This window comes from Bidens hawaiensis, unplaced genomic scaffold (assembly GCF_021521415.1).
Source record: "Bidens hawaiensis isolate Kalapana, Puna unplaced genomic scaffold, B.hawaiensis_p1.1 tig00002839_1, whole genome shotgun sequence".
NCBI lineage: Eukaryota > Viridiplantae > Streptophyta > Magnoliopsida > Asterales > Asteraceae > Bidens > Bidens hawaiensis.
In genome coordinates, this window is record NW_027491153.1 from 905,832 (window position 1) to 1,050,010 (window position 144,179).

The window sequence follows — 144,179 nt, forward strand, 5'->3', positions numbered from 1 at the left end:
TCATTTACTTTGTGTTCTTGACTAGTTTGTGATTAAAATCATAGAAACAATAAAATCAACTAAACAGATAAAAGTGAGCTGCTAGTCTAAAAAGCTGTAAGGTGATAGGCTATTGATAGATCTTTTCTTGTCGGGATTGCTAGATTTAGTTCTTCGTAAGGAGTCCGTCTACGTTTGATTGTCAGCTTAGTCTATTAAATTAATTGAGTCTGCTTTGCTATCTTTGAATTATGCGTAGATACTTGAACATAAATTATTAAATAACCGTAAGGAAGTTTAATTCATAAAACTGGTGAGTCTTAAAACTTGTTAGAAATCCATAGGCGTCTTCTTGAAGTTCAAGGGTCATGTTCGGGTTTTCTGTCAAGGGTCTATTTTATGATCCCGGTTCCATAACTTGAGTTTTCCATTTAATTAATAACCGTAACTTTGGGGATTTTGGCATGGGTAATTATCTTTATCATCTGAATTAATCTAAGTTTTATTAATTGTTTATTAGTTTAAAGTAATTGAGTTTAAGTTTAATTAATTAATTAATTAGTTTAAAGTAATGATTATGTTTTATTATTATTTTATTAATTAGGGTTTGTTTTAATTAGTTTAGTAATTAGTTAATTAAAGTAATCGTTAGTTAATTATTATTGAGTTTTAATAATTAGTTTAAATTCCCCCTCAAATATTATTAATAAATAGTCGTGTCTTGTAGTTGAGTCTTGTTTGCTAATTTCGTAATTTAATATCCGGACTTAGCTGTACTAGAGTCAATCGGTTCACTTGTCGGTTAGTAGTTTAAGGGTCTAGAGTATTACTTCGTGTCTAGATTAGTATAATTTTAGTTAATAATTATTCGACTACTTTTAACATATCAGTTTCCAACAAAATCCACATATCCACTTATAGCCCATAAATTTTAGCCCATAAATTCTCATCTTGTAAAATTTTAGCCCATAAATTCTTTTTCACACTTTTGAAGTTTGTCATAAGCTTCCTTAACACCTTTAAAATCATCAAACATTGAATCAAATTCGTTTTAAGAGTTTTATATTCAAAATCTTTTAATTCACATTCTTCATAAGGTAATTCACACTTTTCACACATAAATACAATAGTTTGTGAATTTACTTGATTTGCCATAAAAGCTTGTTAAACAGGTAAATTCATTTTTTCAACCTCTTCAGGTTTCTCATTTCTCACACTTATACCAACTTCAACTTGAGAATCCTTAGCCTCCTTGATCTCACTGTCCTCTCCAAAGTCTATCTTTCCATGAGGCATCTCCTCACCATTGAATCAACCTGCAAAATTTTCGAGTATACCAGGTGGAAAAATAGTTTGAAAGAAATTAGGAGGAATCGGATGAATTTTTAGTATGTGCATGGCACAAATTCCTCTTCTGAATCCTTAGAATCTTCATCTATGATATCTTCAATAGATCCAAAAGCTATATTGAAGTTGGGATTCTCATAAACTTCAATTTCCACAACATTCTCAGCTACCTCAGCAGCTTTGTCAAAAACCTCAAATTCCATATTCACAAACTTAGCAACACTATCTCTAGATTTCTCAATAACCTCATCATTCCCAGAGACAAAAATTCCAGCTACAGTTTCTTGCTCCACAGATACTATAGCTTCCTCAGCAACCAAAGTACCGGCATCAGCTTCCTTAGCATCACTCTTGTCAATCTCAAAAATCACCAACTCAGCAACATTTGCTTGATATAGATGATCATTCCAATTGAATCCTTCATCAGCTAATATAGCATGGCAAGCTTTAGTTTGAGATGTAGAAGCTTCACTTGGTTTCTTGCTACTGGAATCGAACAGGTCAGCTTGATTTGATGAGTTTCGATGGTAGATAACTTGTTTGTTGTAATCTTTTCCAAACGGATTGGACCAATTGTCAGCAACTTCTTTATTGGTGTATTCCCTCTTGAATGCCCATTTTCTTTGAACTTGAAGCATATAACCTTCGATTTATCAAATCCAAGATTTGATGGAGTTCCATCAAGATAGTTTCTCCAAGTTATTTCTTTAAACCGTTGTGCACTTCTTACTAAACTTGCCATACGACATCTAATATTAGGCATCTCCATCTCCTCAGGATCGATTTGATCATAATCTTTTTTGGTCATGTTGAAATTGCCCATTCTCCCAGCTATGATACATTCATATGATTCCAAAACAAGCCCAAGGAATGCCATGTGTTCTTTCACATTATCAGAAATAAGCCCATTCACATTTTTTATATTGACAACAATATTGCATTGAAGAAATTTAGGGTTTTGATTCTGGGGTTGGATTATTGAGATTGTTGATAAGATGGGATGGTGCTTAAATAACTACTTCCAAATTGAGGAGTTAGTGAAAAACTTTGTTGACTTCCCATAAAAGCAACTCCCACGTTATCAGCACATAAAGCGTTTTGTATTTTTGGATTTGAGGAACTAATAGATGTTGAATTCTTGTAGTAAAGCCCAATGTCTTGTGATACAAATGAATTCTTAATTTTGTGCTTCTTTCTTAAATCCTGTTCTTATGCTTCCAGCTTCTCAATAAATCTGGCCAAATTTAGCCGTGAATAAGCAATAGAGTTAGATTGTTGTATCATTATAAAAGTACCCCATAATTCAGGTAACACATCAGCTAACTTGTCTATGTACTCATATTCAGGCTTCTCAATTCCCAGCCTTTTCATCTCATTCACCAAATTGCAATATGTTTCAATTAGCTGAGCAAATGATTCCCCCTTAACCATTGTAAAAATATCAAACTCTTTCTTTAATAGAGCCATATTGCTCTTCCTCATGTCAGGATTACCACAATCTTTTTTCAAAAGAGCTTGCCAAATAGAGTAGCAAGAGCTGTTATGCTATAACAGTTGGAAGATTTAAGTTTTGATAGCTTGTTGGAACATGTTCAACATCTTTCTTTCTCTTAGGAATGTTGCTTTATCTCCATATTCAATTTGAGATAACCGATAATTGCTTACATTCTAGTTTTTAGGAAAGATGTATTCCTATTCGACAACAATCCATATCTCGTAATTCACAGCTTGCACATATATAAGTCTCGAATTTGTCTGCCCGAGAAGGATAATCTTCCATTCGTAGAAGCTTTCGGGGTTTATTCAAAGTGCCCATTTCATTATCAAAGTTTAGGTTTTGAAGCAAGCTTGACGATTGAGAACCGAATGCATTCATGTTGTCCATTTTTGAAGATTTCAAAAAGGAAAGTCCAACTGAAATGAAAAAATCATCAGTAATCGCAAGACAATGGGTTTTTTTGGCTGATTGTCAAAAGATGAATAGGACCAAACAAACACATATGCAACAGCTGAAGAATGGAATCTATGGTATTGACAGTCTTAGGTCTGTGAGAGAGCTGGTGTTGCTTGCATTCGAGCAAGAAAGACATTTTTCAATGCATGCAATAAAAACTTTTGACAGACAGTCCCCTCACATGCTCACCTTTGACCAGCTTGTGCATATTCTTAAAATTTACATGGCTAAGATGTCTATGCCATAGAGATGAGTCTATTTCCGAGGCCTTAGATATTAAACATGAAGCGGTCTTACGTGAGTAAGAAATATTTATGTCTAATATATAAGCATCATTATGCCTTGGAGTACGCATCAAGATCCATTCCTCAGGGACTTTGAAACATGGTTTTAAGATCAAACAATCATTTTTCGTTAATAGAGTGGACAACTGTCGATCACAAATTCGTGAGACAGTGGGCAGATTGTGGTTAAGTTGTTCCACAAGATTGACATAGTCAAACGTCAGGATTCCTTTTGATACTCTTCCTCTCTTCGTGATATTTCCTCACATATCACCGGCAAAGGAACGTGGCCACTATCGAACGGTTGAACGTCAAGTAGTAAGGACTTGTCTCCCGTCATGTGTCGGGTGCAGCCACTGTCTAGGTACCAAATACTGTTGGCATGCCTTCTTGACTGACCTTACACAAATTAGCAACTAATTAGGCACGGGTTCCCGAGACTTAGTTGACTCGGGAAAGTCAACCACGAAGTTTCAAATTTTATTTTATTTTCTAAAATTTTGAAGTTTTGAGGCGTATCAGAATTAGAAGAACAGTCTTTAGGAATCCATGCAGAAGCATGCTTCCTGTTTGTAGAAGACCTTTTGGACTGTCTTCTTCTGGGTTTCAAAACAAATTCCTCCGATCTCTCGATCTTTGGACTTCTTTTCACAATTTGTTTTGGTGGGTTCTTCGAATTTTTCGTCCTGGAACCCTTTTTAGATCTTTCCTTCTTGGTTATCCAAAATGGTTTTCTAGTTTTCACATTATTTTTGGGTCTCAGGTCCATTTCACTGGTAGAACTGTCAGATTTATTAATCCTTGTTCTTGAACTTCGTGTAGCCTTCAATGAAACTTATTAAACCGACTGTTCATCTCCTTTTGTTGTTTATGCCAGTTCTTGCAATGTCTTGCAAGGTGAGATGGTTACCACAAACATAACAACATTATCTTCTAGAGTCCTTATAGAACTCATCAGAACTATAATATGCACGATGTGGTGAAAAAGGTTATGCTTGGAAAGGAACATGGAAGTTATTTGATCTGTAACCTCTATCATAAAAAACATTTGAATAAAATGAATTATGATAATCTTGTTGATGAAGAACATAGTAGTTGTTATCAAAATTATTGTATAATTGAGGATGTTCAAAGTAATTAGTAGATTGAAAGAAAGAGTTTTTGTGAGGTGGAACAAAATTATCATTTTCATTCAAAGCATTTTGAGAAGTGCCAACATTAACACTCTCACACATTACTTGATCATTCAAAATGTTTTTCAAGGTACTATTGTTACATACATAGTTATCAAATGATTCTTTTAGATTCATGATGGAATCAAAAAGTGAATTTAAAACTCTTTTCTCTCCATAACCCATGTCCTTTTCCACACATTTAGTTTCTTCTACACAACCTACTGAAGAAGATAAAATACCATTAGATCTAACTGATGAAGGAATGGGATCAACAATTTTGGATGAGGAATAAATGTCTTGGGTTTCAGAACATGACCAATACCATAGACCATTTCATCCTCGGGTGGGGTATTGAAACCAAAATGAGGTAGGCTAGTATAATTCTCATTAAATGGAGGTGGAACTGATGTGTGATCGTAGCCTATACCTGTCTTTTGTTTCACCCCAATCTGTGCCCCAATAATCCCATTCAGTTTATCATAAGCCAACTCAAATCTTTCCACGGCTATCTTTCTTTGAGCTAAGTCTAATTCTAGCTTCTCAATTTTTTGCATTTAACCCTACAACACGTCTTTCATGAAACTCAGCTAGTTTGTTAGACTGAAACAATATCTCATTTAATCTAGCCATATTTTTATTATGAGCTTTAATCATAATGGCAAAAATCTTTTCAGCCATTTTGTAATCATCATTCTGACGTCTAATGCTTAGATTTCAACTATCAGTGCAACATTATGATTTCTATAGTTCTTAATTTTATCAATACAAGCTTGAGAGCATAGTTTGTGTACCTCGGGAATGTTTGAGACGGTTTGGTATGCCTCAGCAGCAGAGCTTGATGAGATTTAGTCTTCATCCACAAATGTCATCCCAACAAAGGTCAGAGGGTTGATCAACTCAATGAATTGGTCATCTTCTCAATCTGGTTTGGTTCCTTCAACTTCAACTGATAGAGCGATCATAGCCTCTGAGCTAGACCCAAAATTTCCCTTTGATGAGTTGCCTTGACCAAATTTAGGGAACTCTTGGTTTAGAGGAGGAACTCAGATAGGCATTTTATCACTTCTTCTCCCACCTTCATTGTCGGACACCTCAGTAAGATGTCGTTGGCTGATTTGGATGGATTTGTGTCACACCCTGACCAAAGGCGGCGGAACATGTCGGGGTGCAACTGATTGCCCAAGACACTATTAAAGTGACAATAATCAATCAACTCCTTTATTTCATAAATCAATAAACAATCACATAACTTGTTCAAACAAAACAAATTGAATACAAGTAAACAAATATATATATTGTTCGTTTTGCTTGTATTCTAATAGTCTTGATAACGTTTTTCGTCAAGTCCTCGATTCAACCTAAATTCAAACCTGTAACATTACATAAAATAGAATTTGTAAACACAAAGGTTGGTGAGCAATTTCATAGTTTGAACCAGTGTTGTAAAAGTCGGATTCCAAGGTCCTTAGACATCAACCTTGCCGCCTTTTCCCAACTCGGCCACTATTACTCGTCAAGGTCCAACTCGGTCAAAAGTCGGAGGACTCGGGATTACTCGGCCTCCAAGGTCAACTCGGCCACAATTTTCTAATTTTTTTTATTTTTTTTAATTTTTTTGTTATTTTTTTTAGTAAAAAATTAAATATAACAACAAAACATGAATTTTTTGAATTATGTTTTTTGTCATATGAATTATGCTTATTTTGACGTGAATTATGCTTATCTTAACATATATATATAATATCCAATAATTAATTTATGTTACATTTATCATATCCGAGTATAAGCCGAGTACTCCCCGAGTACTCCCTACAAGGGGGTCGGCCGCCTAGGGACCGTCTAGCGAGTTTTACAACATTGGTTTGAACAATAAGTATATAATAGAAAAATGCCAGAACTTGTACACAAAACAATAAATAATAGCAACAATTTAGATAATGAGATCGTTAATAAGAATACATTAATGACACCGTCTATAAGAGAATACCAAATAGATTCGGATTTCGTATGAGATCGTTAATAAGAATACATTAACGACACCGTCTATAAGAGAATACCAAATAGATTCGGATTTCGTATGAGATCGTTAATAAGAATACATTAACGACACCGTCTATAAGAGAATACCAAATAGATTCGGATTTCGTATGAGATCGTTAATAAGAATACATTAACGACACCGTCTATAATATAGAGAATACCAAATAAATTCGGATTTTGTAAATCAACTAACCAAAAGCGATAAACATATTAGCATTTAAGCATGTAAGCATAGAACACCAAATCGAGCATTTATTTAAGTAAATTATACAATAAAGTTTGTGGTTTAAGGCTCAAGTATAAATCATTTAGTTTGAATAAGTATGCAATATCACCCTTAAAACGAAAGATGGAAAACGGGGTATGAAAAATACTCGCATTCAAGTATAAAACTTGATCGGTAAAATGATGAGTAATCGGAAGGATGAAGTTTAACGAGCAAAGTCTAGATGAAAGGGAGTCTTGTATTAGAAAGGTTGTTTTAGGAAAACTTTAAAAGTAAAAGATAAGAAATGCAAACAATTTAAGTTTAAGGTTTAAAATGTAACTGTATACGAAACTATAATACTAGCCCTTTAAAAATGTAAGTTTGCTCGAAACCGGGTTAAAGTATATAACCTTAATATTTACTCAACCTATGTTAAGTAATAAGGTGGGTAAAAATGCAGGAATGCAAGTCTCTTTATATTATAGATATTAAAACGGGTTTTAACGAGTGTTTTGGGTTGTTGGTCCGGGCTTTGATAATTGGTCAAACCCAAAGTCAACTTTCCAAAATAATGAATGTTATGAGATAACTCAATAAAATTTAATAAGACTTAACCAAGTATGTAGTTCTATTGTTTTAGAACTAACAACGTCCGTTAAGCGAGTGTTCGGATTTGTCGGTCCAAACTTTGTTATGAGATCAAGTTGGATCCAACATTTCCAAGTACTTAAGAAAATAATTAAAATCAGTTTATAAAGTATTTTTTAAGATATATACAAGTATTGATAGCTAAAGACACACTTGTGTGTCTTAAGCGAGTTAAAATCGGTTTAGTTCGGTTTGGTTCGGTTTCCATCTCATAATAAGTTCATGGATGGTTGCCACATGCCCAAATATCAAAGAACTTGTATAATATTTATAAATGAAGATACTTAAGTTTTACAACAAAAAAGTTAACAATAAAGTCTTTAAACGAAAGTTCGGCTTTCGGTTCGGATCTTGTTTCGGGTTAAGACCGAGGTAAGATTCTACAAACCCATAACCATAGAACTTATAAAAGTGATTTTAGAAAATTAAATCTAACAATAAGCATGTTTAAACAGTTATTTAACAAAACTAGTAAACAAAGTTCGGTTTACGGTTTAGAGCAATTTACGGTTAAACCGAGACTAGTCTCTACAAACCCATAACCATGGAACTTCATAAATATGATATACAAACTAAAATGAGCAGATTTTAAGCATGTTTAATATGTATAAACAAGTTATATAATTATATATATATCAAGGACTACGAAAGTCATCCATGTAGCCTTACCTTACGAGGCCCGGCACTCCACTGACCGAGACCGGAAAAGTGACCACCGAAGGTAACAAGGGGTGTATATATATATATATATATATATATATATATATATATATATTGTATAACAAGCTTCAAGTATTAATAAGAGCTAACAAGCTGATTAAAATGGAAGACTATGGTTAGTTTGACTTTGGAAAGTCAAACTGCCAAGAATTCATGAAGAACAACCTTAAGATCTTTCAATTTGAGAGATAATTTGGAGTATGAGCAGGTGTAAAATGAAGGAGATGGTCATGTATATATAGGGTAAGTTGAAATGGCCAAGTATAAAGAGTCTTGCATGAAAATGGGTTGGTTATGAGCACAAGAAAGCATAAAAAGCCAAAAAATAACAAGCTGGTGCAGACCTCCATTCGCGCGGCGCTAACATCTCAGGGTATGGATGTTAGCGCGGCGCTAAGGTTCCTGGTGGAAAATCCTAAACTTTCAAGATTGGCAGTTTTGGCCACTGGAGTTGTTTTAAAGCGTTTTAAGGCGTTTTAAGGACCGAAAAGGATGTTTTTGAGACCCAACAAGTGTAAAACAATATTATAACATAAAATCCATCATTTTGATTATATCATAAGTTTCGGTTTACAAAACAAGTCGGTTTACATGATAAACGAATACAAAAACGAATACAATTAAGACCCGTAATTGACGAATGTCACAATTTGTGCATTCCCTCACAAAGTGTCCAGTCTCATTGAAGTTGTAGCACCGAAGTTTATCCTTGTCAAACCCAATTCCATTACCATATGAATCTCTGAAGCTATTCTTTCCATACTTCTTCATGAAGTTAGAAGCTCGTAAACAGCCATGGCCATCTGATACTTGATGTCCATCTTTTTGAGATCCTTCTTGTTGATCTTGGGAATGTCTCCTTGTTGAAACGTAGGAGGTAGAAGCTTTCTTTTAAATAACTCCTCGTGGCTTGCCATAAAGGCATGAAACAATGCCACATTTGATTCATCAATATGAGAGGTTGAGTGGGATGGACTGCTTGTAGGTTTCTTGATTCCATGAGCCTTCAATACTTGTTCAACAGCTTTATCAACCACTTCTTGAAAGGAGTTTGAGCTGGACGGTGCTTGAATGCTTGCAGCAGTCTTGAATATAGAGTTTTGTGTCGGTTGAGTGGAAAACATCTTAACTCCATCAACTTGATGAATGGTGGGATGTGCTTAGCTAAGAAAAGTTGTGCTGACTCTAGACCCAGTTGAAATGCCAGGATGATTCAGAGAACTTATGTGTTTGCCCAATCTGAGTTTGTCATCCATTTCAAATGACTTGATGGTGGATGTCAAATCAGAAAGAGAAGTGGTTTGAAGGTTGGTTGTTTTCTTGATTGTGATTGCACTACTATTCCAGGTGTATGGCAAGGAGTTCAACAACTTGTCATTTATTTCAATTTGATCATAATCAATGCCCGTACTCTTCAACTTGATGATCAATGTTTCAAACATATGAATAAAATTTCCAATAGTTTCTCCTTGCACATGGTTGAACATATTGAATTCACCCTTCAACATGGCTTTCTTGTTGTTTCTCAATTCTACATTTCCTTCAAACTTGTTGACTAAGGCATCCCATAAGCCTTTAGCAGTGGTGTGTTCCCTCAAAGTTTGAGCAATTTCTAGTGAAAGGCACACACTTAGAACACCGTGGGCCTTTTGATCATCACTCAACATTTTTCTATCATCATCTTTATAGGCTAACACAGGCTTGGGAACTGGATCATTAGCTGTGTCAGTTGTAGGAACATGAGGACCAGTCTCAATAGCACTAAGAAGAGTGTAATAAGTTATTCTTATATAGTTCTTGAAACGCCATTTGAATTCGTCAAAGTTAGTATCCCATTTAAGCAGTTTGGGAGGTTTATTCGTTGTCCCGGCCTCATTCTCAAAGATTATAAAGCTTTTTATTTCTTCAGTTTCAGAAGCATCATGCAAAACAAGTCTATAGTCCAAATAGTTCACAAAATTGTTCTGTTAAAAGGTTTAAGTACTAACCAATCAAATCTGAAAGAATTCAAATCGAACCTTTATAAACAAATTGAATTGGATTGCAATCGGATCGAATTGGAGGTTTGAATCGAACCGAGTTTTGATAGCAATCGAATCGAATAGAAATTTGGTTCGATTGGTTTAAAAATTTCGATTCAAATGGTTTAGCAATTCGATTCAAATGGTTTGAATTCAATTCGAATGGTTGTTGATTCGATAAGATCTGGTTTTAAGGAAAGTACGGCTTGTACTTTAGCACGTCTTTTCACACTTTTCTACTTTTGGTAAGTCGATTGAAACCCCTTTAACACCTGTAGATCAAAGAATCACCCATTTTAAGGCTTTAACAGACCAAATTCTTGAACTTTAACAACTTTATCAACACAAGAACCCACAAACAACCGTTTCACAAACGGGAAGCTAAGAACACACTATTTTTAAGCTTGCAAACACACTTTTTATCAACAAGTGAACCCATAGACCCACTTAAACACTTGAAAACAAGTCTTCAACACACAAACAAGACAAAAATCCAAGGTTGTGACCCAAGATCCACAACTAGTAGAGCCAAAAGCTCGGATACCAATTGAAGGTCCCGTGGACATATCAAACAACAAACAACTAGTGTTCTTTGATTAATCTCACAACTAGCTAGCGGAAATCACTAGTTGAGAACCGAGATCTCGAATCTTTGTTTGGTTTGGTTATTTCCCGAAAAGGAAAGTTGAGAGGGAGAGAAAGGAGTAGGTGAGATGATAAGATTTGCAAAATGTTACGTTATGCATGAAGGCTTGGACCATTTATAGTGCAAGCTCCATGCACCATTCTAACATTATTCACAGCCCAATGGGCTTTTGTTTACATGGCCTCGGCCCAAAAATACAAGAAACAAACTGACAAGCTAACTAGTGTACAACGTTAATAGAACGAGTAAATACAAAAGACTAATATACAAAACATGGCCATACACATTCTAGGCCCCATAGCCGTAAACAACAACTATTTGATCGTTATAAACTTTTATTTCATACAACATGGTGATTCAACAACTTCTCAGAGGTGGTCTTGAATAAGGAATTAATTTGCCATGTTTAACTAATCGATCATCCATTAAGTTAATATTCTTCGTATGCATGCTAATCTTTCCTAAAAAGTGCTAATACAATTCATTATTCACGATTTATTAATTCTTGTTATATTCCGAGAAAAATAGTGCATATTTTGGTACTTACTCCTTTACAATATACACTCCTCTAATCTTCCCATTCACGTCTCATACGTTGATGATTCAGCTCCCCACAAACCTTGAAAAAGTGTAAAAGTCATTGCCAATGCTGGTCCCTCATAGCCACCCTCTAATAATCTAGCTTCACAGCTCACACGCCGATAATCCGACTCCTTCATAACCTACTTAAAAGTTAAAAGCATATTTATTATGTCCTTGTTTATTTGTATTTCTTTAAATTTTTGCACTGCATTTTTATTTTCTCCATGATCTCATCACAAATTTAGTGTGACAAGTTAACCCCGCATTTGGAATCTATAAATTATGAGTTTCATTTGGGGTCGATTATGCTGTTATCATAGATGCCGTTGCCGTAGATTTTTCCTTAAATATGATTACGTGTTATATTTATATCTTTATACATCCATATTTATATTTAAACATACCCAGTTTATACTAGATTTTCTATAACTTGTCTAGGTTTCTAATTTTTTTGGGAAAAAGAAATAAATTATCTCTAATTGCAAGATTGATAGGGTTTAATTTTTTTCTTTTTCAAAAACTGACTAGTAGTATTATTCATTTTATTTAGCCCTGTTCAATCGATAAAGCCCAAATAAAAGAGGTCCATCTTATTTTTCGTACCGTCAAAACTTTCTACGAATTAGGGTTTACCCTGCTTGTGTGTGTATATATATATATACATAGCTAGGGTTGTTTGTTTTCAGTTCATTTGACGGCCGCTTAGCCATGATCGGTGCTCCAATCCTAGTTCATGTTCTGCCGAGTCAGTGTGTGTACGTTTTTTTCGCCTCTTTTTATTAATTATCGATCTGATCTTCATTCTTATGCGTATATCCTGATTTATATTCTGACGATTGTTTTAATATGTGTGCTGAAGGGTGCTCACAGCATACGTTAATCATAACATGTTGATCGTTCATAGCAGGCACGCATCATATTTTTCAGGTAATTTTGTTAAAACATTCTTTCATTTTCATCATATATATTTTGTTCTTCATTTACTAACAGATCGAATGTAGATCTTAGGGTTTTAAAATGACAAATGTTAACCGCTGCAAATTAGAAAGCGAAGCAACGGAAGATGATGACGTTGAAGTTGTTGCAAGTTCTAGTAACGTGAGTGAGTTACACAAGACAGAACAAAGGGTAATGTTTTTGCATTTGTGAAGTAGTTTCATTTCAATAGTTTCTTATTGTTTTATTAAATTATTTATTGAATATGGTTATGCTTTTTAATTTGTGTTAGGGTTATGGATGGATGAAGGACGGGATGATATACCCGTTTCTAGACAACTTCGAAAGGTCTGCATGTAAATAATATTTAAGCTTATACCGTTAAAAGACTCTTTATAATTAACTAATTACTACACTACACTTGCAAGCCAGTTGATTTCCCTAAGGAAAAACATGTTTCTGGTCAGATTCCAGAATCTAGTCACCGTGGTCAGGCAATTAGTTACAGAAGCAGCAAACATGGAGGCAAATCGTGAACAAACTGCAGTGAAAACATAACAAGTTCACAAAGATCTAAGCAGGCGTGGTTAACCTAAAAGCCGTTGACAGATACTTTTTGGTCGGCAGGTGTGTCTTTTGCGGAGCTCTAGTGGTGCTGGTAGCAGTGCACACAAAGTTCACTCAGGGAGATCGGATGTTGGCTTTTGCATTGTGGTGCGCATTGAGGAAGAACACGAGGCAAGTGTTCAACAGTTCTGTGCAAAGATTGCATCAACCAAAAATCAATCTGTCAAGGTATGGATGCAGAACAAGAAGCGTTTTGTGGGTTGGGGTTTATTTGATTGGTGTATACTTCTTCGGTAATTGTAATCATTCAGTTTTTAATGTAAACATTCGTTTGGTTGTACATCTTTAATCTGTTATGTTTTTATTGATTTCACTTGCACATCTATTGATTTCACTTGCACATCTGTCTCGGTTTACATTTCAAGAGTAACTAGCACGAGAGTCCGTGCGTTGCAACAGGGAGGCAATGAGAATTCGGTTGTTAGGGTTGCAGTTCGTTATGTTCGTAACGTTACTTGTGTGTTGTGGCAGGACTTTTATCAGCATACATTAAATGTTTAAAATGTCGTTAGTCATGTTTGTCGTTTAAAGCCCCAATACACAACCCATCCAACAAATCATTTTATAAATAATGCAATCATGTAATAATTACAAGATATAACATAATGTAGTAACCAACCTAGTTTTTGTTGCTACAAATAATGTAATCTTTTTCCTTTTCTTGAAAAATCTAGTGAGCCAAATCGTTAGTGGCAGTTTTTGATTGTACCACCATTGAAATTTGACCTCCAAAGAAATGCGTGACGAAATTATCATAGTTTGCTTTTATATTGGTTAAACAACATTGGAGTCTGTCTAAAAAGCAATGCATGAATTCATGACATCTTCTATTTGATATCTCATAAATGATATGAGGAAAAATATGATAATCACATTAAGGATTATATACTGAAAATAGGTTGCAGATAACAGACGTTAACCAGGTAATATGGTTCAAGAAAGTTAAAATAAAAATAAAATAAAAAGCGGCACAAGTCAGATTGTCGACAAATTTCTAAAGAGAAACCCTTTTTGTATTTGGTGATAATGTGCAATGTGTTCGGCTAAAGCACAGATCAAAAAGAACTGTTTATGGCTATCTGCAAAGCCAAAATATAACATTCATAAGCAGTCAGTCATATGTTAGGAAATCCCAAAATAGACATAATTGTACCATAAAAAAAGGAAAACTGAAATAAATAGTAATGAAGGTGTAAAACACAAAATCACAAAGCGTTGGATGAATGCATTAATATAGACCCTGAACAAGTAGCACATAGTGAGTGAAGCACTGCATATCTGCATTGGAAAAACAAGTATTGCCCAAGTTTTCAAGCCCTGCAACCTGTAATTTTGTAACTTATACTGGCCAATTTTAAAGACTGCAAGACAAATTGTATATCACAAAACTTATTGTGACATCATACTGTTCTTTCCACGCCTTCCTGTCTTATCATAAGCGTACAATAAAATCATTACAAAAAAGTATATAAAAAAGACAATAATTTATAACTATTGTTTCTTCTTAAAAATATATATAAAAAGACTATAATCTATATTTACTCTTGCCTCAAACCAACGTTGTTATAGAACTAATTTAATTCTATAGATAAGTAATGCACATTAGAAGGCTTCCTTCAGATAGATGATTTTAAGCCGGTTTGACCAGTTCTGTGCGTTTGATCCGTAAAAGGCTTTTTACATAACCCAAATCAGTATGCATTGGATCAACGCGTATATGGATTTCATCAGAAATGGTAACTGATCTGGTGGTATGTCCTTTGCTAAGAAATAAAGGAAAAGAAAAGGATTTAAATATATGAAATAAAATTAGAGAATTTCAAGAAACTTTTACCTTTCTATTAACTTTGTAGGTCCTGTGACCGAATCTAACAACACTATTACTAGTTATCTTCGATCAATCTCTTCACTAGCTAGCGGAAATGATCACTAGTTAGGAGCGAGATCTCGGATCGTGTTTGAAGTTTGTTATTGCCGAAAGTAAGAAGAGAGAAGAGAGAGTTTGTGAGTTAGTAAGATAAGGTTTTGCAAAAGGTTAGTTTGTGTATGAGTTACACACTCTATATATAGTGTGTAACCTCATACACTTGCATTTCATTATTAACGGCCCATTGGGCTCAAATTCAAATGGTCTTGGGCCCAAACATACAAAAGAACAAGTCTAATAAGCTAACACGTACACAAGCGTAATACAAAATACAAATATGAAAGACTAATCATTTATGGGTCCTAGAATCTCCCTCTAGTCTTTTGGTATTTGTCTTGTTAGCTTATGTCTTCATTCGTATTCGGACTCATACTAAAACACCTCATGTTCATCAAATGGTTGTTTTTCAACAACTAGAAACGACAAACTTGTTGAACTTTCCCACGATGTTGTCGGTATTGTCCTTACGCACGTCCTCAACTATGCACAAAGGAGATCCATGTAGCTTAAGCAAATTTTCCTTTCCAAATCCTGATATCTCGTGTTCATCGAAGAATCTGAGGTGGTGCATGCTTTTGCAATGAATTATCACCTCACCCGTGTCGTTATCAAACTCCCAATAGATGAAGTCATATAGCGTAACACCCCGGCTAAAGCGGATTACGCCCGGGTGTGACGTACATATTGCTCAAAACACATGTGACAATATTAAGTGAAAATATTATCATTAATTGATTCAAACAACAAGTACACAAGTTTAGAAGTAAAACAAATACAAAGAAATACACATTTAGACAATTTATCCATTTATGTTGAATATCCTAAGTACTAATGTCCACGTCATGGCAGCATCCTCTAAATAAGGTACCTGTAGCACACACACACATATATACACACACACACACACACACAATAATGTCAACTAAATGAATAGTTGGTGAGTTCACACAAGTTTTGATGTAAGTACATAAAAATCATACAATTCCATGAACAAGTGTAAATGAGCAAGTAAGATCCTTTCCAACTGGGATTGTGCACCAGCGTACTCAGATAAGCGCAAGTAAGGTCCTTTCCAGTTGGAATTGTGCACCAACGTACTCCTATAATGAGGCATTTTTCACTCATAACAACAAATGTCTTGAGCACAGGGGGGGCGTATAATCATACTATATTGAAGTAATCCACGTGCAATTAATTTTGAGCAAATAACAAGTAAACACACAAGTTCATGTAGCTAATTATAGTTAGTAAATAATGAATAAACGAAATTGTAATTTGGATAGAATATATATGCTACCCCCAAAAGTAGTAAAAGAGTAAAAAGGGGTGTGAAAAACTCACCTTGAATTTGAAGACAGACTTGAAATAAAACCAATAGCGCATAAATGAAACAAAAAAAACTGAACTTCACGAACTAGAATTAAAAGTACAAAATAAAATATTAACTAACAACTTTCAAAAGTACATAAATCAAATTATCGAAAATTAGAAGTGTTGAATGTATATTTTATTATGAAGTTGGATATTATAATATTATTTTATACATTAACGAATTTTAACAAATTTATTAATTTAATATTAGTTTACATTGCAAGATTAATATCAATTTTGAATATTATAATGTTACGGAATTTTTATTGTTGTTGGTAAATCATATTTTGACCAAACGAATAAGTTAACGGATTTTAAAGTCTAACGAACGATAAATATATAAATGCTTTACGAGCCTTGATGAGTTTGAAAGTTTGTTTTAAAAACTAAGGTTATTTAACTTAACATAATTTATAATTTTTATAGATTTTAGTTTGGTTATTAAATAAAGGAAAATGATTTAAAAAATAAAAACAAGGAAAAACAGGCTGACCCGGGTTCAAACCCGGGTCCATGGGGCCAAACAAAGATAACTCAACCACTAGACCAACTTTTCTTTTGATAAAACAACCAAAAAAATAATTAAAATATAATAGTTCATGTTCATCATCATCCTTAGGAACCCTCAGTTTCAGTTATGTTAAACGGCCCCATGATTGATCAAAATAAGTTAGGGGTTTTGTTATAAGGCTAAAACCCATCAGTTTGCATATAAATATTACCTGTAACAACGTCGGATTGATGGTGAACGGCGAGGTGACTGGAATCGGATTTTAATGAAGAATTATGAGATTTAGAGTGTATATTAGATTAAAATGTTGTTGTGGACGATTGTAGATAAGGGATTAGAGATTATTTATAGTGTCAATTGATGCGTATAAAGTTAAATGCGAGTTATTACGACTTTTGTTAAAATCCGATGAGTCGGGATTAATTACGGGTTAATTAGGTTATTAAATGATGAAATTAATCACGCATTAATGTTTAGAATTAGTGGAGATGACGTTTGGATATATTAACGGATCGAAACGGAGCGTTTTTATGTGTTTTGAAGGTCGCTGGAGTTCCACCGCCGTCGCCGGAAAAACGTGAGGGAAATGGGGGGAGGCGCTGGTCTTTTATTAATACTATATATTTTGAATTATTTACACTTTAACCCCTGGACTTTCACATTTCTTTTAAATCAACATAAACTAGAGTTACCATTTGAACCTTGAACTTTAGAATGTTATAACAATGACATAGAAGTCTATAAGCTTCAACATTTTTCGTATTATGCTCGAATAGTTCAGAACTCGTTTAAGTAAAAATTTAAATGTCAGAGTCTTGTAAATTAAACGAAATGAATAGAAAACGATTGAATTATACTTGAATTATTGAGAATATTGTAGAGATAATAAACAAAAGATACGAATACATCGAGACACCAAAACTTGTCGGTTAACGAACATAATAGAAATGCATATGATGAAACTTGAAATATATATTTATATTTATACATACGTTTATAAATAAAAACCGAAAATTTAAAATGGTTCGGATTTTTGGTTTGAAAAGTAACGAAAGTTACAGTGTCACACCCCAACCTACAGCAGAAATGACGGGGCGTGAACTGATTGCTCACAGCTTTCAAAGGTTACTATCATGCAAGTTGATAAATGACAATATCTATTTAATTTATTTAAATGAAACAATTACATTTAAGTACATCAAGTATCAAGAAATTATAACAATGATTAATTAAGTTTGTATCCTAAAATGCATCTCTACGTGATCTTCATCTTGCTAAACAACCAAGCTGATAACCTGCAAATGCGTATAAAATATATTTTTTGTCAACAACACATGTTGAGTGAGTAAAACATCAGTTTAAGACACAACAGTAATCATATATAATTAATAAAGAAAGACGCAAACTGTTCCTGTTAGATAAACAGTTAAATCATAGCACATACACAAACAAACAACCATAAAGAAATGGCTAAACCGTTGCCTTGCCAATGGGCATTGGTTACCAAAATGAGATGTCAGTGAAACCATTGTCAATGATTCGGACTTTGGCCACTACGACGGTCGTTTGATCATACTAGACTGAGAATATGTTGGACCTCTCCGATTGCGGCTCAAATAAAGCAAGTAAGCAAATAGCAAGTTATGCATAAACTGATATACACACAAGGATTAAACAACTGCGGTTTTGAAAAGTAGATAATAGATAAATACATAAGATACGTATATGTCCCCAAAACGGTAAAAACACTACGTGAATATTGGCTTTTAGACACACACATGCTCTGGGCGGTTTGCCACACCTCGGTCTAAATGTATGGCTAAAAATCGCTTTCGCCACACATTTGTTATTCGTGTGACTAAAAACACACCTGTTAGAACCTTTAGCCACACAAATTAGATTTTTGTGGCAAAAAATCACACCTGCTGGAACATTTAGCCACACTTTTTCAATTCGTGTGACAAAAAACACACATGTTAGAACCTTTAGCCACATAAATTAGATTTTGTGGCAAAAAATCACACCTGCTGGAACATTTAGCCACACTTTTTCAATTCGTGTGACAAAAAACACACGATTTAGAACCTTTAGCCACATAAATTAGATTTTTGTGGCAAAAAATCACACCTGCTGGAACATTTAGCCACACTTTTTCAATTAGTGTGACAAAAAACACAGTTGTTCGAAACCGTTAGCCACACATTCATAAAAAATTGTGACTTTTACTTGCCACACTTAGTAAACTATGGCCAAATATGATCTACGCTCACAGTAGTTTGATAACAATGTGGTTAAAAACTAATACATATGGCCACACTTACGGGTATATGTGACCATAGAGTATTGTTTGTTAGCCACTTATAAGTTTTATATGTGGCTAAAAGTTAACGGTGACAGCAAACAAAATGTGTGACCGTTAGTAGTTAATGGCCACACTTTAATTGTTTCATATGTGGCTAAAAGCTTATACATGTGGTCACACTTAAGGGGTTTATGTGACCATAAAGCATTATTTTATAGCCAGATATAAATTTTTATGTATGGCTAAAAGCTAACAGTTACATTAAAACAAAAGTGTGACTATTGATAATTAATAGCCACATTCTAATTCTTTTGTGTGACCAACCAGACATCCACCCTTCAGTAACCAATCTGAACCCTAATCCATCACCTGCCGCTAATACTTTCATCACTCATTAACATCGATTGAAGCTCATCTTGGTTAGGTAGGTGAGTTATACTTTAATTTTGAGAAATTTGGGTGTTCAAGGGTTTGAATGTAAGTAATTAGGTCTTGGATTTAATCGATTAGTATTCGTTCTAATTTAAACAATCTTGATACAAGTTGCAAGTGACATTTTTGAATCTTTACTTTTTATCATTGTTGGATTTATATTTTCTAACGCGGGTTTTTAACATGATTAATTAGAACCCTAGTGATGTCATAAACATGTTAGGGTTTGAGTTTTGTTGAGAACAGTTGGCTGACAGATTCGTTCTCATTTATTGATTGGTCTGTAACTCGCTGTTAAATGATGATTATTGATCTATTTTTGATTTTAGGATATAGTATTCTGAGTCTAGTTTCCAGAAAGGTAAATTTTGTAATTTTTGGATGAGTATTGAATACCTTTTATGATTTTACAAAAACATATGTCAAAGCTGATTCGGGGAGTTATATTCTGGTCCATTTTTCGGACACCATAACTCCCTAATGACAAACCCAAACGGGTTGGTTCCACTTCTGGAACTTAGTATTATAAGTTTAAAAGATAACCCAATTGGTCTTACACAATTTGGTTTAATGAGTTGATAGAACCATTAAACTAGTTTTTGTTGCGCAATCTGCTGAACTCTTAGTACCTATCTGTAATGGTTGAATTATTGTGAGTTTTCTATGCTTGAGAAAAATATAATAAAAATTGTTTGAGAAACCTAATTCATATATCATACTGTGGTAAATTTTGTAGAATTTATCCTTAATCTTTTCTTTGTGAATAAAATCAGTTTGTACATGCTAGAATCTGTCTCGTGAACTGAATGATCATAAGTTAAGTTGTATGATGAATATTTGGTTGCTTTACCATGATATGATGTGTGGATACATGTTAGGACTTTCGGTACTGTTGACATTACTTATTATCACCAACGATTCGTCGGGTCAAGTTTGTGTTTGTGTGTGAGTTCATATGTGGGTCTTAGAGTCATGTGTTGTTGAACATACTCTCATAACTTAAAACACTTGTACCAGGTAATAGTTAACGAGTCAAATACATTCATTTAGTTTTGAGAAAACTCTGTTACACGTGACACCAGGTTTTGGATTGAAAACACGGACATACTTGCATACTAGTTTTGAAAACACTAAACGTTTGCCTATACTTGTTTTCTGGATTAAAAACACAAAACGTTTTGAAGTATTGGTTATGTAACCTGCTTAAATGGGCAAAAACGAGCTGAATTGTTGACTTTTTATTGCTGAATTGCTGCAAAATTGGTCAAAACGTGCTGAAACGAGCTGTTAAGTGCTGAAACGGACTGGAAAATCGATGAAATGAGCTGTTTAACATGATGTTTGCTGTAAAAACGAACTGTTACGTGCTGAAACAAACTGAAAACTTGCTGAAACGAGCTGTTTAACATGCTGTTTGCTGTTAAAACGAGCTGTTAAGTGCTGAAACGGACTGAAAAATTGCTAAAACGAGCTGTTTAGCATGTTGTTTGCTGTAAAAACGAGCTGTTAAGTGCTGAAATGGACTGAAAAATCGATAAAACGAGCTTTTTAACATGATGTTTGCTGTAAAAACGAGCTGTTACGTGCTGAAACAAACTGAAAACTTGCTGAAACGAGTTGTTTAACATGTTGTTTGCTGTTAAAACAAGTTGTTTAGTGCTGAAACAGAATGAAAAGTCGCTGAAACGAGCCGTTTAGCATGTTGTTTGCTGTAAAAACGAGCTGTTAAGTGCTGAAATGAGCTGTTAAGTGCTGAAACGGACTGAAAAATCGCTGAAACGAGCTGTTTAACATGATGTTTGATGTAAAAACAAGCTGTTACGTGCTGAAACGAACTGAAAACTTGCTGAAACGAGCTATTTAACATGCCGTTTGCTGTTAAAACGAGCTGTTAAGTGCTGAAACGGAATGAAAAATCGCTGAAACGAGTTGTTTAGCATGTTTTTTGCTGTAAAATGAGTTGTTAAGTGCTGAAACGAACTGGACTGGAACATGAATTTTAATGATAAAATTAAAACATTTCCTCCGTTGTCCTTGTTCAAAAAAAAAGACTCGAGACCCGTTTTGACCCGTTCCGACCTTGACCCATTTTGACCCGGACCCATTATGACCCGAACCTTTTGACCCTGACCCGTTCCGACCCAACCATAACAACCTTTTTTTTAGTTGACCCGTTCCAACCCTGACACATTTCGACCCTAGCCCGTTCCGACCCATAACCGATTTTGACCCAACCCAACCCATTTGCCACCCCTATGTTTAATGTATATCGACGGGTTAGGCGAGTTGTACCTCTTAAGACACAATTTAAAATTATATGCATAATGGGCCATTAGAGATTTCAAGGCCCAATATGGCCCATTAGGACATGTATGACTTGTATTTGTCTATTATGGTCTAACATGACTCCCTATAACACGATATAACCCTTAAATATCTAATGTTACATATCACATGTCATAATAGGCCACTAAGAGATTACAAGCACTAATATGGCCATTAGAGCGACTATGACATGAAAAAGGCTATAATGGGCCACTAACACCAACAAGGCCCAATAAGACCTATTGATGAAAGTATCACATGTTGTCGGCCATTAACATCTAACTATGACTAATGACATTCCTATACAACCTTCTTAGAGCCACTATGATGTGATAAAGGCTATAATGGGCCACAAACACTAGTTAAGGTCCAATAAGGCCCATTGATGAAAGCATGACATATTATTGGGCTTTAACTAAACTATGACTCACTAAACTCATATTCAACCCTTTTAGAGCAACTATGATATGATAGAGACTACAATGGGTCACTAACAACAATCAAGGCCCAAGACGGCCCATTAATGCAAAGTGTGACATGCTACTGGGCGTTAACACCAACTATCAGTCACTACACTCTTATACAACCTGTTAAATTAACTATGACATGATATAGATATATTGGGCCATTAACAACAATCAAGGCCCAATATGTTCCATTAATAAAAGTATAATTTGTTATTGGGCGTTGACACATGACTATGGCTCACTACACTCATATACAACCTCCTTGTAGCGACTATGACATGATAGGTGATATAACGGGCCACTAATACCAATCAACTCCATTTGATGAGACCAACTATGACTCACTACACTCCTATACAACCTGTTAACGTAACTATGACATGATAGACCCATACTGGCCATTAACAACAATCAAGGTCCAATAAGGCCCACTGATGAAAGTATGACATATTATTAGGCGTAACCAAACCATGACTCACTAAACTCATATTCAACCCTTTTAAAGCAACTATGATATGATAGAGACTAAAATAGGTCACTAACAACAATCAAGGCCCAAGACGGCCCATTAATGCAAAGTATGACGACCAACTATGACTCACTACACTCCTATACAACCTGTTAACGTAACTATGACATGATAGAGACGATATTGGTCATTAACAACAATCAAGGCCCAATATGGCCCATTAATAAAAGTATGACATGTTATCGGGCGTTGACACATGCCTATGTCTCACTACAATCATATACAACCCTCTTGTAGCAACGGGGACATGATAGATGCTATAATGACCACTAATACCAATCAAGGCCCATTGATGAATGTATAACATGTTGGGCCATTGACACAAATCAAGGCCAAATAAGGTCTATTGACGAAAGTATGGTGTGTTTCAGGCGTTAACACCTAACCATGACTAATGACAGTCCTATACAACTCTTTTAGAGCAATTGTGACATGATAGATGTTATAACGGGACACTAACACCGATCAAGAACTAGTATGACCCACTAATAAAAGTATGGTTTATTGGGGGTTAACACTGATTACTACACTCTTATACAACTCTTTTAGAACAACTATAAATTTCACTTGTATTTATTTTATATGTTTTTATATTTAAAATGCAATTTTTTTATATTATATAAGTTTTAATTAGTTGTTATATATATATATATATATATATATATACACTAACAACTCTTTATTTTAATTATTAAAAATAAATTAAATTCATATTTAGTTCATATTAATTTCACTTCTCTCAAAATTTCTAATTAAATTCAACCCCCTCTTTTCTTCAAAAAATTTTGAATTACCCTCCTATTCTTAAATTTAATTTGACCACATATTTAACCTACCTTTTTTTTCTTTCTCTTCATTCCTTCTTATTATTATTCTTCTTCATCTCTTTACACCCACCATAATCCTCAATCATTAATTCTCTAACTCACTCAATTTTTAACCAAATCCTTTTATTCCGGGCTCTAATCTAATTATTTTTGCGAGAGGAATTCACGTGTGGTGTCGGTTTTCATCAATTCTATCTCGTTTTTTGCCGGATTCGTGTTGAGTGTGAAGAACCCTAAGAACCAAGTTTGGGTATTTTCAATTTTAAGTGTTATTTCTTGTAATTGAAGCTTAGTACATCTTCTTTCATCGCTAAAAAGGTATATATTTCACTTGTTTGATGACAACAGTTTGCTGACAGATTGGTTTTCGTTTATTTATTGGTATGTAACTTGATGTTAAACGATGATTACTGAATGATTTTTGATTCTAGGATATAGCACTATGAGTCTAGTTTCCAGAAAGGTAAAGTTTGTAATTTTTGGACACATTTTGAATAGTTTTTATGATTTTACAAAAACACTGGTCAAAGCTGATTCGGGGAGTTATATTTTGGTCTGTCTTTCCGGCACCATAACTCCCTAATGACAAAACCAAACGGGTTGTTTCCAGTTCTAAAATTTAGTATTATGATTTTTGAAGACAACCCAATTGGTCTTTCACAATTTAGATTAATGAGTCGATAGAACCATTAAACAAGTGTTTGTTGTGCAATCTGCTGAACTGTTGGTACATATCTTTAATGGTTGAATTATTGTGAGTTTTGTATGTATGAGAAAAATATTATAAATTTTTTTTGAGAAACCTAATTCATATATTCTACTGTGGTAAATTTTGTAGAATTTATACTTAATCTTTTCTTAGTGAATAAAATCAATTTGTACATGCTATAATCTGTCATGTGAACTAAGTGATCATAAGTTAAGTTGTATGATGAATGTTTGGTTGATTTGCCATGATACGATGTGTGAATACATGTTAGGACTTTTTAGTACAGTTGACATTGATTATTATCACCAACAAGTCGTCGATTCAAGTTTTTTTTTGTGTATACATTATGTCTAATGTGATTGTGCGTGATAGTCGTCGTGCTTTGAGGTTTCGCCTCACATTAACCCTTTACTAGTTATGATGCTAATATTTTAACAATTTTAGGTTCAAAAAGTTAGAGCCGAAATGGAAAAGGATGAAAAGAAGTCAAGAAACGAGTTGGAAGAACGAGCGCAACGAATGAAATAAATGGAGAAAGAACTTAAGGAAGACGAAGAAAGGAGGCAAAAACAATTTTATTAGTTTATGAGAAAGTTTGAGGTCGGTAGTAATTAGTAGTAGTTTCAAATATTTTGAATTCATAACTTATTAGTGAAGGTTTGTTAATGTAAACTTGTTTTGAATTTATGTTATTGTGTTTGTTAAACTTATGAAATAGCCACATTTATCTATGTGTGATCAAAAGTATGATAATAGCCACACTTTATATTACAAAAGCATTATGTATGACAAACGGTAAAACAATGGCCACACCACAAACTACAAAAGAGTGTTTGACTGACAAGTTCACATTTTTAGCCACATTGACAATAACCTCCAGTGTCTATATGATATGATTAGCCACAAAATACCTCACTATGTGTGACGATAATTTTGACAATAGCCACACTTTAAATTACAAAAAGCATTATGTGTGACAAACGGTAAGACAATAGCCACACTATAATCTACAAAGGAGTGTTTGGGTGGCAAGCAAATTTTTTAGCCACTTTTAATGTAATTTCTAGTGTCTGTATGATATAATTAGCCACTCTATTTTTAATTTAAGTGGCCATTTCTTTGCTATATCCACACGGTATAGGTCACAATGCAAACTTAACACAACCCTATTGGCCACATTATTATAAAATTCATGTGGCTGAAACATGAATTCATGTGGCTGTATATGTGCAATGGTCACTCATAGTAATAGTCATGTGGCCATTTTCTACCGTTTAGCCACACTTATTGGAGAGGATTCTTGATGGCCAGCAACTAATGCTTGTAACCTTTAGCCACACTTATCACTACATAAGGCCACTAAAAACTGTGTGTGGCCATATCATACCCACGGTGTCGCGACCTTTGGACACATATGACTTGAACCAAATGTGTGTGGCTAAAGGCCTATGGCCACACTTTTTTCATGTGGCCGAAGGTCAATTTTCACGTAGTGAAATAAGTAAAAGGGGAGTGATTACTCACCTGCTCGGATGAACGAAATATAAGTGATGATGTGAGAGAGAGATGAACCCTTCGGGATATACCGTCAAGAATTCCTAGTTAAATAAAATAATATTAAATTAATTATAAGAGATATAACATGATTTGATGAATTAAGATTTCGATGCGAATTGAATTATGTTTTGTGATTAAAATGATTATTGATTGAATAGTTTATTTTCTATATGGATTATTATTGTGAGGATTAATATTATCGATTATCATTTTAGAAACATCACTCTTTATTATTTACAAAATCACCAAAAACTAAAAGTAATATGTGTAAAATACTTAAACAAATTTAAAGAATTAATATTTAAGATATGCTTAAAATAATAATATCTAAATAGAAAAAATTTGATTGGTTTAATAAAAAATTTAAGAACATTTAGGAACTCTTAACAACCAAACATTTTTAAAAAAAAATTTATATTAATACTATTTAAGAGTATTATTACATATTTTCTATATAAATTTTTGATTACATGTATTAATCACAAGTTTGCATATGTGCAAAATTTATGTACTTATAAATTTAAATATGTATTAAAAAACATAGATATGTATAAAAACTAATTTTCAAATTTGTAATCATAAATATAGATATGTATAAAAATAATTCCTTATTAGTTCTCTAGTTCTCTCTTTAAGAGGAGTTCTCTCTAGATCCCACTCCTATATGTATATTTATAGATATATATATACACACACATATATAATAATAATAATAATTTTGGATTTTTTTTAAATTTTAAACGGTCATGTGACCGTTGAAAATGAGGAGGTCCCACCAAAATTATCCAAGTGCACCGGTCGTCTGTCACACCCTAACCTAAGGCAGAAACGCCGCGACACGAGCTGATTGTTCACAGCTCTCAAGGTATACTATCACGCACAAATTTAAAAGTGGTAATATCTATTAATTTAAATTAAATATTCAAATAAATCCAAACAATGTCAAATAATAAATTACAATCATTAGAGGTGTACACGGACCGGACGGACACGGACAAGCTTGTCCGTGTCGTCTGTTAAGTATTTGACGGACAAACGAACGGTTCACGAACACTCAACCAATCGAAAATTCATGTTCTTGTCCGTCCATTAAGAAATTGAGTTTGTTCGTGTCCGTCCATCAATATTGTAAACGGACGTTAACGGACACTAATGGACAAACAGACGCTACTAGACTCTGATGGACAAATAAACACATGAAAATTAATGGACAAACGAACATATGAACATTAAAGGACACTAATGAACAACATACACTAATATGTCATTAACAACGAACGGACATACACAAACCTAACCGGGCGTACGTAATCAAACGGACGTTCACGGACACTATTAAACGGACCTGGCCTTTGTCCGTTTTCATCCATTAAGATTATCGAACGAAATTTTTTTCCATGTCCAGTTCGTTTATTAAAAGACAAACCTAAACGAACATCTTGCCGAACAGACGACCTCGCTGGACGTCCGGTTTGCTTACATTCCTAACAATCATTAAATCAAAAACAATTAATTAGACAAATTTAAGTGTAGAAAAATTGGTGTCTTGATAACGTTCTTCTAACTTAAAGCAACATTTAAATCTCCACCAACCTTGCAATCAATTCAATCTAAAACCTACATATGCGTATAAAATAGATATATTTGGTCAACAATAGGTTGAGTGAGTGAAACACCAGTTAATTCAATTTAATATAATATGAGAAAAATGAGAAAATTGTCCTTTTAAGATATACAATCAAGCCATAGCATGTAAATATTTCAAACAGATAATAATGTGTGGGCTAAACCGTAGCCATGCGAACCAGGCATTGGTTACCATGGGTGAGCAATTGAGTTGTCGATGAAACCATTGTCATGTGATTGGACGCCGACCACTACGACATGATGTGATTATAATGATGGACCGCTCCGAATGCGTTCAAATAAACAAGTAATAAATAGCAATTTAGACAATTAATTGATAACACACAAGGTTAACAGTTGCTAATGTAAATACTAATAATATGTAAATAATATAAATACGTATGTGTCCCCAAAAGTTTGAAAAACAAGTAAAAGAAGGTGATTAATTACTCACCTTAGCATATAAGCAAAAGTATGCGAATAATAAATATTATATGTTATGCTCGCCGAGAATTAGCCCAGACAAATTCTAAGCAAGAGTAAATATCGTAGAACAATACGATTTAATAAATGGACTAAAGAAATCTTGAGATATGAACGAGTATTGTGTGTTTAAAATAATTTAATTAAATTTTATTTTATAAATGTTAGTAAAACATATATAACTAAAACAAACATAATCATTTTCAATTATAAGTATTATAGTTGCAATAAATAATATAAATATATGTTTATATCAATATTTGACCAACAATTATTTAAAATAATAAGATATATTTTTATATTTTAATCATGTATTTTAAACCAAGTCCTTATTAAATCTTTATTAATTAAACCTTTTTAATGCATATTATATACACACACATATACGCATAGGTTTTAATAAGGGTTCGGAAAAACGACTAGTTAATATGTCGTTTTTATTAAATATTAGTTAGATAGTATATCTATAATATTTATAAAGTAATTTAATTGTCTAAAGTTATTGTTATGATAACCAAATAATTTTCCAAAAATTAAAAGGTGCAAAACGGGTCTGAGGGGCTCGAGCCCCTGCCCTTTAGCCTCTCCAGCCCCTCAAGACTTAAACGCCCACACCCCAAGCCAGTTGAGCAGGGTGTCAGTTAGTTTACATTGCAGAAATAATAACATTAAACACACAGACATAAACCCAAATAATATTATGAACCCTATAATCGTCAATCAGCCAAAAACACTTAATGTTTGGCCGATTGTTTATAGGGTTATTGATCCAGACATCAAAATGCACAGACTAATGTAATCAATTACCTTTATTGATGTTTAATTGCAGGTTAATTAGAACGCTGAACGGCCGGCCAAGACGTGACTTAGAACAGGTACAAGCAAGCTGTATTAATCTAATTAATATTGGGGTTTAATTGGCAATGTGAAAAGGATGATGCAGACCAAAATAATTGATTTATGGTTTACTTGATAGGTATAATCCTGATTTAGGTTAAGAAGATTAGGTTATAATGTTAATACGTATCAATACGATATAGATTTCGTAATTAACAATGTCGGTGAAGCCGAATATGGCATGAGGAGTAATAAGCACAAATCAATTCCAAGATTACGACAAGAATTATGGTTCAAGGCATGATCCGGATACGGCTTGATTAAGGGTATGGGTTAGGTTATCAGGTAAACGGGTTGAATAAGTATTAATATTACAGATGTTGCAATTTAGTCCTTCAACTATAGAGATGGAGACAAAGTGGGGTTAAAGTATGGTTAAGGCTTAAAAATGTATATATTTGATCTTTGTTTTGTTTAATTACATAAATATAATAACCAAATAATAATAGCTCGATAGACGCGATATTTTATTGATAAAACTCCCCGAACATAGAAATGGGTCGGGTAACAAATACCAAATAAGAAATGGAAATCCGAATTGTTACATCGTTCCCCCTGGCGGTGTTACGCCGTCTGCGCCCCTTCGCCACCCATTTAGGCGCCCATAGCGCTGAGCCTAACAATGGAAAAGGTAGACTTTAAAGTTTAAAAGTGGGACAATGAGAGTAAGCATACTTCATTAAGTAAATGTCAAAATCATAACAATGTTGGTCAACTTGAAAAATCATTGTCGGTTTTGTGATTCATATGTTATTTTTTATTACCATGCAACCTTAATTGAATAGTATGACTGTTTGTAATGATTAAATGCTTATGGCTCATTATGTAATTGGTTTGTGTGATCAAAAGAAAAACATTTAATAAATTAACAAATACGATGTAATGGCTTGATTTTATGCTTTCAAAGGCCTTAGAGGATAATCTAGTAGGTACATGTTTAATGGTAAAAAGAGTTGTGCTAGCCCTATATTATGTCCTAAATTCGCCACTGATGTTAATTATTAGCCATAACCCTATGCTATTGACGACTGTCGTTCGAGTCGTGCAAAAACCTAAATAACCTAAGTAGATAGGGTAAATAAGGTATCGTATCTACCAGGAGTATGTGGTCAATGTAATTGTGTAATAGAATTCTAATATTATGAAGTAACAGAATTTAGTGCTGATCACACAAGCAAATAAGTTGGTTTAAATATTGATTAAGCAAATTTACGAATTCAAGCAATTAACAAAGAAGACTTATCCCCGGGGTTCAAGAATGCAGTAAATAGTTTCTCATGCAACCTAACAGATTTATTATCACAGACTGACTAAAGACTGATTAACGAGTTAAATCTTAGGCACCAACAATTGCTAACACACGGCACTGGTTATCAAACGGTCTCTGCCAGTGTGACTCAACTAAGAGCAATTGTGTGCTTCGTTGTATTCAAACTAGTTAAACAACCTTATGAGCAATTACTATAGCAACCGATAAACTAATCATTCTGATCAACGTAAACCTAAACTGATTGAATGCACAACAATGCTAAATGTCAATACTCATAGATCAATCAAAGACAATTACAAATAGTATGTTCTTGGTTACAATCAAAACTGAAATAAATACAAACTTTACATCCCTGGAATGAATTGGAGAGATTAGTAGAGCCTCGACATCATGGAATCGTCAATAATGATGAAATGGAACATGTATATGGTCTCGACACGGTCTAGAATGATGGAATCTCCTTCTCCAATCTCTGGAAATCGCCTTCGTTGATAAAAACGGAGTTAAGGTCGAGAATGGTGAAAATAACAATAAAGCCCTAACTTTCCCATCCGCACCCCCATCGCGATACGCGATGGGTCTCTAAGCATGCCCATCGCGTATCGTGATGGGATATGTCACCGGCAACAATCTTTAATCTTTCTCGTAATGCATGCTGGATGTCCCGGGTCTTCATCCCGTGCCTCAACAGGTCCAAACTGAGTACTTTAACGCTCATGAATTGAAATACAATAAACGCGTATGAAGTATTAAAATTCCTACAATAAACGATTAAAACTAAGAAATAAACAAACTAAACTATATACAAGTTAACCAACCATCAGCTATAGCATCTTAAAACTTCACTTTTTATTAAGCATTCTAGGTCTCATAACCGTAAATAACAACTATTTGATCGTTATAAACTTGTATTCCGTACATGGTATTGGATAAGAATTAATATGTCATGTTGAACTAATCGATCATCAACTAAGTCAATATTCTTCGTACGCGCATGCTACTCTTTCCTAAAAAGTGTACACCTTAATTTCATTATTTATGATTTACTAACTCTTTGTTATATTCTAGAAAAATAGTGTATATTGTGGTACCGACTCCTTCACAATATACACTCCCGTAATTTAGCCCTTCGCACCTCACACGTTGATAATTCAGCTCCCCACAACCTTAAAAAAGTGTAAAAGTCATTGTCAATCATGGTTCCTAGCTTGTAGCCACCCTCTCATAATCTAGCTTCACAGCTCACAAACCCATAATTCGGCTTCTTCACAACTCACACGCAAATAATACAACTATGGTAACAACTCCCACACCCATAATCCGGATCCTTCACAGCTCACAAGCCGATAATCCGGCTCCCCCATAACCCACTTTAAAGTTAAAGCATATTTATTATGTCCTTGTTTATTTGTATTTCTTTGAATTTTTGCACCAGATTCTAAATTTCTCCATGATCTCATCACAAATTTAGTGTGATAAGTTAACCCAACATTTTCTCCATGATTTTCGATCTTTGACAAGGTAGAAGGAAACAATTTATGAGGCTCTTTCAGTAGTATTTGAAGATATCAGGTAAAGAAGATAGCTTTCATCATGTCAGAAATATATTTTTTTATTTTGTTTTTGCTTCAATTATCTTAAGCATGGATTAAAGAAATTTAGGATTTCACATTGATTCTATTGGCGTTTATATATGTTGTAGTGAATTTATGAAAAACTGAAGAATGTCACAGGATTGATTTTTTCCCAAACTATATTGGAAATCATATATTTTCAATATTTATATTCTCATATCTTGTTCCCTACATTTCCTTGATTTAAGGAAATGACTTAGTTTCCTATTCTTTTCTTTGGCTGTATATGTATTTAATCAAACAATTAATAATTTAATAAAATATTAACCTTTTGGTGTATGGTATCATAGCTATATCGATCCCAAACCTAAACAAAATCCTAACGGGTTGTTTCAATGGTCGGAGACAAACCTCCATAAACCAAAAATGATGGAGAGGCCATCGATCATACCTCTCCCCTTAACTTACACTCTTCCGACTACCCTAGATAACTTCACGTAAAACGAGTTAATTACCGACACAAACTATAGTGATTGGGCTGCTGAGATGATGAATTTCTTGTTCGCGAAAAACATGATTGGATTCATCAATGGCTCATTAAAGAAACTAAAAACAAATTCTGCTCAATATATGCCCTACATGCGTTGTGACGCAATGATTAAGGATTGGCTACAATGGAGAAGGAGATCCGTGGCAGTGTGAAATATGCCAAAACGGCAACCGAAATCCGGAGCGATTTGCAAGAGAGTTTTGGAAAGGAGAGTGCACCCAAGGCGTATGAGTTAAAACGATCCTTAGCCACCACTCAACAATAAGGGTTAATTGTTTCCGCCTATTTCACAAAGCTGCTAAGTTTGTGGGATGATGGAATAGGTTTTGGCGACCCCGTATTGCTCATGCAATGTGTGGGCTTGAAAAGATAATTGAATAACTAAAAGACAAAGAGAGGGCCTATGAGTTTATGTTGGGACAAATGATCATTTATTAAAACACAAATGTTATCCATATCAACGTTGGTCAACTTCGAAAAAGCATTGTCGGTTTTGGCTCATTATGTAATTGGTTTGTGTGGTCAAAAGAAAAACATTTGATAAATTAACAAAGACGATGTAATAGCTCGATTTCATCCTTTCAAATATGGAGACGATAAATCAATTAGGTACATGTCTAACGGTAAAAAGAGTTGTGCTAGCCCTAAATTATATCCTAAATCCGCCACTTATGTTAATTACTAGCCGTAAACCTATGCTATATCAATCGTACAACTTCACTTTTTATTAATCATTCTAGGTCTCATAGCCGTGAATAACAATTATTTGATCATTATAAACTTTTATTTCGTACAACATGTTGATTCAACAACTTCTCTGTGAGGTGGTTTTGAATAATGAATTAATGTGTCATGTTTAACTAATCGATCATCAATTAAGTAAATATTCTCCGTGTGTGTATGCTAATCTTTCCTAAAATGTGCACAACATAATTTCATTATTCATGATTTACTAAATCTTTGTTATATTCTAGGGAAAATTGTGTATGTTGTGGTACTGACTCCTTCACAATGTACACTCTCGTAATCTTGCCCTTCACACCTCACACGTTGATAATTCAGCTCCCCACAGTCATTGCCAATCCCGATCCCTCATAGCCACCCTCTAATAATATAGCTTCACAACTCACACACCGATAATTCAGCTCCTTCACAGCTCACACGTAGCTCCGTTAACAACGCCCACACCCATAATCCGACTCCTCCATAACCCACTTAAAAGTTAAAACATATTTATTACATCCTTGTTTATTTGTTTTTCTTTGAACTTTTGCACTACATTTTAATTTTCTCCATGATCTCATCATAAATTTAGTGTGACAAGTTAAGCCCTTGTATTTGGAATCTATAAAATATGAGTTTTATTTGGGTTGATTTTGTCGTTATCATAGATGCCGTTATCATAGATTTTACCTTAAATACGGGTACGTGTTATATTAATATCATAATATATCCATATTTATATTTAACATATCCCGTTTATACTAGATTTTCTATAAGTTGGACTAGGTTTCTAATTGTTTTGGAAAAAATAATAAATTATCTACAATTGCAAGATTACTAGTGTTTTATTTTTGGTTAAAACTGACTAGTAGTATTATTCATTCTATTTAGCCCTGCTGAATCGATAAAGCCCAAATAAAAAAGTCCATTATATTTTTCGTACAGTTTAAACTTCCTAAGAATTAGGGTTTACCCTGGTGTGCGTGTATATATATACACACACATAGCTAGGGTTGTTCATATTCAATTTCAATTCATTTGACGGCCGCTTAGCCATGATCGGTGCTCCAATCCTAATTCATATTCTGACTATTCTGTGTGTGTACGTTTGTTTCGTCTCTGTTCTATAATTATCGATATGATCTGATCTTTTGTATGCGTATATCCTAATTCATGTTCTGACGATTGCTTTAATTTGTGTGTTGAAGGGTTCTCGCACTATACGTTAATAATCATTTTCATAACATGTTGATTGTTCATAGCAGGCACGCATCACATCTTTCAGGTAATTTTGTTAAAACATTCTTTAATTTTCATCATATTTTGTTCTTCATTTACTAACAGATCGAATGTCTTAGGGTTGCAAGACGAAGTTGACAGCGAAGCGACGGTAGATGATGTTCTTTCCGATGTTGAAGCTGTTGCAAGCCCTGGAACGTGGGTGAGTTGAGTGGTTTAGTTACACAAGAGAGAACAAAGGGTAATGTTTTTGCGCATCTGTGATACATTTCAATAGTTTCCTATTGTTTTATTAACATATTTATTGAATATGGTTATGTTGTTTAATTTGTGTTAGCTAGGAATTTGGATGGGATGATGTTTTTAGACCACTTGGAAAGGTGTGTATCTATATGCTTATACTGCTACACACTTGGCTTATATAAGTGTTGTGTTATAAATGATAAATGATATGTTAATAGTCTGTTTAATTTACTAATTTTATTTGTTCAGTTTTCTCGGACAAACTCAGTTACACGGCAGCAGCAAACCAGATGATTTTCGTAAGGCAATGCGTGAGGCGTGAGGCAAACATGTTTCTGGCCAGATTCCAGAATCTAGTCACCGTGGTCAGGCAAATAGTTCATGTAAAACATTCCTTTTCTTGATATGGGTTCATACTTTTATTTAGAAACTTGCTGATATGGATTTTGTTATTTTAGTTACAGAAGCAGCAAACATGGTGGCAAATCATGTACAAGCTGCGGTGGGAATACGAGGCAAGTGTTCAACAGTTCTGTGCGGAGATTTGCATCAACCGGAAATCAAGTTGTCAAGGTATGGATGCGCAGCAACAAGTCTTTTAGGGGATGGGGCTTTATTGATAGGTGTATACTTCTTCGGTGTAATTGTAATCATTTGGTTCTTGATGTAAACATTCGTGTAATTGTAAAAGAATGTCAAAACTGCCCAAAATGCAAAAGTCTTGATTTCCCATGGTGAAACGCGCACTTCACGGCGAGCGTGTGAAGTATGCCCACGTTATAGAGTTATTTTAATTCTGTAGATAAGTAATGCAGATTAGTAGATAAGTAATGCAGATTAGAAGGCTTCCTTAAGATAGATAACTTTAAGCCGATTTGACCAGTTCGGTGCAATTGATTCATAAAAGGCAAAAAACATAACCCAAATTAGTATGCATTGGATCAATGCGTAGACGGATTTCATTAGAATTGATAACTGATCTGGTGGTATGTCCTCTCTGCTAAGAAATAAAGAAAAGGATATGAAATAAAATTAGAGAATTTCAAGAAAGTTTTACTTTTCAATTAACGTACTCATAAGTAAAGTTGAGAAAATTACAATTTTTAAATACCTTGATCTAAATGAAGCTTCACCATAATAACCGCCACTTTGTATCAAATTATCAATAAAGATTTGCATGTTGAACAAGAAACATGTAGACCCATGTATAAGGTACGAATAATATTCACTTACAACATTTATAACAAAGATAATCAAGGGTAAAACGGAAAATTAGTAAATGATGTTGTAACCATTACCTTGAAAACCCAGGTTCCAATCAGTGATGGCAATCTCCTTATTCCTCAAAAAATTAGACTAAATAACAGGAAATCTGGCAGCAACTTATGGGAATAAATATTTCACCAACCCCATTGAAGATAACATATGAACACTAGTACAAACATAGCCCAATAGAAGCGTTTTTTCGTTTAAGTTTGAAGCGGTTTCCAACCGCTTTTAAGTGCATCGCTTCAAAGCAATTATTTGAACCTTCCATATATTCAACATGAAAAAATTTAATTCAATATTAGATTATGGACCGGAATAGAATGTGACCTAGGGAAATGTGTTGCAGAAATCACTAATCCCCGTGTACACCGTGTACCAAAATGGGTGATGTAGAAAAAATATTTACTAAAATAGGTGATTTGAAAAATATTTATCAAAATAGGTTTTTTATATTTTTTTATTCTATTTTAACTTTACAAAACATAAAGAACTCTCTCTCCACCTTCAGCTTTTCCAAACCATCGTTCCAAAAACAGAAGCACGTTTGATTGATTCAATCACATATTTATGTATGATTTGATAGCAGGTTTGATTGACATTCGATCGAAGCTTTCAAAATTAATCAATAACTGGTACATATTTATGTTAATGGCACGCATTTGTATCAATTCTTCAAGGTCACCAGAAGGTTTCTATTCTTTAAATTCAATCACAGGTCGAATTCTTGTTGCAGGTTGGATTTAAACATAAATTCGTTTATGTCAAAAAGAGAGAGAGAGAGAGAGAGAGAGAGAATCATAAGCTTAATTGTTTCAATTTTTGCTTCCCATAATTGACTAAAATTTTTAGTTGACTTTAAGGCCATCAGGTATACTCTAACTCATCTTAATTCCACATAAGCTCCACATCACTCATTTTTTCTCTTTCACTCCATGGCATCCAAAGGAAATGGTTTAACTCATTTAACTTCATCTCTCTTTTATTAATATTTAATATAAAATCAAACATTTAGTTTAATTACCAACATAAATAATAACAAATCAATTAGTAATTAATACATATTAATGCATATTGTTCCTTTTAACCCGTTAGAAGTATAATTCATGGGCCATTTTAACACACTTAACACAAGTAGGGAGTGGTTTAATCCATCTTTAAAGTGACATGTCCTGTTAACTCATGTATGGGTTAGAGTATACCCATGACCTAATGCTTTTGCAGCACAGTAAGTTAACAAGTTTTTACTTTTAATTATTGAGTTTAAGTTATTTATATCATGTGAACTTCATGAATTATTTACAGTTAATGAGCAATAAACAATTATTTTGATGCTAACCACTTTGTTCTTTATAAAAATTGATTAAACAAGTCATGTTCGGGTTAACTCGTATTATTTGTATCCTGGTTAGGGTTGATCTTTGACCCGAATAAAAATATGGGTCGTGTTTGTGTTCCACAATTAAACCCATCAACCCAACACGTATTACATCCCTGTTCCATAAGGTTTTAATATTTACTTATAATAATTTAAATATGTGAGTTCATTACTAACATCGTTTTCTCTCAGATGTTATAAACTACCAAATTATTTTTTGCTTTTCTATATTTTGTTTTAAAGTATAGTTGAATGTTTTTTTAGTTGTCACTAATATGGTTTGTTTAAAAAATAAATAACTAAAGATTATATAAAAGGTTAGCTAAAAAATAAAAAAAAGCAGATTGAAAACATATAAAAGAAAATAGTTATAACAAGCTGCTTGAATAAAATTTAAAGAGAAATTAATTATAAAAGATAATTCAAAATAAAGTATTAAATAAAAACATTCATTTTAGTAAATATTTTGAAAATCACCTATTTTGGTAAATATTTTTTCCCCACCACCCATTTTGATAAAAAAACTCGTCATTCTTGTCAGACCACATTTAGTGGGGGGTCATCCCCAACCAAGGCGTTCCATAGCGCCGGGAACACCGCCCACGGGGCGCCATGGAGGGGGTGGGCGCTTCCCACACAGCATCGGGTGGGGGAGGGGGGGTGGGTGGAATGTGATTGTTGAGTTTGTTTTTTGTTATTTTTTAATAAAATAATAATAACAAGGTAATGATTTGAAGGGGCTTCATCCGCTACACCTATTTTAGCCATAAAACTCATATGATGACGTAGCGCCACATAGCGCATAACGCCCCCATACGGGCTCCATCCACTACACATGGTCTTAAGGGAATTCTATCTAACAAATCCTCCAAGTAAAGCGTGTCACCTTTATGAACCATTTGAGATTTTAGCCAGGTCAAGTAAGGCAGATGCACCGTGCGTTACTTTCTTTAGAGACTCTACTGAGAAGGTTCCCAAAGTACGACCACCCACAACCAATTGTCGCCTACGTGGTTAAACCCAAAGAAATATGTACGTAAAGTTTTCATATTACGAGTCCAACAAGTACCAAAGCTTCGTTAAATCTGTTACGACCTCCTATTGAAAAAAATGTACACTTCAACTTTTCTAATCATGATATTTCAAGGGGTCAAAACTCTTTAATTATAATCCTTCACATCCTTAATATATATGAAAAACATTAAAAAAACAACTCACTGTATCTCATTCTTTTCACTTATCCTTATTCGTATATATGGTTTAACTAGGTTAGGTACCCGTGTACTACACGGGTTGAACAATTTAAAATATATAAATCAGAACTTTATACATAAAAACTCGATAAATAAAGTTGTATATTACATTATACAATAACATAGTTAAATTACCGTTATAATTAAAGATCTAAATGTTTTATTTTATTTTTGCATACAGATATAAATATTTAGTTTTGCAACACAAAAGGAAGGAAATGGTTAATGAATAAATATTGATACAAAAATTACTAAAGCACTTCCAAAAAACCATAGCTAATAGCTTGACCTAATGGGTATGTGGATTTACCTGTTAAAAAGAAACATAGACACATTAATAAATAATCTTTATTCATGAAGTTGAAGTTGAAGTCGAACACATGATTATAAGAAATCAAATCAAAACAACATTCCATTGTTTTGTTAAAGCATTACAAGAGGGAGTAAATTTCATCCCTATCTAATTTTTTAAACTCTACTCTATCCAAAACATGAGCAATAAAATATAACTCAAAATAATTTAATTTCACATAAATGATTGAAATTTCCACTGATAATGAAGGGACACTAATATATTTACATATATTTGTGCTATTGATAATTAGTATCCCCTTTGGTTAACATGGTCAAATCCAAAATTAGTATAATGTGAGCCAAGACTTTTTTACCTTTCTGAAGGTGGTGGGTAGTGGGTACCGGTATACACCATTGTAAGGTCGATTAGAGTCCACAATGACATATTTTTCAATCTTGTGGTTCCATCTATCCCGTCCCTTACAATCCCCAATTAGTTGTGTTTTCCTGCTCATTTATAAAGCAAACCAATAATTTAGAATCTTGAACAGATAATTTGTAGCTACAAAGTTGTAGGTGAACATTTAACTTTCTCGTGATAAATGAGAATTAAATAACTATATACATATATACAAGTTAAAGAAAGAATATGCAAAATATATATAGAGAAGAACATAATAATCAAACATTGTCTATATGGTACATCTCAAACACATTATCAAAACAAATCTGATATATGAAGTTGTTTTCCACAATGGAGGTTCGGGTAGAACCCAAAAATCATAAACCAATATCTACACCAATACATGTCGATCAAAAACCAAAATATGCACATCAAGATTTTCCATTATAACCCCATGAATCAAAAACCAAATCCAACTTGACATACCTCTAACTGCTCATTATACAGTTGCAGTTGTAGGTGTCAAAAACCAAATCCAACTTGACCAATCCATTAAAGATAATGTAACTATCAAAAAGACAATAAGATGGAAACCAAACACAAATCTTTATGATAAAAAAGGACATGTCTTAAGTAAAGCTAACTTTGTGTATGTTGTGTGACTGTGAAGGGAGTTGTTAATATTCAAGTACTTAAAGATAATGTAATTTACACAAACTTCAAACCTTATAGCTTAACCTAATAATGAATAATATAATCAAATCCCAATAACCATTAGAATTGAACAAAATTTGTAATTGGTCAAATCCCATAAATCTATTAAACAGAAGCATAGGTTAAAAAACAAAAAAACATGACTTGTATTCGTTCTGATGACCTAATCATGGGCTTGATCTTTAATAATCCAATCACATCTAGTCCCGATTCTTCCTTCACATTGACACCAACTCTCAGTTTCAACTCCATCACTCATATAAAGCAATATAAAATAATAATTTAAAATATAATTTTTTGTTGAATTAGTCCACAGTATATTACCAAGCAGAATATCTAAAAATTTCAATATGAATCAATGAAGTGACTATATGAGATGCAATTTTCTCATAGCAGAAAATATGCATTTCCTAATTAACCAAATAAACTTAAGTTACAACACGTCAAATCGCTAAAAAAGAGAGCAAAATAATGAAAACTTAACCCGTAACATATCAACAATTATTTAATGCCTAAGCCAAACAAAAAGCAAAATCCCTAACAGTTGGATTGAAATAGCATAAATCACCACACAAAATTGAAATAGTAAAACCAAAATCAAGTATGATCTATAATGAAATAAAATTAACTTTATTAAAGAATGTGAGTATCAAATCATATGAAGAAGGCTCAGACAACACCTTGGTCTGAGACAATTGCAAATAGATAAAAAAATACTCTATGATATAAAGAAAACTACATCAAGTTTTAATTCCACAATCCACATATCAATTAAACCGAGCTACGAAAACAAACAAACCTAAATGCAAGTGAATGTAAACATATATTTATTAGCAAGTAGTAAAACATACAACGAATGAAACCTAAATTTATTTATTTAATGCTTAGTTTCTAAATTAAGGTTGTATTTGTGGCAAAAAAAAAATAAAATTAAGGTCATATGACCACATCATAATCATACGAAATTAGTACTAATTACAATAATAGTACCTTGAAATTGATTTTTGATATAACTTACATTAGCTTTTGAAATGGCTAGGCTTTGTTCACAAAATTGATCCTTAATCTGCAACTGCAATTGAAGCTTCATAGAATCATAGCCTTCAATGTCAGCCTCAAATTTTGACAAATAAGTGATGATGAAAAATCACACTTGATCTAATGTCATGAATTGACTGGGGATAATGATCTAGGGTTTTGGAATAGCTATGCATCCTGATGAAAATTAAGATCCAAGAACACGGATTCTTTTATGAGATAATAGTTTGATAATTATTCTGTAAAAGTGTAGAAGAAAAGGAAATAATCATTTAGGGTTTGTGAATCTGTAACGATTAATAGTATATCTCAAGTTTAAAATGACAAACGGGTCGGAGCAAGGATCCGCGCACCATTGTAAAAGGTTGTAGGTTTAGGCGGGATTTTGTGACTGAGGATGGCTAATTTGAGGACATGTGGCAAATAAAACTTTTATTTATTAATTAGTATAGATAGTGTATATTTACGAACTCACTATCCATTATATATACATACATACATATATATATATAATTTGCAACTTTCTGCATAAGAAGTTGTACATTGTGAATTGAAAGTTGTACACCACTCCATTGCCCTTTTTCTGCCAGACATTCCATTGTTTCTTGAAGATATCACACCACCACTTTTTCTTCTTCACAAGACACTCTCATGCGAAGAAAGACCAACTTATGGTATGCCGTAAATAAGTATCGGTTTCTTCTTTCTTAGACTCTACATGCTTTTGCTCTAACTTGATTATGAAAAAGAATTGACTGATAGAGAGAAAGAGACAAAGGGGGCAACAGAGATAATCAAGAAAAGACCTGAAAAGGTGGAAATGACTTCTGTGGCGGCGATGATGACGGTCATCGATGCTCATAGCAGTGATGTTAACCAACAAGGTGGATTGGGGCTAGCGATTGTAGCCCTACTATTGACCCCCTAAATTCTCATATTGAATCGATTGCTTAATGCTTTTCTTATCTAATCATCATCATCATCATCATCATCATCATCATCAACATCATTAGCGGTGCAAACGAGCCGAGCCCGAGCTCGACTAGACTCGAGCTTGACTCGTTTAAGTTATACGAAGCTGGAGCTCGGCTAGTATAATAATTATTAATTAATTTTTTATATAGTTATAATTATATTTTTGTATTTATTTTCATTATAACTTTATATGTAAAATAACATATGTTATTTAGTTTGCTTTTCATAAAATTATATATATCAATCAATAACTATTAAATATGTGTGTGTATATATATAATATAAATGGCAGGCTCGTTTAGACTCGCGAGCCGGTTTAAGCTCGATAAGTGAAGCTTGGGCTCAGACTCGTTTATTAAACGAGCTTTCTTTTAGGCTCGAGCTCGGGCTCGGGCTCGTTTAAGCTTGGCTCAATCGAGCTTTTTCTCGAGCCGGTCTCGAGTAGCTCGCGAGCAGCTTGACTCGTTTGCACCCCTAATCATCATCATCATCATCATCATCATCATCATCATCATCATCATCATCATCATCATCATCATCATCATCATCATGTAAGTAAAGCAAACATCACAATTTATGTAGTGGTAGGTTTTGATTAATGGAATTTAGGTTTTCAATGAATTACGTATCCGTTGAGAATAAAATATTATGTTCTCTTTGTTTTTTTAGATATAAACAGGAAGATACAAAGTTTTTGAAATCGCTCCCAAGGTTCATGATTTGCATTCAATGCCAATTTAAACGGATTTTGAACTTTATGGCTCTAATTACTAAACTGAATCCACATGTGTATGAATTGCATTGATGGTTTGCTACTTAAATATGTCCATGAATTTCTATAGTGAGAGAGACAATTCTTTGTTGCTTTAATTTGATTAGAAAATGATAAGATGTTTTTGCTAATACGTTGGATTGTGACACCTTATGAATTTTGATTTTAGTTTAATTAGTCTACTTAAGCTTATTATTTTTTACTTTAATTTTAACATAAAAGGTTATCACGAAGTAGTACACCATCCATTTTCTTGAACCCTTCTCATCTATGTAAAGAATATAAAAACACATTATAGTGCACATACTGATGTTAACAAGTTGAAATATAGGTTGCTTTAACTTCTGATTTTGGTTATAAACCTATTATATGTGAATGGCATCATCTTGCATTATGTAACAGGTTGTATTCGAGGTTGCATTTTGTTTTTAAAGAGTCAAGTTGAAGATTAAACTTTGTTAGTCACGGTTCAGATTCCATCTTACATTTTGTTATTCTCGAATCAAATTGCAACTTGGATTAATGGGTTAGATTGCATACCGCTGGGTAAATCTCATGTTTGCATCTTAATCAATAAAAATTGATGAAAAACCTCATGTATCCATTTGAATCGGACTTTAGCAGATACGAAATTGGGACCAATTAAGGGTGCGTGTGTATATATAATTTATTTATTAAAATGCTTTTTTTAATAAATTAGTAAAATGTCTCATTTTCCCTCACAAACAAAACACATTATTTAACTTAATAAGAAAAACTAACTGAGTTATGACTAAAGAACAAAAGGTGTAGAATTTGGACACATGAAGTACAAATAAGATCAATTTTCAAAAAAAATGACAAACGATGAAATTTGATACAAACATAGAGAACAGTTTTTATAATTACGTACATTTGTAAGATTCTACAAGATTGAAGGTGTGAATTTTATGAGTTTGGGGTTCAATTTCGAATAAAGGAAGCTTTACAAGATATAAAAGAGGCTTAACAACATATTATTATTATTATTATTATTATTATTATTCTCCTCTCCCATCATATATATTTATTTGATTCTTCACAGCGTAGAGAGGAGTTCATCGCTACTTTCCAATATTATTAGACTAAATCATTTGCGATTGAGTGCTGATCATTATACCACAAGGATTAACTGTGTCGGAAGGTAACGAATATTAAATTTCACTTTTTTAGGGTTTTGATTCACTATTTAGGGCTCAGTATGAATTGGATGTTTAAGTCATGTTAGAACATTAGGTAATTGGTTTAAGATGACAGTTGTCGATGTAATCCTCTAATTTACGATGCATAAAGTAGCAAATAGGGTTTCAAATAATCCAATTCTTTATCTCTGTGTGTAAATACTCTGTTTTTGTTTGATCTCGTAATCTCGATAATTAATTCACAAGAGAATTAATTCATATCATAGAGTTGTGAATTGATTAGCACTAAAAAGATTCAGGAATGCTATATTTTTCGGATTTACGTTGGAACTTTTATGAAAGTTTATTTATTGTATTTTATTAGTTTGTAGAATTATATGTTTGACATTGATTCTGATTTCATTTAGAGGGCCGGCACTAATATTCGTTTCTATACTGAAACAATTTTTAACTAACGATACTCATTGGCGCATGAGTTCAGTGTTTTCTGTTTCTAAACATTGGACCCCCTGTTACAAAATAGTCCACCTTTATCAGCTAAACACCATTTGACCTTACCTGTTTTAGTTTCACAACTCTAAAATGTTCTTATTTAGATTTGTTTTGATGTTTCACTGGAGTTATTTATCGGTTATTCCAGCCATTATAAAACCTAACTGTAGAACACTAGAAGCAAGCGGGTGCTACTTAATAGCAAGGAATGGATTATCTATAACTTGATCAAGTAATTTACTTCTAAATTTATCTCGTTTGGATTAATTGTTGCAGGTTGAAGAATGCCTAAGGTGAAGACAAACCGTGTTAAATACCCGGAGGGATGGGAGCTTATAGAACCCACTCTTCGTGAATTACAAGGAAAGATGAGAGAAGGTTGGTTTGTTTGTTTCTCTTTTCTTTATATGTTTTAAAATTTTGTAGCTCAGTTGTATTTGTTTGTACTAATGAGGCATTTTTATATAATGTTAGCTGAGAATGATCCACACGATGGGAAGAGAAAATGTGAGGCACTGTGGCCTATCTTCAAAATTTCACACCAGAAGAGTCGGTACATCTATGACCTTTACCATCGTAGGAAAGAAATTTCAAAGGAGTTGTTTGAGTTTTGCTTGGATCAAGGCTATGCTGACCGTAATATCATTGCCAAGTGGAAGAAGGTGACTGTCTTATCTTGTCCAATTCTACTTAAACTTTTAATACATTAAGTCACATGTTTGAGCTAATGGTGTTAATGGTCTGGTTCGCTGGTTTCATGAAAGTTTTGGGCCGAACTGCTAAGTGCTAACAAGGGTTTGGGAAACAACAAACCAAACTGGACGGGTTGGGTTTGGTTGATTGGCCAGACCGTCTGGTTGTACCGCTTTGGTGGTTTAACTGTTTGGTTTTGGTTAGTTGTATAAACGAGTTGCGAGCCTTGTTTAACTTACGACTTCTCGAGCTCAGCTTGTTTTGAGCTCTATTTATAAAGCTTGAACTCGGCTCGTTAGTAGTTATTCAAGCTCGAGTTCAGGATGGGCTCGGCTTGTTTCTTATTTATTAATCAATTTATATACATTTTAGTTATTTTTATGTTTATTACTCTCACCGTCCCGGTCAAAGTGTCTTAGTTTGAGAAACACAAAGTTTAAGGTAGATTAAATTATTGTTTTCTTTGCTTACCAAATGACAATAATGCCCTTGAAAATTGGGTCCATCAATATTGTTTGTTAATGTTAGTTGTGTGTGTTTAAGGGTAAACTTGGAAATTGGCTAATAAATTTTGAAAATGGACATTTGTAAAGGGACAAATAAAAAAGGAAATGTGGACACTTTTAATTTGACTGAGGGAGTATAATTATGATTTTTATATATGACATAATATGTATTATTTAGTTACTGTATCATAATTACACATAAAATAATAATAATTTATTAGTTAAAAAATATATTAATAACAGGCTCGTTCAGGCTCACAGGCCAACTCGAACTCGGTCTTGTTTGTTAACTAAGCTTACTAGGCTTGAGCTCGTGCTCAGGATCGTTAATGCTCGGCTCGATTCGAGCTTTTAGTGAGCCGATCTCGAGTAGCATGGCTCGTTTACTCCCCTAGTTTTGGTGGTGTGGAATGAGTACTGACCCTTTTTTTTTCAAAATCATTAGTTGTATTAAAATTTGTAATTTGTATACATGATAAAGAATTAAAGATGTTTCATGATTATAATACATATGCACGGTTACATATTTCATGACTGAAATGAAATATATAAATATTAATGGCCAAACAACCATTTCCAAGTTTTAACCAGACCAATCAAGCCGTGGAAACCTAACTGTGAACCGAATTGGCTAAACCAGCTGACTTGGCCACCACTTGCTTCAGTTTGTGTGGTTCAGTTGGTTCTAACTTTTTTTGAGCACCCTCAGTTTGAGCATACCTAATTTGGAAAATTTAAATTTTATTTAAAGTGTTCTTATGTTTTGTTTTTGTTATTTAGCCCGGATATGAGCGCCTTTGCTGTTTAAGATGCATTCAACCACGTGATCACAACTTCCAGACGACATGCGTTTGTAGAGTTCCGAAGCATCTGCGTGAAGAAAAGGTGATCGAGTGTGTGCACTGCGGTTGCAAGGGTTGTGCAAGCGGAGATTGACCACCAAACATCTACACGAGCGACTGGCCGTGTTTTATAAGTTATCATGTGTTACTGTCAAACCTAATCTGTTTTGAGTATTGTTACCCGGGTTTGGTGTTAAATGGTTATCATGTATGCTCATTTGCTTGTAAAATATTCTAGAAACCTACTGTTTTGACCTTCATGAATCTGCACCTTCACTTTGTTTGAAGTTGACAAGGAATCATTATGTATGCTGTTGAGAGCTAATTTATATCCATTTAATCATATGATGAATAGGTTGTGTTTTATGTTTCTAAGACCATTAAGTGATGATGTGGTCATCATTTCGTATGACCTACACACTAAAACGTAACTTAAGAAGTCATGAGCTAGGTACAATAATATTATATTATTACACACACGTGTATTTATCTACTTATATTTATATGTATATGTGGTACAGATGGTTGGCGAACATTAATGATTTTGATTTTTGAATCAACTAGATGACCAGTGTTGTGTCTTGATTTTATTCAATTATTGATGGTGCTTGAAGAAAGTGAATGAGTATGATAACGACTAGGCCACACCAGCTCATCATGAAACATTTTTCTTGAATATATAGTGTAATAGTGCACATCATATATTCTTGATGATTCAAGTAAAAACACTTGGGGCGTGTTCGTTTCACAGAATTCAAAAGAATTAGAATTAAAATCCCATGACATGGTGTGTTCGTTTCGTTGGAATTAGAATCTTAATTCCATTTTGGTGGTGTTCGGTTGACAAGGAATTGGAATTGGAATTTGAATTTGAATTCAATTCCTTTAAACAAAGGGATTCTAAATCCTTCCATCATGTGAAGGAATTCAAGTAAATTTGATGGAATCTTTAATTGGGCGACTAACATGGTCGCGTTCGGGTCGACATTTCGGGTGTGTTCACATTCAGGTCGACGCTCCGAGTCTTAGCGCTTTCAGCTCAGTGCTCCGGGTCGGGTCGCGTTTGGGTCAACGCCCCGGGTCAACTCGCACTCGGTTCGGCGCCCCGCGTCAGTTTGTGTTCGGTTTGACGCCAGGGTCAGTTCGGCTCAACCCGACCCGGTCCGCCGACGCCCCGGCCATTTCATGGACCAAAACCAAACAAAGAATAGAAACCGAAATGAAACGAAACCGAACTAACCAAAACGAAACAGAAAAAAACATAAACCAAACCAAAAAAACTAACCAAAATAAAAGTTAAACCGTACCGAGTAAACCGACTAAAATGAAACAAAAAAAGGGAAACGAACAAAACAAAACAAAAAATTAAACCCGAACGGAAACGAAACAAAAAAAAACGACATAAACGTACCAAAAAAACCGAAACGGGCCGAAACCAAAAAAACTGAATAAAATAAGCAAAAAAACGAACTTGAACCAAACATAAACCGAAAAAAACATCGTAATCGAACCAAAAAAACCAAAACGGGCCGAAACCCAAGAAAATGAACAAAATAAGCAAAAAAACAAACTTGAACCAAACAGAAACCGATAAAAACGAACAAAAAAACCGACATGGGCCGAAACACAAAAAACTAAACAAAATAAGCAAAAAAAACGAAGTTGAACCAAACAGAAACCAAAAAAAAACAACATAAACGAACCAAAAAAAACCGAAACAAGCCGAAACTCAAGAAACTGAACAAGATAAACAAAAAAAAACCGAACTTGAACCAAACACAAAATGAAAAAAACGAACAAAATAAGCAAAAAAAAAAGGAGCTTGAACCAAACAGAAATAGAAAAAAAGGACTTAAACGAACCAAAAAAACCGAAACGGGCCGAAACCCAAAAGGCTGAACAAAAAAAAAAGAAAAAAACGAACTCGAAGAAAACAGAAAACGAAAAACCAACCTAAACGAACCAAAAAAATTGAAATCGAGCCGAAACAAAACCCAATAAACTAACCAACTGAAGCAAAAAAAAAAAAACGAACCGGAATGAAATTGGAAAAAATAACGAAACAAAAAAAACGAAAGCGGGCCGGGTCGGGTTGGGTGGAAGCGGTTCGGATCATCAGCGGGCCAGATCTTCCAAAAACGTTGTGGGTCGTCGGTAGAGTGGGTCAAAGTGATTGCCTCCAACTCATTGGCCAACCAAACACGTTAATTCCAATTCCAGCAATTTCTATTCCTATGGGAATGCTTAAATTCCAATTCCTATGCAAATTCCAGTTTCAATTCCTTTCCATTCCGTGAAACGAACGCGCCCATTTCTTGTCATAAGTCCAACCAAAACTAATAAAACTTTGAATTAACGTCATAAATATAAAATTCTCCCTACATTATATTAGGAATGCTAGGTTAAGTTGTTCAACATGCACACATTTAAAATCGTGTAACCAGATATTTACAAATTTATTTAAACATATCAAATTGATTGGCAGACAATTATCAATTTGTAAATGTGTCCAGGGGAGGGGCAAGGTAGATGACGACTGCCAAGGGTTCGCTTTCTTTGAGGGCCCATAAATGATAAAATATTTTATATCTATATTTATTTAAAAAAAACTTATAAAACGACTATTTTACATAATGAAAAGAGTGTTGATCAATGAAAACAAAAGTTTAAGCTTCACATACAAGAATTGAAAACAAGAAAACAATTGTAAGGGTCCATTTCTTTCCACTCGCGTGGAGCCCCTGGATTTTTATGAGTTCTCGAGGACGCCCATATTGTTGGGCTGTAAGAAAATAGGTCAAACGAGTTACACATTTAATTAAATATGTTAACATGATATTTAACGAAACAGGTTAAAGAAGTCAATTTAAACCCGACTCTTTTTTAACGGATAATATATACTAACGCATCACATGATTACTATTATTATTATTATTATTAAAAAGTCCAAAGCAGAGCCATCGGATCACTCGCCTCCGATTGACCGCCATTGGAAACCTCTTCAGTCACCTTCGCAGCTACTACACTCACTGCACCTGCTTCTACTTCTACTTCTACTTCAGGTATAGATACATTCCAACGGATCATTTACTGGTATCACTACCTTCAAATACATCAATTCTAAACTTTTTTCATTATATTTACGTATTTACCAACTCGATTGAACCTAATTATTACCTTTACCTCTAACTAGATAAGAGTAATGTTGTTACGTTTGCAACAAAATCATAATCAATTTCGCACTCTGTTGTATTGCATATTTTTGTTTATGATTGATTTCACTATATATGTCTGTTTGATATAGATCTTACTTGTACAGCTAGGGTTCACTACATAATACCAGAAGAAGAAGAAGAAATGGCGGTGTAAGTCTTTTATCTATTCTTAGAATCCTTAACTTAAGCAATGTGTTAAAGCATCCCAAATTCGTTTGCTTTAATTCCAAGTTTTATTCTTCTTTAAGTTATAATAGGGTGTTGCTACACCACCACCACTGTCAGTTCAATAAAGTTATGCGTCATGTATAGTATAACTTCTGCAGACCATCATAAACGATTTCTATAACAGCTAGGGGTGTAAACGGTTCGCTTATTAGCCTCAACCAAATTAACCATTCGGGTAAATGAGGTGGATGCATAAATACTTGAAATTGAAGGTATAAATACATGAAATGTAGATATAAATGCATAAGATGGAGATATATATACAAAAAAATGGTGGTATAAAACATGAAATGAAGGTTTAAAAACTAGAAATATATGAAAATATGAAAGGTTTGGTTAGGTTAATTTCGGTTAACCGAGGGTACAAAAAATAACCGATAACCGCTTTTCGGTTAATTCGGTTCGTTGTTTTTCGGTTCATATAAACCTTATTTTATTTTCATATAACCTTATACGGACCATATGCTATGTGGAAAAGGTTTATACGGCAGGCACACAGCTCATACAACCTGCCAATGGTGTGTGGATCGTATGACAGTGGTGTGCATATTAGCTTGACTCATTTTTAAGTAATCGGCTTTGTTTCACTTAATAAATGAAAACTCAAGTATATTTATATCGATTTTGAATCAAGAAAATGACTAGTTTGAAGAAAAATGTGTCTGGTTTTTGTATGAAGGGGGTGATAGTTGTGGGGCATGTCACTTATGAATACAGAAGTTAGTACAATTCATAGTTAACGGTGCTTTCGGTTGTGGTTTTGATGGTTTAACTTAAGTTTGTTTGCTTGTTATAATTTTTGATAGGATTGCATCTGCTCCTGGGAAGGTTCTGATTACAGGAGGCTATTTGATCTTGGAGAGGCCTAACGCTGGTCTTGTGCTAAGTACGAATGCTCGATTCTATGCAATCGTTAAGCCACTTTATGATGAACTTAGACCTGACAGTTGGGCTTGGGTGTGTATTTCTTTCTTCCACTTTTTTGCTTCTTTTGATCACTTAGAAGACTGTTTATTTAACTGTTACTTACATGAGTTCAATTACTATGATGAATATATCTTGTTTCAAAACGTGTCCATTCAGCAGACATTACGGTTTGATGGTTTTACATTTATCTTAGAAGACTGTTTATTTAACTGTTACTTACATGAGTTCAATTACTATGGATGAATATATCTTGTTTCAAAACGTGTCCATTCAGCAGACATTACGGTTTGATGGTTTTACATTTATCTTCTTTGTGTCTCTTTTCAGTCATGGTCAGATATAAAGTTAACTTCTCCTCAAATGGGCCGTGAAACTATGTACAAAATGTCATTAAAGCACTTTACTCTTCAGTGCACTTCAAGGCAAGTATTGTTTGTGTAAAAGAACCGAGCAGAGCAAAGCCTCGTCTAGGCTTGAGCTTGGCTCGTTTTACTTACAAGAGCCCGAGCTTGGCTCGTTTCGACCTCTATTTCTAAGCTCGAGCTCGGCTCGTTGATTATATATTCATTATTTATATATACATTTATAATTATTTTTTTATGTTTTTCAATATAGCTGTTATATATAACAATATATATAATTTAGTTAACTTTATACATAATAATAGTTATTATTAAAATATATATTTAAATAGAAAATAATATAAATAATAGGCTTGTTTAGTCTCTCAAAGCTTGGGCTCAGGCTCATTTATTAAACAAGCTTAATTTTAGGCCCATGCCCTCATTTAAGCTCGTCTCGAATCGAGCTTATAGCAAGGCCTACCTTGAGTAGCTCACGAGCAGCTTGGAATGTCTTGGATCATTTACACCCTTACTTTTATGCATCATTAACAACTTATGTCTTGTATTTTTCAGTGAGGCAAGAAACCCTTTTGTGGAATATGCAGTGCAATATGCTGTTGCAGCAGCATATGCTACATTTGATAACAGCAAGAAGGATTTACTGCAGAAACTTATTTTGCAAGGTAAGTTTTGAAACTCTCTCTTATTATTTCGCATTGATGAAAATTTTTTATAACTATTTAATATCTTTTATATGCAATTAATTGAGCAGGTTTCGATATTACAATTTTAGGGGATAATGGCTTCTACTCCTACCGAAATGAGGTTGCTTTTCCTTTAATAATGCATACAACTGATTGTTTAATATTTCTAATCTGTTGCTGTTAAATCTTGTTTTATTTTTTTTATTATTATTTAGATTGAAGCACGTGGGCTCCCACCAACCCCAGAATCATTAGCATCTCTCCCGCCTTTTACTTCAATTACATTCAATACTGAAGAATCAAACAGTCAAAGTTCGAAGCCTGAAGTTGCAAAAACGGGTTTGGGTTCTTCTGCAGCTATGACAACAGCAGTTGTTGCTGCTTTGCTTAACTACCTCGGGGTTGTTGATCTCTCGTCTCATAGTGGATTCCGGCATGAAGAAAATTTAGATGTGGTGCATATTATAGCCCAAACAGCTCATTGTATGGCCCAAGGGAAAGTTGGCAGTGGGTTTGACGTCAGTTCAGCTGTTTATGGAAGCCACCGTTATGTGCGCTTTTCTCCCCAAGTTATTTCTGCTGCTCAGGTACTCTCTCGCTCTCTCTCTTTGTTTGTGGGTGTGTGTGTCTATGCTTTGAAATGATTATGTGTGAAGAGTCAGAACCGTATAATTAAGTGTAATAAAACAGGAGCAGCGCTTTATAGTATTTGGATTTGCTTTTTCTGTTTAAAGTTGTAATAATCAGAAAAATCAAATGTTTATGTATATAGAAAATTGTTTCTGTTTAAAGAATACACGAGAATTAGAAAAGGAGTCCTTCAAATTAGGTTAAAGGGGTAAATTGGTAATTTTGTTTTACCCTGAGATGATCAGCTTTTTTTCATGAAAATGATTCTTCTAAATTGGCCATTAGATCCCCTATTAGGGTTGTTCAAAAAGCTCGTGGATCACTCGAAATCGGTTCGTTGGTAACCGAGCTTAGACCAAAGCCAAGCTAAGCTCACTTTGTTGGCTACCCAAATTTTACTACATATAAATTTATAACCCAAAATTTTAATATATATAAGTTATAAATTTTGTAGTTTACTACTTAAAAGTATTATTTTTTTTTAATATGTTAAAAATATTACTTTTTTGTTTTAGTAGAAAAATGTGCTGGCTCGAAGAGCTAGCTCGTGTTTTATACGAGTCAAACTTAAGTTCAACATTTCAGTTTGCTAAGATAAGCGAACCGAGCCCATCCTGGCTAGGCTTGTCTCAGCTTGTTTATAGCACTAACCCTGAATTGGACATCGCATGTGAACTGAGTTACAAAAGTATATGTTTTCCTTGGGTTGGAATAATTCAGATTACTTTATTACTTGATTTTTATGTGTTGCAGAATGCAATAAGAGCCATGCCTTTAGAAGTAGTTGCTGATGTCTTAAAGGGAAACTGGGATCATGAGAGGACCAAATTTTCATTGCCACCACTAATGAATCTGGTAAATAGCCGGCTTATTCCATGGATACATTCATTTCCTACATTTTAACATCAAAGTTGTGAACTTTAACAGTGCTGCATTATAGTTACTAGGTGAACCAGGTACCGGAGGATCATCCACTCCATCCATGGTTGGTGCTGTAAAAAACTGGCAAAAATCCGACCCCCAGAATTCGTTACATACATGGAAAGAGTTATCAGAGGCAAACGCAACACTGGAAGCAAAATTTTTACTATTGAGCAAATTAGCAGAAGAATATTGGGAAATATATAGAAGTGTCATCCACAGCTGCAGCATGCATCAACCAGAGAAGGTAGCCTATTAATTGTTATAAAATATTTAAACGTCTTTATGAATTTTGTTTTTTTATGGCAGTGGACAGAGCAAGCTAGTGAAACAATCAGCCAAGAAGTTGTGAAAGCGTTATTTGGAGCGCGTGATGCGATGCTTAATATTAGGTCCCACATGAAGCTCATGGGGATGGCTGCAGGAATTCCTGTAAATTCTCTTCTTTCAAATAGTACCATGTTCTTAATTATAAGAATTAGTTACTCGTATGGTCCTTCTGGTTTGGCCATATTGCAACTTTACCCTTGAGTAAGTGTGTGTTAACTTGAGTAGGGGTAGGGGTATTTTAGACATTTCACACGTGAGTGGACCAATCTGTACAAACGGGTTGGAATTAGGGCAGTTAGAAAAGCTCGTGGCTTGCTCAAAATTGGCTCATTTGTAAACGAGTCGAGCCCGAGCCATGGTAAGCTTGGATCGTTAGGCTTGTTTAGTTGGCTTGTCGACTCGTTTAATTTATAGCCCAAATTTTAATATATATATAAATGATAACCCAAACTTTTTATATATATAATTTATAAATTTTGTAGTTGATTAACTATGCATTACATGTATGTTAATAATTAATTTTCTTTTTTTCTCTGCATATCAATTTGTAAACATATAATTTTTTTTTAAATAATAAACGAGCTGGCTTGATGAGCAATGACCCAGCTTGAGCTCTTAACCAGCCAACCCCGAGCTCAACATTCCAGCTCATTTAAATAACAAGCCGAGCCCGAGCTTTGTTGCGCATTATATCACTTTAATTCTTGATTAATTTTGTTTTACTTTGCAGATAGAACCCGACTCACAAACTGAGCTTCTAGATGCTACCATGAACACGTGTGGAGTCCTGTTGGCAGGTGTTCCCGGAGCAGGAGGCTTTGATGCTGTATTTGCAGTTACTTTAGGCGATTCAGGAAATAATCTGGCTAAAACATGGAGTTCACATAATGTTTTAGCCTTGCTCATAAAAGAAGATCCACGTGGCGTTTCTATAGAGAATTCTGACCCGAGAACCAATCGAATCACTTCTGGTATGTCTTCAGTTAGCATCGCGTGAGCTGTCATTTGTAATTTTAATTCATGCATCATGGTTACCATATTGTTGTATTATTTTTTTTTTCAAATATTAAACACAAATAAAATAATCAAGTTCTGAACTTGGCATTGAACATGGCTTTCCAAGTACAGAGAAGAAACCAAACTGAAGCAGCGGATCTGCTATTATAGACTTTTGTTTGACCAGTGTTGACCGGTCAACTGTTGCCTGGCGGAAGGCTGGTAGCAACAGTAGGGTTGGCAAGTGCAAAATACACATTAAACAGAAAAATAAAGTAACACGAGTGATTTAAATGGTTCGGTGAGTGTTACAGTTACACGGATATATGCTAAAACAATTGGAGTTTTACTAATCTAAAACTTAGGGCAAAAGAAACACTTTGAAAACAAGTAATCTGCAGAAAATAATTTAGAGTTAGAGCCACCTGCTGCCCTTTTCTCCCATCAGCTGCCACAACTCAACAATAAATAAATAAATAAATAAATAAATAAAAACTGAATTTAACATTGAAAATCTAAATAATTAAATGTATTTAACAATTACCAATGATCTTTACAAGAGCAATTTCCATCCTCAAAATGATGGAACCTATTTCTATCCCTAACAGTAATTCTTCTTTCAAAGATTGATGAAATATATTTGGTATAATTGTGACAATCCTTACACATTCTCATGTTTCTAACTATCCTAATTGGTGACCCATGTGAAGTATTAATGAGCCCAAATGCAATTGCCAATTTCTGACTGTGTTTGCTCAATCTTTCCCTCTTTTCATCTTCATCTACATCAAACAACACTTCTGATGTATCTGCGTAATACCCTTCGAATTTAAGCTGCCATTCCATCTGGTAAATCATATCAGATAACTCTTTACAGTGGGCCAACTTTAGGTCATTCGATACAAACTTATAGACCTTTCTTTTCACCTGAATTAAGCTAAAACCGGGTGTTTTCATCAACCCCTTTTGACCCATTTCTCTTCGGGTCAACGCTACATTCTCCCACATCCGGGCTTTTGCGTACATATTTGATAGAATTACGTACGCATTAGGTGCTGGTGAGTTCAGATTTAGTAGCTTTTTTGCAACTTTTTCTCCTAGTTCTAAATCTTGGTGAACCCTACAAGCATCAAGTAAACTGTACCATAATGCATCATTTGCTTCCATTGGCAGGCTTGTAATGAGGTCAAACGCGTCTTTGACTTTTCCCGCTTTACCTAAGAGATCCACCAAACACCCGTAGTGTTGAATTGTGGGTTTAACTTTGTGGTCAACAGTCATCTTCTTGAAAAAGTCAAGACCTTTTTCAACTTGGCCTGTTTGATTACATGCGGTCAACACACCTACATACACAACTTCATCTGGTTCAAATCCTTTTTCAAGCATTTCCGAAAATACCCTTAATGCTTCGGTGCCATAACCGTGAAACGCCAGCCCTGATATCATGACACTGTAAGACCATTGGTTTTTCACCTTCATTCGTTCGAATATGGTCAACCCTTTGACCAAAGATCCACATTTTAGATACATATCTAGTAAAGAAGTCTCCACAATCAAATTCAATCCACTTAAGTTCTTTATCAAAAACGCGTGTGTAGACCTTCCCGAATCTAAATCACCCAAATCGGTACATGAAGATAGGACACTTACTAACACACTCTCCTCCGCCCGCCAACAACTTTGACTAGTCAACTCTTGAAACAAGCCAATGCACTCACTCCACATTTGCTTACTAGCATGAGCTGCAATTATGGCACTCCATGTAGCCAATGTTCTATCAAAATCATCCATTTGTTCAAAAACAGAACAAGATTCTGTTAATTTACCGCACTTTCCATACACATTAATCAAACTGTTCTGCACAAACACATCATCTTGAAGCCCATACTTGACAACGTGGCAATGAAACTGCATCCCTTCTTTAAGTCTTTGTAAATAAGCACACCCTTTGAGAATTGATGGATATGTGAAGTTATTTGGTTGAATTCCCACTTCAAGCATTTGGTTATATAACATAACAGCTTCATCTAGATTCATGTCTTTAATAATATGGCCTCTGATCATTGTATTAAATTCAAACGAATCCGGACCGTCGATTTGTTGGAAAATCAATTGGGCATAGTCCATGCTGCCCCAACTGGACAAAGCACAAGTTGATAGAAGATTTGATGTGCAAAAAGAACTATAATTTAAGCCTAGTTTGAGGATTAGTGAATGGGACTGCTTCAGTTCTTGAATATTTTTGCAGTTTTTGATGAGGGAGATGCATTCTTGCTCTCTTGAAGTGAAATCAATTGCTTTTGTGTGATGGCGTTGTTCTTGTGGTTGTGGTAAGAGGAGATTGTGGTGGACTGATGTCCCAGCCATTATGTTAGCTATGCATATATTAATGGATGCTTTTGTGTGTGTGCTTTGATGATGAGGAGTTTAATTAATTTAGGAAGTGATGGTGATTTTGTGTTTTTTTTTCCTTGGGGTGAGGGAATCTCATCTGTGAGATTTAGAGCAAGTATCAGCCAAAGAAAGTATGTAGATAAAGGATAGGATAATGCTTTTTAAACATGGGCTCCACATGAAACATAGCTCCATAAATTTGTAGGCTGTTAACATGTCAATTTTTTAATAGGTCAGTTTATCAAACTTTGTATAACATTTGAGAAAATTCCCATAATATCTATTTAATATATCGAGTTTTCATTATTGCCTTCACTTTTTAAAGAATCCCTAAAATATTCAAAACTAAATAACCGGACAAAGTAACAATTGGTAAATTGTTTAGCCAATCACAATTGACCATTTGTCATTAACTCAGACGAGACGAGTAAATTGTTAAACAATAAACTCGCCGGAATCAGTCAAGACGAGTAGATCGTGGTCCACGAGCATGTTACGTTGCAAACAGACCGGGCCGACTAACTTGTGTAGTGAAATTAAATGACGAATAGATCATGGGCCACGAGTTTATTGTGAGTTGATCATTGCGAACTGCCGAGTAGATCATGGGATTGAAAGATGGTTTGCACTGTATTTAATCTTTATTTAACTTCTTTTAAAGTCATTCAACTCTTTTAAACTGCATATTAGTCGTCATTTGGTTTTAGTACACATACCAGTCGGCCCAGAGTGTTTGTAACATAAAAAACTCGTGGACCGTGAACTAATCGGCCACGATCTACTCGTTCCGGTTTGTTTGTAAGGTAGCATACTCATGGACCACGATCAACTCGTCTTAACTGACTCCGGATTACTCTTTGCGACTGAGTTAGTGACAAATGGTAAACAATTTACTTGCCTTGGCTGATAAATTACTCCGTCCGATCATTTAGTTATGAACATTTTGGGAAAATGGTGAAGAAACACTAGGTGACCCCGGCAGATTACGGATAATCTGGGGGTTAAGTAGATGTTTCCCACGAGGGTTAGGTCTGGCAAAGATGGTTGTTCTTCTGATGACCTGCAAAACAGACACCGTGAGCTCGTCACTGAGAAGGGGGGGGGGGTTCCTCCTTGTGACCACCCTCCGGCGTGAGAATCAGACTAGATTGCTCTGAATATAAGTGTATATTAAGAGAAATATGTAGAGCAGATATGTGAGTATGAGATAGTATATGATAAGATGTGATGATACCGTTCCAAGGTGTTGGAGTATTTATAGCCGAAGGTAGGTTTCCAAGCAGGTACAGCCAGCTGTATAATATTCCTTTTCTACCAACTGTGGGCTTCGCACGTGCCATGCTGGTGGTTGGTGGGTAGGCAGCGGCTGATAGTGACATGGCCGGCTGTGTACTATTCCTTTTCCACCAACTGCAGGCTATGTACGTGCCACGATGAGGGTTGGTAAGTAGGCAGCGGCTGATAGTGACATTAAGTACTAGAGCGTGCTGCTCGTCGTACTGTTGTCAGTGAGTTGTCACCCTGTGATTGGTTCATGGGCTGCTTTGGTCAGATCTTGTCTATTTTGTCCATACCTTGGCAGGTATAGTACAAAAGATCCTCCAGAAGCATACGGATTGGCTCATTTGGGCGGGAGTATTCCCGCCTTGCTCATTCCTTCTTCAGGTGACATTACTGAATTATTGAGAGTTAGTGCCTTGTGCGTGTAGCCTTGCTATTAGTGCGGGTAGCATTCCCTGATGGCTTGTATCCGCAGCTGCGGGAACGGGCGGGGTACTTCACCATTGGGAGGCTTTTCCTGCGGGAACAGCTTGCGTACTGCGCGTAAGGTCTTCATCTCTCTGAGCATGGTGGGTCCTGCGGAACCAGTTGGTCTTTGCGCAGACGTCCCTCTTCAAGGTGAGTCTTGCGGGTCTAACTGGGCTCTGCTGGGACCTACCTCTTCAAGTCCCCCCAGTCCAATGTTCTTCTCATGAATTGTTAATAAGTGAGGTGAACTTTTGGACTTAAGCAAGGGGTTTTGAAAAGGGTTTTTAGTTTTAAGGTTGTCCGTGGGGATTCTTCCCGCGGTTTCCCTAATGTCACGTGCAGAAATTCCCGACTTTTCTGCTTGATCTTTGGGTATGATGCGGGTAGGTGTGTAACTTCCTCGTAAGTCAGGAGCGTTGAGTTTCACTTGTGTAGATTCTCCACGAGGTTTTGGTAGTTTGACATAGTGATCAATTATGTTAAACAACCAATTCCATCTTGGAGCTTCAAACAATCTAGTTCTCAACGTTCCTGCTATGCGGGGATGTTATTTCCCTTTCCACAAGCATGGCCTAGAAGATCCTTCTTGGTTTTAATTCCCTGCAAGTGCTAAGTATGTGAAGGGTTTCGCCTTGACACTGTACCCGCACTCGTCTTATAGTTACTTGACTTCCAAGGTATTCTTGGCTTCAATTCCCTGCAGGTGCTAAGTATGTGAAGGGTTTTGCCTTGACACTGTACCCGCACTTGTCTTACGGTTTCTTGGTTACCAAGGTAAGGGGGTATATTCCCTCTTATTTTTGAATCTTTTTGAATCTTTGAAATTCGAAGAGTTGGTGAAAGGATAAGAACAGTCCAAACTGTTGAAGGGACGTTAGCGTCGTCCGACGGTTTCTTCTGACAGTTTCAGGACGTGCAGGAAGTTATAGTGACGTGACGGTATATGGGCGCGAGTTTTCGGGCGCGTGGGCGCGAATTTTACGGCACACGTCCTTTCAACAGCTGTTGCCAGCTTGCTCTTTCCACGTGTCATAGTTTCATTGCACTTGCGCTCTTTCTGTCCTCCGCATTAAATTCATCGCATTCATTGCGATGAGTATATAAAGGGGGAGAGGGTGCATCTTAATCCACACCTTCACTTCACTCTTCTTCTTCTAAACGATTTCCGGCGAATACTCTAACTTTTCCGTCGAGCATTCTCCTGAAATCGTTCTTCTTTACATCCAAAACATGTCTTCCATTCATGATCCTGAGGCTACTGCCGAGGAGTCTGAGGTGTACACCGAGAACCCAATGTCCGCGTCTGACAAGGACGATAAGAGTACTGTTGGCGAGTGTCAGTGTGCTCTTTCCGTCGACCTTTATCAGTACATCATCAAGAAGTTCATGCTCGAGCCTTTCGAGCCTGAGTTTCCTGAGACTCACCAGACGGTGTACGATGCCCCCAAGAGCAAGATAGGGGTGTATGCTGCATTCTTCATCTATGGGAATCTCAGGTTCCCATTGACGAAGTTTGTGTACCGTGTTTTGGAGAAACACGGTGTACATTTGACTGAGGTGCACCCGATGGCGATCGCAAAGGTTCGCCACTTTGAATGGGTGTGTCACATTCTGGGCGTTGAGCCCCGCGTCGACCGCCTGATGACCTTCTACTCCTGGAGGTGCATCCAGGGCTGGTACACCTTGATCACTCGGATCAAGGGTTTGAAGATCTGTGCTACCGAGCGCAGTCTTCGGTCTTGGAAGCGGGAGTTCTTCTATATCTCTGCCCGTGTCGTCCCTATTGCGATGACATTCAAGAACGGGAGGGCACTCCCGAACCTTCACGCCTCCAACTACCAGGAGGCGGAATGGTTTACCAAGATCTCCCGGATCCAGACTCCGGTTTACCGCTTTGCGGAGTCTGGGATGGTGATGCTTGGGATGAGCTGGGTATGGAAGGATGCTGGGGCAGAGGCGCCATAGATTCCCATCGTCCTCGAATACGGTTTGAACTCTATCCCTTACGGTATGCTTCATATCTTTTTGCTGATTTAGGGTTTTTCTTCTAACTGTTTCTGTTTATTTTCAGAGGGGAACAACTTGTAGTCGCTTCTGCAACCGCGTGAGAGCGGTGGTCCCGCTCGGCTGGGTACTCGTGCTCTCGACGAGAACGAGTTGCCCATCTTGGAGCAAACGGCGGATCGGTTTGTGGAGGTCTACCCGCCAGGCCACGAAATTTTGAGCGCCACGCGGCCAGGTAAGGGTTTCATTAACCCTCGCCCTCTACATGCTCAAACCTCTGCTGGAGTTTCTCTAATTTTGTCATCTTCTGATGAGGAATCCGCAGATGGTCCTTTCTTCGTGAGGAAGAAGAAAGCTGCCGGCGTGAAGGGCAAGGCGAAGGTTGCCTCCACTGCCGATCAGGGGAACCGGTCTGACTCGGAGACCGAAAGTGAGGAGGCGGCAGGGAACCTTGGTGGTGGTGAGACAACTGTCTCGGAGGTTGAGACAGCTGCCACCTCCGCGCGACCAAGTTCTACGACGGTGACTCGCGTGAAGAGGCCAGTTCCATCGGGTTCGTCCCCGCCCGTCAGAACCTTCAAGATTAAGAAAACTCGTAAGTACTTTTTATTTATCTTACCCGCAATTCTTTCCGCCATTGTTTTTAATATCTTGTCTTCATGTAGGCGTGGATGTAACCGCATTCCAAAGTGATGCGGGAAGGAGCAGTTCTGGACCCACGAAGGTAGGTTTGGTCAACCTACCGGAGGCGATGACCCAGGCAGCTGCGCCTGTTTGCAGTGTTGGTTCAGTTGCTCATCCCGTTGAGGCAACTTTTCCAATTGTGACGTCATCTCCGCCGGCTGTCAGTGCCATCTTTACTGCATCCTTCACTGAGTCGGCGGTGATTTTCTCTGCGGGCTCCTCCGCAGCGGCGGCCACGGTTGTGAGTTCACCTCCAGTGAGTTCACCTCCGATGGTCTCTACCGCGGCGGCTTCAACCGTGCCCCCGGCCGGTTCATCAGGTATGTTCAGCGTTGGGGCTTCTAGCCAATCTCTGCCTCCTTCCCATCTGCCTGACCTCATGGATGGATATCCCTTAGGTTCGGGTGATGGGTTTGGCGGCTACCGGCCTGTTGTCGACCCTACAGGTGCGTTGGGTTATTTTGGCCTATTTTTTTATCATCTTTTCCTAACTGCTTTTTGTTTTTGCAGTTTCGGATTCCAATGAGGTGTATGTTCCGCGGTGGAACATCCGCCGGGGAACAACCCTTCGGACGGCTGTGGACTGCGTCGAGTGGGCGCGTCACGCAGCCCCAAGTGGTGCGTTGGGGGAAGCTATGTCTAGCTACCAGGAGGGTAGACTGACGAACGAGCTTCGGATTCTCCTTGCCCGGATGCAGCCGCGCGTCGAGTTGCTTTGTCGTGAAAACGACAAGTTAAAGGCGGCGCGTAGCCAGGAAGTGGCCCAGGCGCGGGCTATCCAGGAGGAGAACAGGAGACTTTCCGCCATTGCTGCGGAGAAGGAAAAGGCCTTCAAGGCCCTCGAGGTTGAAGTTCAGGCCCGGCTCGAGGCCCGTTCCAAGGCTACCCAAGCTGTTAACGAACAGCTTAGGTTGGCTAAGGAAACTGCGCGGAATGCGACCGAGAGGGCCATCAAAGCTGAAGCTGTTGCTGAGCCTCTGCGCGCCGAGAATGAGGAGCTTAAAGCCAAACTAGAGAGGCTCCAGCAGGCTCATGATGCCTTGGCCATGGAAGACGCCAAGAAGCTCCAAGAGATCTTGGACCAGAGGGGTATGCTTGACCACACTGAGCGTAAGCTGAAGAGCGTTGAAGAGGCTGCTGCTAAGGAAGTGTTGCTTGCCAACCTTAACAAAAGTGAAGCCGAACGCGCCCGTGACCAAGCTCAAGCTGCCCTCCAGGAAGCTCTGATCACCAAGGAATGGCTTCTACGAGAAGCGTTGTCGCAGGTATGCGTAGCTTAATAATGTCTTTACGCTTTTCTTTATACTTAGAAAAGTTTTTGATATATTTTTTTTCTTTTTGTAGGTTGTGCATCGGATCTTCACGAACACATCTTATGACGATGCCATGAGCGCAGCCCTCAACGCTTCCCATGAGGATGGGGAAAAGGCTGGTTTCCTGCTTGGTCTGGGGTTTGTTGAGAAGGACATCCCGCCTTCCCACTTCCCTCTTTATGACGTGGACACTGAAGCTGCCTATGACCAAGCAGTGAACCAGTATGCTGCCTTCCCGTATCCAGTGGTGGAGAAGGTGAACGAAATTGCTGCTGCTGATGATGGGCTAACCATTCTCAAGACTTTCCTTGAACCGCCACAGCCAACTGATGGTGCGGGTTCGAGTGGGTTTAGAGGGAGTGGTCCTGAAGTTTGAACCTTGAGATCCCTTCCCACCGTTAGGATAGATTTACATTACTGTAGGCTGGTAGATACCTGGTCATTCTTGTAATGTTTGAATTTTTTATGAAATATAAATGTTTGTGCGGGTAAGACCGTCACTTTCACTTAATGACTTGCTTTATAAACGTTATATGACTTGCTCATGCATATTATAGTTTAATTTGGCACTTGTGCCTCATAAACAATATATGATTCGCTCGTGCATACTTTAGTTTAACTTAGCAATTTTCCAAGTGTTTTGGATAAGTTAACCTTTCGACACGTGGTTGTCAATAGGTTAGTGTTCAGTTTCCTCTATCATGAGTGTGTGGGTAGGACCGTCACTTTCATTTAGTGGGATGACCAATCTTCACCTATAACTGACCTGCGTGAAGGTTTTCCTCATCTTTTCCTTAGAAATTTTTGCCGTTTTTTGTGTTTATGCGGGTTTTGCCGCCGTCCACACGCAACGACTTCCCCACTTATTTATGCGGTGAATACCGGCATATCAGTGTTTTGAATAAGTTAAACCTTTCGACGCGCGGTTGTCAATAGGTTAATGTTCAGTTTCCTCTATCATGATTGTGCGGGTAGGACAGTCACTTTCATTTAGTGGGATGACCAAACTTTACCTATAACTGACCTGCGTGAAGGTTGTCCTCATCTCTTAGAAATTTTGCCGTTTTTTGTGTTTATGCGGGTTTTGCCGCAGTCCACACGCAACGACTTACTTCCCCACTTATTTATGCGGTGAATACCGGCATATCAGTGTGGAAAGTTCATAAGTATAAATGTAAGACCATCAACACAATGTGATAAAGGAGAATCATTTCCATTAGAAGTGGCTCTAGGCCTTTTCTTTACAAGTTTGGAATTGATCTACATGCAGCCTGCGTAATTGAGCTCCCTTCCATGTTCTTGGGATGAGGGTGTCATCGAGGCTTTCGAGCCGATATGCACCTGGTTCGGAATCTCGTTGTTTACGCAGTATGTAGTCTCCAACATTGAAGCTGCAGTATCATTCGTGTTTTCCCCAACTGGGGTTCTACACGCATTAGCCTGCTCAGCGTTCATTACGCCACGAGGTGTGTGAGTTTTCCATCTCTGACAAATGCTTCGACGACGTCCTTCAAGTCTACGCATTCCTTGGTGGTGTGGCCTTTTGTCCTGTGGAAGTCACAGGATTTGCTTTGATCAGCGTTTGGACGCTGTCGGATAATTGGAGCCTCTGGCCATGGGAGCCTCTCGGTGGCGAATATCTCGGTGACGCTTTTGGTGAGTGGCGTCCATCTGGAGTTCCGGTTCGACAACTGCATGTTATCCTTTCCGCCTAACCGAGGGTGCGAGCCGGATGAGGTGTCAAAGTTTACCCTTGACTGCCAAATACCTAGCTTCCTCTTTTTGTTTAGTCGGGCGGTAAGGACGTTGTTTTCTCTTGTTTTCTGAGTGTAGAGGTTTGTGCTCTGGGGAAGATCCCTACCCAGTTGCTTTTCCGTTTCCGCGAAGCGTTTAGCTGCTGTCATGATGGCATCCCATGTGGATGGCATGCCGTCTTTACCCGTCAATGTGCGAATAAGCTCTAGGTATTCGGCGCCTTGGATGAAAGCTGCGCGAACAAGATCCTCGCTTATGGTACCCAGACTCAGCTTCTTTGAGTTGAAGCGAGTGATGAAGTCTAGTAATGACTCATCTTCCTCTCGGATGCAGTTGAGGATCGTCCATTGCTCTTCGGTATACTTTCGTTGTTGGCTGAAGTGTTGGCTGAACTTCTGCTGGAAGTCTGCCCAATCGTAGATGTGGTGGACCGGTAGACGGTCGAACCACGCTCTGGCTGCCCCAACAAGCGTCATTTGGAACATGTAACACCACGTGGGTTCCGTCCAATTGCTGACGGTTGCCCCCGCTATGAATCTGTTCAAATGATCGTCTGGGTCAGATATACCATCATATGTGCCTATATTGGACATTTGTTTGGCACTTCTCGGGGCAATTGCTTCCGCAATGTCCCTTGCAAATTTGGACGTTCCCGCATTTGCAGCAGTTGGTCTAAAGGTTTTGGAGAAGTCACGTGGGTTTCGTCCCGCGTTTTTTGGTTTGAAGGTTTCTCCAAAATTCCTTCTCGGTTGGAAGTCCGTTTCTTTGCGCTTCCCTTTCGTTCTATGACGAGGGTTTGCGTCGCTGTCGGACTCCTCCCGATCATCGTCCCAGTATTCGCACTCATTGCTCATGTTGAGCTGTTGTCGAGTGCTTCCGAATTCGTCAGCCTGTTGGAGTGAACGTAAGCATTCATCCAACTCAGCTTGGAATTCCCTCTGACGTGCTTCCGCCCACGCTTTAACTTGATCAAGTGTTTGGCGGGGGAGTCTCGTCTGTTGTTTCTCCAACTGGGTATCGGTGAATCCCAGTGAAGGATTGTTTACTGCACTTGCCCCGGCTTGGGTAACCGGGGTAGTGTTCGTAAAATTTACTGCACTTGCCCCGGCTTGGGTAACCGGGGTAGTGTTCGTAAAATTTGTGTACTCGCCGGTGTTCCCCCCAGTAGCTGGGGTTTTTGTTACCGGGGTTTCTTGGTCACTCGCTGGCCTTGGGACCGGAGTAACGTTAACCATCTTTCCAGAAGTTTTGAAAAAACTGAAAGAATTAAGTTCTAGCTTTTATGCACGGATGGCGCCAATGAAGAAACACTAAGTGACCCCGGCAGATTACGGATAATCTGGGGGTTAAGTAGATGTTTCCCACGAGGGTTAGGTCTGGCAAAGATGGTTGTTCTTCTGATGACCTGCAAAACAGACACCGTGAGCTCGTCACTGAGAAGGGGGGGTTCCTCCTTGTGACCACCCTCCAGCGTGAGAATCAGACTAGATTGCTCTGAATATAAGTGTATATTAAGAGAAATAGGTAGAGCAGATATGTGAGTATGAGATAGTATATGATAAGATGTGATGATACCGTTCCAAGGTGTTGGAGTATTTATAGCCGAAGGTAGGTTTCCAAGCAGGTACAGCCAGCTGTATAATATTCCTTTTCTACCAACTGTGGGCTTCGCACGTGCCATGCTGGTGGTTGGTGGGTAGGCAGCGGCTGATAGTGACATGGCCGGCTGTGTACTATTCCTTTTCCACCAACTGCAGGCTATGTACGTGCCACGATGAGGGTTGGTAAGTAGGCAGCGGCTGATAGTGACATTAAGTACTAGAGCGTGCTGCTCGTCGTACTGTTGTCAGTGAGCTGTCACCCTGTGATTGGTTCATGGGCTGCTTTGGTCAGATCTTGTCTATTTTGTCCATACCTTGGCAGGTATAGTACAAAAGATCCTCCAGAAGCGTACGGACTGGCTCATTTGGGCGGGAGTATTCCCGCCTTGCTCATTCCTTCTTCAGGTGACATTACTGAATTATTGAGAGTTAGTGCCTTGTGCGCGTAGCCTTGCTATTAGTGCGGGTAGCCTTCCCTGATGGCTTGTATCCGCAGCTGCGGGAACAGGCGGGGTACTTCACCATTGGGAGGCTTTTCCTGCGGGAACAGCTTGCGTACTGCGCGTAAGGTCTTCATCTCTCTGAGCATGGTGGGTCCTGCGGAACCAGTTGGTCTTTGCGCAGACGTCCCTCTTCAAGGTGAGTCTTGCGGGTCCAACTGGGCTCTGCTGGGACCTACCTCTTCAAATGGAGACAATAATGGAAACTATTTTTGTTAAATGGATGAATTTTCCTCCTAACAGTCTATTATTTTTAGACAACATGAGGAACTTTAATATACCAAAAGTAGATTAACGATTTTTTTCATGAAAAATAAAGAAGTATATTGGTTTGACATCCTTAGTTACATGCTTTGATCGTCATGTTGGCCGGTCTAAAGAAACCTTGTCGTCTTACCTCGTTCATCCATTTGAGAATCCTTCTAATCTTTATGCCATGGAGGGTTCATACATGATCCATTCTAGTAATTTAATTTTTTTTGGCAAAAAGATCCCTAAAGTTCGTTTGGCGGTGGCGACGGTGATTTGAGGATCAAGCAGGTGGTGGACAGCGGCGGCATGGTGTGGAAGAAGAATTGTTTAGGGTGTTACCTTATATAGGAAGAAAAGTTTAGAGACGCATAGTGTGTGAACATAAAACATGAAGGTAAAATACCATCATAGTATGTATTGTGAATGTAAAAAAGACCAAATTGCCCCTCAAATTAACATCGTCCAGAAATGTCGCTAAGCGGAGGGACTCATAAAGATGGGGCAAAAAGCCACGGATTGTGGTATTTTGACTTTCAGTGGCGTAAATGTGACTCTCAAATATCATTCGGAACTAGTAATAGGCATTGTTCAGGAATGTCCAAATAAGTTTGCAACTACAAAAATATCATTCGGAATTATTAATAAACATTACCATCAAGTCCTCAATTTGTACGAGCTTACAATCGGTCTTGGCACACTCTCAAATAGTGAAACCCTGAGCTTTGTCTATAATCGCAAAAAGGTTGCTACGACGTTCATCTCTATTACTCTCTATTTCAAAAACCTTATTAAGGGGATTTGTATCCCCCATAATCTATGTTCCAGTTATTTCCGTCGAATATGCCAAGCTGTTCATTACAGAATCCCAATTGTTGTGCATTGTTCCCTTTCGCTATGTACTAGAAGCAACATATAAATAGTTGTTTAGTTTCCGATTACCAACTATATCATCTAATCCATCTTAGTAACCTCTTGTACTTTTCTGTTAATGTCAAATAAAATATGAGCATCTATTTGAAAGTAACTTAGCAGGTTTGGTTGGAACAGCAATAAGCATGCTCGATGCTCCGAAACCTATTAGCTTGTTTTGATAATAAGCGACATAGTAAAGGAAACAGGTTGAATTGAACCGATGTTTTGGGAATAAACCAAGTTATGTGGGTTCTAGTTAAATAAAAAAATGGTTATTCGAGTAAAAAATGTAAAATATTTTTCTACCCGTCTACCTGAATCGTAGACGGGTCGGTCGGTTTAACCAAGTATAGTTTAATTTCAAAAGGTCTAGTTACAAAACTAAGGGAGGAGGGGTGTCAAGAGATATATGAAGATGGGAATTTTATTAGTTAACAACATAGACTCGTACTCTATTCGAATGTTAATTCCTTTGGTTGAAGTAATTTGTTAGAACTTACTCCATACCAATTCCCTCAATTTCCAAACCAAGCATGATAAAGAATAATAATCTGCGACCGAAAACATGAAAAACCTAAAGCCACTTTACGTTACAAGATTGAAAGTCTAACGATCGATCTCATCATAATATCCATTAATGCTATAGCTATGAAACAGGTAAATATCTTGTAACTTCCTACTAATACTATCAAACAATCAAAATCTTGGTAGTAAAGCCACATATTAAAGGAACAAAATATGAATCACAAATATAAAAACCAAAAGCATATAGAACCACCCTAATACTTCATGGATGTAGTAGATATAAGCAAAAGTTAGTCACCATCCACATCAAGGACTGCATTTCTTGTATATAACAAAATCAAAACAACTAATCGATGATAACTTATCACTTCAAAACAGCGGCCTTACGCATTGGCTTCTTTGAGTAACAAGAGTTCCACTCGCCTCCATCTTGCGAATAATAATCCATCGGATAATCTGCAACGTTCTCCTCTAAACCCTTCAAACCATTTTTATTATTATTACCACAGCAATTTCCCATCTTCCCGCAACAATCAACACCATCATCGCAACCAGAGTCATCATTATCCACAGGTTTCTTCTTCTCCTCTTTCTCTTTCTCCCACCAGCCAGGAAGATCACCAAGAGCAATTTCCGCTTCAAACGGATTCAACAACGGCTTCACAAACGCGTCTCCCCAATCAATCGATAACCTAGGACATGCAATTTGAATCCACGCATCAACCGATTCACCAAACAAAGCAACCCTCGCAGGCGACAGCTCCGACATCAATACAATCGTCCACGATAAACCTTTTTCCTCCATCTTCTTCTCCAGCCGATCAAGAATCTTCGGGTTCCCTTGCCTCCCTAACGTCCCCAACACAATCCCCCAATGTCTCGCGTTTTTCGCCTTCAATATCGCATTCTTCCTACACTCCTTCATCCCCTTATGATCATACTCTTCCAAAAACAACGACCCGATATACGGATCGTACCGGAACGCCTTAATCCCAGGATTCGCAATCATAAACGCCTCCAAATGAAACCGACCGTCCGCCACAAATACCAAAACGACTTCCCTTACATTCCCATTATCATTCACATTATTAAACTGGCTCTTAGATATAGTAGGTGCAGTACACCCCAACACCTCCCCAGCCGACAACGGCTTCGACTGGGGAACCAAAACCCTAAACCCAACATTCTCCAATTCCGCTTTCGCAGCCCGAATCGCCGTCCCAAACTGTATCGTGCCCGCGAGCACAACCTGAACCGAATCAAAAGGTTTAAAGTTTAACTTTACGGTTTCGATTAAGCGCGTGACGTCGATCTTAATATCGACAAACACATAAAGGCAGGGGATGACGGTGTGTTCGAGGGTGACAAGGCAGCTGTGGCCGTAATGGATTAAGAAGTCTGCGGACAAGGCGGCGGCGGAGAGGTCATCGACGCAGCAGGCGCCGTAGGTGACGTCACCAAGGACGAAGCAGGTTTCGATGTCGGAGAAGGTGGTGAGGATGTCAGAGATGACTAAGGAGTACATTAAGAGGCCCTCGGGGAACTGAAGGGCGACGCGCTTGGCTCCGGTGGACTGGACGCGCCAGATGGACTTGCGGATCTCGAAGTTGTAGTTGGAAGGGAGGAGGGAGATGGCGGCGTCGAGGGATTGGTTGTTGGTGATGTAGTCTGGGATTTGGTTTTGGATGAAGCGTTTTTTAATTGGTTTTTGGGTGGTGGTTGATGGTTGCAGTTGCAGTTGCAGTTGGAGGCTGGGTTCCATGACGGTGGTTATTGAGGGTTTAAGGGGAGGGAGGCACAAAGAAACTCGGGTTTAGGTTTATAGCATTACCATTGTAGGGGTAATATACCCAGGACCGGCTCACGGGCGGTTTTAGGGTCAAACCACGAACCAAACCGTTAGTAACGGTTTTTAGTTTTTGCAAACCATAACCAAACCGTAGAACATTTAAACCAACCCAAACCAAACCGTTACTCCGGTTTGGGCCTTACGGGTTTTTATACAAATTGTTCGACATATGGTATGCTATATTTATAGTAAAGTTGTCAATAATTTGCAAATATCAAACATGTTTAAACACGATATGTTCATGGTCTAAGTGTAAACACAAGTTGTTCGAAACACACATCAAAATAATCATGTGAACAAACTTTAATATGCCAAAATACATCAAAAAGTTAACGGTTTGACTTATCATATTTTCTACTTCATTGCATGTCTGCAGTTAATATATATTATATACATTACTAGTTCTAATTTAACAAATATATTCATATAATAAGATATTTTAAGAAATTAAACATAATTAAATTATACAATACGGTCCGGTTTTATACGATTGGTTTTCGGTATAAACCGTAAACCAAACCGTTCGCTACGGTTTGAAATTTTTGAAACCGACCGACCGAAACTTAAGAAAAAACCCAACCATGAAACCGAACCGATGACCGGTTGGGCGGTTTCACGGTTTCGAACCGAACCGTGAACACCCCTGTTACAAAATAACAAAATAGGACCAAGCCAGCTACCAATGACCAAGGTATGTTTTTTTTAATGCTACGAGAGCTTCACAAATCATCGGTTAGTCGTTAGATAATACTGTATTTGACGTTAATACTGTATTTTTGTTATGTTTATTGTTACAACGTTAAACGTCTTTTTAAAAGAAATTAGGTTATATATATTGTTACTCGTTAGGGCTTATGGACATATTATTTCAGCTCGGCCGGGATATTTGAATCCTCATAGACGACCTTTTTTTCACCCCCTATGTCAAGCATTATGCATCCATGTGCTTTCCCTCTTCTGGCCCTTCGTCTTCAAAGCCACTGACTGCCACCACCATTACATTGTTGCCCTATACAACTCGAAAACATTCTACATGCAACAAAGTAGGGCACAGATGAACCGAGACAGTTAAATTATAGAAAAATTGAATCGAGATTATGAAACTAGGGGAAACACAAATTGAGATGGTGAATTTAGGGCAAAAACGAATTGAGCCATTGAGGTGATGAAATTAGTGCAAAAACGAATCGAAATTATGAAAATAACACAAAAATGAATCAAAATTGTGATATTAGGGGAAAAACAAATTGATGAAAGTCAAAATTACCAAGAAACTACCATGGATTGAACTTATAGAGATCAATTTACACAATTATCAATGAATTCGGCTGCAACACACACTTGCAACAAAGGTAATACATAACCAATTCATAATCCGTCAGGTGGAATCTAAACCCCGGCAGCAACTCCAAATTAAAACTCATTACGATTTACAAAACCAACTAATATATCCTTCAACACATTGATCCAGGTTTAAACAAACCCAAACTCGCTCGTTTACGTTTCAGCTACCTACATGTCATGATACGTGGTGCATTGTTATCTCTACAATCAAAAAGTTATAACCGAAACTTAATTTAGGTCAAACAAACGTTCCACAACTCTTCTTTGTGCTTGCAGTCTGGCATTAAAACAACGAAAAAGAAAACAAATAGGTATCTTACACAAACTTAATCCACCTCCCAATAACTTCATCATCATCATCATCAACACAGTAACAAACTATCCTCGTAAGTATTACAAAACAAGAAACAACATTATCGAAATACAAAACTTAAGATGCAACTAAATCCGGTGTTTCTGCTTCAACAGATACCAGAGCAGTGTGTACTTTCCCAACCCAGTTGTCCAACCGATCACGCAAAGATTTGATTTGGCTTATTCCCAAAACTCGAGGTTGCACCCATGACACGTAAACTGTTCCTTCAACTTGATCAATTATCCCCTCAATAAGATGCACCTACAATATACATAATCCATATCCATAATGAATAATAAACTTAAAATTCTCATTTATAAGACCATGTGTCATACTCCTCATTGGCTCATTCACCATTCATTATTTATTTATTTGTCACCTCATTATTTAAACAAACCCAAACTCGCTCGTTTACGTTTCAGCTACCTACATGTCATGATACGTGGTGCATTGTTATCTCTACAATCAAAAAGTTATAACCGAAACTTAATTTAGGTCAAACAAACGTTCCACAACTCTTCTTTGTGCTTGCAGTCTGGCATTAAAACAACGAAAAAGAAAACAAATAGGTATCTTACACAAACTTAATCCACCTCCCAATAACTTCATCATCATCATCATCAACACAGTAACAAACTATCCTCGTAAGTATTACAAAACAAGAAACAACATTATCGAAATACAAAACTTAAGATGCAACTAAATCCGGTGTTTCTGCTTCAACAGATACCAGAGCAGTGTGTACTTTCCCAACCCAGTTGTCCAACCGATCACGCAAAGATTTGATTTGGCTTATTCCCAAAACTCGAGGTTGCACCCATGACACGTAAACTGTTCCTTCAACTTGATCAATTATCCCCTCAATAAGATGCACCTACAATATACATAATCCATATCCATAATGAATAATAAACTTAAAATTCTCATTTATAAGACCATGTGTCATACTCCTCATTGGCTCATTCACCATTCATTATTTATTTATTTGTCACCTCACCTATGCTCTATAGGCCTATACTCATCATTTACCATCCAGGCATCCACTACTTTTAAGTATTTTTCAATACATTAAACAGAGACAGAGAGAGAGAGAGAGAGGACCACATCGGGAAGGTGAATAGGGACGGGTGCAAACGAGCCTAGCTGATTTGGCTCGTTTAAATTCGAGGAGCCCATGTTATGTTCGTGATTAATTTTACAGGCTCGAGCCCAGCTCAGATAGTTTTATTACTAGTTAGCTGCTTTATTACATGTACATATTTTTATAATTTTAAGTATGTACATGAACATAATATTACATTATGTAATAACATTTATTATGTAAAAATAAATTATATTAAATAAAATAAAATTGTTACTATTATATACAAAATAAGCTCATTTAGGCTCGCAAACCTAACCAAGCCTATATGAAGCTCTGGCTCGAGCTCGTTTATTAAAAGAGCTTTTAGCAAGTCGATCTCTAGCAGCTCAGAAGTGGCTCGGCTCGTAGACACCCATATTTAGTACATGGGTCGCAACAGCCCATTCTATTCATTAGTAATTGCTATTTTTAAGTTGGACAAGAATGATATTCTATATATTAAAAAAATAAAAGCAGACTTACAGATAAACTCTTCATCAGAAGATATTCAACATCTTCAACTGTCAGTTTAGTCCGCTCTGCAATGATGGTCAATGGAATGGTTCTGTCTTCTGATGGCCGACTGCATGCACAGAAAAAAGAATGCATTAAAAACAGCTTCTGTGGTTAATATATGCAAGAACTTTGCAAAGAGATTAGAAACCTGAAGATAATTTCCATCAAGCAGAGAATGTTAATCTTTTCTAGAAGCTTCTTCTCATTCGCCACCAAAGCAGGCTGGGCGTTCAGTGACGCTGCATGAACACGGCATAATTCTTGATAGCGAACAAGATCTCCAGCATTGAATGCTTCAAGAATATAGTAGAGCCATTCAACCTTTGTCCCAAGTAGACTTTTAATCTGCGCATGTTCAAATTAATGTAATTACCTTTTGAGCTCGTAAAGAAATGCCGTTACATCATGCGATAAAATAAAATAACTTCCATAGAACTTCCAGGTCAGGTTTTTATTCAGAGGGCTTTCTTGAGCTAATAATTAGATATGCAACTGTGCACATGTGGTTGAATGTGTAAGTTATCTATAGTCTATACACACACACACGTATATACAAACAAATAAATATGTAAGCTTTTGGATAACATGTATATAAAAATCAAAGCCCATAGGTTAGTATTTAAAAATCATTAATCTAAATAAATGTGGTTCGAAGAAAACCATGTCGTAGAGCACATAACAAAAGGACCAATATCATGTCAAAAGGTAATAAGTGGCACTCACTATTGGATGTGCAAGTAGTTCTCCAAAGTTGTAAATGTTATCTCCCAGTAAAGCAGATAAAGATAGATCAAATGCCAGATCCTGTAAACACAAACATAAATCAGTGACATAAAAGTTAAAAATCAAATACGTAAGTAACTAATTTCACTAAAACATACCAGCTTAAATGAATCTGAGAGAGATTCCACCGAGGTGTAGGCCAAATAAAGTAGAGAACTCTTGTAAAACTCAGCAAACTCTTGGCGAGATTTATGGTACTGAGACGACACCCAATAGTAATTAGCATACACAGATGGGTCAATGTCAGTCATGCTATCAAGTGTACTCTTCCCATCATCTAGAAGATTCTTGCACTCCTTTTGATCGCCCTTTTCAAGATTAAAAGCTGCTATTTGCATCTTAATATAAAGGATTGGTTCACCTATGCGCGACTCTTTAGTAGCTCTGAGCTTTTCAATCACTCCTTCAAGATAGCTGATGGCATCTACTTTATCTGAGTACTGACGAGACACTATAACAGCAAAACGTGCAAGCTTGAGAAGATTGATCTTAGTCTCGAAGTCAGTGATAAAATTATTATATAGTTGTATTAGAGCATCGCCAGCCTGAAATACAAATAACAAAGGAGTTCATGAGCATAAATGTGAAATTAAAAAAAAAGAGAGAGAAATAAAGCTTATTTGTATTTTTAAAAAGCTGCTAACAGTTAACTGTCAACCTGAAAAATCAAAGAAGAAAGTGCAAGAAGTACATGAGTATGCATTACTAACTACCAAGTACTAACTTTAATAAAACTGATTTGATTTTAGAACATGATGATACCCAAAACGCTACAAATAAGCTTACAATGAATTGTGACTGTTTACATTGATTGGTTGGTTGTTCCCATGGTTATGAACATTTAGTGCAACCAAACCCAAAATATAGAAAGAAATAGGATGAAGAAGGTTTTGTTGAAAGTAAAAACATTGTTTTAGCATATGGACTTGCATATAGATATGTTTATTACTTGAAGGTAAAACATTGTTTTGGTTAAGAGCAAATCAGAACTGCATGGTTTTAATTAAATGTCTTCAAATTACAAGTCGGGCTGTCTTCCGAATAATATATACTCTTCTTCAAAATCAAGTCAGAAATGATATATATGCAGGTCCTATGAATATGCCACCGCTACCCAATAAAAAAACTTCTAGTATGCATGCATGATGCAACCTAGTTGCACTTTGCATCTTTTCTTTGCATCTTGCACAATGGTGATTGTGCATTTTCATTCATGGAGGTGCTTAATAAAAATAAAATTTTGAGCGCTATGAAAAAGAAAGATGACACTTTCAGGTTATAAAACGCCAACAGAGAATCCATATCAGTTACATAGATTGCAATCAACCACGAGTGAATTAAAAAAGTTAGTTTGCACAATTTAATTTAAATCCCATAGTTTGATGTAACTTAATCAAACTATGCAGTTTTGACATGTTTTGCATCTAAGATAAGATGCGTGACAGCCTCATATTCACTTTTCCCAACTCCCATATATATAACATCTAGGATCTTTATAATTAAAGCAACTTGTTGAAGCTTTAGAGTTTAAATGTAAGATTTCTACAACTCATATCACCGGAATTATCCCACAGTCCCATATCAAAGGAACCTTTTTTTTCACTTTATTAACAATACAAAACTAACTCTTAATTCCTTATACCAAGATAAGTATAGTAACAGGTAAATTCCTCTTAACTTTTCACAAAGAAATTTTATGCGTGTACAGATAATTAGATACACTAGAAAAAGGAAATAAAACGTAATGTATTACCTTTTAATATTTTCCACATAAAACATATACTATATAAACAAGATACTTTTCTTCTTTCGTTGGGTTGTCGACTTGGCTATAACGCTAACACAGAATCTCAACCTCTGTTCTTAAATCTTAAAAATCATCAAATCATGGCATTCAGAAATCAAGCATTTGTATACTTCATTACAACATATAGTTGATTTTAGCATTCTTCTGTACTATATGTCCTAATAAGCATGGTTGTAAAAATCCCATGTGGGCACCAATTAATCGCTAATAAGTACCCCACGGACTAGTCGCCGATTAATCACTGTTTGCTCAATATCGGCCAAAACTGAATTTTATATAGAAAATTTGGTATACATATTTATATTTAGAAAACTACATATAAGTTTCAATCCGATTAATCCCAATTAGTCCCTACCCCACCGCAAGCAAGTTCTACAACACTGCCTATAACACACTAAGACACCATATGCCCTAAATTTATAAACACTAACTCAAATCTGTATCGCAAATTTCCAGCAAAATTAAACCCTGGATGACGTAATTAATACAAAGAGTCAATAAATAAGCTCTCGATTATTAATAAACAATATATATATATATATATATATATATATATATATATATATATTAAAAGGACCTGGAAAACAGCGAGTGCGACGAATTGTTCGAGCTTAAGAGTGAGTTGGTGCCATAGCTTCCTCTGGTAGAGATCTGCAAGCGTGTTGTACCAATCGGATAGCTCAGGGTGAGAGCTACGGAGAGAATCCAGGTACTCAAGAGCTGCCATCACCAACGGCGATTGAGTGTCTGTGTGTGTGTTTTTGATTCAAAGCCTGAGGTTTCTTTTTCTCCAAGAAACCAAGGATCGATTTGGGATGAACCCCATTGTTTAAGCTTAAATATTGATTGATTTTGACCCGACCCGGTTACTGAAATTTTGCATGCCGACCCAACTGACCCGGTTATTTAATATATTCGGTTCTCGGATCTAAGAATACCATTAAACGGGTTTGAGTCGGGTCTCACTGGTCTGACCATGTTTACACGCCCCTAGATGCCCATGGTTGTTACCTTTTCGGTAGAGGTGGCAATCTTGACACACACCATTTTAAATGAGTTAATTTAGGTTGTTTTAAAATTTATATAGGTTGGTTTGGGTCATAGGTTTTAACTAAATGAGTCAAAATAGGTCACTTGAAATTTCACGTTCTTATTTCCAGGTCAAAAACTTTAAATATATGGGTCGATGTGGATTAGTGTCTTAAGGAAAAGTGACAGGTTTGGGTTGAAACAGGTTTTGGATTGGAACGAGATCGGTTTAGGTTTTGGCTCCGATCAGATTTCATGCCGACACAAGTTTTCGCACTGGACGGGTTGGGTTTCGGTTTCTTTCGAGTTTTCTCACTGGATGGTTCGATTTCGGATTCGTTTTCGGTTTTTTGTTTCGTTTTGGTTGGGTTTTTTAGTTTCAGTTTTTTAGTTTCGTTTTGATCTTTTTTTGGTTTCGATCAATTCGATACAATTTTGGTTTTTTGTTTCGTTTTCGTCGACTTTTCGGTTTCGGTTACTTTGTCGGGTTTTTTTATTTATGAACGAGGAGAACGGCGAAAACATTTTAGGTTTTTTACTTTTTTTTGTTTTTGTTTTATATTTTGAGTTATGTTTTTTTATTGTTTTTTAGAGGTTTTTTATCTTAATACAAACCCTCAAAAAAATTAATAAAAAAATCATAACTCAAAATATAAAACAAAAACAAAAAAAAGTAAAAAAACTAAAATGTTTCGTCCGTTGTCCTCGTTCAAAAGAAAATGACCTGAAAACCGTTTTAACCTGTTCCGACCCTGACTCATTTATCACCCCTACTTTTCAGTATAGGGTTTTTGGATTTTTGTTATGTCATTTAATCATTTAAACTTTCATGTTAACCACTACTTTAACTACATTTTTTTGGGATCTTAACGTGACAAGAATTATTACAACTAAACATTTGTATCACTAACGTACATCTAAGTGCACTAGCAATAGCAATAAACTCCACAACACATGCTAGCGTGCCACCCCTACAATGTCACCATCTTCTTCCTCTAGCAACCTCTTTACCTCGCATCCCATCCACTATCGCTCAAATATTAATCTCTGACAACTAGTGAGTACTAATATGTAAAACAGCTAAGTCTCATTAGGAGAAGAGGGGAGGGGGGGGGGGGGGGGGGGGGGCGTGCATGAAGTTCACATATTTACCTTTAATGTGTATTGTAAAATTATTATAAGATAATAGCATCTATCAACCTTCTTGATCAATTCTTTAACATGTAATGAAAAACAAGAGATACTTATGTGTACCAACCTTGTCTCATAGTCTTCAAAACGCCAACCTACTATTTCCAGATCGAGTGCTGAGGCCGAATATCGTGGCGTTGCTAATGTTGTTGCTGAAACCAACTGGATTCGTAACCTACTTTCTGAACAGTCTATTCTGGTTCTGTAACATCTCGGCCCCTCGCACCACCAATATTGTCCGCTCTGCCCACGAAGAGCTCACGGATTTGTTTTTGGTTGCCCAAAACGCGTTGGTGATTGAAGAGGCAGGACATTACTTATGAACCAGTGATCTCTCTTGTCCACGGCCGATGTGGGATAGCCTAAGAGTGGGATGATGTTGTGTTTGCTAAGGGTGTTACAGACAACCCCCCATTTGGACTCATCGTCCTCGATGAGGCGTGTCCCATCATCCCGAACGACACTAGAGTGGCTCTGATACCAACTGTCATCCTAGCTCAGCTGGTGTTGTGTCTGTCTTGAAACTCACTAAACCGGCCAGGGGCGCGGGTTCGAGCCCCCCTGGACGCGGTTGTTTATCATTTTCTTTTATTAGAGTTTAAAGGTTTATGTAATGAATATAATTAATAGTAAATATAAAATAAACAATATTTTACCAAAACCGACGTATAAACTGATCTTTTATTCAATTTTGGTTAAACACTATATATATATATATATATATATATATATATATATATATATATGCATTTAACATATTTTTAGATTTAACGAAACAAATCTCTTTATGTAGACTATAAAACTTTTATAAATATTTATTTAAATATTTTTTATGCATTTTAAATAATCATGTTATTTACGATAAAACTTGGATAATAAAATATATTATTTAATAAAATTAATAATAAACTATGGTAATATTTAACTGTCGTTAGAATGCACTCGATCATCTAATCCCGAACCTCTATCTAGCTTTATGAGCATTGTTCAATTTATATTTATTTTCCGCAATTATTCCTTATTAGGATATCTCGTCAGTATTTCCCGAAGAGTCAATCTATCCTTTATAGCTTAACAAAATTCATATCTCTTGCTTAATCGCTAAGGTGAGTACCACATTCCCCTATTTTACCGCTTTCAATGTTTTGGGGACATATGCGTAAATAATATTTCTTATACATATTTATACACAAAACTGAAACTTTATCTTATGTGTTAACAACTTATACCTTACTTGTTTATGTGCTTATTTGCTTTGTATGCTTTCGCATTCGGAGAGGTCCAACATAATCTCAGTCTAGTATGATCATACGCCAGTCGTTAGCCTTGTGCTTCTCGACATCTCAGTTATACTTGTTATACTTGCTCATTTGGTTATTTTGTTATTCTCATATGAATTGTTGCAACTACATCTTTTGTTATATATACTATATGTACAACTAAACTGGTGTGTTGCTCACTCAACATGTGTTGTTGACAAAACTTTATTTTATACGCATATGAAGGTTGGTGAAGACTTAGTGAAGAATTTAGCTAGAAGAATATTTTAATTAAGAAATATAAAATTTGTATTGTTGTATGAATTATGTACTTGTTTGTTTGTATTTGATTTATTTGATAATTGAATTCAATTAATAGATATTGTCATTTAAATATTGTGCATGATAGTAACCTTGAGAGCTGTGACAATCAGTTTGCGCCCCGGCATTTCCGCCGTAGGTTGGGGTGTGACAGATTGGTATCAAAGCCGAAGGTTTAAGATAGGTCGTTAGAAATTGCCTTAGACACATGTTTAGGAACCTTATACGTGCCTATCTGTTTGCCTTTATATGTTCAATTTTAAATTGTTTACAGTTTTCGTAGATAATTATTATTATTATTTATTGTTATGCACACACACACACAAACTCCGAGGCTATGCCTCAACATTCAAAGAAAACTTTTCAAAAATTATATTGCTTTTTATTTTCGGGAAATTCCTTAAGAATTCCCACCTGTTGTTTTCACTCGTACACCTTAAGGCGAGGTTATGTGGCATGTCCCTACGATATATGAAAGGGGAAGAGAAACTGTGAGTTGGGCACTGGCAAAACAGTTCCAAGAAGCAAACTTAAGACGCTATTCCTTAGCTCGGTGATAACCTGACCATAGTACTCAACCCTATGACCCGAGCGAGACCCATAAATGCTATATGATCGACACCTTAGGTTGATTTTAACCGAATTCACGGTGATTTCGTTGCTAAACTCGGTTTTCCCGATTATTGTGCTCCGTTATTTAAATGGTTAGTTGGGTGAAAATCCATGGAACCCATGGGCACTCCTACTATTCATTTCTTAACTTGATTTCGTATTTTTGTTGGAGTAATCAACGTGGTGATTTCACAAGATTCTCCGACTACCCATATTGATATCGATAGTTCGTTATTTAGTTTGGTCGGTTAAAACGCCGTGTAACGCTCATTAGGCCGACAAACTTCATTGCATTGTTAATTCGTTAATTAGTTGAGACGCTCATGGGCTGTCCAACTCAGTTGTTTTTCGTTAGTTCGTTGGGACATTCAAATTTCCATGGAAAGCTCATGGGAGGCCAACATCCACAATTTATATTTCATTAGTTTATTGTAAACTTAATAATAAAAAATTTTAAAATGACTTAACTTCTCATGTAGTCACCACACATTAAACTTATTAACTACATCATTTAACAACTATTTACGCAATGTACCCCCTCATCTCATAAACTTTTACTTTTAATCCTCATGACGCAATTCCCCTTACTTTTTAACGCAACATTATTATGAATTGTCTTCAAAAACATTTTACTATTCTTATGGTTACTCAACTTATCCTTCAACTTATAAATCTTTGTTTTTGGTCCTCGTAAAATGTCTCATTTTAAGAAACCTTACCTCGGTCCTTTTCCATCATGCTCCATTTGTAACTATCATCACTCGGTTAGATCCCTATGTCGTCGTTGCACCCAATGTGTGACATCTGCCCCGATCCGACCCGACCCAGGTACCCGTTTCTCTGACCCGATCTCTTTCTTTTATGATTTAATATTTATACTTATATTTTACTTTTAATAATAATATATATTTTCCTTCCCGCCTCTTTCTCTCTCTTTCTTTCCGCCGTTCCGTCCCTCTCCTTCTCTCTTTCTGCCTTCTTTTCCCTCTTGTCGCCGTCCCGCCCTTACGCCTTGTTTCCCTCTTTTTCTTCTAACTCTTTGCTTGTCCTTTGTTCCTTCCCGCCTAAGGTTGTCTGCGCAGCTCCACGCGCCAGACCCCTTACAAGGAATCCTGCGTGAAGACCACCTGTTTCAGCGATTCGCGAGACGAACTCTTCTCGCAGCGCGCTAAGGATTTGTAATTCTTCTCGCAGCGCGCTAAGAACGGTAGTTCTTCCCGCGACGCGCTAAGGATTTGTAGTTCTTCTCGCAGCGCGCTAAGAATCGTAGTTCATCCCTCGACGCGCGAAGAATTATAGTTCTTCCCGCGGCGCGCTAGGAATTCTAGTTCCTCCCGCGGCGCGCTAAGAAATGTGACTCTTCCCGCGACGCGCTTAGAAATGTAGTTCTTCCCGCGACGCGTTAAGGTTGTTTCTGTCTGCCTTCGCGCTCGCGCTCTCTTGACCTTCTGTGTCTGCCTTCGCGCCTTAGCCTTCTCGCGCTAAACCCTTTTGAGTTTTCTTCTGTTTAATCTAGCCGTTGCTTTTGTGTTGTCTTATCTTTTGAGCTGTTGACCTAATCTGCTTTATGTCTGAAAAGTTACTTTCGGCGCAGCATGCGCACCAACCCCATTGGTTGGCAGAAAAAGTGACTGACATTATCTTTTGAGATCTGCTTTTGCCATGCTTGACCAGTACCTTTATCTGAACCGCCCATGCCTTTTTACTGTTCCCTGACAGCTTTATCTTGCCCCCTGCAGCTGCCATATCTTTTGATATCTTTTGTTATCTTTTGTTTTGTCTTGTTCTGTTTGTCTTGGAATCTTTTCCCCTTTTTCTGGATTTATGTCTCCTAGGGTTTCTCTATAAATAATAACATTATTTTTCCTAACACTACACACACAAAACACTTAATCTCTCTTATTCTCTCTTGCTCCTTGCTCTCTCTGCCGTCCTCCTCTCTGCCTCCGTCTTCCTCTCCGTTCTGCCCTGCTTTTTCGGTAATATATATATATAATAACTTACTTATTATTTATGCTAACTTATAATCAAGACTTAAAACAAATCATTAAAACAATAATCTTAATTATAGGTTAACCTGTGCTTGTTTAAAGTTGGTTCTTGCTTTATCTTACACCGCATCGTTTATCAAGTGAGTAATCTCGTACCTAATCCCTTTTTGCTTTTAATGTTTTGGGATGTTCATGTGTTCATACAAACTTAGAGTCTTAAACTTGTTTATGAACTTTAGTCGCGCAGTATCCCATGTGTTGAGGACGTTTACTTGGCTGTTTATTTGTATGTGTGTATCATTAACCGCTTTGTTCGGCCTATTCCGAAGTTTTCATGGATCCATTAGATGAACACGGGAGACCTATCGTTTACGGTTTTCTTGTTTTACACTTGCACAGATGTTTTCTCGTTTTTGTGCTCAATTGGGAGCACGGATTGAACTATGAACTATGAGCTATGATCTATCTAGGCTTGATCACAATCTGATTGCACCCTTGTTAAACACCAGACATACACGTGTTGCGCGCAGATTTATGATTATCTATGTATTGTATTAAACTTGATTTCTCACCAACACGCAAGTGTTTGACGTTTATTTTAACACATGTTCAGGTTTGCAGTAGCTGTTTTGGAGCTTGTGGACACATAGGACGTTTTTACTTTTGGACCTAGATTAAAATGTATCAAGACAAGTTATTGCTGTTCGAATATTTTGATTTATAATATATTGAATTATGTTGGTTTATTTATATCTTATGTATACGTTGCGTATGCGTGAATGAATATATTTATTAAATATTGACACCCAATAGTGTCACGAGTAATGAAACAATATGTGGCGCCCCGATGTATAATCCGCCTTTGGTCGGGGTGTTACAGATTGGTATCAGAGCCAGGTTGAGTTTAGGATAGGTGGTTAGACGTAACGGCCTAGAATACCTAAGAGTCCCTTCTCGCGCATGAGAGAAATCTCATGTTTGCGCGCTTATTGTTAATTACTCGTTATTTATGAATATGCTCGCGCTTGCGCAGTGTATGATTTTATGTTTTATTTCGCGATATTTCGATTTTTGTTGAATTTCGATTTTATTGATTTTACTTACATATTCGTTTGTTGGGTTTAAAAATCCGAAAAGTCATGGTGATACATGAATAGTTGATTTTTAATTCCCATTTACGATTATGTTCTGAGGTTGGAGACTTGAAAAGTCATGATGATACATGAATTGTCAACTTCCAATACTCATTTTCTTGTGTATTTTATATTGAAGATTGAAAAGTCATGGTGATACATGAATCGTCAATCTCCAATACTCGTTTGCTCGTATATTTTAAATTGGGAATTCGGAAAGTCATGGTGATACATGAATTGTCGATTCTTGATTCGAATTTGTTACCTTTATTAAGTCTGCATTTAGGGTCATTTATTTTACTTTAACTTTTGACAGTAACTGACTCCGTGAAACCAAGCTTTATAAGATTAAAACTTTGCGCTAAAACCAAGATATTAACTAAAATTAAATTTTTTATAGAATGCCTCCGCTATCTCGCCGATTTCAGAGAAGAGAAGCCTCGCGCATGCGTAGACAGCAACGTTCCCAGGAAATGGCCGCCGCAATAGCCCAAGCTTTGAGCCAAAATAATACCTCCAGTTATAACATTAAGTCCTTTAACGCGGGTAACCCTCCAAAGTTCACAGGCCTTGAAGGAGCCACCGTGATGCTCCAGTGGCTTGAGAAAATAGAAAACACTTTCCTCCATACCCAATGCCCCTCAGACAGACGAACCCTGTATGCTTCCAGTGTCCTGGAATCTAGAGCGCTTACATGGTGGAATGGAGTAGCTCATGCGCGTGGCGCAGAGGCTGCTTCTAGCATGACATGGGAGGAATTCAAGGAAATTCTGACGCGAGAATTCTGCCCTCCAAACGAAATTAAGCGCCTAGAGGAGGAATTTTGGAATCTTAAGCAATACAGTGGCGAAGCGCGCGAGTACGCGACGCGCTTCCACGAGCTAAGCTTACTGGTCCCTCACCTTGTTACCCCTTCCCGCCGAGCCATAGAGAAATTCCTTGGGGGTCTCCCCATGGAAATTCAAGATTCTGTATGGGCTAGAAACCCAGTTACCCTCTCTGACGCCATCGAGTTGGCCGCTGTGCTCAGCGACAACCATGTCAGAGCAGGAACCCTGTTCCTGCGGGGATCTGAGAAGACCAAACCCACCAAGACTGTCCCTGAACCAACAGAAACCAAACCTGAACCCTCAAACCGTAACAACCTCAAGCGCAGGCGCAAGGCCTATGCGCTTACCAACCCGCCCATTACCCAACAACCCATTTATCAACCTCCAGTTTACGCGCCTAACCCTCTGTCAGCCTACCCAACACCTCCTGTAGTCCACAACTATGCCTTAACCAATCCCGCACTCCCTGCCCCGCCACCTAAGAAACCTTACACAGGAAATCAACCCTTTTGCCCAACCTGTAGACTTCACCACCCAACCCAAACCCCGTGTCGACAATGTAACCGATGTGGCCACGTTGGTCACTCTGCCGAATACTGTAGAGTCCCTCTCGCCAACCCAATTGCGCCAACACCACCAGTCTACCCGCAGAACCCACAACTAACCTACCAAAACCCACGACCCAGGTCGTGCTATAACTGCGGTGATCCCAGTCATTTCCGGAACGCGTGCCCGAGACTACAAGTGCAAATCACACAAGCGAATCCGGTGAACCAGATTTCAAACCAAGTGACGCGTGGACGAGCTTTTAACATAACCGCGCACCAAGCGCAAGCGAATAATGACGTAGTTAATGGTACATTTTTGCTTAACGGATTTTATGCTTCTGTACTTTTTGATACTGGCGCCGATCGAAGTTTTATCTCTCGCGCTTTTGAGCAGAAGCTTGCGCGACCGCGCAACGATTTAAAAGAAGATTTTTCAGTTGAATTGGCTAACGGTGAAACTGTTTTAATTAACTCTGTGATTAAAGATTGCACGCTTAACCTTAACGAAAACGATTTTCTGATCGACCTCATCCCTATGCCTCTTGGAAGCTTTGATGTTATCATTGGTATGGACTGGCTTTCGCATAATCGCGCCGAAGTTATTTGCGCCAAGAAATTGATTCGCATACCTCGAGAGAATGGTGATCTTCACATCTACGGCGAAAAACCCTCCAGTGGTCTTAAACTTATGTCTTGCGCCGAAGCCCAAAGACTCATGCGGAAGAAGTGTATTGCATTTCTAGCCCATGTGGTTAAACCTGCTGAAGAGAAGAAGCTTCGCGATATCTCTGTTGTGCGTGATTTCCCTGAAGTTTTTCCTGATGATCTTCCTGGTATCCCTCCCGCTCGTGAAGTCGAGTTCCGTATTGATCTTGTCCCTGGTGCTTCCCCCGTAGCTAAATCTCCTTATCGTCTTGCACCCGCTGAGATGCAAGAATTGGCAAGCCAACTCCAAGAGTTGACTGCTAAAGGATTCATCCGCCCTAGCTCTTCGCCCTGGGGTGCTCCGGTGTTGTTCGTTAAAAAGAAAGATGGTTCGTTTCGCATGTGTATTGATTACCGCGAGTTGAACAAACTCACCATTAAGAACCGGTATCCCTTACCGCGTATTGACGACCTCTTCGATCAACTCCAAGGTGCCTCTTGTTTTTCCAAGATTGATCTCCGCTCTGGCTATCACCAGTTGCGCATCCGCGATGAAGATGTTCCGAAGACTGCTTTTCGAACTCGTTATGGCCATTTTGAATTCTTGGTCATGTCCTTCGGTTTAACCAACGCACCCACCGTTTTCATGGATCTAATGAATCGGGTGTGTAGGCCTTTCTTGGATAAATTCGTGATTGTGTTTATCGATGATGTTCTGGTGTATTCTAAGACCAAGGCCGAGCACGAGCAACATCTTCGGTTGGTGTTGCAAAAGCTTAGAGCTGAGCAACTCTATGCTAAGCTTTCCAAGTGTGAATTCTGGTCTGATGAAGTACAGTTTCTTGGTCATGTTGTAAACAAGATGGGTATTCATGTCGACCCATCCAAAATTGAAGCAATCAAGAACTGGATTACGCCATCCTCTCCCTCTGAGATCCGTTCCTTTCTGGGCTTAGCTGGTTATTACCGGCGTTTCATTTCGAACTTCTCGAAGATCGCTTTGCCTTTAACAGCTTTAACGCACAAAGGTAAACCGTATATTTGGGGCTCGAAGCAAGAAGAAGCCTTTCTAACGCTCAAGCGTTTGTTGTGTGAAGCTCCTGTCCTTGCACTACCTGAGGGTAATGATGATTTTGTCGTGTACTGCGATGCCTCCAACCAAGGTCTCGGTTGTGTTCTTATGCAACGAGGCAAGGTTATCGCTTACGCATCAAGGCAACTCAAGGTTCATGAAAAGAATTATACGACTCACGACCTCGAACTTGGTGCAGTTGTTTTTGCCTTAAAGATCTGGAGACACTACCTTTATGGCACTAAGTGTATCCTTTACACTGACCATAAAAGCCTTCAGCATATCTTTGATCAGAAGGAACTTAACATGAGGCAACGCCGATGGAACGAACTCATCAGCGATTACGATTGTGAGATCCGGTATCATCCTGGTAAGGCTAATGTGGTAGCCGATGCGCTCAGCCGAAAACCCTGCCAGCTTAACTGTATCTTGCCACGCACCCAGCTTCACTTCGCGCCGATTCAAAGCAACCTTGAATCGCGTATTCGTGACGCGCAGCGCGCATCCATCAGTAATGGTAACCTTCGCGCCGAGTTAGCGTGTGGCGCGGAAGCGCACTTTGTCCCTAATCTGAGTGGAATTCTCTGCTATCTTAATCGCATCTGGATTCCCTTTGATGAGAATCTTCGCGCTGATATCCTGAGTGAAGCGCACAAATCTCGGTATTCTATTCATCCCGGCGCTGATAAGATGTACAAGGATTTGCGCATTACTTATTGGTGGCCCGGTATGAAAAAGGATATTGCTGTGTTCGTAGCTAAATGTCTGACTTGTTCTAAAGTGAAAGCTGAACACCAACGCCCATCTGGTTTGCTCGAACAACCAGAAATTCCTACGTGGAAATGGGAATGTGTAGCGATGGACTTTATTACCAAGTTACCTTTGACAGCAAGCAAACATGATAGCATTTGGGTAATAGTGGATCGTTTGACTAAGTCTGCTCACTTTCTGCCCATTCGTGAAAACTACCGTGTTGAGCAGCTCGCGCAGCTTTATGTCAAGGAAATCGTCTGCCGCCATGGTACTCCTTTGAGCATCATATCCGATCGCGATGGCCGTTTTATATCTCGCTTTTGGAAATCTCTCCAATCTGCGCTAGGAACTCGTTTGGACATGAGTACGGCATATCATCCTCAGACTGACGGTCAGTCTGAGCGAACTATTCAAACTCTTGAGGATATGCTCCGATCTTGTGTTCTTGATTTTGGAGGTATTTGGGATTCGCACCTGCCTCTGATCGAGTTTTCTTATAATAACAGCTATCATTCCAGTATTGGTATGGCCCCATTTGAAGCACTTTACGGTCGTAAGTGCCGCTCCCCGATTTGTTGGAGCGAAGTGGGAGAAACTCAAATCACAGGACCCGAACTTGTTCAAGAGACAACCGATAAAATCGCCAAGATCCGTGATCATCTGCTGACTGCCAGAAGCCGACAGAAGAGTTACGCAGATCGTAGGCGAAAGCCTCTCGAATTTCAAGTTGGTGATCTTGTTCTCCTCAAAGTGTCGCCTTGGAAAGGTGTTGTCCGCTTTGGGAAGAAAGGTAAGCTTGCTCCTCGTTATGTTGGTCCATTCAAGATTCTCGCGCGTGTGGGAAAAGTTGCCTACAGACTTGACCTGCCGCCCGCGCTCAGTAATGTGCATCCAACGTTCCATGTATCCAATCTCAAGAAGTGTTTAGCTGACGAGAACCTTCACATTCCACTTGATGAAGTTCAAGTTGATGAAACTATGCATTTTGTTGAGAAGCCTGTTGAGATTATGGATCGCGAGGTTAAGCAAACCAAGCGCAGTCGTATCCCTATCGTGAAAGTTCGTTGGGAGTCCAAGCGCGGAGCCGAGTTTACATGGGAAAGGGAAGATCAAATGAAGATCAAGTACCCGCACCTGTTCTCTGTGCAACCTACTTCGAGATAAATTTCGGGACGAAATTTCTTAAAGTAGGGGAGACTGTGACATCTGCCCCGATCCGACCCGACCCAGGTACCCGTTTCTCTGACCCGATCTCTTTCTTTTATGATTTAATATTTATACTTATATTTTACTTTTAATAATAATATATATTTTCCTTCCCGCCTCTTTCTCTCTCTTTCTTTCCGCCGTTCCGTCCCTCTCCTTCTCTCTTTCCGCCTTCTTTTCCCTCTTGTCGCCGTCCCGCCCTTACGCCTTGTTTCCCTCTTTTTCTTCTAACTCTTTGCTTGTCCTTTGTTCCTTCCCGCCTAAGGTTGTCTGCGCAGCTCCACGCGCCAGACCCCTTACAAGGAATCCTGCGTGAAGACCACCTGTTTCAGCGATTCGCGAGACGAACTCTTCTCGCAGCGCGCTAAGGATTTGTAATTCTTCTCGCAGCGCGCTAAGAACGGTAGTTCTTCCCGCGACGCGCTAAGGATTTGTAGTTCTTCTCGCAGCGCGCTAAGAATCGTAGTTCATCCCTCGACGCGCGAAGAATTATAGTTCTTCCCGCGGCGCGCTAGGAATTCTAGTTCCTCCCGCGGCGCGCTAAGAAATGTGACTCTTCCCGCGACGCGCTTAGAAATGTAGTTCTTCCCGCGACGCGTTAAGGTTGTTTCTGTCTGCCTTCGCGCTCGCGCTCTCTTGACCTTCTGTGTCTGCCTTCGCGCCTTAGCCTTCTCGCGCTAAACCCTTTTGAGTTTTCTTCTGTTTAATCTAGCCGTTGCTTTTGTGTTGTCTTATCTTTTGAGCTGTTGACCTAATCTGCTTTATGTCTGAAAAGTTACTTTCGGCGCAGCATGCGCACCAACCCCATTGGTTGGCAGAAAAAGTGACTGACATTATCTTTTGAGATCTGCTTTTGCCATGCTTGACCAGTACCTTTATCTGAACCGCCCATGCCTTTTTACTGTTCCCTGACAGCTTTATCTTGCCCCCTGCAGCTGCCATATCTTTTGATATCTTTTGTTATCTTTTGTTTTGTCTTGTTCTGTTTGTCTTGGAATCTTTTCCCCTTTTTCTGGATTTATGTCTCCTAGGGTTTCTCTATAAATAATAACATTATTTTTCCTAACACTACACACACAAAACACTTAATCTCTCTTATTCTCTCTTGCTCCTTGCTCTCTCTGCCGTCCTCCTCTCTGCCTCCGTCTTCCTCTCCGTTCTGCCCTGCTTTTTCGGTAATATATATATATAATAACTTACTTATTATTTATGCTAACTTATAATCAAGACTTAAAACAAATCATTAAAACAATAATCTTAATTATAGGTTAACCTGTGCTTGTTTAAAGTTGGTTCTTGCTTTATCTTACACCGCATCGTTTATCAAGTGAGTAATCTCGTACCTAATCCCTTTTTGCTTTTAATGTTTTGGGATGTTCATGTGTTCATACAAACTTAGAGTCTTAAACTTGTTTATGAACTTTAGTCGCGCAGTATCCCATGTGTTGAGGACGTTTACTTGGCTGTTTATTTGTATGTGTGTATCATTAACCGCTTTGTTCGGCCTATTCCGAAGTTTTCATGGATCCATTAGATGAACACGGGAGACCTATCGTTTACGGTTTTCTTGTTTTACACTTGCACAGATGTTTTCTCGTTTTTGTGCTCAATTGGGAGCACGGATTGAACTATGAACTATGAGCTATGATCTATCTAGGCTTGATCACAATCTGATTGCACCCTTGTTAAACACCAGACATACACGTGTTGCGCGCAGATTTATGATTATCTATGTATTGTATTAAACTTGATTTCTCACCAACACGCAAGTGTTTGACGTTTATTTTAACACATGTTCAGGTTTGCAGTAGCTGTTTTGGAGCTTGTGGACACATAGGACGTTTTTACTTTTGGACCTAGATTAAAATGTATCAAGACAAGTTATTGCTGTTCGAATATTTTGATTTATAATATATTGAATTATGTTGGTTTATTTATATCTTATGTATACGTTGCGTATGCGTGAATGAATATATTTATTAAATATTGACACCCAATAGTGTCACGAGTAATGAAACAATATGTGGCGCCCCGATGTATAATCCGCCTTTGGTCGGGGTGTTACACAATGTAACCGTTATGGTCATCTTGCTAACACCTGCCGTGTCCCGCCAACTGCACAAGTTGTTCCGTAACAACCAACCCCTCATGCTCAACTTGATGTTCCTATTACACGTGCTTGCTACCATTGTGGGAATCCATCAACCTCATGTCCATCAAACTCCTCCCATCAATCAATGTCAACCTTTACTTAATCCAACACTACCAAACCTCGCAACCACAATCTCAAGTTTACCAAACAACTCTCTTGCAAACCGTTCAAGATCCAGCTTTCCAAGCAATTCCGAATCAATCTATCTCAACTGCTCCTACTCCTGCAACTCCTCATGGAGCCTCAAGTTACGCCAATTAAGCTACTCAACGATCATGAAGACCTTTGCCGTTCCCTTTATCTATCTTACCTTATTTTGTCTTTTCTTAATTACGTTTTGTAACGCCACTTTATGACCTTGAATTATCTTCCCATTTGAACTATTTACCTTTTATCTAATAAATAAAGTTTCTTTTGATTAAATGAATTGTTTATTGAAGCCTACTTCTATCTTATTTCTTTATCTTCATTAACTTTAACTATTTATAAGCTTCCCCTTCTTCAACTTTAAATACTTATATCTTTACGTTTAAAATTCGTCTTAAAATTTCTTTGCTTTACAAAAATTCACTATAACTTTATGAATTATACATTGGTGACTTTATAGTGTTTTAAATTAAAACTCCTTAAAACTTTTGTTTTCTTAAAGTCATGTTTTAATCAAACGTTTTGTAAACCCACACAATGGGACAAGTCATGTGGACCATCCGACGATCTAAATAATTATGGTCCGGAACATAATTATCGAAGTCCTCGCATGGAAATCATGGCGCGTAAAATTGTGTGACATAATATAGAATTGAAGGTAGTTGGAATAACGGTACAAATGTAAAGATGATATGGACATGGTGGATACGCCGCTGGTACATCCTATATATAAGTGCCCTTATCGGATTTTCATTTGAAGCGTTGTTTTAACTATTCAAAGTTCTGGGTCATGATAAATTTTTAAATTTTATTTTAAATTTTCCTTTCTTCAAAAATTAAATTGTGTTATACTATTATTTAATTTCGGGATGAAATTCCCTAAAGTAGGGGAGACTGTAACAACTCGAACTTTTCGAAAACTATATCGTTATTAAAACCCGACCCATTTCGACATTTCGGAAATTTTAACGCATTTATTGAGAAAATTTACTTATTATTATATTATTTAATTAATTATATATATATTATATAATATAACTTCCAATTTATGACAAAATTAACCCAAACACAAACTTTGACCTCAAATTGTTTCCACCTTAAATCCCCAGGGATTAATATGAAAATAATGTTATAACCCATATCACTATTATGGATACCCTTTACCCAAACCCGTTACCACATCCATTTCTTGTACCCGAATCCTTAATCTGTTAACTTGGACCATAATCCTCGTCTTATTGATAATATTGATCTTGTGTATCCCATATCTATGTTAATATCGGCCTAATGAACGAACTTATTATGTTAATTATATCTTATATGATCCGATATTCCTTCATAACCAAACCGCCTAACTCGTTTAGGGTTAGACCATATAACATCAATGATAATTCAATTAGACACGTCTGGAGAATTATACCACCATCGCCAACTGAAGCCCTATGAACAATTGTTTTAATTTAACAGTTTGATGCATGTTCTTCGTATGCCCGTCGCTGTCCACTATATCGAGCAATTAACCCTTCAATCTGCGTCGTTACAGGTAACAAGTTATATGTTTAAGTTTGTCTGATGTCGCTAATCGTTAACCCTAACCTTAATCGATCAATTATAAACTGGATGAACCAATTGGGTATTCTAGGGTTCTTATGAATTTGGGGATGAATCTGGTTCTGTACGTATGTATGTAATTGTTTGCGTCTGGTTACCAACAATCATCCTGGCTCAGCTGGTGTTGTGTCTGTCTTGAAACTCACTAAACCGGCCAGGGGCGCGGGTTCGAGCCCCCCTGGACGCGGTTGTTTATCATTTTCTTTTATTAGAGTTTAAAGGTTTATGTAATGAATATAATTAATAGTAAATATAAAATAAACAATATTTTACCAAAACCGACGTATAAACCGATCTTTTATTCAATTTTGGTTAAACACTATATATATATATATATATATATATATATATATATGAATGCATTTAACATATTTTTAGATTTAACGAAACAAATCTCTTTATGTAGACTATAAAACTTTTATAAATATTTATTTAAATATTTTTTATGCATTTTAAATAATCATGTTATTTACGATAAAACTTGGATAATAAAATATACTATTTAATAAAATTAATAATAAACTAAGGTAATATTTAACTGTCGTTAGAATGCACTCGATCATCTAATCCCGAACCTCTATCTAGCTTTATGAGCATTGTTCAATTTATATTTATTTTCCGCAATTATTCCTTATTAGGATATCTCGTCAATATTTCCTGAAGAGTTGATCTATCTTTATAGCTTAACAAAATTCATATCTCTTGCTTAATCGCTAAGGTGAGTACCACATTCCCTTATTTTACCGCTTTCAATGTTTTGGGGACATATGCGTAAATAATATTTCTTATACATATTTATACACAAAACTGCAACTTTATCTTATGTGTTAAAAACTTATACCTTACTTGTTTATGTGCTTATTTGCTTTGTATGCTTTCGTATTCGGAGAGGTCCAACATAATCTCAGTCTAGTATGATCATACGCCAGTCGTTAGCCTTGTGCTTCTCGACATCTCAGTTATACTTGTTATTCTTGCTCATTTGGTTATTTTGTTATTCTCATATGACTTGTTGCAGCTACGTATTTTGTTATATATACTATATGTACAACTAAACTGGTGTGTTGCTCACTCAACATGTGTTGTTGACAAAACTTTATTTTATACGCATATGCAGGTTGGTGAAGACTTAGTGAAGAATTTAGCTAGAAGAATATTTTAATCAAGAAATATAAAATTTGTATTGTTGTATGAATTATGTACTTGTTTGTTTGTATTTGATTTATTTGATAATTAAATTCAATTAATAGATATTGTCATTTAAATATTGTGCATCATAGTAACCTTGAGAGTTGTGACAATCAGTTCGCGCCCCGGCATTTCCGCCGTAGGTTGGGGTGTGACAGGTTCGTCATGTCACCATTGTCTACTGCGATAATATATCTGTTGTCTATCTTTCTGGAAATCCTGTCCAACACCAACACCAACGCACCAAACACATAGAAATTGATATACATTTTGTTCGGGAAAAAGTCTGTGTTGGCTATGTCGGTGTTCTCCATGTTCCAGTTGATTATCAGTATGCAGATATTTTCACCAAAGGATTGCCACGACCATTGCTTCTAAAATTTAAATCCAGTCTCTGCGTTCGTCCTCCTACCGCTAAGACTGAAGGGGTGTCTTAGTGTAAAATATGTAATTGATTGTATAAATAGTAATTTAGAGATAGAATATTTTTATTTTCCTTATTTGGCTAATGTATTGTAAATATATACCGAAGAAATTGGACTAAGAATAGATTAACAATTGTTTATATTATTTTTTTTATGTGATAATGAATTTGAACATTATGTACCTTTGGACGCAGGCTAGCATTGTTGTTGGTTTAGAGACTGTGGGTTCACGGGCTGCATGTATGAAATTACCTTGGATGTCATATTATATCTGATTATCTTCATCCCTAAAGATATGTAAGATGCTTAGTAGATGTTTTATTATATCATCAATTTATATGTTTAATTTCTTCCTTTTCTTATTTCGTTATTATTTTCTATTCGGCAGTGATCTCTTCAACATGTTTGATTGTTTGTTTGAATCAACTACAGCGAGTCTTTCTCCCTTTTTAAACCATGCTAAATCTTCTCAAATGAGGCCATAATCGATCAGGCTTAACTTTCATGAAGTTTTCGATTCACTTTACTCAAAATGCAGTTTACTTGGCATATTTGATTCATTTTAAAGTAAATTTTTGCAACTTAGATGTCATCTAAATGAATGCATGATGACCGGGTATAAGTTTGATCTCTTATTGTGTTACTTTACTAGTTTTAATTAGTTTTTGGTGTGAACAATGGTGCTTCATACGTGCTTATTTGTTTCAAGTCATTGAACACTAAATAGGGACTTGTACAAGCATGGAATGAAGCCTCGGGAAAATCGGAGCGTGTTTCGAATCTGAAAACTGAGAAGAAATACAAAGATTAATTGATACGGGAGTTTGCTGGCGACACGCGAGCATCTGAAGAGATGTCACTTGCAACATGCGAGGGACCCATTAGCTAAGCTGACTACTTTGTACTTCACGACACACGCGAAGGACTTGGAAGAAGGTCCTCACGAAACATTAGGGACCTAAATTTCGTGGAATTTATTGTAACATCCTGTTCCTTGTACCACCAATATTGTCTGCTTTGTCCATGAAGAGCTCACGGAAACGTTTTTGGTTGCCCAGATGGAGACTTCCTAGGAGATCACTCATCCTGCTACTACTTCTAGCTAAGCACGTTTAACTGTGGAGCTTTCCTCTTGTCCACTATCATTAAGCCCAAAACGCGTTGGTGATTTAAAAAGCGGGACATTTACTTATGAACCAAGGATCTCTCTTATCCACGGCCGATGTGGGATTTTCCTAGGATGTTACAAACACCCCCCTTTGGACTCATCGTCTTTGACGAGGTTTGCCTTACCATCTAATCCAAGATGTGGGATTTGCCTGATGTGTACCTCGCAACACCCCTGGGGACTCAGCGTCTCTGATGAGGTTTCCCCCCACCATCCCGAACGGCACAAGAGTGACTCTAATACAACTTGTAACATCCGGCCCCTCGCACCACCAATATTGTCTGTTTTGCCCACGAAGAGCTCACGCCACGAAGAGCTCACGAATTTGTTTGGTTGCCCAGATGGAGACTTCCCAGGAGGTCACTCATCCTGCTACTACTTCTAGCTGAGCACGCTTAACTGTGGATCTCTGCTCTCGTCCACTACCATTAAGCCCAAAACGCGTTGGTGATTTAGGTGGCGGGACATTTACTTATGAACCAAGGATCTCTCTTTTCCACAGTCGATGTGGGATTTGTCTAGGATGTTTATGCATTATGTTTTACGAACCCTAATTCATTATCACGACTTCTAACCATTTTTGAGAGACCATAGACAAATTCTAGAGCTTTCGATTACTACAAATCATACCTTTTCGCCGTCTACTCAACAATTGAAGATTTAACGATAATCATAAGCGGCTAATCTCTTTCGAATCATTCCCAACATAGAGTATTATATGATTTCAGTCTCTTTCTTGTTTATTACTAGATTTTTTTGTGATTGTTGATTGATGAACTATGCTTCTTGATGTTAATAAGCATTTTGTTTAGGTTTATTTCAATTTGGACATTTACTTTGTCAATCGTAGTGATACTTGTTTTACTTTGTCAATTGTAGTGATACTTGTTTGCATAGGGTTTGATGATTGATCTTGGTTTAATAAGGCATACAATGATACAACTATCTTAATTTAGTCATATTGTGAAGGAACCTTTGTTTATGATTGTTGATGTCTATAATTAAGAGTTCAGATAAATCGACTTTGTTAGTTGAGATTAAGTATAAATGAATTATTTTTATACACGAAGTGGCATGAAACTTCCAATAAGTATTTGTTATTCATTCAAAATAAATCCTGTGATATAAAACAATTTACAACCGTTATATTTTATTGTATTGTTTATGTTGTACAATAATTACACATTCTTTTATTGAGTTTGAAATAATATCTAAATTTTAATCTTAAAAAATATATATAAACCAATCCCTACATTCTATTAAACCACCGGATTATTTTATTTGTAAATGGAGACTTCTCATGTATTTGATCTGAATTCACGAGTATGAGTCACACCAAACCTAGATAGCCCTTAAACGGGCTCTAACATCTCATTAAATTAAAAAATAATCTAACCAAATATTTGATGAAAATCTTATAAAATAGGGATATACTAAAACTAAGTATCTGATCTTTTAAAAAAAATGATATTTCTTATAATTAAGAAACGATTTTATTATAAAAAAATAAGCGGGTCATGGGTTTCACCAAACCCAAATAGCCTTTAAATCGGGTTATAACATCTCATTTATTTGTGAAACCATTTCATCATCAAACTCTAAGTATATTATTAACTTCCTTACAATAAATAAAATTAAAATCCAAAAAAATATATATAAATATTATAAAACGAATAATGTAAAACAATCCCCGTAATACGAGGGATAAAAACTAGTTATTTATATAACTTAAACATATCACCAAACACTCAAACAGGGTGAGACACGAAGACCTAAACTAAATCATTATTATAATTATAATTATATTATAATATATACAATTATAAATTTTGGTGCCGCTAAATGTCGATTGGGCCACTTGTCGGCGCCGTATTGGTCCTTAAATTTTGGGTTTTTGTTTTGTTTTTTGTTTTAGTCGGGTACCGTGACAAACATTGTCACACCCCGACCAAAGGTGGCGGAACATGCAAGGGTGCAACGGATTGCCCAAATACACAAGACGCTATTAAATCGACAATATTTAATCAACTCATTTTATTTCATAAAATCAACACACAACTCATCTTATTCATACAAACAAATTGAATACAAGTAAACAAATATATATTGCTCGTTTTGCTAATATCCTAATAGTCTTGATAACGTTTTTCGTCAAGTCCTTGAGTCAACAAAAGTCAAACCTGTAACATTGCATAAAATAAAGTTTATCAACTCAAAGGTTGGTGAGCAATTTATAGTTTTGAACAAATATGTATATAATAAGAAATGCCACAATCCTGTACACGAAACAATAAATACTAGCAACAATTTGGATAATATGAAATCGCTAACACATTTGCGACACCTTGCTATAAGGGGATGCCAAATAGTCTATGATATAATAGTTATCGTTAATAAGAATAATTAACGACACCTTGCTATAAGGGGTTGCCAAATAGACTAGGATTTAGAGTTATCATTAATAAGAATACATTAACGACACCTTGCTATAAGGGGATGCCAAATAGTCTAGGATTTATAGTTACCGTTAATAAGAATACATAAACGACACCTTGATATAAGGGGATGACAAATAGTCTAGGATTTATAGATCAACCAACTAAAAGCGGTAAACACATAAACACATAAGAATGCAAGCATAGAACACCAAATCGAGCATTTATTTAAGTAAAATATACAATAAAGTTTTGGTTTTAGACACAAGTATAAAACATTTATTTTGGAATAAGTATGCAAGATGGAAAACGGGGAATGAAAGTACTCACCTTTCAAGTAATAAACTTGATCGGTAAAAAGACGAGTAACCGGAAAGGGGAAATTTAACGAGCATGGCCTACACGAAAGAAAAGTAGTTTATTAGGAAGTTGGTCTAGGAAGTCTTTAAAGTAAAGTAAATAATATGAAAAGCAAACAATTTAAAGTCTAAGGTTTAAAAGAATAAATCTTTAAGAAAATTGTACTAATAGTCTTTTAAAATATAAGTTTGCTCGAAACCGGGTTAAAGTATCTAACCTTAATATTTACTCAACTTATGTTAAGTAATAAGGTGGGTAAAAATGCAAGAACGCAAGTCCCTTTATAACATAGATACTAAAACATGTTTTAACGAGTGTTTCGGGTTGTCGGTTCGGGTCTTGATAATTTGTCAAACCAACTTTCCAAAAAAACATATTTTATGAGATAACTCAATAAAATCCAAGAAGACTTAACCAAGTATGTAGTTCTATTGTTTTAGAACTAACAACATCCGTTAAGCGAGTGTTCGGTTTTGTTGGCCCAACTTTGTTATAAGATCAAGTTGGATTCAACATTCCAAGCACTTTGAGAAAAAAATCAGTTTGTAAACTATTTTTAAAGAAATATACAAGTCTTGATAGCTAAAAACACACTTGTGTGTCTTAAGAGAGTGAAAATTGGTTTAGTTTGGTTTGATTCGGTTTCCATCTCACAATAAGTTCATAGATGGTTTCCACATGCCCAAATATCCAAGAAATTGTATAATAACTTAAAAATGATGAAAATTAAGTTTTACAACCAAAAAGTTAACAATAAAGTCTTTAAACGAAAGTTCGGTTTTCGGTTCGGATCTAGTTTCGGGTTAAGACCGAGTTTAGAATCTACAAACCCATAACCATAGAACTTATAAAAAATGATTTTAGAAACTTAAATCTAACATAAAGCATGTTTAAACAATTATTTAACAAAAAACTAGTAAACAAAGTTCGGTTTACGGTCTAGAGCTATTTACGGTTAAACCGAGGCTAGAGTCTTAAACCCTTAACCGTGGAACTTGTAAATATAACAAACAACCTAAAATGAGCAGAAGTTAGACATGGTTAGTATGTATAAACAAGTTATATATATACTCATCCTATATATATATATATATATATATATATATATATATATATATATATATATCAAGAACACGAAGTCCTCCATAAAGCCTTGCCTTACGAGGCCTGAAACTTAACCAACCGTGGCCGGATAAGTAACTACCAAAGGTAAAAGGGGTGTATATTATATATATATGTTGTGCCATAAACTTCAAGTATTAATAAGGTTAGACAAGTTAATAAAAACCAAGAAATATGGTCGCCAGGAACAAAGAAAACAACCTTAAATATCAATGAATTTGAATGAGAAAATGAAATGGGAGCATGGATGGATGTTGGAATGGGTCTTGTATTTATGGGACAAGGTTTGGAGGGTTAAACAAGAGGTTTAATGTGTAAAAACCGAGTTTTGGACAAAAGAACCAATAAGAAAACATAAAAGGCAGATTCTGGTCTGTAGGTGGTCGCGCCACGCGACCCTAGGTGGCTTCTCCTATCGCGCGGCGCGATGGGGTGCATGGCTGGATTATTTTTGAGCTTTTAAAAATGACAGAATGCCCCCCAAAGTTGGTTTTTAAGTGTTTTAACGTAAGGCCCGAAAATGATGTTTTCAAGACTCAACAAGTGTAAAACAATATTGAAACATAAAATCCACTATTTTAAATATATCAAGGGTTTCGGTTTATAAAACGGGTCAGTTTACATAATAAATAAATACAAAACGAAAATACGGTTAACCCGAAATTGACGAATGTCACAAACATTACGGAAAACAAACGAATTTGTGTACACGCACTGCACTTTGTTTCAACTTTCGGGATCGGCAATGCTCGGATCTTCCCAACGCCTGAGTGTTACCGACTAACGCCACTCAATTGATCCAACTCAAATTTTATATATATATTTTTTATTTTTGGTTTTTAGTTCCGGTAGCATAACGCACTTTACTGAAACCGGCCTAATTTTGCGTCAACTTACCGCCTCAACGCCCGATACCGACAATATTTGGGTTTATCATTGCCCGAGTTTTACCAACATGTCCGGCGCAACGCGCCGTGTATAAGACTAGTTAATAAATAAAAGTAGTTTCTATAAATATATAAATAAACTTATCAATACATTACTAACCATTTTGTAAAGAACTTTCTAAACTACTACAAAAGAACAATTGTTTATATAAAAATTATATTAATACTACCAATTATTAATTTAGATGATTTATGCAATACTTTAATAATTTTATCTATTTTTTATTATTATTCAATTAAATATGTCTTCAGCCCGTGTATTATATATGTGAAACAAATATATGTGGCATAAATAGAGACAAAAAACCCAACCAACTTAAAACCTAAAACCATATGATAAAGAGTAAAGATAGGGCAACGAGTTAAACGTATTTATATAATAATTAACATGATAATGCATGCTAATATAGAACCAATAATATGTTAAGGAAACGAAAACAACACATTAAAGAATTTTGCATGTATTACATGTTTTAGCACGATGGTTGTGGTTTCATGTGCAGCCACATGAAAACATAAATTAAAAAATTATGAATATCATTTTAATGCGAGATAAATTAAAGAAGAGAGGCTGCTCACTTCTTCGCATCTCTATTTTTCTCCCTATTTTTATTTCCTTGTGTCAATGGAGGAGAAAAGGTACATCTAATTTATCATGTTTATATTCAGAATCTTTTGAACATTATGTCAATCTAAATGCTTGTTTAAAAAATATCCAGATTTGCAATTGTGACAGGAGGAAACAGAGGAATAGGACTTGAAATATGTCGTCAACTTGCTTCAAATGGAGTTGAGGTCATATTATCATTAAGATATCAAAGTCGTGGGGAAGATGTTGTGAGGAAACTCAAAGATTCTGGCATGTCTAATGTTATTTTTCGTCAACTAGATATCAACGATCCATCTAGTATCACGAGTTTGGCCGAATTTGTAAAAACACACTTTGGAAAGCTAGATATCTTGGTAAGCAAGACATATCTTCAAATATTTCGAAATCTTAATATTTTAGAGCATCATATAGTAAACTTTGGTTTAAAGAAACAAACAAAAGGCCATTTTCAAGAGCATTTGATCCTCTAACCATTTATGGGTTCAACAAATATATTTGAGTTATTGGATTTTAATAATTTTAACTTTGGTCTATTGATCGAAATTAATCTCAACTCATAAAATGTTTATAGATAGTTCAACTATGAATAAATTTCTTTCAGTAATTTCATACATATTTTCCAAGTCATCAAAAAGCTAACATGGTTACTTTTCAGCTACTTTTAAAAGTTGGGATTATATGTTTTAATTTGATGTGTTTTTGCGTACTTTAATAATTTTTCATTGTTCTCCTATGTTACATTAATGATTGTAGAGTTAAATTTTCTACAGGTTAATAATGCAGTAGAATCTGGAATGATCATAAATGAAAAGGAGTTCGTAGCCGGAGGAGGGTTTGTAAGTTTTTTTTATACATTATTATTAATAATGTATATTATTTAAGAAATAGTCATATCATTTGAAATATTTTCAAATATACAACTATTAACATGGTTGTAAAATCACGTCTAGGCGTCGTTTAATCACTAGTTGGTACCCCGTCGACAAGTCACCGATTAATTGCTATTTAGTCAAATTGGTCAACAAAGTTGAAAACTTTATATATATAATTTGTTATATATACATGTACATTTGAGAAATTACATATCCAACTAGTCCCGTTATATCCCTATTAATTTCGATTAATCGTTATTCTTTATCTCACCGTCCGCTATAACACTGACTGTTAGTATTTGTCGTATTTGTCCGAGCATCACGATTTATATATGCTCATATATTTATTTTCTATTCGTCAGCTTATCTTATACACCGTCACGGGTGGTTCGATCTTTAGAAGTCGTATAGTGTAGGATCCACCACTTGACCCATCTAATTTATTAATCAAGTCTTTGGTGGATCCCGCTTTTTTCCTTATTTCATGGCATGACATGTTTGGAATATTATATGATTCATATTATCTAATATTCTAATCCGTTGATTAAAACAAACAAACAAATTCACTAAAATAATCATAACACCAAACTCCCTAGTAGCCAATTTGATAGAGACATATGCCTGTCTAGACATATGCCATTTAGAAAGAAGGTCCGAGGTTCAAACCTAGAATATTTACGGTTAAAAAAATTATAAATCAAACTCCATAGATTACATTAATATCATCCCATTTAAAGCTACAGTAAAAATTAAAAGTAAAATCACATTGGTTGTCTGGCTATTTATAAGATTCGATCCATGATTATGATTAAAAGCCGAGATTAACAGCTCAATACACAGATTTAAGTTTTGACATGAGATTTTTTTTCGAACGACTTTTTTTTTCTTTTTGTGTTTTAGGATAAACAGTTAATGTAGAAAAATATCGGATACCGATATATATTTGAGATATTGGTTATCACGGTGAGATATCGTTGGGATATTGGTAATTATTAATATCATGTAAAATTCATATATATATATATATATATATATATATATATATATATATATAGATAGAGAGAGAGAGAGAGAGAGAGAGAGAGAGAGAAATTTAATACCAATAATTCAATATACTCTCATACCATTAACAAATTAACCTTTTGCAACTTGTAAAACACTAACAGTCATAGCAAGTAGGAGCTGATTAAAACTTTAAACACTGACATTGAACACTAAAAATTGATAATTAGGACTTAAAACATTGATATCGGGATTATCGTTGATATATTGGTCAAATATCCGCCCAATATCGGTAAACTATCGGTCAGTATCGCTGATATTATTGGTGCCGATATTCTGACCGATATTTTACTAAGGGACCGATAACCGATATATATCACTGATATATCGGTGATATATCGGCTATATCAACTGCATAGGATTTAGGTCACTGCACTTTTTAAATTTGAGAGTCATGTTGTCTCACTCTGGCCAAAATATGTTGTCTTAATTGGGCTCACGTTGGCTTCAGAGTTTGGCTTGGGAGTTCCCCGGGAAACCATACCGCCATCTGTCACTTGATAGTTGTTGTGCCACCACAAGAGCATAACTCTCTGGCGTAACATATAGAGAAACGAAAACCCAGGTGAGCTTGGGATTCGAACTAAGAACCTTGCATAAAGCCAGACTCAAATACTTCAGTGTCATAATCCATCAAAAGTGACTTAAGTGGAGGACAGCGGTGAATCCAGAAATTTTTGCTACGTTGGCACAAAATGGATTAGTAAAAGAATGGGTCGGGTCAAAGAGAACAAGACCGACCAACCATCATGAAAGCCCGGAGCAGAATGAACTTTTGAGGCACATGAAAGGATACATTGGTCTTTTTATACACCATCCTTATAAATTTTAATATAAATTTGTTCAGCTTTAAGAATAACTAATAGTACAATTATAGGTTAAGGCAATATTGGATATTAATTATTTAATGTAATACAAAGAGAAAAAAGTTTTAACCAATTAGTGTGGTGCAAACACGATTCAAACTGTATAACACTTAGGGGTTGTTTGGTTCATTTAGATATGAATGAGTCAGATCTGAATTAGCCTATGTCTCATTCAGCAACAACATGAGTCTGACTTAGGGATAAGCGTGGAGTACCAGTACCGATCCCGAAATTCAAAATTTTTTTGTACCAGTACCGAAAATACTGGTTAAGTACCGGGTTTTCGGTATGATACTGATTTGGTACCGAATTTGAGAAAACAAATATCGTGATTTAATAAAGATCTGGTATTCAGTTCGTTTTTGGGGGTACCGTTTTGGAATCCAATTAAACCGATTCCCTATTAAAATAACATATTCAAACTTTGACACATTTGACAATACATGTGGTTTCTAAAATAAACAAAGATAATAACTAACATTCAATTTCAATATAAAAATGATAAGCAGTTGACTAGAAAAAAGTCAACACATCACTAGACATGCATACCTGCTTCTTGATATGAGTGCTCTTGCTTTGAGTTTGAAGAGAGGGCAATATCATTATTGTCTCCTGTATTATATATATATATATAAACAATTAATAAGTTAACAATAGATACATAGTCTAGAATCCATGTCCATATTATTCTTTAAGGTCATCAGCTTGAAAGAACAAGATATCATCAACTCGAAAATCAAACGATCCAGAATGACTTTCTATAAAGTATAAACTTGACTTTTATGAATTATGAGGCACCTTTATAAACAAGTTACATGATATAAAAGCTATTACCTCATTTGCTAAAGACAATACTTACTAAAAACAAGATTTAATTCAATAAAAAATCCAAATGCATTAATGTTGCTGCTGCCACTAACTCAACATTCAGTATTAACGGAATTGTTACTGCCACTAGCCTGAAGGGTTGTTTGGATTTTGGAGTTTGAATCACATCAGTTGATAATAATACTAATAATAAAACATGCAAACATTTCAAGAATCAAGTATCAAACATGAGCACCTATCATTGAACATATTTTTCTATCAAAACACAAAAACCTAACACTACAACAGGATAGTTAAAAGTTAAAAGACACTAAGATAGTTAAAAGTTAAAAGACACTAAGATCATTGAACATATTTTCTACCAAAACATGAGCACCTTTTCATGTGCTATCCATTTCCTTGAGTGTGCTTAAGCCTTGTCACGTGCCGTCCCTTTCCCCTTTTCATTTTGCTTTTGTATCGCATCTTTCAATCTAAATAGAATTAACAAGAACAGAATAAAGTTAACACCCCATTATAAAACCAATATATTATGATATACCGAAATCAATCAAGAACTAGTAGTCTAGTATTACCTATGGAAACATCGTCATCCTTTAATATATCTTCCACGTCATCCACACTATGTTTTTTTTACTTTCTCACCCAATCTTGGGTGCAAATCAAAACTTCAACAATGTTAGTTAACCTTGTTCTGTAAGCGTCTAGTATACGACCGCCGGTGCTAAACGCCGATTCAGATGCGACCATGGAAATTTGAATTTCCAAAATGTCAAAATTAAACAAACTTAATAAACAACTATAATATAACTAGTAATGATAGATAAATGATAAAAGGTAAGTCAATTTACCTCGAGCCATCCGAGATATAGTTGGGAATCTATTTGCATTTTGCTTCCACCACTTAAGTATGTCAAATGGCATACTATAATCCACTATTTGCTCATTCAAATACCTTTGTAACTCAGTGTCCTTACTAGTCGATGGACTTCCAATCTTATGTAGGAACTTCATAAAGAATTCATTGCCATCATCACATACAACGACATCGTCATTACGTGCTTCTTGGGATGACGAATTGTGATCAACCTTTTCAAGTATTTCTTTGTATGTTTGAAATAGATCATCTAACCTACTTACAAGCTCAATCTTCTTCACTGATACCATCTTTTTAATGTTGCCCACACTCCAATTATCATCCTTGGATTTGTTAATAATCATATCTTCATAACAATGTTCAATAAAACGTAATTTCATGGTGGGATCCAAGATAATAGCAAAATACATGTAGTCATTAAGTTTGTCAAACTTCCCCCAATAGTTGTCATATTTCTTACGCATTGAACTAACCATTATGGAAAAACTTGGATCACAATCCCACACCCGTAGATGTTCGTCTACATCTAGGATTTCTCTAACAAATATGTGGGCCAAGGGCTTTAATGTGGCCAATGCAATTTCTGTTTTATTCTTAAACTCTTTTAGAAATTCAACCAACTTTTCACAAGTACCAAAGTCCGAATGTTCAGGTAGTCGTTCTAAATCGTGAATATAACTGTTATCTTGAACTTCATAAGAGAAAAAATACCTCCCCTAAATCCACCGTCGTTTTCAACATCTTGTAGGTATAATTCCACCTAGTAGGCATATCTCCACACAAAAACCTACTTGTTTGAACATTTGACTCTTCTATGCACTTTTTGAACTTGGTCATTCTTTGTGTTGAGTTTCGAGTATGCCTAACTGCTTTTCGTATACACTCAACATGATAACTATTTTATGTTAAACCATCTTTTATGATTAGGTTTATACACTTAATATGAAAATGTCTCCCCTCATCATACAAATTAGGTAGTTTTCTCAACAAATAAGCAATCGCCTTATCATTACTAGACGCGTTGTCAACCGTCATAGTCATAACATTTTTAATACCCCAACCATGAATACACTGCAATAACTCTTGACCAATATCCTCCCATTTATGACTATGAATGGGCCTAAAATTAACAATTCGTTTATGCATTACCCAATCATCATCAATGAAGTGTGCCATCAGAACCATGTAGTTAACCTGTTGACATGAGGATGTCTGTGTGTCGGTGGTCAAGTGTACAGTGTTGGTAGGTTTACTTACATATGCTAACAAATTATTCATTTCCTCAATATAATACTTTGCAATATCTCTAGACAATTTATGTCTTGATGGCAAAACAAATTTTTCATTCAAAGCATTGGTGTATTTAATAAAAGTCGGATGCTCCAAAAGCTTAAAAGGTAATTCGGCAACAATAAAAAAAATCTAGTAAAGCTTTCATGATTCTGGAATTGTCATGTTTTCAAATTGTCACGCTACCTTCTCCACTAGGTTCCTTTTTAAACTCCGAATTAGTTTGCTTATTGACTAACTCAGGATTTTTGACACAAGCCGGAGTGTGTTGTTTAAGACTCGACGTATCGTTTCGATGTGGATCAGATTTAATACGCTCTTTATGCCACTTGCACTTTCCGTACTTCCGACGCACTCCATCCTTCTGTTTTAGATAACAACATCATAAGGTTTCCAATACACAGATCTCTCGCCTCCAGTTTTAGGTTTCTTTTCGCCTCCTATTTTAGGTTTTTTTTTTGAAACATTTTTCTTTTTTTGGTTGTTTTCTCTCGCGACTTGATTTTGGTTTCACCTCTTTACGTGATTTTTAATCATCACTAAGGTCAACATGGTCATTTTGAAGGGTATCAAAAACGTATGTTTCATCATCATCATCATCCTACAAAGTACAGATCACATAAAACAATAAGCCTTATACTATATTATAAAGGTAACATGAAAAACTAACAAACAAACTTACTTGAGAATGAGGGGGTTCATTTAAGAAAGAAGAACAAGATGTCATCCCTAACCGTGACCAGTTTGTAAATGACCTACAAAACTTAACTGATAACTTGTAATTTACATATAAACATGAAATTAACAAAACTAGGGTTTTAATGCAACTTAATGGTGAAAATCTAGGGATTAAGGTAATGCTGATGGTGACAAACGTTGTGGGAAGGAGGGCGATTAGGTGTTAATCGCGGGATGGAGTCATGGGAGGATGGAGGTGTGGTGGTGTATGAAGGTGGTGTGAAGGTTACACTAACTAAGAGTTGGTGAGGGTTATATTTTTATGGATAACATTTAAACTGGGACTTATATAAACTTTCGGTACTAAACCGTTAACTGAAAAAACCGGTACCTGAATTTTGAAAATACTTGGTACCGGTACCGAATTTAATCGGTTCGGGATTTTCTGTACCGGTACCAAATGCTCATCCCTTGTCTGACTAATTCAGACCTAATTAACATGCTGAAGTCTGAATGAATCAGATGATTACATTAAACATCTGAATGGTTTCATTTAGATGCAAACAACCCCTTAGTTTTTCAATTTCAAAATACAATGAATAATAAAAATGCATGATCAAACCCTAAATGAAATAAAATAATATGCAAATAAAACTATTGAATTGAATTCATAATTCTTACATATTTTAACTTAAAGGTCAAGTTATTCTATAAAAGGGAACATAAATGAGAAGGATGAGAAGATTTTTTAGCAAAAAAAACCCCTAAAAATAATGAAAAATTAATTAAAAAAATCATAACTCAAATTTGAATAAAAAAAAGAAAAATGTAAAAACACAAAATGTTTCCACTGTCTTCCTTGTTCTAAAAAAAACTCGGAAAAGACACCATGTTTAGTGCAAAAGATCATTGTCTTATTGTTTATAATTGTGTTGTGTTTACTTTCGTCATTGATTGTGTCTTTTTTTCTTTGCATTGCGTCTTTTTTTCTTGATATTGTGGTATACTACTCAACATTGTTTTATATTTTGTTCGGCATTGTGTTATATTTTGCGATCTATTGTGTCTTTTTCTATCATTGTGTTGTTTGTTCATTTTCAGCATTGTTTCTTTTTCTTTCGCCATTGTGTCTTTTCGTCATTTTTCTTGAACATTTTGGCTTTCTAATTTTTTTGATTTTTCTTGATATATTGAGTTATGATTTTGATGCAGTTTCAGAAGCGATCAATGACTCAAGACACTCAGGATAATCAAAGACGATAAAACCGAATCAAAGATTCAAGAACAAAGTTCTTATAATTCAAATTCAATATCAAAAACTACCTAAGCAATAAACCCTAGCACCCTATTTATACTAATAGAAAATGAGATAAACTTGGAAACCAAGTAAACTTAAACTAATAAAAGATATGAAAAGTACAAATTCAAATTATGAAATATTCCAGCATCAGATTTTTTATTATTATTATTATTTTTTGAATTTTCTTAAGAGTTTTTTGTATGACTACAAATCTTTCTCACATTTCTCATTTTTGTCTTTCTTCTTATTTTAACTTTACCTAACTTAAATCAATTTCTTTATCAAAGTAAAACAATATTAAAAAATTAAAAAGAATAAAAAAAATAAGTTAATTTTTTTAGAATTTTACTAAATTTAATATTATTAGCCGTAAATTGGTTGTTCATGTTAGTCAACCTAAATACTAAATTTCATTGAAAATTATACACTATAAAAGAAAAAGTAATTAAATATTGTCAATACTTCATCTTCTTCATTAACCATATAACCCCGCTCGTATTTACCATTGGTTGGGAAATCATAACCACTTTTAAGCATTTTTCCTCTTCTTTAACTTTTCTACCTATTAGCAAAGTAAACATCGATGGTAACCGAGGGTAGGCACACACTCATTGTTGACTAATCATATACTAATGTATACACGCAAACACGGCAATCCGGTAGGGACGATGGGCACCGGCCCACCTAGCAAAGCTCTAAATCCGTCCCTGGTGGGGGATCGAACTTGGTCTCTATCGAAGAACTCAAGCCTTCTATCAATAGGCCGTAAGTCTTTATTATACAATTTCATTTGTAGAATATGTTAATAATAGTCCATTTAGGGATATCCACTCTAGTGAGTAGCGAGACAACATACCTTTTAAGGGGGGTTTTAGTGTTCAAAATTAGGCACATAAGTAATTTAGAATTATTAGTATAAAATAGAGTATATGTAACAATATTGTCAATTAAAAAAAATACGGGTATTACATTTATGCATAAGTAAAATATTTGTGAACCATCATTTATCATATATAAAAAACAAACTAAGTTTTAATTTAAAAAACGGTTAAGACCATCCAACCAAACCGTGTGGATCATCACCCAACCACTCAGTCTGTCTCGTTTGCCAGTTTCAAAAATAATAGTCAACAATTTAGCGTGTGTTTATAATGTCTGTACTATATTATAATGCATAACACAATGGCATCTTAAGTTTTAAATAATACAATTATTAATGCTAATTATACAACACATAATGCATCTAATAAATAGTTTATAGTATGGATGAGCAAGTGGTACCGGTACCGAACTAGTTACTTTTGGTACCCACTCGGTAACCACTTTTTGAGGTCTTAAGATCGGCACACAAATGGTATTTTACCCATTTTTTGCTTTCGGTGTCGGTACCGTACCGAGCATTTTCGGTATTGATACCCAGTTTTGGCGATTTTTGATATTGGTATTTCGATATCGGTACCAAGCTCATTCCTAGTTTAAGGGAAACACATTTATTCATGAACTTTTGTGGTTATTTAAAAAATACTTACAGTTTAGCCCACCTTGTTTTTACTCCAATTTTGCTTATATAAAGACTAATTGACATTTTTACCTAATTATCTTTACCCTATATGTCTTTTAATTTCATTCTTAAACCAACATCCCCACATTTTTTAAACAATCATAAATTTTTCATGTGTTAATATTTAAAACACAATATACCATAAATATGAGCATTTTATACTTTTTACTTTTTAGTATGATATTGTTATAGTTTTTTTAATTAATTAAAATTCACATGCTATATGATTACTAGTGTATGTGTTCCCCACCACATAATGTGGTGGACCTCTATATAGCGTGTGTGTTTGTGTGTATTAAAATGAGTCAAATGGGGATTGTGACCATTATATTTGTGCTAAGTTGTGTGTTATTGGATTAGTTACAAGTCTCTGATGAGAAGGCGCATCTATTAACCAACATTATCAAAGAGCCTTACGAATTGGGAGAAAATTGTATAAAGACAAATTACTACGCAACCAAAGCCGTTACCGAATTGCTTATCCCTCTTCTCCAAGTTTCTAAATCCCTGAGAATGGTTAATGTTACCTCTGGCTATGGACATTTATTCGTAAGTAGTCAACTCATTTATGCATAAAAAATAACGGAAATTGCATTTAGTTAACAAAATACGCTATTATTTTCTTGTTTATAGTGGTTTCACAATGAAAAGTTGATAGAGGAGTTGCTAGATATTGACAACTTAACCGAAGAGAGGATAGATGAGATAATCCAATGGTTTTTAACTGATTTCAAGGCTGGGAAGTTGCAAGAGAGTGGATGGCCACTAACAGTCTCTGCTTACAAAGTTTCGAAAGCTGCTATTAATGCTTACACAAGGCTGATGGCGAGAAAGTATGAAACTATTCTTGTGAAATGTGTGCATCCTGGGTATGTTATGACAGATATGTCATTTCAAACCGGAACCCTTACTGTGGAAGAGGGTGCTAAAGGTCCGGTGATGGCCGCTTTGTTGCCAAATAATGGGCCTTCTGGTGTATACTTTCATGAAACACAAATAGCTTCGTTTTCACCGATGGAATATGCTACTTTTGTGAAAGCATTTTATGAGGGGAAATGATATTCATATGTAACAGTGTTGCTTCTACTTGTTCTTTGAAATTTGAGTTTGTTTGCTTTACTGATAGACAAATATATATTTTTTCACACTGAAGAATATTTAAGGTTAAAAGGGACCTGGCATAATGGGAGGGTCGGGTCGGGTCGGGAGGCATGCTAGGTGAAAACTGGCCAATTTAGAAAGAGGTTACAATGGGCACAACATTAATAGCCCAAATTTGCAGATTCTATTTGCAGGTTTGGTTTCAGTTTCGCACAACCGTTGTAACTCACTATAGAATCAACTTCCTTACATAAATGATATCTTGTTGTGCGATAAATGGGCAATCTAGTTGCATCCTTGTAAATAGATTTTCATTTCGTTAAGAGAAAAGGTTACTTAGGGAGTTTTTTTTGTGAATTTTGTATTGACAAAATGGTAAATCTGATGATATTTTACGTAGGCAGCTCTTAGATGTCTCCTTTTGTGATCCAAATATAGGTCATTCCTCGTTCTTGCTTGTGTTGGCGTTTTAAACTCGTTATATACTTCACTATAGTTGTTATAGTCTAATAGGTTTTATGTACTATAAAACTCTGTATGCAGATCCTTGATGCAGAGCGTAAGCATAAAAGATAAAGAAAATTGTTTCGTAACTGAATAATGAAAACATTAAAGAAGTCCCTTTTATTAGAAGTTCAAAACTTGAAAGGTATTGCCCAGAACCAATGAATAAATTACATCTCGTTTTTACCTAATTTCACCCCAAAGTACTTGCTTCATAAGGGACGATGTTCTCAAACTATCCTATTCAGTTTTCCACACAAATCAATACCGTTCCAGCTTTCACATTAGACTACTTTTACCCAATTTGTTTCACCAAAAGACTTTCCCAAACTAAAGGGAGTGCGCTGTTGAGCGGTGTTCTGATTACCGTTTAGTCAATAGTTATACATTTAGATTTTAAATTATCAAAACTCGGATATACACAACTATAATATATTCCAATAACCGGTATCACGTAAAGAATTTATCGGTTTCAAACATTTTCATCACACATTATTAAAATGCATATCCTGTAATGGCTTTTTCGGGTTTGTTGGCCACACTTACCACCATCAGGAGACTTCATACTAGAAATACGTCTAGGCGAGAACAATAGGCTCGTCAAACACTCACGTTTTAGCAAGTATGACGATTGACACAAGTACACATTGTACTAATACGTATTTGATTACTAGCATGGAAAGCTATATGTAAAGAGCAGTAAAAGATCCATTATAGTATGTACGTACACGCAATGCCTTGCGTTCATGTCTAGATATTATATATATAGAGAGAATGCCAATATGGAAAAAATGTACACCAATGTTGGAAATCTTAACCACAGTAAATGCTTTAGGAATTTGAACAGCCGGTGACATAACATTACATCCCGGACTCCTCAAGGAGTCTAAGAATGTTATGTTCAGGTGCACTGATTGATGGCAATATCATCCGATTGGTTCGAGGTCGTGACTTTGTTCTAGGTGTCTCGGGTCCAGGTGGGCCCCCCGCTTCTTCCTGCATTATTGGCAAGTCAACCCTCCTTTGCGCCCCAGCAGATACGCGCTCTTTCCATATTCTTCCGTCCTTTTATGTCACAAAAGAAATATGTCAGCAAATACAATCCAATAATGTAATGCCAAGCACACATAGGTACAAATATTTCATAACGGGACCAGCTGCCTTCAGGTTGGACCAGTTTTAAATACCGGATAGAGTCATAAATAATTTAAAAAATTACATATAGGGGTGTTGTTTTCAAAGATGCATACATATGATGTGGTTCATCAAAACACTAAATTATCGAGAACAAAAAATAACATACTTAAATTATATAATTTATTATCGGTGGTTCATATTACCACCTCTTACATTCAAATACGCATGTAATGTGCATAAACAACCATTAAACTAATTTGTTTTTGTGTTTTTCTTAAACGTTTAACTATACATGTGTGGTTTCTATAAATAAACAAAAGTTTGTTGATATTTTTTTAGACTATCAGAAGCGATAAATAAACATTGCATTTCAAACATTTTCCTATAATTTATTTATTTTAAATTGAACAAATGAAAGATTAATTTTGTGTTTCCTGCTCTCGCAAAAGACTGTGTTCCGGTTTAAACAAGATACGCAACTACTTTATCGTTTGGTGTTGATTTGCAATGTTAGCAAATAAAATATAATTAAATAAAATATTGAGCCTCAATTAGTAAGTTAATCAATAAATGGATATATTTCAAGAAAGAAATATAAAAGAGCAAAACCTTTAAAAATCCAACCAAATGATATCAAGAGAAACACATACAACTACTAGTGATCATAATGGTTCTTCATCATCTTTCTCAAATCAAGAAAACTAAACACTTGTGTAATAAAATGCAAGAAAACTAGTTTAATGATCACTTACATTGAGAATTGAGGGTTCGGGCAACGGGCACTGAATGGGTTGATCTATGTCAACTGGCTCGGTAGGATGCTCAACCGGTTTAAACTCAACAGCTATTTCAATTCCATGATGAGCAGATGACATAACTCCGGTGACACTTGTGGGTTCTATTGGAACTGCATCGGTTGAAACAACTTCCCTTTCGTCCTTCACCGGATTAAACAAAAACACAAACAGAAACAAAGTCAACAAATAAGTTTTTTCAGACACCAAAACTTGTTTGTCAGCAGTAATAATCAGAATATATGTGACTCCTTAGCTGAATTTGGTTGGGTTCTTTACCCGTATTCGGTTGTTTATAATAAAATTTCCTTGCTGCTCAAAAATAAATAAAAAATTCCTAATCCAAAGATTTCCTTGTGCAGACACTTTTAGACATTGAAAGTCAATGCTTTCAAAAGTCAAAACTCAAATTTGAGATGAAATTTTTAGTTTTTGTTTGATGGCAAAATGTTACAATGTTATATTTTTATATAGTTGCATGTTGCTTTTCATATTTTTCTTTGAAAAGAAACATTTATCATCAATTTTGATTTCATATTTACAGTGATTTGACCCTCAGAAGTCAAACCCACAATTTCCTAATCTTAAATGTCAACGCAAATTGCTCCAAAACAAATAATTTAGACCCACAAAATCAATCAAAAGAGGTCCAATAAGTTAAATAATAATATGACTGAAAACGAGATTGAAAGCAACTTGTGGAAACAAGAGAATCTACAGGATCCCAGTTCTTAGAAAGAAGAAGATGAAATGAAGAATGTTCTTACGAGTGCACTCTGGGAACGACGATGGCCGTTGTTTCTGCTAACAGAAAATCTCGAAAACAGACCCACCATGACAGACAGCAGAAGAAGAATCTTGTGGTTTGATTGATTTTGGAGCAATTAATAATAATAATAATAATAATAGGTCCAAAGGTGATCTAGGATATTGTCAGATTACATCAACTAAATAGAAGAGAGAGAGAAGGTAGCTTGATTTGGTGGGTTTTGTTGGATTCGATCTGTCTCTCGTCCTCTCTTCTCTTCCTTCTCTTCATAAATATAAGTTGGCTGCCTACACAAATATTCTTTTTTTTAATCCGTGTTTTACACCTTATTTGTTATTTGCTTAATGATAAAAATAAATAAGGTTTTTTATATTAATTGGATTCTTAAAATACTTATGAATTAATTAAATATAGAATTAATGGAAAAAAGCATATTGGGTTAACGAAAAGTACTAAAATTGCATTATTTTGGAAACGTCATGTGCTGATTTGGAAGAAATTTTAAAAATATAGTAAAGTTGCGTAGTTGGTCAAATATCAAGTATGAAAAATGACACTTGATTCAATAATGAGTATAATCAACACTATGTTATAACTCACTTGATAAAATGACTTTGACCCATGACTCATAGATAAAAAGAATGAATAAGATGGAAGATTAGAATAAAGAAAAATGTAGGCTTAACATCTAAGATTTAACATTTTTTTTATTAGCATAGTAAGATTTATTACACCATAGAAGTACAAAGTCATAGTATAAAAACTATGGGTTTGAGTTTAGTGTAAACGGGTCTAGGCTAATTTCAGGTCAACCTTATGAACCTGTCTAACTAAACAAGTCTTGTTCGTTTTCACATGGTCAAAACAATTCGGTTCATACGACCAATTTAAAGCTTTAAATCAATTGGTCCAATTGTTAACTCGGTTTTTCGAAAGGTGAACATTTAGTGACCAATGTAACTTTTTCGACGGTAAGTTTGAATGTTTCTAAGCATATACAAGGTTTTCTTTAGTAGTTGAGACATTATACGAAAGGATATGTGCGTGATGCACACTGCGAATGTTGCATTAGGCTGAAAGGTGTCATCCCGCTCGTCTCGAAAACGGAGGTGGGTGGTTCCAAAGGTGGAGGCAGTGTTTGGTGTTCCCACTTCATATCACGATGCCACTTTGATTCTTTGTTGCAAGTCTAATTTGTGATAGGTCTCCCAATTCAATGTAGTTTTTGCTGTACTTATAGGTGAGTTGTGTTTATGCCTTGTAACAACACTTACATCTCAACCATGTCGATTTCATCCATTTGCACTTCCTCACCTTAAAGGTGTGTTTGAAACTGAAATTATCATCCGCTTTGGGGAACTCCTTATTGTGGAGCAACATGGTCGAAAGACCCAATTAAGGAATATCTATGGATTGTTATTTTTTAATTTCTCAATATAGTTGGAGGTTTCCGTCACTTGAAAAATGGAATTCTTCGACAGAGAGAACAAGTTTTTAGGTTTCGTGTATATATATAAACTAACTTATGTTTATTTATCTAAAAACATACTAATAAAGTTTTTAGGTTTCGTATAGATTAAATTAAATTATTATAATAAATAACATGGTTATTAAAAGTAAATTAAAAAAGTGATGATGATGTAATAATTTTTATAATGTTTTTAGTCTTTATCATAGAAATAAAATGTATAGTCTTTTGAAAATTCAAGTAGACTGGCTTCAAATCAACAAATATAGAAATCTAACTTTTAAGGAGGTAGTATAGAGATGATTGCCTGTATGACTGTTAAAAAAAATTCATATTGTATAAAAAAGTGGGGTCCACTATTTGGAGTAGGTCAAACAACGAACAAAAATTGCGAACGGCGCCTAATAATCTAATATTGTAAGGATGAGGGGTGTGGGGCTTCAACGGGGGCGCTAGAGCCCTTTCGTTCGCGCCCTCAGGCGCTAACACCACACCACCAGGGCGCTAGCGGGGGCGCTAACGCGAAAAACAATGCAGGCGTGAGCCGGTTAGCGGGAGAAGAGAGAGGGCTGCACAACTTTTGATGGTTTTTTGACCGTTGGGAGCCGAACAAACCAAAAAAAAAATATTTTTCCTATATAATTATACCCCATTTCACCCATTTTTATACCAAAACTTCAAACCTTCACCCAAAATCAATTCATCTTCTCAATTTTTTTTTAAAAAAAATGGCTGGAAATTGGTTCCCAAACCTTGATTCAGATTATCTTGACGATGATTTATGGTCGTCACCGCACCAACCGATGTTTTATTCGGAGCCGCAAGAATCATCCGGCTTTCAACCATCCAACACACAACCGTCTCCTAACTTTGTTGTTCCGGAGACACAAGAATCACACGGTGAAGCTACGGGACCAAAAAGACGCGTCCACCGGAAAAAACAAGTTGCAACGGACGGGTCGGGACCGGCTTTGACTCCGAGGACGAAACGGAAAGCCACTCCGTGGTCATCGGATGAGAAGGAAGCCTTGTGTCGGGCTTGGATAGTCATTTCTGAGGATCGGCGTTCCGGTAATTGTCTTAACGTTTTTAAAAATGATTTTTAATAAAAAAGTTAAATGGAAATCTAATTTATTTAGTCATTTTGCAGCCGACTACCAAAAGAGCAAGATTTTTTGGACAAAGGTTAGGGAGACGTTCTACATGCTCGTTGGGAGTACAGAGCGGAACGCCGATATGATTTCGGGTCGGTGGTCCGAAATCAGAAAATTTGTCGGCTTGTTTACTAATCTTTTCAACAGGAACAGCGGTCGTATGAGACCAAGTGGCAGTGATGATTTGGCGGTTTACAATTTCACGGTCGAAGAGTGGAAGCAGGAGTGTTTGCGGAGGTATGGGATGGTGAAGACGTGGGACGATTTAAAGTTGTGGGAGAGGTTGAAAAGGTGTTCCAAGTGGGTTGAGCTGGTGGTGCCGGACTTTGATGCGGAAGTAAGGCCGAAACGGACTAAAACTAGTTCGTCTGGAGCGTATAGCACTTCAACCGGGTCGGATTGCCGCGTTGGATTCGACCTAAACATTGCGGAGGAGGAAACGTCTTCACCGCCGAGGAGGTGGCCATTGGGAAGGGACGCCAAGGGGAAAAAACCGGCTGAGGGGGAAGCCGTAAACATCGCCAATCTTGTTGAATCCCTCAATAAATTCAACAAAACCATGGAGGTGGTCTCTTATGACAAAAATGAAAAAAGTCGAATGAGAGATTTGGACTTTCTTACTAGAGACTTCAGTAACCTAAATCCGGTCGATCAAATGTTAATGGAAAAACAAAAGGAATGTATCCGAAAGAGGTTGATCGAAGAAGACCAAGCCGAAGAATAAGAAGAATGTTTTTTTTAGTACTTTAATTTTTATTTTATTTTTAGATATTAATGTGTTTTTTTATTAATGTGTGTTTTTTTAATAATTTATGAGTTTTTTTAATAATACGTTGTTTGAATATATTTATAAAAAAATAAAAAAAAAATCGCTGGAGCCCCTCCACACCAGGTCCAGAGACTCCAACGGGGGCTCCAACACCCCCTTATCCAGTTTCTCTCTCTACCACACGTCATAATATTATTGGTTGGAGCCCCCATTAAAGCCCCCACACCCCTCAGCCTAATGATGAAAATGACGTGCGTTCGATATATTGTTAAAAGTTTGTTGATGACGTAAGTTGACAATGAAATTTATATTAGTTAAGTAACAGATAATGCAAGACTCATTATTAGATGATAATTTATTTTACATTACAACAAATTTATAAACAAAAAAATATGTATATCAACAACCGTTCATGACTTTCCAAGATAATTTTAATTATTTAACTCATATAATTTTTTTAATGACTGACAAACATAGAATGCCTAAATACTCTAATGGCTAAAGGCCATCGCTAGCTGACTCAACACAGTCGTACGGAGCTCTTAAGCGTCTCCAAGTTATCTTCAATTTCGGGGAAAACCCACCAGCCCAAAGACCCACTGGTGGTAAAACCAGGATGCCCTCAGGATGGAACTGAAAATCACAAAGTCTTCCTTGATTGAGCCACTCATGTCCCTCAAAGTGTTATTAGTAAGAACTGAACTTGGGTCTCATTAAGAAACCCGAACTCCCTACCACTACACCACAATGGAAAAGACATAGAAAAATTGATTAAATGAATCATAAGGCACATCAAAATAATAAAAGAAAATTCAATACTATGGTTCAGTTTTAATAATTTTAGTAATAGAGTATATTGATATGGTTTCAGTTACATTACATTTACAAAATCGAACTTACAAGATACAGATATATCAGATAACAAGATGATTGTATTTTTTTTTACTTCATAAAATTACTATGATTTAGGAGAGAATATGGAATTTCAATATGTATCAAGGCATAAGAACGTACTAAATGTATTGAAATCTTTTGCCTTTGCCAAAATTCAAAGACGTAACAGTTAACTGGACATCTGGTATATCAAACTCGACCCAAAAGTCAAGCTAAAAAATTGAGGACAATTAACCAAATTATAACTAATCTCTTCCATATAATTAAACATTAAACAAATAAACAATTAACCAAGCCTGATTTGTTATTTCAGCAACCGAAACTTGAAGTTACGATTCAATTATGAGTTATAACTAAAGTACTTAAACCAAATTGTTTTCGCCCCTATTAGGAGGTCGGGCAAAGAGAAAAGGACACACCCCCGCTAAATATTATATGTGAGGTTAAATTGTTATCAATATTTTTATTTATATTTAGTATATATAAAACATGAGTTATGAACCTCTTATTTTTAAAAGGTATAAAACTTGTTGTTTTAAATAGAATCCATAGTGCATAAAATTGTAAGATTCTAGAGGCGATGGGGTCTTTTAGTCACTAATGTCTACGGTTAATTTATTCTCAATAAATAAGTTTAACATTGGTCTCTCAACTTCACTTAATTTACACATATACCCCTAGTTCAAAACCAATAGCCCCCATTACTTTTTAACGGTTATAATTTTTTTACACGTTGATATTTTTTTTATAAAAAAAATTACATCATAAAAACGAGCATTTTATTATCTTAGTTTGAGTACAATATTGCTATGTTTTTTAATTTTAAAATCTAATATTTTACGTGATTACCGGTTGAATCGGCATCAGGTCGAGTCGGGCAAGCTCGTGTCATATGTATTACTAGATTAGGGTTAGAACGAATTGATACAAAATAAGGGGTTAATTTGGTTCGGGTATCGAAAGAAGTCACGTCAGAACAGTTTCAGGTTAGAACGGTGTCAGATCGGAATACGTTCCGTGCCAAAACGGATTTACTTATGACACGAACACATCTAACTCCTTCTCTACATCTACATCCGGGTCTTCCTATTCATGCTACACTTCTTTCACCGGCTCCTCCTGATCTACATATCCATTTCGGGAATCCATTATCTAGTCTTGAAAAGCCTGTGGGGTTCAACGGCTACTACATCCCCCCCTTTGTTGTTTAATCATGGTCTCTTCAATGGTAACAAACAACATAATGGAATCGGGTGTGTTTGGTGTCACACCCTTAATTTTCACATGCGAGGTTTTACCGCGAGGCGCGTGACAAACCAGGATCTCAATCATTAGTTACAACAAACAATGTCTAAATATTTTAAATAAAATTTATTGTCCCTTTATTTGGGAAAACCATTCAGAGTAATTGTCTTAATGTATTAAATTATGGAAGCGTAACATAGCGGAAACATCCCTAAAGAAAACCAAATAGTCTAAGGCGCCCAAAACACGCGGAAGCCATAACATTATTAAGTATAAAGGTTCCAACTTATGATGCAATGTCTATGGGTGATCATGAATGCAACTCCTATCCTTACACTATCAGCGACCTGAGAAAGACATGCTAAAACGGGTCAACACAACGGTTGGTGAGTTCACGGGTTTGAGTTTAAAAAACAAGTTTGCCAAACAAACCATTTAGTAAGTAAACAGTGTAAGTAGTAAAGCATGGATAATGTATGCATTAGTAATACCGCTAGTTAATTAGGCTAGCAATCATGTTACATTAGTGTAGGTTCCATTGTGACCGAGGCTGACTTGTTAGTTTGTTTGCAACCACAAAGTCTAATAAAAGACTAGTGTGTTTCTAGTAAATGAGACGCCCGGCGACTTCCTCAACCGAGAGCCCCGATGGGGTTCGTTAAACCTAGCAGTACTACCTTTCATTACCGAGCCAATACACAATTTCTAACGGTCCAATGTGCATGGGGGACTAGTTTAAGTTCAATATGTACACATGAAGTATTAAAAAGTCTACAATTATCCAAAAAGTTTGTATGTTGCATGCTTCCCCCCCAAAAGGAGTAAGTAAAAAGTGAGGTAGTGAAACTCACCTCGAATGCGGTTCAAATTAAAAGTCAACTGCTTAAGTCAAAGTTGTTCTAGTGCCTAAATCATGCAAGCACTATAAGTTTTTTCTAAGAGATTCCTAGAACCCTTAGTATCCAAACAATTCCCTTGTTTATTTGAAGTTTGACTTTTTGTTGACTTTGACCAATGTTTGACTTTTCCTTTGACTTTTGACCAAAAGGTCCAGGTTGTTGACCGGTGACTAAAAAGTCCAAGTCTCGATGACCGAAGACTAAAAATTGAGTTTTGTTGACCGTTGACCAAAATGTTGACATTTGACCAAAATGTTGACCGACGACCCGTTGGTAACTTTTGACCAATATTTTAGACTTAGAATGATTACATGATGTTCCTAGTCACAATTTAACAACAATTAAGTAATGTACACTTAGCCACTTTTCATACTATCCTATGACTAAGTCTAACTTCTACCACTTTCAACACTTCACAACTAAGACTAATCACTTGGTCAAATAGTTCTAAGTTGACCCATAAAGTCAAAATCCAATTTACCACAATCATTCTATTACATACTATAATTGTTTTTTACTAACCAATATGCTAATCATCCTTAACAAGTTTTCAATCATCAAAACTAATTTTTCCAACCAACCAAAACTTGCAATTAAATTACCAAATAATTCACCCATATTATTTCAAGTATCAGGTACAACATAGTATTTTTCTTGTAATTTTCAATTCGCCCAAACATACAGAATATTAATATTCTACAAGAACCTAATTTCAGTCTCTATCTTAACACAATAGTACATAAATATTTTCCAAAATTTCTATATTTGTACAATTAATGCAAGACCAATTGGATTAGATTCTTACTTCAATTTATAACATTCCAGAAGTGAAATCACACACATATCTATTTTCAAACTCAAGTTATACAATTTATAACACAACTCAGAAAATTTCTCTTTCAATCAGGATTACAACCCGATTTTTTAAATTAATAAAAACTAGTCAAACAAAGTCCAAAAATTATGATTCTTTACTTTTTGAAAACTAGATTCAAAGTACTTAATCATAGTATCAAAAATCAATCAGAAACACCAAAGTATCATCAAGGTATACAATCTACAATCTAAAACACAGAATCTGTCAACAAGAAGATTCAAACCAAAAGTCACAAAAATCATGATTCTTATATCCTTATGATCTTTAATCATCAAGGAACCATTTTCTATAACCAGATCTCATGTATTTTATTATACTATTGATTTATAAAATAATATTTATGTAGAAAAGGCTTTCATATTTTCTTTTATGACAAAACACACAATTTCTTTTAATTAAACCATCAAACTTGATCATCTTTTTATTTCTTATGATTTCATGTGTTTGGATACTCAATCCCACAATCCCAAATCAAAGAAACATAAACAAAGAATATATTACATGCTTACCTACTTGCTTGATCAATGCTATATCACTACTTAATCCAAAAATCACCAATTTGATTATAATGTCTTGAGAGAGTTTTTGGAAACATAAAATGTATGTGTGTGTGATGTGATATGGACGGCCAAAAGGAAGAAAAAGAAAAGTTATAACATTCATTGTTATTTACTCATCATTAACACAATCATTAAGGCATAATTATATTTATTAAACTTTAGGTTATGTCATTTTTATTACATGTCACATGTTACATTCTTTTATAAACATTTTCTAGTAACCATATGTTGTGTCTAGTCTTTTTGTTACTTGTCATGTAATATATCATAGGTTATGTTATTTTAATTATTCACTTCTCCTATAACATATAAGTATACAACAACTAATCATGTAGCATGTAACACAATTTCGTCCACCACATATAATACATGTAACATATCATGTGTGACAAATTTATTATAACCTATCATATATTATAACATGTGTGACAAGTTTATTATTCTAGTTATCAATAACTAGTTACTCTTACTTAGGTCACCAACTACACGACTAACTTAAATGTACACATACATGGCACTACATGTATAAGAGTTCATTAACGTAGTTAGAACTAATTGAGTTTACAGACATATTCATCAAGATTTAACTGAGTTTAGTTAACGGAGTTAACCTGAAAATTGGCAGTTGTCACATCATCCCCTTGTTAAAAGAATTTTCGTCCTGAAAATTGTATAATGTCGCTCAAAGGCTGGAAAGGAAAGAGAGGAAAATAATTTTTTTTTCAGATTGTCACATCATCCCCCTGTTAAAATAAATTTCGTCTCGAAATTTAGATCGTACCTAAGGTTCATCATTGGGTTTGAATAAGTGATGATACTTTTCTTTCATCTGATCCTTGCGCTCCCACGTGAACTTCGTTCCACGTCTCGAGTTCCAACAAACACGAACAATCGGGGTTTTGTTGTGTCTTAGGGTTTTTACTTTCCTAACGATAATATCAACAGGTTCCTCTACGAAGTGTAACTTTTTATCAATCTCTAATTCCTCTAAAGGAACTATGAGAGTTTCGTCTGCCAAAGACTTCTTAAGGTTCTACACATGGAAGGCGTTGTGTACTCCACTGAGTTGTTCAGATAATTCCAATTTTATTGCCACATGGCCAATTCGTTTAATAATTTCGAATGGTCCTACATAGCGCGGGTTTAGTTTTCCACGTTTCCCAAAACGAATAACACCTTTCCAAGGTGACACTTTCAAAAGTACTCTGTCTCCAACTTCAAATTCTAGTGGTTTCCTACGTTTATCAGCATAGCTCTTTTGGCGATCTCAGGCTGCTGCCATACGATTTCTAATTTGCACAATTCATTCATTTGTTTCGTGGACTTTCTCGGGTCCGGTTAGCTGGCTTTCACCAACTCTTGCCCAATAGAGTGATGATCGACACTTTTGTCCGTACAAAGCTTCAAAAGGTGTCGCTTTTATACTCGTGTGGTAACTAGTATTATAGGAGAACTCAACTAAAGGTAAGTGAGTTTCCCAATTCTTACCAAAATCGATGACACAAGCTCTAAGAATATCCTCCAAAGTTTGTATCGTTCGTTCACTCTGACCATCAGTCTGTGGATGGTAAGCTGTACTCATATCTAGGCGTGTTCCCAATGCCTTTTGTAATGACTGCCAAAAATTTGAAGTAAATCGAGCATATCGGTCGGATATAATCGAAATTGGTACTCCATGACGAGCGACAATTTCCCTAATATAAATCCGAGCTAATCTATCGATCTTATCGGTCTCGCGAATAGTTAGAAAATGTGATGATTTTTTAAGACGATCCACTATTACCCAAATAGTATCGTATCCATTAGGAGTATTAGGTAATTTGGTTATGAAATCCATGGATATTTGTTCCCATTTACCCATTGGGATTACTGGTTGCTGAAGCAAACCAGATGGTTTCCTATACTCAGCCTTTACCTTAGCACATGTCAAGCACTTTACTACATAGTTAGCAATTTCTTCTTTCATACCAGGCCACCAGTAGAGTTCTCGTAAGTCCTGGTACATCTTATCTGAACTTGGGTGCACAGTAAATCGAGATTTGTGTGCCTCGTCCATGACCAATTCACGTAAATTCCCATAACAAGGTACCCAAATCCGTCCGTTGTAATACCGAATTCCATCGGATTCAACTTCGGACTTCCCATTGATTCCACATAAGGCTTAGAAATCAAAATTCTCTGCCTTTAAGGCTTCAAGCTGAGCCTCCCGAATTCTTTCCGACAATCCTGAATGTATAGTTAACTGCAATGCTCGAACTCTTCGAGGCTTTAAGTTTTCCTTACGACTTAGAGCGTCAGCTACCAGATTAGCTTTTCCCGGATGATACTTAATTGCACACTCATAGTCGTTGAGGAGTTCGACCCATCTCCTTTGCCTCATATTGAGCTCTTTCTGCTCGAATATATGATGAAGACTCATATGGTCAGTGTAGATGGTACACTTTGTTCCATAAAGATAGTGTCTCCAAATCTTTAGTGCGAAGACAACAATTCCCAATTCCAAATCGTGAGTCGTATAATTTCGCTCATGGACTTTCAATTGTATAAAAGCATACGCTATAACTTTCTCGCGTTACATAAGTACACATCCAAGACCTTGGATGGAAGCGTCATAATATACAACAAAATCATCGACTCCATCTGGTAATGACAGAATCGGTGCGCTACAAAGTTTTTGCTTAAGCGTTTGAAATGTTGCTTCCTGCTCTTCACCCCACTTGTACACAGTGCCTTTATGGGTTAGATCAGTGAGTGGTTGTGCGATCTTTGAAAATCCTTCGATAAACCTCCGATATTAACCAGCCAAACCAAGAAATTGGCGAATCTCGGTCGACGTTCTTGGGGTCGGCCAATCCTTAATGGACTCAACCTTATATGGGTCAACATGAATATCTTTCGCGTTAACCACATGACCTAAGAATTGAACCTCTCGGATCCAAAATTCACATTTTGAAAACTTTGCGAAAAGTTGCTCTTTCCTCAAAAGTTCCAAAATCAACCGTAAATTCCGTTCATGATCCTCCTTAGTCTTTGAGTATATCAAGATATCGTCAATAAACACAACGAAAAACTTATCTAGATACGGTTTACAAACGTGATTCATGAAATCCATGAATACCGCGGGTGCGTTCGTTAACCCAAATGGCATAACCGTAAAATCATAGTGACCATAACGAGTGCGAAATGCCGTCTTTGATATGTCCTCCTCCCGAACTCTGAGTTGATGATAACCCGATCTAAGATCGATTTTGAATAATAACCAGATCCTTGCAACTGGTCAAAGAGATCATCAATACGTGGTAAAGGGTATCGGTTCTTCATCGTAACCTTGTTAAGCTCTCTGTAGTCGATACACATCTGGAAAGTTCCATCCTTCTTCTTTACGAATAACACAGGAACTCCCCACGAAGATGAAATCGGACGAATAAATCCCTTGTCTAACAAGTCTTTCAATTGTTTCGACAATTCCTCCAACTTATTAGGAGCGAGTCGGTAAGGTGCGCGAGCAATAGGAGTTGCTCTCGGGGTTAATTCGATCTGAAATTCAACCTGTCTGTGAGGCGGAAGACCAGGTAGGTCTTCAAGAAATACCTCAGGAAAATCCTTGACGATAGGAATATCCTCGATTCGCTTCTCTTCTGTCCTCGTATCGGACACCATTGCCAAAACTGCCAAGTGTCCCTTGCGTAACAACTTTTGAGCCCTCATCATTGAGATAAAACCCATGGCGGTACCACCCTCTTCTCCTTGAACGGTTAGGACTTCTCCATCAGCGACTGGAATACGAACTACCTTCTCATGACAACCTACTGCGGCTTTATGTGCAGACAACCAATCCATACCAATGACCACATCAAAACTACCGAGTTCAATTGGTATAAGATCAATGTCGAACGTATGAGTGGAAAGCACTAATTTGCATTCTATAAGAATCTGGGATACCTCAACGGTTTTCCCATTTGCGAGTTCAATTAATAGTTAGACTCTAAAGTTGATGGATTGTGTTCTATTAGTTTGTAAAGCTTAGTATAAATAAACTTTTATCTGCCCCGGTGCCAAATAAGGTTAGGGAAGGACGCCCATTCAACATAAATTTACCATTAATAGTATAAGAATCGGATAGAGCCTGACCTGATCCGATCACGAACGCCCTTCCTCTTCCTTCTCCACCGGAGTTGCCATTTCCACCATTGTTGTCTTTACCATTGTTGTTGTTTCCTCCTTTGTTCTTATTCTTGAGTTTCAGACGGTCTGGCCTGAAATGTCCTTCTTGTCCGCACTCGTAACATTTCTTTGATTACTCTTGAACATGTGGTTGTTTATGCTTAAGTTCTCCCCGACAAACTCTCGCTTCATGACCCGACTTTCCACAACGCTGGCAAGCTACTTTTTCACACTGGCCGACGTGGTGCAAATTACATTTGTTACATCTAGGATGTCGGCCCTGATAACCCCATTGATTCTGGTTGGGTTTAGAGTGATTGTTGTTCCGGGTAGGTTCGAATCGTTTGTTCTGACGATGCTTAGTATTGTTGGAATATGGTGCTTTGTTCCCGTAACTGTGGTTGTTGTTGTTCTCCCATTTACATTTGTTTTCACTTGATCATGTAGTTGATTTCTTTGGTGGTAATTCCCCTTGCTTAATAGCTTGTTCGGTTAGTTTATGAGCTAAACGAATAGCTTCTTGAATCGTAGTCGGTCTGGACGAAGTTACTATTCCCTGAATTTGAGCTAATAGACCATCAATATACTTCTCAATCCTCTTATAGGCAGGGTTCACCATCTGTGGGCACAAGACAGCAAGTTCATGTGATCGGTTCGTATAGGTTTCAATCTCTGAACCATCCATCTTCAGTAAGCCACCCCAGACCTAGCACTATCAGCCGGCCCTTCTTCAGGGTCCTCCTCAGGATCCTCTTCATGTTTGTGCTGCTCCTCCAACTCTCTAATCCTATCAACTGCCAGGCCCAGATGGCCTGTCAATTGCTCCACTCTACCAACCAGTTCAGCAAATTCGGTTCTCACCTTGTGAAAAGCTCGCACCATACTACGATGGTATTCTCCAAGTTGCCTGTTCCTATCTGTCTGTTTTGTAATCCTGAGCTTAGCCATATCTAATTATTTCCTCAAATAGTATATCCCTAATATGTTATCTTCCATTTGACTACGCTAGCGCTCCGACGAAGCCACCATAGCAGCCACCACTTGTAACTCATGACACAGAAGTACAGGAAGAGTAGGCTCAGTAGTCGGCTCATTAGGTAACGAACGGTTAGTTAAACTAGGCATAGGTGGGACGTGCTCCTTCAAGACGAGACTAGAAACATAATCCGGGTACCAGTCCATGTCTTCTGTCTCCTAAGAAAGTGAGCGTGATATGATTCACCTAGAGGTGTTGCTCCCTCCGGCAATTCGGTACGGTGCCTCTTCGCCCCTACTGACAAAGGCGATGTAGGATGAGTTGGTGACAATGGTTCGTCACTTTCGGTGACGGGTTCCTTTCCATGAGCGCAATTGGGGTTGGATGATTACATACTGCAACATAGGCGGGTGCACAAATAAGTACCCAATATGTGTGTGTTGTAACTACTCGACAAGTACAGTCATAGTTATGAATGCAACCTAGTTCACTTATAACTAACTAGAGTGCAACCTGGTTCACTATAACTAATGTCTCTGATACCAATCTGTCACACCCTCAATTTTCACATGCAAGGTTTTACCGCGAGGCGCGTGACAAACCAAGATCTCAATCATTAGTTACAACAAACAACGTCTAAATATTTTAAAAAAACTTTATTGTCCCCTTAGTTGGGAAAACCATTCAGAGTTATTGTCTTAATGTTTTAAATTGCGGAAGCGTAACATAGCGGGAAACATCCCTAAACAAAACCAAATAGTCTAAGGCGCCCAAAACACGCGGAAGCCATAACATTATTAAGTAAAAAGGTTCCAAGTTATGATGCAATGTCTATGGGTGATCATGAATGCAACTCCTATCCTTGCACTATCAGCGACGTGAGAAAGACATGCTAAAACGGGTCAACACAACGGTTGGTGAGTTCATGGGTTTGAGTTTAAAAAACAAGTTTGTCAAACAAACCATTTAGTAAGTACACAGTGTAAGTAGTAAAGCATGGATAATGTATGCATTAGTAATACCGCTAGTTAATTAGGCTAACAACCATGTCACATTAGTGTAGGTTCCATTGCAATCGAGGCTGACTTGTTAGTTCGTTTGCCACCCATGGAGTCTGATAAAAGACTAGTGTGTTTATAGTAAATGAGACGCCCGTCGAATCCCTCAACCAAGAGCCCCGTGGGGGTTCGCCAAACCCAGTAGTACTACCTTTCATTACTGAGCCAATGTACAATTGCTAACGGTCCAATGTGTATGGGGGACTTCAGTTTAAGTTCACTATGTACACATGAGGTATTAAAAAGTCTACAATTATCCAATAAGTTTGTGTGTTGCATGCTTTCCCCCCAAAAGGAGTAAGTAAAAAGTGGGGTAGTGAAACTCACCTCGAATGCGGTTCAAATTAAATGTCAACTGCTTAAGTCAAAGTTGTTCTAGTACCTAAATCATGCAAGCACTATAAGTATTTGCTAAGCGATTCCTAGAATCCTTAGTATCCAAACAATTCCCTTGTTTATTTGAAGTTTGACCAAAGTTTGACTTTTTGTAGACTTTGACCAAAGTTTGACTTTTCTTTTGACCAAAAGGTCCGAGTTGTTGACCGTTGACTAAAAAGTCCAAGTCTCGATGACCGAAGACTAAAAATTGAGTTTTGTTGACCGTTGACCAAAATGTTGACCTTTAACCAAAATGTTGACCGGCGACCAGTTGGTGACTTTTGACCAATATTCTAGACTTAGAATGACTACATGATGTTCCTTGTCACAATTTAACAACAATCAAGTAATGTGCACTAAGCCACTTTTCATACAATCATATGACTAAGTCTAACTTCTACCACTTTCAACACTTCACAAGTAAGACTAACCACTTGGTCAAATAGTTATAAGTTGACCCATAAAGTCAAAATCCAAGTTACCACAATCATTCTATTACATACTACAATTATTTATACTATCCAATATGCTAATCATCCTTAACAAGTTTTCAATCATCAAAACTGATTTTTCTAACCAACCAAAACTTGTAATTAAATTACCAAATAATTCACCCATATTCTTTCAAGTATTAGGTACAACATATATTTTTCTTGTAATTTCTCAATTCGCCCAAACATACAGAATATTCATATTCTATAAGAACCTAATTTCCATCTCTATCTTAACACAGCAGTACACATATATTTTCCAAAATTTCTATATTTGTCCTATTGATGCAAGACCAATTGGATTAGATTTCTACTTCAATTTATAACATTCCAAAAGTGGAATCACACCCATATATATTTTCATTCTCAAGTTATACAATTTATAACACAGCTCAGAAAATTTCTCTTTCAATCAGGATTGCAACCCGATTTTGTAAATTAATTAAAACTAGTCACACAAAGTCCAAAAATTATGTTTTTTTTTACTTTTTAAAACTAGATTCAAATTACTTAACCATAGTATCAAAAATCAATCAGTTACACCATCAAGTTATACAATCTACAATCTAAAACACAGAATCTGTCAACAAGCAGATTCAAACCAAAAGTCACAAAAATCATGATTTTTATATCCTTATGATCTTTAATCATCAAGTAACCATTTTCTATAACCAGATCTCATGTATTTCATTATTTTACTGATTTATAAAATAATATTTATGTATGAAAGGATTTCATATTTTCTTTTATGACAGAACACACAATTTCTTTTAAAACCATCAAACTTGATCATCTTTTTATTTCTTATGATTTCATGTGTTTGGATACCCAATCCCACAATCCCAAATCAAAGAAACATAAACAAAATATATATATTAACATGCTTACATACTTGCTTGATCAATGCTATATCACTACTTGATCCAAGAATCACCAATTTGATTATAATGTTTTGAGAGAGTTTTTGAAAAAATAAAATGTATGTGTGTGTGATGTGATATGGACGGCCAAAAGGAAGAAAAAGAAAAGTTATAACCTTCATTGTTATTTACTCATGATTAACACAATCATTAAGGCATAATTAATTTTATTAAACTTTAGGTTATGTCATTTTTATTACATGTGACATGTTACATTCTTTTTTAAACATTTTCTAGTAACCATACGTTGTGTACTAATCTTTTTGTTACTTGTCATGTAATATATCGTAGGTTATGTTATTTTAATTATTCACTTCTCCTACAACATATAAGTATACAACAACTCATCATGTAGCATGTAACACAATTTTGCCCACCACATATAATACATGTAACATATCATGTGTGACAAATTTATTATAACAAATCATATATTATAACATGTGTGACAATTTTATTATTCTAGTTATCAATAACTAGTTACTCTTACTTAGGTTACCAACTACACGACTAACTTAAATGTACGCATACATGACACTGCATGTATAAGTTCATTAACGTAGTTAACAGAACTAACTGAGTTTACAGACATAGTCATCAAGATTTAACTGAGTTTAGTTAACGAAGTTAACCTAAAAATTGGCAGTTGTCACATTTGGTATGCCATAATGAAATAGAATAGGTAATGGAACGGATGGATCATTACCATTCTATGATCTTGTTTATTATCATGTGAAAATGGAATGAATTATTACTTTATGTTGTTTTTTATACAAGAAAACACGAAGGGATAAAACAAATTTGGTGGTGACTCACATATGGGTAAGCATGGGTGGTGGTGGTTTGTGGTGGGTGGCGATGGTTGGTGTCGGGGTGTGTAGCGACGGCGGCGATGGTGGGTGGCGATGGTCGGAGGTGGCGGTAGTAGAAGACAGTGGTGGTGGTTGGTGCGCGATATTGTCTAGTGGCGGCGGTGGTCGGAGAAGATGGTGGTGGCAGCGGTGGACGATGGTGGTGGGTGGTGGCGATATTGGGTGGCCGCCGCGCCGACGGTGGGTTGTGATGGGGGGTGGCGACAATAGTGGTGGTGGTCGGAAGCGGCGGTTAGCGTTGGTCGGTACTCGGTGGCAGTGGCGGCAGTCGGAGGTGGCGGTTAGCGGTGGTGGTAGTAGCGATTGGAGGCGACCATTACCAGTGGTGTTGGTTGTCGGTAGGGGTGTTAATCGGGTCAACCCAATCGGGTTTCGGGTTAATCTGGTTTTAAAAAAAACAAACTAACCCGCAACCTAACTTTATTAAGGTTTGGGTTTATTGGGTTCGGGTTAATCGTGTTTCGGGTTTATTAGTCTGGTTACTCTTATGCGATTTCGTTTTGTTCTAGCGACAAACACATCAATAATCAAAGTTAATTTTCAAAAAAATAACCATGGAAATATTTTCAATTTAATAAGATTTCGGTTTGTTTGGTTTCCTTGGTGCCTATACATACAAATTTTTTAATAATCAGGTCGTTATATTTATATAGTTGTTTTGCTTTGACTATGTAATCATAACATAAATTTGACTTTACCGAATACCAAAAGCAACCTCTATTAGCTCTCCATCTAATGTGTATCATATACAATACTACATTTCAATTTAAAAAACAAATCTAAACACTAAAAAGACGACTTAATTTATAAGTATAGTCGTTTAACAAAGCCATGAGGATGAAACTAAATATTGTACACTACTTATTTTCTTTAGTTATTGAAGATTATTTTCTTTAGTACATCAATTGTGACTTGTGAGTTGTAAATTGTAGGTGGGTTTGAGCTATGGCATAAATCCTCATGACCAAATTAATATAACTAGTTCATGTTTTGGTAATCGGGTTAGCCTGAAACCCGATTTATTTCTATAACGGACCTCGAAACCCGACCTACTAACTCTTCAGATTAATCGGGTTAACCCGAATAACCTGATTCGAATTAGCTAATTCAGGTTTGGTCCGGGTTAATAGGGTTAGAGTATATTGGATACCCCTAGTGGTAGTGGTAGGAGGGTGGTGGAGGTGATGTAGGGTGAAAGAGATGATTAAATGAAAAAAAAACAAGGGTAGTGGATGGAATGGATTTTGGTGTTTTAGAAGGAATGGACTAGGTAATAGATAATTCCATTCCAAGAACTAACCAAACACTCTTTTTTTGCATTCGTAACGACCTTTTCATAGTTACAACGGGTCCTTCATATGTAATTCCTAATTGCTGCCCTGATGATTCTTTATAGCCTTTTGAAATCGATGTTGTCATATGGTGACAACAAGGTCAATAGATGTATGGCGGTCAATAGATGCTTTAAGGTATTCGATTTAGGGATAAATCTGGCTACAATGGTCAATAGATGAACGACGGATTACAAGTTTTTCCAATTTGTTGATTTCATACAAGCATCAGAAGTCCAGATTATCTTCTCTTATCATTTTCATAAGGTATTCAATTTTCAATTATAATTACTCTTTTTAGATTTCATTTTCCCGATTGCTTCAACTATGCAAATATGCTATGATAATGATGGTAATAATGAAACTTGTTGGTTTTTTGGTTGTTCATGTGACTTTCGGGTATTAATAGAAGACATTAGCTTGAAAAATTTTTACATTACAATTTAAGGCACACCAAATGTTTGATAAAATGCCACACTGAATAAAGTATGAGATTTAAATGGAAATGCGACATTAAACATATATATGTAAGAATGTATGGTAAAAATCATGTTGTTTCATATGGGGATTGAATTTAATGGACTTACATTACGCATTGTAATGTGGTGTGTTGACTTGCAAATTAGTTACTCAATATGAAGCTTAAGACAAATTTGGTAAAGTTTGGAATTATTTTCATTAAATGTATTGTTGTTGCCATAAATTAAGTTTATGTCTATATTTGTTTACTCATGTTTTTCTAATGTTATTTATTTTTCGGCGCTTTATTTATTAACTTGCAAATAAACAAAATCATGATTTTCTTGTGTATGATCGCTAGTTTTCTACTTCGTATATTACGACTAATCAATGAAAACTGAACCCGACAGACAGATTGTGAATCTATACTTTTTGTATTAAAACTGTTCACTTTGATCTTTTTGTTGTGTGCATTCAGCCCGTGTTGAAGGGATATGGTTGCATCAATCTTTTACTATTTCAGTCAATTAATTATCATAATTGATTTGCTTATCTATAACTAAACTATTTTTTTTTTGGTAACTTGCAAATGGTAGGACACATAATGGAAATGACATTTGGTGGTCATTATGTTATCTTCATGATGTCAATTTTTTCAGGTTATACATGATTTATATATAGTGAATTCTTATCTATCCCGTTTGAACTCTTTGGACGATCTACACAGATAAGTTGGTGAAAACGATGATGTGTCAAATCATTTCTTATTATCAACCACCAGTGGAAATAATGACAAACCCAAATAGATACACTTCGTTTATAACTAGTTTCTTTACCCGCGCGTTGCGGCGTGATCTTTTAGTCTAAGAGCATTCCCATCCCAACCATCAAAACACCCACTATCTTTATAATTTAAAAAAATCATTCAATTACTCACTCCATCCTATCCCCTATCCATATTCTTCATCTCTAAATAATGAAAATATTGTACAGTAACTTTTCATATATGAAAAGCTACTGTAGCACACCCTATCTCAATTCTCAACTGCTATCATACTCTCACCCGCCTCATCACTTCTTCTCCCGCTCATCTTTCTAGGGTTCATCGGCCTTTCTAAGCAAACCAAAGGCAATTGATTCTCTCTGAAGTAAAATCGTCAGCCCTCTTTACCATCTCCATTCCCTCTGAAGCAAATCAAACACCAAAATCAAAGAGTCCTGGTTCGAATCGAAGCAATTGGTGCCCTTGTGTTCACCGATACAAGCTGCAATAGGTACACCTCTCTCTATTTATCGCTCAATTTCATTATATTTATTATAGGATTCCAACTATCTTCATGTAATTTACCCTCACCCTTGTATACACTAGCAAGTTGAAGCCTTTATGCTGCAGATATTATTATTTTCGCTCATAAACATTAAATACACAAAATAGATTAATGCCCAAATTAGGTAAGATCAAATAAGTACCTGCATTTCATTCATTGCTATACGCACAGAGGGGTCAGGTATAATGTCCACTATTAGAATGTGCTCTATCATGTATCCATATTCTCCCATCACCTGATGTATTAGGGACACAATTGTAATTTCATATGGTTCTAAACCATAAATATATTGCTAATACAATATAGTAATATACCTTCTTAAGTTCCTCCAATACTGTTTTTGCAACTTCATCTTTCTGTTCAAAGAGTTGATCCAAGGTCATTCTTGGAACTTGTGCAAGTACAACTGGGACGAAAGCCATCTTTAAAAGAATAAGATTTTTATTAAAGATTTTACAATTTTGGACAAAAAAATGTGATATTTACCATAAAAAACATAAGCTTGAATTTGTTCAGCAGGGTTCTGCAACTCGTAGAATGCATCATCGGCACTTTGCTTGATATTGAATTGATGAAATTATTTGCACAAACACATTGACCTGCAAATAAAAAAATTGTTTAAATCTTTTAAGTTAATAGACTAAAACACATGGTTCATTGTGAATGTATACTACAATCTTCAACATTTAGGGACATCAGCATCGTAGGTTTATTCGGCGTAATCATATTCAGGGAAATCAGCGTCTATATCGTGATTATTTTGCAGAAAATCCCATATATCCTGCAGATCTATTTCGACGAAGATTTCGTATGCGTCGTCCTTTATTTCTCCGTATTCTAAATGAGGTAGTGACTCACGAGCCATACTTTGTCCAAAGAAGAGATAATGTCGGAAGACTCGGTTTATCTTCTATGCAAAAGATAACTGCAGCACTTAGAATAATGGCATATGGGGTTACCGCAGATTTTATGGATGAATACATAAGCATTGGTGAGAGCACCGCAATGGAGAGCCTCAAAAAATTCTGTGAGACGATAGTAAATATCTTTTCAACTGAATATCTACGTTCACCAAACACCAATGATATTACTCGATTGCTTGCTGTTGCGGATCAACGAGGATTCCCTGGAATGCTCGGAAGCATCGACTGCATGCATTGGAAGTGGAAAAATTGTCCCACAGCTTGGAAAGGTATGTACTCTGGCCACATTCGTGAACCTACTATTATTTTAGAGGCGGTTGCCTCATATGATCTCTGGATATGGCATGCATTTTTTGGCATGCCCGGTTCACATAACGACATTAACGTGCTAGAGAGGTCTTTCATTTTCACGAAACTTGCGCAAGGGCGTGCTCCTCCAGTCAATTACACAGTTAATGGCAACGACTATACTATGGGGTATTACCTTGCAGATGGCATTTATCCTAAGTGGCAAACTTTTGTAAAGACGATTCCAGCACCAAGAGGGAACAAGCACAAACATTTCGCAAAAGCACAAAAATCTGTAAGAAAAGATGTCGAGCGAGCGTTTGGAGTACTTCAACAACGATTTGCAATCATTCGAGGACCTTCACGAATGTTCAAAGTGAGTGTGCTAACAAATATAGTGAAAGCATGTGTTATTCTTCATAATATGATCATTGAAGATGAACGTGATGTTGGTGACAATGTTAATATGGAGTATGATCAACTTGATGATGATCTCCCTGAATTGTCGCGCACTCATACATGTGAGTTTATGGACTTCATTGAACGTCATCTTCGTATTAGAGATAACTCGGCTCATCATCAACTTCAAGAAGATCTAGTTGAACATCAATGGCTACTCTATTCTCAACAATAAACGATATCGCGTTATATTTTATTATTTCGTGAATGTTATTGGTTTGAGTTAGAAGCATGCTATGTTATGATCATTAGAATTATTTATGTAAGAACATAACTTATTAGCTCAACTTTTGTTTTAATTTGCATCTATTTGGGTCATTTGCTTGTAATGTGTTAGGAGTGTGCAACGGATACGACCCGGCCCGACCAACAATTTATTGCTTTTGTTAATCTTTTTGTTTGACTGATTAATGCTTTTGTAATGCTTCTCTAGATGTTCAATAGTCAAACTTGTTTTTCCTTTTTTTTATCGTTAAAACATAGTCAGTTGCCATTTTCACTTGTATATAACTTCCATATTTTTTTATCAGTCATATAGTGTATAAATGGAAATTTAGACTACTATAAATTATAAATAGATAGCTTATATCATTTTAAACCCATATATTGATTATAATGTTTGGTTAAGAATACTTCACGAGTTTGAGCCGAGCTTTGGTTCGTTTATTGTTTAATTCGATTTTTCTAAATATTTAGAAACTTTTTAAAAGAAGAATATAATATGACAAAATAGCAAGTAGTTAATATTGTAAGTGAGTAGAAAGAGAAAAATTAATAAAAAAATAATATAGAGATAGATTTAGAGGATAGGATGTGAGGTGTTTTCTAAAATGAAAAGTAAATTTTAAAAAGTAGTGATTTTTTGTTAAATTATAGGGATAAAGATGATGGAGGGGATAAGAATGCTCTAAAGTGTTTCTCAGTCCTCTTCTTTGTTATCGTGTTATCCCTTAGTTGGTTTTGATGCTGTGTACATGGAGCTAGAACAGATTTTGTTTTTGTGAATGTTTTGGTACTACTACTGGTGTTTTGGTACTACTAGTGGTGTTTTTAAAACCCAGAAGGCGATAGAGGAAGTTGAGGTTTGGTAGGTTTGCCAATAGTTATTTATAACATACAAACATAAAGAGTATATGGTAAACTCAACCTGAGTTGTTTCAAGGCAAACCTATTTTGATTTGTTATTGAATCTACTCATCTAATCTAATAAAAAATCACGTGAGAAACATATTAGGATCAAAACATAGGGATACTGCAATTACAGTGTGCTGTTCTAGGACTTTTTTTTGGAGCAGATCTGTAATGGTGACTTTTTCCGGCATCTAGTGTGTCAGAGTCTTCTATCCTTATCTAATTATCGGCACATTCTAGTTGAGTTTCCCTACACCCATGGGCTTATTAGTAGTGTTTTTAGTTTGCCGTATTCCTATGCGCACATTTTAAAAACCATGCGCCTGATGATGTGGACATCCTCACTTTCGAGAATACCCATAAACTGCAAAATGGTAATAGCCATGTATTCAAGGTCCCTACACCAAGTTTTTTACACAAACAACTAACATACATTATGTAAACACATTAAACATAAATAAGAATAATAAAAACATATTGCTACAAAGGGACCAAAATATTGTGCCAAATGGCAAACATAAATCACATATCAATGTGCTAGCAGGAAAAGTGTAGGCAACCTATAATGCTCAAGCAAGAAACAGTTTATCGATAAGCAATAAGCATTAAACATCACAGGGAAGGTAAATCCATATGTGGCATAACTAATGCATGACAATAGCCAAGAATAAAAGTGGAGTGTTGAATTGTTATGTCTAAGAAGATTGTGGAAAATATGAGAAGCTCCAATGCATGGTAATTTCTTTCATTAGGACTGCTTATGAAAGTAAGCTATTTGTTTCCAATACACATAATCATTCTTTACATGTAGATAAACACTAAGCAAGTAAAATGCAATTTAAATCCCAAAAACATTGCCTGATTATGTAATACAAACAGCAGCAGAAAACAAAAACAAAAAAAAAACAAAAAAATCCCCTTTCAAACAAAAGCTAATACCAAAATCAAAATCAAAATTAGGAAACAAAATTTATCCTCAAATTAACCTACAAAAAGCAACCCACATATCCCATAACACATAAGCATACAACAAATTACCCATGTAAGTCAAACACAGTAGGCTTCGTTAGTGAAACCCTAGGTATAATACATGACAAAAAAGTTACCGAAATTAACAAATTGGTATAGCACCAAAGATCAGAAGTCATTAAGAGTAAGCAATTAGCATGGTAATTAACCTGCATGAATCGAAAGCCGGAGTAAGGAGACGCTGAAGCGACGGAAAAGGTACGCCAGTAGAGAACACGTAGTCGTCGTTGGGAACATAATCAGGGTTTAATATTATGGGTTAGGTCTTTATCAGCAAGAAAAGGGAAAGCAGAGGGAAAGGTCTGGAAGGTTAGCTACAGTAGTAATTGTAACTGCTATATTGAAATTGGTGTGGCTAAAGCACACGTGTAAATACTTAATACGTTTATGCGAGCGATGAATTAAGTGATTTAAAAGTCGTAATTACTATGATAGTGTTGTTTTTTTTATATATACTAGGTTATGTACCCGTATACTACACGAGTTGAAGGGTCTTTTTTTTCGGGTTATAGATTTTTTTTAGTCAACACGTTTAAACCTAACAACATAACTAACATGCTTATCAACAAGACAACCTTTTTTAGAGAGTGTTGGTGCATGTTTTGTGGCCGTCGCTTGGCGAATAGTTTAGAATGTTTATGTTGTATGCTGTACACCTAGGTAGTGGTTCACGTTGAAAGTGATCCATTTGAAAGAGCATTTTCAAATGGATACTCATTCGATCGAATGAGTTTCTTATTCGATCGAATGAGTCTGCCATTCGATCGAATAGGACTCATTCGATCGAATGAGTCCTGACCGAATGGCAGCGGGTATAAATACCAGCTTTCAGGCGTGAACAGGTAAGGTTTTTTGAAAGGTTTTGCGTGCCCGGAGCCCAGGTGCTGTCCGGATGAGGGGGGAGGCCATGCTCGACCTCCCCCTGCCATAGATCGTGATTTCAGTGTTTAACAAGCATGAAATCTTTCGTTTTTATCAATGAAATCGTTTGTTTCGTGTTTGTCTCTATCCGTCTTTGGTTATCAAACCTTCCGTCCCGAACCGGCTCGGATCGTCTCGGTCCCGGCTGAACCAACAATTGGTATCAGAGCCACGGTTACCGCTAGAAAGGTCTAACAACCGATCTAGCAAGCCGAGCTCTTGATTTTATGCGTTCTGGACGTTAAACTGTTGGTGTGTTCTTCGTGTTCTTCGCGTTTTCTGGGCTGGCGATGAAGGAGTCGAATCAGTCCATTCGATCGAACGAGTTCCCCATTCGATCGAATAGGCCTATTCGATTGACTGATTCGATCGAATCAGTCTTCCCGCTCAAAAGTGTCAAATTCAAACGCTAGTTTTCCCGCCCATTCGATTGTCTTTATTCGATCGAATCAGATTGTATTCGATCGAACTGGTTTTCCCGCTCAAAGTGTCAAATTCAAATAGCTGATCGAACCAGTTTTACATCCGATCGAATCTGTGCTTCATTCGACCGAATGAGCCCTATTCGATCGAACATGTTCCAGACCAAAAAAAAAAAAAAAAAAGTCTGGAACGCCCGCTTACACGAAAATTTGCCCAAGCCATTTTTATCAGTCGGGAAGTCTTCTGAAAAAGTTTGGCAAAAATAAAATTTTTTCGACAAAATTTCCGGGAAATTTTCGGTTAATTTTCGGGTTAGTGATGAAGATTTTTCTGGACATCCTATACACGTTGATTACAATCCAGAAAAAGTTTGGTAACAGTGAAATTTTCACTGATATTTGCCGGCAAAGTCAGAGCGTTTAAATGTTTAATTGTTAAAGCGGCAAATTGGGGCAATGAACAAAGCACAATCACCTGAAGGAATTATCGTTTACAAGTTTAATGGATAACCCCTTGTTCATTGAGCTTCTACAGTGGTGATTGTTATAAGAACACAGAAGAACAGAGAAAAGTGATTACTGATGAGTTATCATGTCAGACCTTGAAATATGAATTGCAGTAATCGAGTTAATATGTGGGGTAGTCAGGAGCATCTGACTATTTATGGGCCAACCAAGTTTAATTTATTCTCCGCATTCAGAAGATTCTGCTTTGTGGAGAGAATCTGAGTTTGAGTTATTGTGGGGTAGTCAGGAGCATCTGACTATTTATGGGCCAATCATGTTAAATATTTATTTTCCGCATGTGAGAATTCCGCTTTGTGGAGGGAATTCTGTTGAAGAATGGTGATTCGCAATCATGAAGTTAATGATGTGTATTTGTCTCCGATGATGAATCTACATACAAACTAATCTGTTTAGGGGGGGTAGCTGTGGATCGGAAGCCTCATCAAAGATTGCCCAATACATTATTAAGTCAGCGGAAGACGATATGAGCTTACACGTCTATATATTGGGATACACGCCAACGTCTGAGGGGGAATTTCTATAGTTGGTTGTTTTTAAACAGATTGTTTTGTCTGAAGATGTCAGCAATGGAGAACACTTTGCATCATTAACTGAGAGTTCAGTCTAAGTGGGAATCTGCTGCAATTAAGGAGGATCAAGCAAAAGAGTCAAATGTTCCTCAATCATCTCCAAGTTCAACAATTCCTGCAGAAGCTGCTACTGTTGAAGAAGTCAACGAAGTACTGTCAAAAGCAACTTCTGCATCTTTTCTGGAAAGAGCAGAGATTGACTGAAGATTGCAAGAGGTGTTTACAGCAATTCGCAAGCAACGTCCAAGGGGGAATTTGTTGGTGCATGTTTTGTGGCCGTCGCTTGGCGAATAGTTTAGAATGTTTATGTTGTATGCTGTACACCTAGGTAGTGGTTCACGCTGAAAGTGATCCATTTGAAAGAGCATTTTCAAATGGATACTCATTCGATCGAATGAGTTTCTTATTCGATCGAATGAGTCTGCCATTCGATCGAATAGGACTCATTCGATCGAATGAGTCCTGACCGAATGGCAGCGGGTATAAATACCAGCTTTCAGGCGTGAACAGGTAAGGTTTTTTGAAAGGTTTTGCGTGCCCGGAGCCCAGGTGCTGTCCGGATGAGGGGGGAGGCCATGCTCGACCTCCCCCTGCCATAGATCGTGATTTCAGTGTTTAACAAGCATGTAATCTTTCGTTTTTATCAATGAAATCGTTTGTTTCGTGTTTGTCTCTATCCGTCTTTGGTTATCAAACCTTCCGTCCCGAACCGGCTCGGATCGTCTCGGTCCCGGCTGAACCAACAGAGAGGGTGGGTATATAAGTTGTGTTAAATTTTAATTCTTGATGATAAGCATTAAGAATCAAAAGTTATTTTATAGTAATCACATTGTTCGCTCCACTTTTAATGCCAACTAAAATTATTGTTATTTTTGTTGTTTTTAAAAGTTTTTAGGATAACATGATTTTAATTAACACGTTTACACATAAATGAATACGAATTCAAATTTTAAATATCTATCTCCTATTATTTATATTTGGAAGTTACACTTCCCTTTTTTTCATGAAGTAAAGATTTTTACGCATTCTATATGTAAAATAAATTCAGATCCAACACAATTGTATTTACACATTTTGCTTATCGTATCTATCATCCAACGTGTCAACATCTACAAATAAAAACCAGGCCATTGGCAATACTAGGTAGCTTTTAAGGGGTTATTGATATTAAAATACTCACTGTTTATTACTTAATCTATTCTAATTGGTTTTAAATAGTTTGTTTTTTTAGTAAAATGTTTTCTTATTTTTTCTTCATAGAAACACCAACAAAATGGACAATGATGTTCGGATTACCATGCTCGACAAACTTGACGTGTCAACTGATGTTTTTCAATGTGAAGGTTCGTATTATACGGTTGTGGACGTATATGAACTATAATGACAAGGGTGAAGTTTAGTCTAATTATATGGTTTTACTGGACGAACAAGTAATTTGATATGTATTGTTTAAATACATATTTTTAACACTTGCTATTTATATTCAACTAGGTAAAACCGTCGCGTTGCGGCTGGTGCAGTGGCGCGATTCGATCGATATCGATAAAATATATTACGACACCAAAACTAAATTAAAAGAATAAATATGTAAACCCCTAAAACAATGCAAAAAGAAAACCATAATAAAATAAATAGAAATCAATTTTCATTTAGGTACAGTCGTACAGAGTATAGAACGTGTAAAAAAACAACTTAACTTAAACCCAATAATAGTCACAACCAATTATTAAACACAAAAAGTTCATGTCCGAGTCGTAAAAGAAATGTAGTAGTAATACACAATAAAATTAACATAATTATAAAACAAATAAGTAGCCTAGATTATCAAGGGCAGAAATAAAATTAATGACAAACAATTTGTGAAAATAAATGATACAAAAAGACATCGAACCCGGGCACAGGGGACGAAGCTAAACAAATATGCTTCCAACCATCCTACTATCCTACAATAATTGTCCTTATGTCCAAACAATTTACCTAAAAGGCCAGAAGTACTCCTTTTCTAATTTCGTGGCACCGAATTTGGTTATTTATCTTATGTTATAATTATAATGTTACATCATTTTTTTAGGTTTAAAATAGAGAAAAGATCAAATAAGAAGTTTGATTTTCCTAAGAAGGCTAGAAAGGATGGTATTTTTGTCTAATACCTTAATATTGAAAACCCATTTAATTTAATTTCAAAAACCCACTTAAATTTTCACTTATCTCCTACAACCACCACCGCCCATCGCCACCACCTTGCCGGAAAAGTTTTCGGAAATTTCGCCAGAAAATAAAACACTATGAAAAACACAATGAAAAAGACACAATGTAAAAAACACAATGGAAAAAACACTATGAAAATAAAAACACAATGACAAAAACACAATTAAATAACACAATGTAAAAAACACAATGCAAAAAACACTATGAAAAAATAAAACACAATTGTATAACACAATTTTGTAAAACACAATTATGGTAAAACACAATTTGTAAAAACCCATGAATTTTTTTTATTTTTATAAAACAATATGGTACTCATATAAAAGATAAAAAAACACTCGTTTTTATGGTGAAATTGTTTTGAAAAAAAATATTGTATAAAAAAGTTATGGACGTTTTAAAATGATGGGGGGTATATGATATGTGTCTTGCATGTGGAGAGAGAAAGTCAACAAATGTGTTATCTCTATTATGCCCTTATCCTTGTTTTACACTTGATGATCTCTCTAATCTAATCTCAACCATTCAATTTTAAAATGAATGGACAAGATTATTTCATATCCTTCATAGGAAAACTAATCTTCTTATTATAACCAAACTCGTTTAAAATATATGGAAACAAGATGTTGGGAAACATCATTAATGAACATTGACAAAACTTTAAATGTTTGATTGAACTTAACTCTACTATTTTAATTACTAAGGCGTTTCTTGTTGAAAATCATGCTAGCAACAAGTTTCCCGCGAATCCTAACAAAGTGTCTTTCAATCATGACACTAACATTATTGATGTTAATGATTTTTGGGAGAACCATTTGGTTTTAATTTTGCAAGTTTTGAAGTTATGAACAACAATTCGTTTCCAAAATTTTATACAGTTGGTTAGCCAATTTTGTTTATTATTTATATTCTCATTTTTTTCCAACAAAATTGTACTTTGATATCTGTTGTCTATACAGATATCATTGATAAAATCACCGGCTCGAAAAATGTAACAACTCGGGTCTTTCGATTAAATTATGAATTTTCAATACCCGGCCCGTTTTTGTGTACAGGTAATTTTATCAATAAAACACCACATTTATCTAATTATTTCTATTATTTTAATATTAATGTTTAATATAATTATTTAATTATCATAATAACTTTAAAATATATACAATTTACACCTTACACTAAACTTTGACC

At 36.1% G+C, this 144,179-nt stretch overlaps 6 protein-coding genes, 1 long non-coding RNA gene and 1 pseudogene across 7 annotated transcripts; 4 read left to right on the forward strand and 4 right to left on the reverse strand.

Annotated features, from left to right (window-relative positions):
- Positions 1-12,297: 12,297 nt before the first annotated feature.
- LOC143621333 (uncharacterized) lies at positions 12,298-34,740 on the forward strand. The gene is made up of 3 exons (XR_013151493.1): positions 12,298-12,359; positions 34,456-34,532; positions 34,606-34,740. It is a non-coding gene; the product is annotated as an uncharacterized LOC143621333 (long non-coding RNA).
- A 9,717-nt stretch (positions 34,741-44,457) lies between these two features.
- LOC143621376 (protein BUD31 homolog 2) lies at positions 44,458-46,839 on the forward strand. Its single transcript, XM_077092815.1, has 3 exons — positions 44,458-44,852; positions 44,949-45,136; positions 46,454-46,839. The coding sequence occupies exons 1-3, from the start codon at positions 44,759-44,761 to the stop codon at positions 46,607-46,609; spliced, it is 438 nt and encodes a 145-aa protein (XP_076948930.1). The 5' UTR covers positions 44,458-44,758; the 3' UTR covers positions 46,610-46,839.
- A 2,995-nt stretch (positions 46,840-49,834) lies between these two features.
- Positions 49,835-54,903, forward strand: LOC143621379 (phosphomevalonate kinase, peroxisomal-like). The gene is made up of 10 exons (XM_077092816.1): positions 49,835-49,880; positions 50,765-50,915; positions 51,213-51,311; positions 51,807-51,912; positions 52,002-52,054; positions 52,149-52,520; positions 53,317-53,418; positions 53,504-53,731; positions 53,794-53,916; positions 54,545-54,903. The coding sequence occupies exons 1-10, from the start codon at positions 49,873-49,875 to the stop codon at positions 54,809-54,811; spliced, it is 1,509 nt and encodes a 502-aa protein (XP_076948931.1). The 5' UTR covers positions 49,835-49,872; the 3' UTR covers positions 54,812-54,903.
- A 436-nt stretch (positions 54,904-55,339) lies between these two features.
- On the reverse strand, positions 55,340-57,427 carry LOC143621334 (pentatricopeptide repeat-containing protein At1g31920-like). The gene has a single exon (XM_077092787.1). It carries the CDS (start codon positions 57,175-57,177, stop codon positions 55,351-55,353), a length of 1,827 nt encoding a protein of 608 aa, XP_076948902.1. The 5' UTR covers positions 57,178-57,427; the 3' UTR covers positions 55,340-55,350.
- Positions 57,428-68,763: 11,336 nt separating this feature from the next.
- On the reverse strand, positions 68,764-70,264 carry LOC143621335 (uncharacterized; annotated as a pseudogene).
- Positions 70,265-72,602: 2,338 nt separating this feature from the next.
- On the reverse strand, positions 72,603-77,059 carry LOC143621380 (26S proteasome non-ATPase regulatory subunit 13 homolog B-like). The gene is made up of 6 exons (XM_077092817.1): positions 76,854-77,059; positions 74,568-75,014; positions 74,410-74,490; positions 73,835-74,031; positions 73,654-73,753; positions 72,603-72,921 (listed from the first exon to the last, which is right to left on the reverse strand). The coding sequence occupies exons 1-6, from the start codon at positions 77,001-77,003 to the stop codon at positions 72,736-72,738; spliced, it is 1,161 nt and encodes a 386-aa protein (XP_076948932.1). The 5' UTR covers positions 77,004-77,059; the 3' UTR covers positions 72,603-72,735.
- Positions 77,060-101,046: 23,987 nt separating this feature from the next.
- LOC143621336 ((+)-neomenthol dehydrogenase-like) lies at positions 101,047-111,424 on the forward strand. Its single transcript, XM_077092788.1, has 5 exons — positions 101,047-101,060; positions 101,141-101,384; positions 101,802-101,867; positions 110,726-110,914; positions 110,999-111,424. Exons 1-5 carry the CDS (start codon positions 101,047-101,049, stop codon positions 111,422-111,424), a joined length of 939 nt encoding a protein of 312 aa, XP_076948903.1.
- Positions 111,425-112,762: 1,338 nt separating this feature from the next.
- On the reverse strand, positions 112,763-114,897 carry LOC143621337 (uncharacterized). The gene is made up of 3 exons (XM_077092789.1): positions 114,669-114,897; positions 113,860-114,045; positions 112,763-113,035 (listed from the first exon to the last, which is right to left on the reverse strand). The coding sequence occupies exons 1-3, from the start codon at positions 114,735-114,737 to the stop codon at positions 112,832-112,834; spliced, it is 459 nt and encodes a 152-aa protein (XP_076948904.1). The 5' UTR covers positions 114,738-114,897; the 3' UTR covers positions 112,763-112,831.
- Positions 114,898-144,179: the final 29,282 nt, after the last annotated feature.

What these genes read in the sequence shown, in the direction of transcription:
- LOC143621336 (XM_077092788.1), top strand. An exon ending in TCGTAGCCGGAGGAGGGTTT is followed by an intron (nt 101,868 to 110,725) that starts GTAAGTTTTTTT and finishes TTATTGGATTAG; the next exon opens with TTACAAGTCTCTGATGAGAA. An exon ending in CTGGCTATGGACATTTATTC is followed by an intron (nt 110,915 to 110,998) that starts GTAAGTAGTCAA and finishes TCTTGTTTATAG; the next exon opens with TGGTTTCACAATGAAAAGTT.
- LOC143621379 (XM_077092816.1), top strand. An exon ending in AAGTTATTTCTGCTGCTCAG is followed by an intron (nt 52,521 to 53,316) that starts GTACTCTCTCGC and finishes TATGTGTTGCAG; the next exon opens with AATGCAATAAGAGCCATGCC. An exon ending in GCATGCATCAACCAGAGAAG is followed by an intron (nt 53,732 to 53,793) that starts GTAGCCTATTAA and finishes TTTTTATGGCAG; the next exon opens with TGGACAGAGCAAGCTAGTGA.
- LOC143621337 (XM_077092789.1), bottom strand. Translation starts at nt 114,737, where the DNA reads ATGGTGGGTCTGTTTTCGAGATTTTCTGTTAGCAGAAACAACGGCCAT. An exon ending in GTCGTTCCCAGAGTGCACTC is followed by an intron (nt 114,046 to 114,668) that starts GTAAGAACATTC and finishes AATCCGGTGAAG; the next exon opens with GACGAAAGGGAAGTTGTTTC. An exon ending in CCGAACCCTCAATTCTCAAT is followed by an intron (nt 113,036 to 113,859) that starts GTAAGTGATCAT and finishes GTGACATAAAAG; the next exon opens with GACGGAAGAATATGGAAAGA.
- LOC143621334 (XM_077092787.1), bottom strand. Translation starts at nt 57,177, where the DNA reads ATGGCTGGGACATCAGTCCACCACAATCTCCTCTTACCACAACCACAA.
- LOC143621376 (XM_077092815.1), top strand. Translation starts at nt 44,759, where the DNA reads ATGCCTAAGGTGAAGACAAACCGTGTTAAATACCCGGAGGGATGGGAG. An exon ending in ACAAGGAAAGATGAGAGAAG is followed by an intron (nt 44,853 to 44,948) that starts GTTGGTTTGTTT and finishes ATATAATGTTAG; the next exon opens with CTGAGAATGATCCACACGAT. An exon ending in TCATTGCCAAGTGGAAGAAG is followed by an intron (nt 45,137 to 46,453) that starts GTGACTGTCTTA and finishes TTTGTTATTTAG; the next exon opens with CCCGGATATGAGCGCCTTTG.
- LOC143621380 (XM_077092817.1), bottom strand. Translation starts at nt 77,003, where the DNA reads ATGGCAGCTCTTGAGTACCTGGATTCTCTCCGTAGCTCTCACCCTGAG. An exon ending in TCTCAGATTCATTTAAGCTG is followed by an intron (nt 74,491 to 74,567) that starts GTATGTTTTAGT and finishes TTGTGTTTACAG; the next exon opens with GATCTGGCATTTGATCTATC. An exon ending in TTGATGGAAATTATCTTCAG is followed by an intron (nt 73,754 to 73,834) that starts GTTTCTAATCTC and finishes CTGTGCATGCAG; the next exon opens with TCGGCCATCAGAAGACAGAA.